We start from the raw sequence: 143,566 nt of genomic DNA, 5'->3' as shown, positions 1-143,566 counted from the left end.
TGTCAGGTTTAGTGTTTCTTAGATTTCAGGGATAGCATTAAAATAATTTTATGAAGCAGTTTAGCTGTCAAGGTTGGGTTGGTACCAAAGTGTTCACTGTGGTTTAAGACTGTAGATAGATACGTTATCTTTTGTGCATACAGCAATGTTACCCTATACACTATATACTCTTTGTTGTAATTTTTTTTTATCAAAAGAGCCATAATATCACATTCAGTGTGTGTGCTGATATTACTATTTATTATGTCAGTGAGATGAAGAGGTGGGGATTCAACATAAATGTAGCCATTTGCTTAAACAGCTTCTGCCATGCACAAAATGAGAGGCCATCAGAGCTACTTGTTGCTTTTACAGTGTATAAATTGTACATTAGAGTGCCTTTCACCAGCAGAGGGCAGTAGCCACTCTCTAAAACAAAGGGAGCTCAGCTTTCCTGTCTTAATATTCACTCTGAACTTCATCAGAGTTGCAGACATGCTATAGTATTCCTTTCAAGAGGGGAGTATGATCCATTTTAACATTTTTAACCATCCCCCCAAATACCAGGCCACAGGGATGCATGCAAATTTGATAGCGTGAGGATAGCAGGGAGGAGAGTTGTTGACATATGCTTTTATCCATACCAGCTTACATAGGTCTCAGTTCTTCTAAATGCTATCAATTTACATTTACATCTGTTTGCGGTATATTTTTTATACATTTGCTAAAGAGTACAACAGCAGTTCCTCACCTGTAAATTGAACCAGTATTGAACATTCTGGATGCAAACCCTGGTCCTTACCAATGTTGTCTGCCACCACCCCTTTTTTTGGAGGACATCCTTATTTAGTGTATAATGCCTACCAAATTACTAGAAATTAAACATTAGCACTATCACAAAAAATATGTATTGCGTTTCTGTCCTTCTCAGTCCGTTTACTTCCCCTTGCCCTAAACTCTTGCCTCCCCCTCCTCCTGTTTAATGTAATGCATTAGAGTTGCTAATTGGATTTTGACTGCTGCATATGGTACATTGCATTACATTACATTCATTTACCAGACCAGTACAGACAGGGATCGTGTCTGAGAGGAGCGGCCCCATGGGCATGGGACCATCAGTTGCCCCATGGTTGCAGAGCGCAGTGATCTTGGCGGAATATACGGTTTGAAGACCAGTCGTAGGTATGCTAATCCAGCTTGTATGGTTCATCACTTTAGCAGGACTTTAAGGGACCGTGAAATGGTAGTACTGGGATCAGTGTTTCAAGCTGGACCACTCATGCTATCTCAGGCTACCTCCTTCATCCACCGAAGTGTAAGCTTCACTGTATTCAGGTTTCCTGGCCATTGTTACATTGTGTGAAAGTGACAGACAGGGCTGGTTTTACTCTGTGTATGGGCAGGGTGTGTGGTGTCACGCTCAGAGCCACATTGTTTGAATACCAGATGGACATGTCCTCTCATATCCTTCAGGCAGATACTTCACCTCAGTTTCTCTGGTAAAATCCTCCCCGTATAAATGGGTTTTAGAATGTGTGCTATGCAAAGTGGAAAACATGGTAATCTGTCATGGGTAAAGATGTCTGCAAGCCAAGCCCATACAGTGCCAGTCAAAAGTCTGGACACACCTACTCCTAGAAGGGTGTGAAATAACACAGATTGAATTATGCAGTGACCAAAAAAGTGTTAAATCAAAACTATCTTATATTTTAGATTCTTCAAAGTAGCCAAAAAGTATTTTTTAAAACAAAATTTTTGGAAAGGAATTCATACATTTCCTTGTTGCACACCTTTTTCTCTGCCCCTCCTCTCCTGCCTCTCTGTTCTACATCCCTGCCATTCTTATCATCCACTAACCACTGTTTTCTGTTTGCTTCCTATTCCCTGCTCCGGGCTCCTGTCCGGAGCTGTAGCCCAAGCGTCTCATCTCGTTTTCCAGTCCTGCTACCTCGCTGCCCTGCCCATCAAAGCCAACTGCATTCCAAGACCCGGACATCCTAGGAGACATTCTTATAATCACTCTACTGTTAACTGCTATTGTTTGTCAATAACAAATGTACATTGCATAATTTTGTGTCTAACTATCTGCCCAGTGCCAGCCAGAAGCAGATGGGCCCCCCCATGAGCCCGGTTCTGCTCAAGGTTTCTTCCTGATAGGGAGTTTTTCCTTGCCACTGTTGCCTTAGGCTTGCTCTCAGGGGGTCTCAGGCCTGGGAACAATGTAAAGCTGCTTTGTGACAACTTGTGTTGTAAAAAGCGCTATACAAATAAAAATGAATTGAATTGAATTGAATACATCATCAACTTCACTTGTCTAAGAAACAAATTTCACACATTTAAGCATAGGTCTTTAGATCAAAATGTCTTTGAATGGATGTTTCCCATAATCTTAATCAGGTGTGTCCAAACTTTGACTGGTACTGTTCTAGTTCATCATCAACAGTGTGTGTGTGTGTGTTCTCAGTGATCTAGATGATCTGGACGTCTCACGTCACATGCTCTGCATGCTCTCAGCCCATCCAGGTTATGCAAGGATCCGTGGGTGAGCTTCAGTGAAGGTGCATCACCGAGAGCCGAGCTGCAGTTCCCCCACCTGCCGGTTCCACTGAGCGGAGAACATGCTATTACGGAACAGGAAGTGTCTTGGGGCGGCCGAGAGGCTATTTTCAGAGCGCCGTGGGACCCAGGCAATGCAGGTGGCCTGCAGAATCTGTCTGAGGATTTGTGCCAAGAACATAAGGGTGGAAAATGAGGACAAGTGAAGCATGCTCCCGGATCCGGCAACTCTCACTCTGCCAGGACTCATGGTAATACAACATATGTAACACTGGACTTTTAAGCAGCTACAGCGGTGGCTAGCAAATTCGCTGGCTATATCCCCAATTAAAACATCAAAATGTCAATCATCAATTTGCAATGGCTGATGGGATGCTAGTGTGCTGGAAGGTCATCCTCTGCAAGGATTTCTTGATTGTTGAAAGTATTGTGGCATAGTGGTAAGGAGCAAGGCTCCTAACCAAAAGGTTACAGGTTTGATTCCCTGTTTGGGCACTGCTGCTGTACCCGTGGGCAAGGTACTGAACCCAGAATTGCCTCAGTAAATATCTGGCTGTATAAATGGGTAAAGTCTAAAGTTGAGACCTATGTAAGCTGTTCTGGATAAGAACGTCTGCTAAATGACAATAATGTAACATTGTTAACTAAATATGCACTAGTATATACCTGGCATGTTAGATCATAAGTATCTGCGGTATAACAGGATTTGAAGCAGAGGCAGCAATCAAATAAGCAGATATAACAGGGAACAGGCATGCGTTTAGCTGGTGCAACCCAAGCCTGATTTCTTTTCCTATTATTTTTAGACAAACTGTCACAAAAGATGGACTCCAGCACAGATGAGAGGAGGGTGAGATCATGCCTTTTATTTCTGTGCAAAACTGGTTTTCCAAGCCCCTTGAGCACCTTGGGAGACGGCAGGGTGCTGGGGCAGGTCAGCGCAGTTTAACACCGGGGTCAGTTTGCTTGTCCTTCCCCCGAGCTGCAAACAAGACCCAGGCTCGTCAGAATGGTGTTGACTTGCAGGTGAGAAGGGCACCCTAGCCTGAAGGGTAAACACAGGGTCTGTTTCAGTGGAAGGGTTTGCACCAAGACGCGCACTCTTGGGATTGGTTACGGGGCTTTTGCCGTATCACTTGTGAAAGATTGTTTTTGTGGGTGCCGATGGTGTGCTCTCAGCCGTAACTTTGACCACACTCGGCCTGCCCTGCACCGGGAGGCCTGTCTAGTGTAAAGTGCCAGTTCACCTCCTCGTACGTCGCCGCTGTGCTTAGTGGCAGCACTTCACCAGAACTCTGGCTGGCCACTTGCCTCCTCTCTTCGTCAGATATTCTTCTGTGGTCAGTGGTGCTTTGTCTCCACGGCAACATGGGTGTGCCCTGCACCCTGGGCCAGGAGCCGTGAGCCGCCACGCCCATATGGGGCTGTGCAGAGCATTACCCAGCATTCCTGGTCAACAGAGACCTCTGAGAAGTGGTGGCCCTGGTCAACCAGCGACAAAAAGGTCACCTTGGCATGGGTCTTTCCAGCGGTCGGCTTCTCTTTGTGAAAAATTGTGAACCGCAATAACTACTTGTGGGGAGGCGTCAGTTTGCTTTGTGCGCTGTGTCTATGGGTGACTTGTGCTATGACTCACTGTCACTAACAGACAGTGAGTCAGTCGGCGGTGAGCGCGTCAAACAGTTCTGCTGATTCATCAAGCTTCCAAAAGCTGCAGACGGACCCTGCCTTCCTGTCAAACCTGCTCTCTAGTGTACAAGTTTTCCAATCCATCATAAAGATAAAATATCAGTGTGCAAATCAAGTGCGCTTTTCATAAGAAGGATAATGCAGGAGTCTCTTAGCTGTTGCCTGGGAAGGGGGATCATCTGGTCAGGCCTCAGGGCACATGACCAGGTGGGCCTGATTGGTCACATAAGATGAGCTTTATCTTCACCTTCTGCATCCAAAACCCCAGCCAGCCAGGCTCAGCTTGGTTCTCATAGGGCACGGTCAGCGTTTCCAAAACGACTCCTTCCATTCAGATCCGTTCCATCTCCACGGCCAGTCATCTGCCTCAGCATGCGCCTGTAGCAATTTGCATATCTATGACCGAAAGCTGATGTAAGCCATTTCCCATTGGCTGAAATGGAAATCAGATTTTTACAGTCACACTTCACTGAGTTAAATATCCAAAAGATTTTGTGCACATTAATATGTTCCATACATGCCAATAAGGGAGAGAGCTCAGGTTTCCCAGGGCATGCATACATAAATATGCATTTGGTGCATTTTATGGTAGCCTAGTAATTCTCTCTGGATAAGAGCACATTAAAAAATAAAGATTTTCTTCCCCCACAAAATTGCAAGTCTCAATAAAGCACAGTACAAACATACACAACAATTTCACGGATGTGTTTTTTTCTGAAAATCTGAATTTTATGCTTGGAGGTACCTCCACAGTTGGCTTTTGAAAACTTCACTTGCTCCAGCAGTCTTTGTTTTTGCGAGAGCTCCGTGTTAAAGCGTGGTAAAGCTCGCTACTTTCAAAGCCGGCCCCCCTCTTTGAATCAAAGAAAATAGGCAGAGTGCGTTTCCCCGCCGAGCCTCGATGCCGTCATAAAGACACCAGCCGCACAAAAACCCCCTCAAAAAAGTAAACTCGTTATGGGGAAGGAACGCAGTAGCAATTCAACAGCGCATACCCCTGCTTTGGCTAAACGGCTAGCGGGGACACACCTTTAAAGAGATAAAAATGCAACGCTCTTATAGATAAAAGCCAATAACAGATTCTTACTATAGCCAGAGGTGACAGATTGAATCCCATTTACCCATCCCTAAATCCAAACAATTACTCAGTTGCCTAATGAGAACTTGACACATTCAGGTAAACCATTGATAAAAAAAAAAGAATCAAACATATTTAAGTATTTTTTTTTTATTTCACTTACATGAAAGTACATTTTCCCCCCTCCAAATAACAATTATGTTTGGGGTTTTTCGTATGAAAATTCCAAAGACATGAAAGCTAGCCAGCCCAACAGCGATCTCCATGTCCGCCTCAAACTCCTCTCAGCCACATGCATTTAGGTAAGTATCAAAATAGGAAACAAGGATTAAAAGGAAAATAATAATAAAAAACAAATAACAACCCTAACAAGGAAATAGTAGTAACTAGATAAGCACATGGGATTTTTTTTACTGTTCTGCTCAATATACAATATTAAAAGTTCCAAGCAATATCAAGTGCTTGTTCTGATCATAGGTATTCTACACCTCATAATTGTGTTACATAGAAATAAAAATGACTTTGCGGGTAACCAAAGATGAGATTATTAACTTGAGCAGATGGCAGTAAATGGAACACTTCCTCCTTACCTGCCCATCTTTTACAGATTTAGTGCTCAACAGTCATTTGGTTTACTTTTGAAGGTCCTCCTGCCCATTGGCTAGTTACAGACACCCCCCCCCTTCACCCCCAATCACATTTTCACGTTGGCTTCATGATGTGAACCACAGATGTATAAAAACAACAACGATGAACACTAGATGATTCACGCATGGATAAGGAATAAATATAATCAACTAACTAAACCCATCCCCCCAACCCCTATTCTGCAAAACCCATTTTGATTTTTAGGAAAATGACAACTAACACACCCCAGCCTATGTACCCTGTTGTACCCCCCCCCATCCCATCCCATCCCATCTCATCCCATCCCATCCCATCCTCCTCCCCCTCCCCTCCCTCTATGTACACTAAAAACGAGTGCCGGAGGCTGGTGAAAGACGTGAAGAATAGAGGGACAGATGAGGTGGTCTCGGTGTTGACGGTGAGCTGGGATGATTGACAGGTAGCCGGGAGCATGGAGGCGGGGCTCAGTTCTCTCGGCCCTCCTCGGCGTCGTCGCCGTCTCCCTGGTTGTCTGAGGTCCATAGCTGAAATGGAAAAAAAAACGCCACAGAGAGGGACGTATTAGGGGGTGGCCATAAGTCTGTGCCTATAGGAAATCATCTTTTTTGCAATACCTATGCAAGACAGCCACTGATTTGGATGACACGTTATCATTTGTTGCAATTGTCCAGGATATGTGAAGTTACTATTTGGTAAAGCCCAAATCCAAAATCCAAACACATTATAGCTACACTGTGAGAGGAGAGGTACTGCCATGCAGTTGCCATTTGCTCTGGGCAGAGTGTCTACATTACTGAGTACTCACTGTCAAGTTGTCTCTTAGGAGCTGCATTATCAGCGTGCTGTCTTTGTACGAGTCTTCGTTCAGTGTGTCGAGCTCAGCGATTGCCTCATCAAAAGCCTGGAAAAACAGAATGAGGAAATGGAAGGAAATAAGAGCCGGCTCTTTTCCCTCTCCCCCACCCTGTGTGTGTGTGTGCGTGTGGGTGTGGGTGTGTGTTGTGTGTGTTGTGTGTGTTGTGTGTGTGTGTGTGTGTGTGTGTGTGTGTGTGTGTGTGTGTGTGTGGGTGTGGGTGTGGGTGTGGGTGTGGGTGTGGGTGTGGGTGTGGGTGTGGGTGTGTGTGTGTGGGTGTGTGGGTGTGTGGGTGTGGGTGTGGGTGTGTGGGTGTGTTGTGTGTGTGGGTGTGAGTGTGTTGTGTGTGTGGGTGTGGGTGTGGGTGTGGGTGTGAGTGTGTTGTGGGTGTGGGTGTGGGTGTGAGTGTGTTGTGTGTGTGGGTGTGAGTGTGTGTGTGGGTGTGTGAGTGTGTGTGTGGGTGTGTGTGTGTCCAGTCCGCACCGTCTTGGCGAGCTTGCAGGCCTGCTCGGGCGAGTTGAGGATCTCGTAGAAGAACACGGAGAAGTTGAGGGCCAGGCCCAGGCGGATGGGGTGCGTGGGCTGCATGTCGTTCTTGCTGATGTCCACGGCGGCCTGGTAGGCCTCCTGCGAGTTGGTGATGATGGCTGCAGACAGACAGGAGGGGAGGGAGGTTACAGCGCCATCTCAGGCCACACCCTGCTAGTCAAGCACATCTCACTGGGACGAAATGCCAACTTTCAGAGATGGATGGACTTTGTCGCCATTGGTGTCATGACCACGAAGAAGAGAGACCAGTTCATTTTCCAGTGATCTGCCAGAAACAGCAGAGGTCCTATATTTCTGCATGATGTACTTCAAACACTAAACGATTCAACCGAACCAGTCAGTAACTCATCCAAGTACATTTCACACCCTGGCTGAGTCACTCATGGTGAAGGCCATCAATGAGAGGGCTCCATTGTGCTGTGTAACAGAGTTTTTAAGGAGACAGCTGGACCTCAATCAGTCAGAGATCTGGGATCCTGAAAGTGCGGCCAGCGCTGACGAGAGCGAGCCGTCCAGCCAGCCATGCTGGCGTCGCCGCGGCGATAGTGCAAACGGCATGCCAACAGTAGTGGGTCGCCGAGTTTTTCTGTGGTAAGGTGGCTGGGAAATCCAGACCACTTGCATTATGGGGGATTTGATGAGCGATGTGCTGAGGAACAAGGCCCCTGGATTACAACCCTCCCGAAGAACCACTACATGCACAACATTTGGAGCACATGGAAGCCTGCAGCAGACCACACTGCTGACGTCATCAGCTCGAGCGGACACCGGATTGGAAACTACTGACAAAGAGAAAATTCTCTGATGGCGACAAACTTGATGGGATTCGCAGTGAGGTGGATTTAGGGATTCCAAGTACAGATGAGAGCTTTTCACAGAAAAGGGGAAAAACCAGTATTACGGAAGGGGGTGGGGCAGGCTATACTGATGACACAATGCCTATCAAACAATAAACTGTGAGGTCATCTGAGGCCACACGACTACAGCATTCAGCTTTTATCAAAGATATGCTTCAGACACTGCGCACATAAGCCCATTCACCACAGGAGTGTCAGTTTGTACAGTATTCTGCCAAAAGGAGGTGAGCCCCCCTCAGCCACGCCCTCCATTCTCCTCTGTTAGTTGATCTATGCCTGAGGTAAAATCTTGCTTTCTCTCTCGCTTCCTCCCACAGGAGAACACCGTGATACGGCAGCACTCCACTCCTCAACACACTGAGAATCACGGCCTGGTTCACTACACTGCCCTGTCCGTCTCAACACAACTCTAATCAGTGACTGCAACTGACACAATGCATTTCTTACAGTGCTTTTTTTACATTTGAATAATCGAAGGATGGAGCGTGCTTTCCAGAAGGGGCCAGAAAACCGCGGGCCAATTGGGGAAGAGCTGGAAAACGATCCCCTGACCCCAGGAAAAGGTGGGCAGGAGGCTACTGGGAAGGAGTGGGAAAGGAAACCGACAGTGGAACAGAGGAGCACAAAGGCTAGCAAATGAAATGCACGAAGGCATATTCATCCGCGCCTCCTGCTTTCGTGCAAAGGGAACTAGCGGGTTAATAATCAACCTTCACACAGTGTTTTTGTGAGAGCAAGATTTATTGCCAAGGAAAAATGACTCTGAAAGGAACCCTAGAGAGACATTAAACAGATACATTCATCCATTTCGCTCATGGCAGAGAGAGGAAGAAAGGGACAGGAGTGAGAAGTAGCAGTGGACCTGATGTATGGCCAAACACAAACACTCACTCCACTGCCTCTTCCCTCCCTCTCTCCCTCTCCCCCCCCCTCTCTCTCCCCCTCTCTCTCTCTCTCTCCCTCTCCCCCACACACACACACACACACACACACACACACACACACACACACAGTGTGTTCATTGCAGAAGTAGAGGAAAGGGACTTGACTTACAAGACAACTTTAACAACTGGGGGATTTTTTTTTTTTTTTACTAAGGTTTTTTACTAAGCTTAGTAAACATGTATCATTACAAACAGGTCAAGTTTCTGGGTTCACAACAAGAAAAAACAGAATGTCGCTCTGGCCCACTTAAGGACAGCAGTGAGGCGCGTTCCGGGCGGACGAGTAACGGACACACTGCTGAAATGCGGAAGGCTCAGATCCCAGCTAGGGGATGTCACTACCGCCCTTGAACAAGCCACTCGGCCCCATTTTCTTCAGTGAACACATGCGTTAAGGAAGTCGCTCTGGATAAGGCAAGCCATTTTCAAAGAATAATCACAGCATTTTCAACATCACAATAACCTCTCTGAAACCCCGACTGAGTGACTGCTCAAGGATTTTGTCTGGACAGCCCTTACAATCACTACAACAAACAGCTGAATATAGGAATGGACATTTGGCAAGCTGTGGCCTCAGTTACCACATCTTAAACATTTGTATCAAACACTTAGAAAGAACTGGGTTCCTAAACATCACATCTGGCAAAACCTGTCAAATAATAATTATATGCTTCCTCCTACTGGTCTTTACTGATAAATTCAGCTACCCAGTTATCAAACTAGGAATATAGCTGATAATGTAATATTATCTACAGAATCTTACAACACGTGTATACTCACGAACCTTGGCAAACAGCTGACATTAACTTTTCACACGTAAAATGGAGTGCATAGGCATCGATGGCAAAGTGCACAGTGTAGACTGCTGCTACTCTGTTCTTCTTGCCTATTCTCTGTCCCTTGCAGTGGACATTAAGCAACAGCATGTCTACAGCTGAATTCAAGTCATGACCAGGGGTGACCCTCTGCAAGTCAATAAGAAAACAAAGAAACCAAACCAAACCTGCAGTCACACCACCTCAGCTATGACCTGTCACCACCTGAATAACAACTGAACTGGCCTTCAAAAGGCCCGTGTCTAAGCTCATTGGTGATAAACTGCCTTGACATTGGACATCTGTGCCAATAAAGATGCATGTATTTTCCAGAGTTAATGTAAACATGCTTTTTTCTGACGCTTCTCGTAAAGCTTTCCCATCTCATTCATTCACACACTCCCTCTGGAGGGCATGCGGGTAGAGACTTGTCGCGCCGGTTCCCGCCGAACGCGTTTCACTCACTTAGCGCCTGGGAAAATGTCCTGCCGAAAAGGGCACGGGGAGCCAGCCACCCCCGCCCCCACGCGAAACTCCCCCTGGGACGGCCTTCATTCGGGCCCGCCCTCGTTTGGCGTGTTGGGGCTCGCTCGCCCTCCGCCCCGGTTGGCCCGCGTTCACGTGGGAGACAACGTCCAACCCGTTTGGCCACCCTTCCCTCTCCCCTCCCATTTCGCGACGATACTAAAGCGTCTCCCCTCCGCTCGCTTTAGGCTGTCACTCAAACCTGTTGGTGTGTGAGAAGGCCCAATGGAGCCAGGAGAGGGACTGAACAGTGTAATGGCAGGGGTCAGGACTTTACACACAGAAACACAGACACTGAAAGCTTGTGCTACACTGTAAGGCTCTGGGTAACACTGAACATAAGAACATAAGAACATATGACGAGAACAGATGATGAGAACAGGCCATTCGGCCCAACTAAGCTCGCCATTTCTTAATTAAAGTGTATCCAAAACTGCATCAAGTCTAGACTTGAACACAGCAAGGGTCTCTGCCTCAACTACATGACCTGGCAACCTATTCCATGTATTGATAACTCTTTGTGTAAAATAATATTTCCTTATATCAGTGCGGAACTTACTCTTAACTAGTTTCCATTTATGTTCTCTTGTTTTACAGACTGAACTCACCCTAAAGAATCTATTATAGTTAACCTTATTGATTCCTTTTTATAAATTAAAATACCTCAATTAAATCACCCCTAAGAACAATTACAGAGTCTCTCCATCACAATAGTTAGGCCTATCTTCCACGAAATGATTGCTAAATAGTAGTCAAATTTCACTCAATCTATACTTCTTTTGGATTACCTCCCATAGAATGATGCCTGAACATTAGTAAATTAAACTGAATTTATTCAGTACTCTCTCTGGATTATTCCCTTATTTACTTTATCTTTAAAACATAGCTTTTTTGCTCTCCAGTAAGAGAGCAGAACAGTCATGCAGTAATTTCACAGAATTACTGCATGACTGTTCTTCTGACTGGGCTGCAGACCACAAGTATGTTTAAATGTATACAGTGAAATTTAGAATTAAGGACTGGGGACACTGGAGGCAATTTTATACAGAGCCATAAACACAGTATCACAAGGCACCATCAATCTGCTCATTCGTGACACGGTCACATCACCAAACGTGCTCTTTCACGACACAGTCACCAAATCTTGTCCTTCATCACAGGTTGTGTCACCGCTAAAAGCCTCAATCACGGCCCAGCTCTGGTCGGTGCCGGTTCACACATCCTGTACTTTCACTACAGGCGCCTGTAAAGCTGGTTTTTCCTCAAGCCTCCAATTCTTCCTGCACAAATACTGCGACAAATGCTTCTGCAGTGGCCCCAGAAAACCCCTGTGCAGCCTGTGCGGTGCCTTCGCCGGCGCTGCTTAACGCCCGTCATAAGAATTTACAGCTTTCTGTCACGGTGATGAAAGGGCGTGCTAACAAGGCAGAAGTGCGTGTGAGAGTGAGGCAGCCTTCATTAGCGCGGTAGCCGTGCCGCTCGGCGCCGGAGCGAGCCGAGGCGGTAAACAGGAGGCGGCGTGCGCTGTGTGCAGTCCGCCCCATAAATTATGCACCATGCGTCTGCCGCAACGGGGCAGACGCAGCGGGGGGACACGGATTCTGGATTAATAAGCCCGGTGCATGGTGCACATCAGGGGCTTCCGCCCGCGAGAAGGGGAGGGGGGCGTCGGAACCTCCCGAACCTTCCAAGGTCGAGCGCGCGCCCTTGCCGTTTCCTGAGGGCGGAAGGCTACGGAACGAGAAGTGGGAGGAGGGCAAGAGGCTACTTTTAATGATACAATCAGGGGATGAAACTGCATACTCCTGTGCGTGTCCTTCAGCAAAACCAGTGACTTGGAACAACGGCAATCCGAGCCACAATGCAAGAGTTGGAACGTGTCAATAATTTGGAGAATCAAATGATAAATCGTTCTATAATACAAGCGATAATCCATCATCACAACCACAATCCACATACCATCAAGTCCTGTTTAAGCTTATTTATGCAAATGCCCAGATCTCAGAACTAAAACCGCAACAGTGTGTGCAAATATAGCCAGATCAGCAAATTCAGTGAATATTGACTAAAATGGGACATGAGACTTTTAACCATTAGTAAGATACAAATTGTCAAAACACTGCATGGTACAAACAGAACATATTAATACTTGTCTGAATGGCTATCCAAAGGCATGATGGTTTATCACTGATCTAAGGCAAGGCTAATTCCAGTTTTCAGAAACTCAGAACACAAAACAGCTACTGGTTCACCTTGTCCATGCCGTCTCGTAAGGATCTCTATGTATAAGCTTACTGTTGTGAATCTTTCTCAGTACTTAACTACCAACTATTTAACTAACCATAATAAAGCAGGGCTGTGTCCTTCACTGTAATTCATTTTAACAGCAGCTAGCCCATTCAGACTGTAATGGGAATTGTTATATACACTATTGGCTGAAACACTATCATTAGTTCTGTACAAAACCACTAAACAGTGATTTATATAAACATGTCACAACATGAAGCCTGGAAAATCAGGCGCGCACAAGCAGGAAAGCTCCATAGGTCTGTGTGTACTTCTCCGTCCGCTCCTCCCACCTCTCACTCATGCCAGCCCACACATCAGACCGAGACCGGTGTCGCAGGTCTTCTCCACTTACGCGTTTTGTCGTCTCCCACGGCGACCTCGGCCAAGTAGCGGTAGTAATCGCCCTTCATCTTCAAGTAGAACACTTTGCTCTCGGCGGGAGTGGCGTTGGGGATGAGGTAATTCTGCAGGAGATCCTGCGAGGAAAATGAAGACGACAAAACGTTAGAGGTGCGCACAGTGTCCCACTTATGTAAGTCACCAAGTCAAAGTGCAGACACACAGAGTGTATTCTGTGCATTGTGGGCTGACCAAAGCCTAACCCCTGGGTTTGAGGTCAGGAGATCAGTAATACAAGGCACAGATGAAAGCTCAAGCACCTGTTGTACTGGATGCATTCAGATGCTGATGTCCCCACACCACCCCCTGAAATGACCCATATGATGTACCATCCTGGTTGCCTCGTCGTCTAAGCTGCGTTTCATTCTCTGCTGTAGTTGGAAGGACAGACTACAGCAAAAGAACCCCTCACTGAGCAACAAAGATGACCTCCTGCTGACCCAGAAGTCGAACGGGCAAAGTGTATTCAATACAGTGCATTTTTATGGCAGTGTTGACATAAAAATAGTTGAGGGATTCCCCACAAAGCCTGAAGTCAACTGAGGAAAAACTGGAAAATGACTTCCCAAGCCCAAGAAAAGACTGCAAAATAACAACGAACCGAGTGGCTGGAGGAATAGACAGACTGTATTTTTTTCAAAAGATATCTTATATTATATTTACTTCAGTTCTTCAATGTTACTGACAGCCCGCAGCATGTCAACAAGTAGAAGACGTGGTATGTAATTTACAATCCTTTCAATGACCCCTCCACTTTTCCAAGGCTAAGAGGCAGTGTGACCTTTAAAAGCATTGCACTGTGAAACGGCCTTGTTTCCCGCGGGGAAAACACATCGAGGCTGCATAACAAACAGCCCTCCGAAAGGGCTCCAGGGGCTGATAGCACGCACCGGGGGGCCTGCAGCGCCTCACTGCCAGATACGACTGAACCCGAATCTACAGCCATCACGCGTCCCTGACTCTGTAAACATCATCACAGACGCAATACAGAAGTTAAAAGACTTAAGGGACCGACGGCTCCAAATGGACGGAGCATATGTTGTCAGGATTCCATCTCGGCAGAAGACTGACGGCTGTAATCCGATATGCAGAGTCACACACCAAATGCACTGTGGCTGACATTACAATACGCAGCGGCCCTGAAGTTCTAAGCTATCCCGTGGAAGAGCCTGTACTGACATAACATCCAGCAGGAAAAGCAGTCAGTGAACCCCTGCGTCTAAGTCCTTCCATTCATTTAGAACCTGTACCACCTTTAGACAGTTTTCCAGCAGGGTTCTTTGTTTTTCCCACAGCGGCTCTATGTGAAAGGCCTCCTGTAATTTTGATTTATGGATATCCATAAATTCTGAGAGCTTCAGCTTCCTCAATTCAAATTGTCGGGAGAAGCGAAGATTCAGTGTGCTGAGAGCGTATTTGCATGTGCCGTTACTGTGATGTAAACAGCCAATGCAGAGTTAGCCACTTGTTTCAGTTGTTTGTGTCAACCAGCTACAAAACATACTTGGTTAGCTAATTTTTAGCACTGTTCTTTGCATCATCTTCCTTTTGTAACTAAGCTGTACAAACAGCATAGCCAACAGTGCCTCTGTGTTTTCTAGGGAACAAGGCTATGGCATCTCATATTCCTGACTGTATTGCCCATTCATTTCTCACCAATAAGCAAAAACAAGTGTCTGGTTTCTGCTTCCCCCTGAGGTTGGAGACTTTCAATGTTAGTTCACTTACTTGAAAGCTCCTGCCAGCAAAAATCTCACCAGTAGAACATAAAACTGAATTTCACTCTTGTGCTAACGGTGGCAACACCAACGGTCACATGATCAGCCTCACTGTCATCCTGTGGATTATGGACAGCCCAATGAGCACGTCTGTACTGCAGAGCGTAACATTTCCTCTGTAGAGTCCGCTGTGTACTCTACTCTGCGTGGCAAATACAGTAATTCCTATGACCGTCAGTCGTAAAAACATCCATGGGCAGAATGGGATCAAACAGCCTGCTGTCACTGCTGAGATGCAATGCTTTTCTCCCCTAGCTGGAGCTACTGAGCTTAGCAACCGCGGGGCTCCTCAGGGAAGGGCCGGTGTGCACCGCGCCTGTACAGAACAGCAGGGCAGGAACGCTCCGGGCCCGGAGAGAGGAGAGGGCCTGCAATCCCAGCCCGTGTCCCCTGCGGGTCCTGGAGGTCGCCGGCCCAGCACGCCAGGCTCAGCCGCTGTCATTAGAGGATTACGACCCGAGGATTCACTTAAACCAGCTTACGCACACCGTCACGCAAAGGGACACATCTCCGAGTGGTCAGCTGAGAACCGGTTCTGCTGAAAGGCAAAAACTCCAGGCAGGGGTCGGCCTGGCCTCCTTCACCTGTGTTTCATGCTGTGTTTTCTTCCTCCTTGCCTCTCTCAAGGGAAGCAAGAGTGGGAGTTGACCCATCTACGGGGAGACACCCTCCATGGTTACTGTTGCTATGTTGGAAAACCAGTGTCAGACAAGGGAATGGGGAAAAGATGACATAGAGGCAGCTTTTACAGTGGTTTTTCTGCTTTTTTTTCTAAATTTCTCTGTGTAATTCTACAGTTTTCAAGAAATATATGAAGCAAAATATTTTCCTGATCCACATAAAGCACATAATGTGCATGTCTGACTCAGTTTGCTAGCTGCTGTTCTGTGCTACCTTGATGACTAAAAATGACTGGAATGCCACAAATGCAAGATATCCCTTTATATTAAGCGCTACACTGCTTCAAAGCCAGGTTGACTGACGATGTCATTACAGCTAAGTCTACTGTCAGCAAATGCATCTAGGTGAAGGATCCTTTCCATGGTCTTTGTGCCTTACCACCTAGTGGTCCACCCAAATGACATTCTCTGGAGTCCTTCCACCTGAAGCCACTTGGCTATGTGATGACCGCTGACAATCCAGTCTACGGTACATCACATGAAATCAGAAATGACCACTACCAAAGCAGCCATACAGCAGTAATGTTGCGGTCAACAAAGGAACACTGAATTATGAGCATAGCTGATCTCCCCAGGTCTGCCAGAAAGTTAACTGAGAGGCTCTTTAATGACTTGAGACCACAGGACCCTAACTGGGGGTCTTGGGGATGGGGCCCAACTGTGAGTGACCCCATAATCACTTTGGGACTCAGCGGTAGCCTCACACAACACCTGCGGTCAGGGCCGTAGCGCTATCCCTCACTTCACTGGCTAGGAGAGCAGACCCTCTCCCAACAGCCAATTACCTACATTTCAAATGGCCGTCGCTTCTCCATTTTGAGCATGTAGCTGTCAATCTTCCTCTCAAAAGGGAGGAAAATCTAACAGCAGCGTAGCAGGAGAGACAGTCATGCAATGGTGCCATCTGTCCGCACACAGATAATCAATGAAACAGCTGTGGCTTCACATCCTCTGGCTGAGTGGTGCGGATGATTGGAGCTGCGGGTGGGGGAGGCAGAGTGGTCACTGAGAATCCATCAGCCATCAAAGCTAATTAACCGCCTCCATTTTAACCCCACTGTTGCGGGAGCTGGGTGTCTGTACGAGGAGGGCAATTTTACAGTCTCGATTTCTTGAAAAGTTGGGTCTCAAAATACACAGTGATTGCTTTCTTCAATAAAAGACAGACAGACACACACACACACAGACAACACACACACACACACTCACACACAGGCAAATAATGGCTCAGTGGGCACTGGCTACCCAGCTTGCAAACATTAACACAAAGACTGACTTTGCAGCATTGCAGCTTTTCCTTGTTTGCAATTTAACCAGTCACCAGAGAAATTCTCAGATCAACCAAAACATTATTTTATAGCAAGTACAACACATGTCTGAATGAGACACACATTTTACACATTCAAAACATCTTTTGCAATGTGTACAAATTCACATGCCAGAAGAGCATGTGAACCCCTATGAGAAGCTCTCAAATGCTTTACAAAATGCATTTTCAAACTGGTGATGTGACTAAACGGCATTTTGCACCTAAGCAATACATTAAGCATTTAAATGATTTGCATTTAACCGAGGCAAGCTCCACTTTGAAGTGGGCCCAGCTTCCTACTTAAATCTGAAATGAATTATGCAATGAGCTGTCATCCGTTTATACGGAGTCCGTGGCACTTTAAGAGCTGGACGGTGGAGAAAATAAAGCTCTCTGACAGACGGCCATTGTTTGGTCTGGGATCTCCAGACACACTTGGCAGCAAATGTAGCGCGGGGCTTTTCCTCGCAGACAGGGGTTCCCAGGCGCATATCCGGGCGCAAGACCGCATAAATCGCACGATCGTAAACCAAGTGCCGTCTGCCTAAAGCAAGTAATCAATGCAACAGAAGACGGCAGTGAGTGAGGCAGCCGTTTCTCACCAGCACGTCCTTGCAGATGTCCTTCAGCTCCAGCTCGATGGTCTCCCTGTACTCCTTGGCCATCTGCTGCTTCTTGTCGTTGCCCTCGGTCTTCTGCTCGATGCTGGACACCACCCGCCAGGAGGAGCGGCGGGCGCCCACCACGTTCTTGTAGGCCACCGACAGCAGGTTGCGCTCCTCGTTGGAGAGCTCCTCGCCCAGCTCCGTCACCTTCTTCATGGAGGCCGCCATGTCGTCGTAGCGCTCCGCCTGCTCGGCCAGCTTGGCCTTCTGCACCAGCATGGCCCTGAGCTCCACGTCACCCTTCTCCATGGCGGTTCAGGACTGGGGAGCGGGGAGGAGAGACGGGAGCGGACATTAGCGTGGCAAACCTCTCAATCAGAGATGGACACACAGTACATTACATTACATGACATTATTGGCACTTAGCAGACGCTCTTATCCAGAGCGACTTACATCGGTTACAGGCTTCTACAATGTTATCCGTCTATACAGCCGGATATTTACTGAGGCAATCAGAAAAATCGATTCGCAGACAGCATACTTCAACGAGGTCACAACCCCTTGCCTATGATGTGCTTCGCCACACAATTAAGGATAGTGCGGAAGACAACTGCAAATACAGAGAAACAAAGCTTCAGTGAAAGGCACTAGTCAGAGGGAAGCCGAGGTTGCAACAAAAGCGTCACTCTAAGCCCCACACTAGTGTCAAATTTCCACTGCAACACTAGGACCAGGCCGGCTCACTCGCTTAACGTTTCCGCTGGTGCTCCATTATCTTTTCTTGCCGTGCTGACCTGTGTCAGCTCAGAACGCTAGCATCATTAGCGCTGGCCTACTTACAAGCGAGCTGCGGACATAACTACGCTCCTTCTATTAGCGTTGGCATTAACAACTGTGGAGACACACACAGAGGAGCACATTATGAAAGGTTCTTGCACTCTTTTTAATCCTTAAACTTTTAATGCGATACATTTCCATGTGGAGCTTCATCAGGTTGGCCTAATCGTCCACTAACATCAATGCACATGGAGTGAAAAGTTGTAGCCCAAGTTTATTCAAGGGGCAAAAAGTATGCGTGTGCCTTTTTATGTCATGCTGGCTCTCCACACTGTATGTAATTATTACACTGATGTGTTTTACAAAGTTCAGGAAGTTCATAGGTTCGTAAGTTGCAACAGCCATAAAGGAAATCATGGCAAACAACCAGAGGTAGACATGAGAAAGATGTCTAGTTTTTTTGTGGAAGACCCTGAGCCTGAGATTGCAGAAGACACCCAGCCACTTGCATTGATTTGGGCATTCAGCATGACATCTTAGCGCTATACCTCTAGTTGCAGGCCATGCAATGGAAAAGCATCCACCTCTGGTTCAAACTCATGCTAGCCCTGCTCTAGGGCTACAGTGGAAAAGGGTTGTAATGAGCCGGCCTGGTTCCAGCTCTACAGTGGAAAAGGGGAATAGGGGGCTACACGGCATGTCTGAAACCACTGCCACTCCAAAACCATCTCTGTGTGAATTATAGCCTCAAAGCCAAATAAGGATTTGCATCATTTGTCCTGCACCCGTATAATATTGAAACTGAAAGTGTGCACAGCGGCATGTGAATGATCACAAAGACATGCGCACAGAACCCTACAGTGTTACTGTATTGTGCAACAGCTCCTTCCTGGACGATTCAAACAAGTGAGTTCATACAACAAAGGCAAAACAATGCTGGGAAGGGAGTATCGCAGGATGATCTCATATTCAAATGACCGGCCAGTACAAACACCTCAATGCATTCAAAGCTTTATAAAGGCTCTTTATGAAGGCATGGGGGAAAGATTTCCCTAACACATCTGCTGACCGGATACCAGGCCTTCAAATCCAAGCCATTCTCACCTGTTACAACAAAGACAGTATGTGTTTATATGCCAGCATGTTCATATAAAATTCAGTATAACAGGACTACAGCCATGATAGAGTTTGCGTCACAAATGTAAAACTGTGCATGGTATACGTCTGTGCGATAGAGTAAAAACAGCAACCAGGCAAACAAAGTGAGCAGTTGCCAGGATTCGCATGAAAGATAGCCATCACCACTAGTTTGACTGTTTTATACACATGTCCGAAACCTGACACCAACAGGCTGGATTAAGGTGAGCATGAAGCACAAACGAGACCTGGATGGCTAACTTATTTCTTCCCTCCTATTTGAATAATAGAAAAAATTTCTCTGGGGGAAAATTCCACCACTAATCGTACAACAGACAGTAGACTACTGACAAATAGAACCACCATGTTCTTGTTCCTAAAAGATGCATTTATGGAGATTTAAGAATGTGAACTGACATTCCTTTAAGGACCCACACAACTCACCCCTTTAACAGCACAGCAAAACAAAAATATAAAGTATTTACCGCTGTTTAAGTTTTGAACAGATGTTAAAAGGCTTTGGCTTAGTGCAAATTCTACTTATGCTTGCAAGGGGAAGTCAACACACAAAAGGGAATGGTGTAAATGAACACACAGTGTCTGATATATTCTACAAGATGGGACAGTTGTGCTCATGAAGATCCACCTCAGGCTAAAACACTGTCTTGTGTGCACTGCCAAAAGGAACTCACTTTGGGAGCAAACTGTGTTTAGACATTAGCTTCTTTGAGAGATATCTACCTTTCAGATGAGACGATTATTAAAGAATAATGTATGACATATGATCAACAGCTTAAACTGTTGTTATCAATGAATAATAACGATGACAATTATTAACATTATTATTAGACTGATCACGACAGCTAGATACCACAAATTGGCTGCACATTCAGCCAATGACAGCTACTTGCTACACAGTGTCTGTGTACTGACACAAAGCCTTTTATCAAGACGAATAGCCAGGCCTGCCTCAAACAGGACAAACGTCACTTGGTTTTCTTCCAAAACATCTTTTACTCCCAGGTCAGGATTCATTTCAGTGTGAACCGGGAATAAAACCACAAGCACTCTCTTAGGTCCCAAAAAAGCCAATGCAAATGCTGCCATGGCCCTATAAACAGTCACATCGCCTCATACCAGCGAGCAAATTAATGTGCTGGACACACTTAGTCACCATCCGCTTGGTTGTTAATGCAAATATGGTGTGACTATGGCAACTTGGTGTTTTGTAACCAGTCGAGTGCAACATAATAATTCAAGGGCATTCTTTATGCATTTTCTCATGAGTTACAAAAACTCAAAGCTAATCCTGTTGCAGAATTCATAGTTTTTTTTTTTTTTATCAGAGTACAGGGGTGTGAAGTCCCAACAGTGAAGCAATCAAAATGAGTACAAAAGGAACTTACTGCTGGATTCATGAAACAGAACCAAGACGTCTTAAAACACACACACACACAAAAAAATCACAATAGTACTCAACAAATCAGACCAACGTGTTTTGCTTTTATTAGATTTTGCTTGATTACAATGTAGTTCCGACGCGAATTCTCACCGTATACAGTCAGAAAAGCTGCACACTAATAACCAAAGGCAGCGTTCAAAGAGCACGTATACCCCCCAACAAATCAATAACCCTTCCTCTTCTTACATTACGCAGACAGGCCCAGTGGCCCTGTCACCTTGGGTGATCCCACGGATCCACGACGCGGAACCGATCACTCTAATTTTCCATTTCCGTCAACGACACGGACCAGTTTCAAAACGAGACTTGGATGTGCACTGACACCTCGCTTCACACAATCTAAAACTGTTAGTGTCATTTCGGACAGTGCTTGTTAGTGTACGCTGTATGCCATTCATACAAGGCGTGAAACATATGGTGTCTTATGTTCATTTAAGAAATTCTTGCTACCAAAAGCAAGAAGAAATGTGTTGCAAAGGACATAAACTAGTGACTTGCAACACATACACCAATATATTCACAGGTAATGCATAACAGTAACTTTATTGTAAACATTGTGTTATATACCATTCTAACATGAGCTGACGCAATGAATGACCGTTATTTGTAATATGGCCAGCTGTTTGTAGCCAGCCACCCAGCTAACGTTACCTACATTTGGAAAATACAGGGTAGCTGGTTGCCACCATGTGGGGAAATGCGGTGTAATCCCCGGTCACCACACCCAATCCCATTAGCTAGCAAGCTACCTGTTGGAGTACAGTAACGCTAGCCACGCAAATACACAGCTAGCTGCTTGAAGATTATCATACAGGGTTACGTATTCTTGTATTCCGTGCGTTTGCTAGCTATCAGAATCGAGTCGACTGGACGGGGATGATCCGGGAATTTACTATCTAGCAGTTCATTGTCTTAAAACCAAGGGAAGCTAACTGCTAGCTACCAGCTGCCAGCATCCTCGTGACCTGCTTTCTCCAGACGCGACGGAGCGGACAACGAAAACCCGACTGTGTTATCGCCTGCTATCAAGCTAGCTAATGCTTGCTAGTTAAATACAGAAAACACCTAAAAGTCTACGACCATCTAGTATCACTAGTAAAACTGTTTTCGCAGACTCAGCTAGTTAGCTACATTCGACGTTTGCTCTCAAACAGCATGACAATCTCCACCGCCTGGTGTCTAAACTAACATGACGTTAGCTATCACGTACACTTCATGACAAACGTTAGCTACCAAGACAGGTCAGACTAGATATCCGGACTAGTTTGTTGGTTTAAAAATATAGGCTGATCGGACCCTCCCCATCCCCTTCACTGTTCACATTCTGTCGCTAGGTTACCGGCAGATAGCTAGTTTGTCTAGCTGCCTTGTATGGTAGTTGGACAGCTATGTTACAATATATTTGTAGCTAAGTTAGCTTGATTGCAAATAAGGCTATTAAACTAACAGGCTAGAATGCCCTCGGTCGCACCATTTCGTTAGTTAGCTATCCCAATACCAATATGATCGCACAACACTCAAGTGTTAGTGCAGAAAAGTACCCAATGTTTGCTAGAATGTAAGGTGATGGAGCGATTCTTGTGTCTTTAGTTTGCCTCCGCCGACCTCGGATCGCAAGAAAGTTATACTCATTAGTTAATAAAACCATTCACATTAAATTGTAAAAAAAAAAAAAAAAAGTCTCAACATAACGCTAAAACGTGAAGCTAAACGCAAAATACGTGACAATATAGATACAAAACGCACCGGACGCTCCCATATAAGGATAAGTGACCGGATAGCTAGTTGAGACAAAAAGTAATTCATGCACCTGAAAGGTAAGGTTACGTGTGGAAACACCAAGATTTTCTTCATTGATCAATGAGGAGAATCATTCAGCCCCTTGGCTGGCTGCAAACGCGTTAACACAAAGCCTGGAAGTCACACTGGCTAGCTACTGTAAGCGTTTGCTAGCTAGTCTACACTGCTATTGCATCAACCTTTTAGCTACAAAAGAAAGATACCATCTTTTGACCAAATTCAAGAAGAATGACAAAGAAACGTCAGTCGTGTCGCTATTTTAACTCACATATTTTTGCTAGTCGTAATTTCCCATTAGATTGCTACCGCTTACCTGATTACGCGAAAAAATAATGTTCTTGCTCCAACAGCACAGCTGATTCTCACTCTCTCTGCGATCAACGGGGTTTCCCTCCCATCCAGATCCCCAGTAGTAGTAGGGACAAGGCTCTGGGACAGGGTTGGGAGCAGTGACGTCAAGGGTTTCCAAGGTAACCCATGATTGACGTATACCGTGATTGCTCGAAAAAAGACCTGAGGCACCCCCCCCAACACCCGCCCTTTTTCTCGAACGCCACCCGCCTCTCATTCAATACACTGGTCTTTGAAAACGTCGGGACTCTTTTAAATTTTCTTTTTGCATATGACCTCCCTCAAGTCAATTTACAATGTAAGCAGCAATACATATAATGACAAAAAAATCAGGAATAAACCTTCGTTGTAAAAGACCCACATGCAATTTCAGACAAATTATAACGACAATATTTATTAGGTTACTGGAAAGATGGGTTGACACCTATAGGCCTATGTTACTGTAGAAGATAAAAGAGACAGTGAATTGAAGGCTTTGGATGAGGTGTGAGTACATTAGATGGAAAATCAGAAAAGAAAATTCATAAGTGTTGTGTAAACAGCTTTGTCTCTTGGGGAGGACAAAACACAAGAGACATTGCAGTAGCACGGTTACGTTTACCACTGATACGGGTCAGAAAGGCCTGAGTTTTTCCCATATACGCAGACATTGTGTCTGGTGTTGTGTCTGTGATGGACAGGGGTCCAAGCAGCCGAAAACCTCCTCGGGACCACCATCTACGATAGTTCAATGTTGACAGGCAGTACATTCTTTAAGAATTACTTCATAAGAATGTCTGAGCATTGTAAGTGGAAGGTTACAGTGCCATGCTATACCTTCCTGTGCCTAAAACAAATTCTGGAATGTGCCAATTTTGAAAACCCAAGAGCAGAGATTTTTATTTGGTCTAATATGCACCGTAATAAAAATTACTTTGAGTTATTTTGAGTTTTATTACTGTGCATCCGTGTACAATTAATGCAGGAGTAACGAGACGCAACAGCTGCTTATGCATGTAATATTCCATTTTCTTTTAATAATCACGCTTCTTTTCCCTTGGCTCCGGGGAGAATTAAGAGTGAGGTTCTTTCATTTGCCATGCAGTCTTATCTTTTCAGCAGCTCATACTCCAATTCTTGGGAAATGAGATGAGTGGTCACGCTTGCTACATCAGATAGATATTTGTTTAACTTTCTTTCCATCAAACAGCAGATGTCCAAAAATAGACATGTTACCGACCGAACGCAGCAGGAGGGAAACGTCTGAGCTGATGTTGCCTTATTGTTGTGCTGAAATTCTTTCTCAGGAATGCGCCATGGAGTGGAATCGAGGCAAGAATCATTGTTGTGTCTCGGAGACCCACATTCCTGGCGTTTTTTTTTAATTCCAATGCCGACCATTAATGTGTGTTATCAGTGCAGTTGAGGACAAGCTGGTGGGTTATGTAATTTCCCGAAAGGGGAGGGCCATGAAGGGGGAAGATGTCTGTGCCTCAAAAAACCCTGCATATGTTATAACCCCACATGAAAATAAGTGTGTGGCGGTAGCTGTAAAAGTAGGTCTGAAGACTTCAACGGGAGGGACAGACTGCGATTGTAAAACGCGTGTCACTTCGTAAAAAAAGCAAGCGGCTACAGCGGCTTCCTCCACGTTCTGTGTCACAGGTGGTGAATCACAACCGCGAAGTTGTTTTTCCTCTCCGTCTTCCTTCCACAGCGACCCCCCTTACTTCCTTCCTCCGGCCCGTTCAGTTCAAATGCTTGCTAATTGTAGTAACTGTACGCAGATGAAACAACAGATGCGCGTATATACAGACCTCTCACTTCTTTGGCAGGGAAAACAAATATCCTGCGACGAGATCTTTCTGGCGGCATCCCATCATCTCACAAATTTTAAACCCCAGACATTACAATCTAGCATGATTATCATTGCAGACCGGGTGTTTATGTTTTAAACTGAACTCTTTATTAGTTTTTTTTTTCTGAGAACGGACGGATGACTTTTTGCACATATTGCATTATCCACAGACGAAGGATAAAAGGTCTAATTATGAGTCAATTAACACGTGTCTTCTCTGTCTGTACAGTGCATGCCAAAGGACGTGTCTAGCTGTTGAGTACTTAGTCTTCGTAAGTAATTAGTTACTTGTGCTGACCTGTATTTCTTTCCCTAATCAATTAAATTAATGAAGAGACATTATAATTGTATTCAGCGCCATATTTTTATGAAATAATAAAATTGCTCCTCTTGTGTCTCTTGGAAGCATTCCAGGGAAGTTCGCATTCAAGTCATTATTCCATTTTCTGTGGGTTCATATAGCTCAATTACACACATAAGAGCGTCAGAACTGGGGGCTGGAACTCAGGTTTCATAAGACACCGAGGAACCACATTTAAAGCGATGATGAGAGTCTTGCAAGCAAACTGGGGCACATGGCACATGGAGCTTGTCTGATAAAAGCCCTATTTCTGTTCACTTTCTGCCCATTTCTCTGGGGGAAGGCGATCTATTTTTACAATGTCACACATTTTCCCTTCAGACCACAATTTTAAGCCGGTAACCTATTTCAGAAAGGCTTGCCGGTACCAGTGGCGTAATGTGAGACTGATATGTCGTTAACAGCGCTGATGCAAGTGTAATATCGACAGAGGTCAAAATCCCGGGGAATTCATTTTTCACAGCTCTAGAAAAGGGTACGGGCAGGAGGCAAACATTTCCTTTTACTGTTATTCTTAATGTAGGGCAGGTTTGTGGCTGACAGCCATGCATAAACTGGCTCCAATGACTGGAGATGCTCTGACAGCTGAAAGTGATGAGGAAAAAGCTGTACTGATCCCCCTCCGCATCCTTTTGGAAAATGCTTTTAATGCAGTTAAAAGTAATAATGATTATTTGTTGCATTTATATTGCATTTTTATGGACTTTTCAGAATGCTATACAAGGGGGTGGGGGTGACTCACCTCAACCACTGTTTATTTTTAGCACCCGTCTGGGAGATGCCCGGCAGCCACTCTTGCACCAGAACACTCACTACATACTACCTGAGGTGGCAAAAGATTTATTTAGCAAATTGACCCAGGGGGCAGTTAGATAGACAAATGGAAAGAGCTGCATTCACAACCTGATCAGGAGACTGGGAAACTCTCCTCTCTTTGTAATGAGTGCTGTGGGATCTTTGATGACCACGCTGAGTCAGGTACTCTGTACAACGCTTCATGTGAAAGACTGCGTCCCTTCAGCGCTGAATGGGGGCATTGGCTCAATTGTATCCACATTGTTTGCCACCGGAGCTGAGGATTGATCTTGTGTATACCTGCTATTTGTTTCCAAATTCACTTAAAATTTTGAATGCTTCAGCTTTGCCCTTCACTGGCAGCCCCCTGAGACCCACCACACAAAGCACTAAATGTTTTCCCTCAGTGTTCAGCCTCTGGTGGGAGGGGTGTGCTTGTGCATAGGGGTGTGTTGTTATAGATGTATCTTTTCTTCTCAGTAGAGAAACAGGGTAGGCAGGGAATAGCCTGGTCAAGCAACTAATGACCAACGGCTCAAATTCCATTCTGAACAATGACGTCATCACCTCTGTCTGCTTGTGTTCTGTCTGTAATATCCACCCCATCAATGGTTTCCAAGAAATTTGCATGGCAGCAGTCATCCTGGGTAACTTGCCTGGCTTACAATTTACATACCGGCCAGCAGCACATCTATAAAGCTGGGGTAATTATGGTAATGTTGTACCCTCACTGTGGACTGGTTTGCTACAACAGCAGTTCCGTATAAGCAACAAAATGGACTATGTTTTTTGGGTTTTCTTGTGTATTTTTGTATTTCTGGGATTCATATGTTTTTGTAGCCCCAACTGGAATGTGAACCTGCACCCTCTGATTGCAATGACATCATATCAAAAGTTCACACAAAGACTGGATGCAAGATTATGTGCCTCCACAAACACGCCTCCTGATCCACAGTATTGACCAGCTCCACATCAGCAGTCATTGGGTCTAATGTGGTCAGAACCTGTTTCTCGTTCTGTCCATAAAACATGTAAATATATTTGCCTCTGAGCCAGCTAAAGAAGTGCTATGGTCAAATGTATTGCCTCAAAACTGTAATTGCAAAACATGCAATGTTTAATGTGTTGTGAATTATGCCTTATGTTGTGAAATATCACAGTGGAGATCCTGGAATATATTAGATGACAGGTCATTTTTGTGTTTCTCAGTAATTTTGAAGAATTTTGGCATCAAAGCCAAATCCAGGAACTGTTCCCGCTTTGTGCCACACTTCCTGGAACTGTGTTACTCAGTCAGCTAAGGCTCCAGGCTAAGAAGCAAGCTCCCTCTGGATGGGACTTGGACAAGAAGGGTCCTCTGTGCACGCTCTGGCCTGCTTCACCATACCAGTCTGTCCACTTTTGAGCATGTGGGCGTGTCCAGGCCATCACCAGCATTTGGCCCTGTCCTGCCCCAGTCACCAGCCATTGGCTGAACCATTGGGCAGGCACCGCTGATTCTGTTGGGAAGATTGTAATGCTGGTTTGACTAGTTTGCAGATCCATGCATACCATAAAAACAGGAGGGAAACAGATAAATATTACAACTGGCAATAAATAACCAGAAAGGCCCTTAAAATCCTGCTGAGATAATAAGAGCACACAGGATAAGTTGTGCAAAAAAGGCAGAATTATGAATGATACCCTGTATAACAGAAAAGAGGAATGCATAGAGGACATGCACGAGAGAAGATTCTGGACTGACAGCACCAGCTTAACATGAATGCGTTTTAGGAAAATATCTATGCAAATCAGAGAGCAGCTTGGAAATTTAAATGAATCCCAAGTGCTCGGATATATGCAAAATCATTTAATGTGTTTGAGTTTCCATGCTAAATGAAATAAATCATTAACTACAGTATTAGCTATTTTGTGAATACATTACAAAGTCCGTAATTAATTTAAACTGATTGGGTAAATGAACTTGAATGCGGTGAAATATATAAATATTGAGGATAAAATGAGGATAAAAGTTGAGTTTTGTGTATAATTGCAATTTTTTATAGCTGAATTATGGAAGTAGAACTTGGAGATTCTTAATTAGTTTTCTGGAAATTCTTAATATTTTATGTTCAGGGTATATCTGGGTGCTTATTTTTATCTTTTTTGCATCTTACCATCGCAAAACTGAAGTTTTAATGATACCTCACCATTCTAATGTGCAATTATCATCCAACAAGAATCAAAACCCTCTCCCATACTCACTAGATCTGCAAAGATTTGCAACTTGAAATAAAGAAGGGAACTATAGATTTAATTCTTCTCTTACCACAATGTTTAAATAACTTCTCAAAATAAGAATCTTTTTTGCATTATTTGGACGTATTTTCATGGCAAACAGTTGCATGTTTGCATGTCAGTAGGTGTTGAGTACCATACTTTTAACATCTGTGGGACAACATTTTGATTGTAGCTGTTTGTAGCCAGGTTAACTGAGCTGCAGAGAATCTCAAATAGTTTTCCCTTTGGCCCTGTTGCTGTAATATTTCTCTCCCCTGAGTCTTCGCTGCAGATAGTGCTGATGTGAAATAACTCATTTGCCCTGTTGCAGACCAGGGGTGAGCTCACCTCATCAGTCTCATCTCCGAGCCATCGCCAGGAGACTTCTGTGACCCAATTATTCAACCAGGGTTTCAGAGATGTGAGTGGCCCGCTCCGCTCACATCAAAAGAATGACTGAATCTTATTTCTGCTGTAAGAGATAAGAAAGGACAGGATTCTCTGTTCCTCCATAAACCATGGAGAGGCACGCCTCATACTGAACATGCAGGTATCTCCACAATGCAGGCTGAACGATTGTCAAACGCAGCACCTGCTAGGCTAGTACTAAAGAGTGGAAAAAAATCAAAATAAAGATTGCAGAAATACTGTATATGAAACTAAACAACTGTTCTCTACAGGAGACAATGTTTACATTTAATGCAACAGTAGAACCACAAAAAATACTTTTTGGTGACTTTACTGCATACTTTCATAATTATCCATTGACGAGACACTCTCCTCTATATTTCATCCAGTATGAAAAATAAAGCATGGAGAGATTAGAAACCATGACACAGTCAGAAATTGCTGTCATGAATTCTGGGTGGGTTTAAGTGAAAGATAAGGTGGGCCTGGCCCACTCAGGAACCCCTGTAGAGCCTTGCTTGTCTTCCATCCTTTCTGGTCCTGCTCTGCCTTGCTTGTGTAGCTGCAGCCTTTGGGTGCTCTGGGCTGTAGTCGCTGTTTGGCAATTTGTTGCATCAATGGCTTGGGGGCAGGTGGGGAGGGGGGTGGCATTTTCTGTCATTCTTCCCAGCAGGAACCACCCAGAGGGGCCCCCTTGAGCCCCACCAGTGATAGAGAAACCACAGCTGAGCCTACCAACCCGCCCCCTGAACGCCCCCTTCCTACCCCCCACCCTCCCATCCATCTGGTGCGAACATGCACCAAGGTTCAGCCACACGGGCGTGGTCCCCAAAACCCCAGAGCAACCCCAGTTGTGTGCTGGGCTCACGCTTGCGGTGATGTAATGTAGCACCAGATCAGTGACATGCCCTCCATGCAAAATTTGTTGCGCTTGTGTTTTGAGACCTGATGAAGAATGCTTCCATTCAGGTGTAATGGGAGAGAACAGGAGTGAGGGAGGCCGCTTCACAAGCCTTACACAAAGCCAAGGTGCAAGAAATCAGGCCACATTTGGATCCCATTTTCACAGCTTTGTAGCACTTTATAATAGTTCTGTAAAGTGCAATTAAAAAACAGAAATTATTCTGAAGAATTAACTGTACAAAAATATGCGTACTATTTAAATAAACACAACTTAAAAAAAGATCCTAAATGGAGAGCAAAGTATGCATTGTAGTACATACTAGAATTTGTTCAATGTGTGCAATGAGCAAGAATGATGTTTTGAGGAAATACACTTTCAGGCAGACAGTATTATCACCCCAGTACTGGTCTGTCACTACAGTTTCCCTCTGCAGTTTGAAAAGGTAGCCTCAGTAACAGCGAGCATATACGTTTCAGATCATAATCTCTGCCAGCTCGCAGTCATTTACAGCAATTTGGGTCAGCTGCAGCAAGCAATCAATCTTTGATGCTCCGCGTTAGTGGGCCAACAGAGAATGTCAGAGGCAGAGGGGAGATGGTTAAACTGGGTCATTACTGAGAATCTGCGGAGGCGAACCTTCTTCAGGTGCGAGCTCACAGTGTAAACGCCGGCAGGAAGGAAGGCCAGGGATTGAATAAACAAAACGCTAAAGATAGTTTTAAAAAATCTTACATGATTCATTTCTGAACATCTGCTTCACTTCAAAATGGCCACTGCAATGTGTCGTGGTGTCATGTGTGAACTGTTCTCTTGTGTAATGAACTGTTGCGTTACAAGATATCATGTGTGTATGATCAAAACATGATGACTAGATTGTTTAGATAGAACATCTAAAAATGTAAATTAGCATTGCTATACCATATGTCCAACATGATTATCAGCTTCTTATGTCCAGCAGCTTCCCAAAATATGTCCAGATGGTTGGCCAGAATCTATTACTGGAGAAAGCAGTAAAAAAAAAAAAAAACATCTAATTAAATGCTGGCTCCAAAATGAGCATACTTAATTAATTTGGTCACATGGTACACTTAAAATGATCTTAAAGCATGTGGCTTGTATGAAGAAGCATGAGGGATGTGACAGATTACTGATGAAGTGAAGTTTTCAAGGGCAGATAATGACAGGTGTCTGTCTCATTTAGGACACATGCATTGGGAATAAGTGGTGTGGGCAGGTGGCTTCCATCTTTCAGGGGTATAAGCATCCAGTTGATGGCGCTGTTAGGCTAGACTCAAAGTAAGACTGAAATGAAGCCTGGAAAATCAATACGACTTCATTTACCCTTGTTTCATTCCAATGTTTGTGCCGCAGCATGAATGGAGCTGGCTCTTAACCAAAACAGAATCCAGTTCAGTTCAATGCAATATTAATGGATGATTACCAGTAAAGTCGCCATTATGCACCAGTAAAATCAGAGAAGTGCAGCACTGCCTTTTAGTCTAAATTCAGATGTCAAAGCCTCTTCCTATAAATCATATCCATGGCATTTAGTTCCACACTAGGTGGCGATATATCCACAAAATTAGTAAACTGGCACTTGCAGTTTATTTGAGGATAGAATACAAATATACAGTCCAGAATTCTTTGAATGTTTGTCAAATGATCTGCATGTTTTCAAAAATCTATTTAATTAATAATTTTTAAATTGTGTAACTAAAAAGGGCAATGATGCTTTTGAGCCAGCAAGTTAGTTCAGTGACCATTAATGAGATTTCCATCTCTCTAATTCCTTATACAGTATATGGATAAGAAGTACACAAATTAAAATATCAGTGCATTATGTAATGGTGTTATATTGATGTACCCATTAGTTTCCACAAAATAAACCAGCAGACATGTGTGTGCATGCATGCTCTTATGTCATGTTTATGCGCTTATTCCATTTATGACAATTATTAAAGAAAATGAGAAGAAGCCATTCTGATCCAAACCTGGAACTATGCTTTATAAAGTATAAACAATCATATTTCCTTTTATATTTGAAATTGTACAAATATGTAATGACTTAAACAAAGCCAGGCCCTGTTGAACACTCAAGCCTATGTTTGCTCAGTTTGATAAAACCTGCAGCACTCATTGGCCTTGCAAGTGTTTTAACCTCTGGGCCTAAATGTTCAAGGAGGGCTTGAGGACTATGACCATGTAGTCAAACCTGGGGTCAAGGGTGGGGTGTTCTGTTCTGTTTGGAGAACCACTGGTATTGCTATGAGTTGTGCAAGGATCAGTGAGGGCAATATGCAGTGGTGAGCAGTCAGGACTTGAAACAAAGGGGCTACAGGGGGCTGAACGCTAATCTGGTAACCCTTCAACAAGACATATTTCCTGAAATGTTTCAGTGAATGTTTTTGAAGGAATGACATGTAAAATGTAACCTCACCCTCGTTCAGAGTGTCATCAAAGTAAATAGGGAACACAGAAAATTTAGATTCTTATCCAGGGCTTATATATCTGAACAGCTTTACATATCTCTGCTCACTAAGCTTGGATAAAAAAGAGGCTTAGATATAAGTATTCGTCTCTGGAAGCCACAGGTCTGGCTTATACATACCTAACAATGCACAGATACCATATAGTAAGGATATACGTGGCGTCTCCATCTTTAAAGCCATGGAAAAGAATACAGCACAGACATTTAAATACCCCCTATCCCTGACTGTGCTGTGGGCAGATACACAAAGAAATCAGTTTAAAGAGATGATAGATGACCACACAGCGCTATCACCACCGACGGGGATATTAGCTGTGGCGGGCCACCTCATTACAATGATGAGAGACACAAGGATTATTTGAGCTATCAGACATTTGCAAAGCTATGCCAGCAGAGTATTCAATTTACAGAATGCATCCTGACTGTGTCGGACACGGGCGTGCCCTCTGTGTGTGTGTGTCAAAGGAAGAAACAGCCCCCCCCTCCCTCCCCCGGGGTGCAAACAGGGAGTGAACGCGCTCTTTCTTCATCAGATCGCGTGCCTCAACATGTCGACACACCTTAAGCCAATTCCCACAGAAGACACGTCATGTGTTCACCTGCCATCTTATTTCATCAGCTTCCTCAGTCATGAGACGCCAATTCAAGGGCATTGGCTTTTAATTAATGTTCTTCACTTTATTTATTTATTTGTGAATTCGGCAGACACGCGTATTCAGCAGGGCTCACAAAGTTACTGCATCCTGTAAAGATGTATTACATGCACATTACAGGAACAACAACTACTACAACATTATAGGCCCAGGGCAGCCTGTAAATTTTGCCATCTAGCAAATAAACCTTTTCGATCCCTGTGAAACAGGATAGGGGTGGTCTTTTTAAAAATTGTCTTGCCATGCCAGCCATGCATAATTCCAACATATATTCCGTTGGTTTCCCAGAAAGCCATTGAGAAACAGCCAGAGGCTCTTGCATCCCGGCTTAATGCTGTTGTTTCCAATGGAGAGCATGTGTTTGTGAGTCAGATTCCTTTCCTTCGGTCAGTCTGGGTCTCTCAGCTATCTTCTTCCGTATAGATGTAGGTGCTTGCAGTGTACAGTATATTGTATTTCAGGGACCACACAGTTGATTATGCACATTCAAATATTTCGATAAGAGCAAATATTTTCATAGCTATAAGTGAAAATGTGGGAAGACATCAAAGTAACAATAGTAAATGTTTATTTTGGGATTACCCATACACACGAACACACACACACATACACACACACAAACACCAAACATTTACTGCTGTCGTGACTATGTTGTTTGACAGTCCTCCATCACATGACTGAAATTTACTGGTGTGAACTGAAAGTTCAGCTGAGATCCGCCCACACCAACAAAAATGTCCCAATAATGTGTCAGTTAACTGAGTTTCATTTCACCAGTCCAACCTTTACATCTGCCTACTTTCCACCATGTAAAAATTGACTCAACATGAAATTTAATGGTGTGACAAAACCACCAAAACCTCTGATCAGCTGAACACTCAGTCTATTTGGTGATCAGCTTGATCATTGTGAAATACATTTCCTTGAAATTCATGCCTCAAATGTTATAGTGTTTATCTTGGCTTATTTTAATGCTGATGCAACAAAGTAACAAAACCTCAAACAGATAAATGAGATTGCGGACTGTAATGTGTGATTTCTTACAGACCGATGGAATAACAAGCCAACACTTTTTAGATAATGGTTCAATGAGCTGGCAAAAGGCTTGCACAAATGCAAAGGTCTGATATTGTTATTATTAGCTATCTGTTTACGAATATCTTCATACTGGAAGCGATGCAGGCCCGGCACTATGGGGGTGCTTAGGGCTGCATTGTACCCCCAGGCGGACCTCAGTGCACCCCCAGTTGTCTCCTTACATCCCAACGTCTACATAGTATTTATGACTTTTTGTCCACCCCACAGATTGCAGTTGCCTGCAGTTCCCTCTGTATTTTCTCTTGGCACTGAGCCAAAGTGATGCTTTGGATGGTTTATCAGAAAATCCATTTTTCATGGAGAAAACATACAAAATGAAACAAACGTGGCTCCACAGTGCAGTTAGATTATAGGAAAACAATGGTATTAAAATATACAGTAGAATTTCTCTCTACAGATTTTCCCACCTAGGGCACAGCTGGTTAACATGTAAATAGAAATGAGCACTCAATCAAGACATACCCATTTGTAAGCAAGCATATGTTTTCACACACACACACACACACACACACACACACACACACACACACACACGCACAAACACACACACCCACACACACACACACACACACACACACACACGCACACACACACACACACACACACACACACACACACACACACACACACTGAAAAACACTCCCCTATGCAGGCAGGTGTATCAATAAACACAAGGCAGCATACAGTAAACACTCAGCCAGCCTGCACAGGGTCTGCATTGTAAGGCAAGACAACAGCCATCCTCCACGTGCTGCTCATGAGTGCATTTGCATGTATTGATTAGGGGATGGTTTATTTTACATGCATCTATATTAACTTGTGTCAGTTTGACAGTTGCATCAGCTGGGGCATTTACAGTTTGGCTGGCATATGTCATTTATTGATTAAAATTATAACCATTGGCTTGGTGTGCAGTATACGGCACATCCACTTTCACAACAGCACCACACCTCTGCTGCGGAGTCACACCCATGGACACGCCTCATTTTCCCACTTCTGAGGACAGCAGGCCAGGATCTCTGCGCAGCCAGCTTGCGTGCAGCTGAAACTTGAAAGAGGTGCATTTTCAAAAGCTCATTCAATGCAGACAACATACCCACTCTGTTCTCTGTATTGGTTTTCAAGGGACACAATGTCTTTTTTCCAAGCATACCAGAGACACCTATGGAATATGATGGGAAGAAGGCAGAGCACTAAAAAATGACATCATAGAGAGGATCTGAAAGCTTTCATGGCTGCATCCACGCTCCCACACTTCACTGCCAAACATCCTAACCCTAACCCTGACCCTAAAGCCCTTACACAAATGACATCAAAATGTGTTCAAAAACTGGTATTCACACTGACTAAAAAAGTGCAACGTTTTCACAAAGATCACTGAGCAGTGAACACAAATACATTTTATTTTTGAATCCCTTTGAAAGTATGCCGATGCAAAACTGCAGAAGGAGCAACATTTTATTCATATTAGAAGATGTGAACATATCTAATCCATCCCCCAGGATCTACACAGGTGATACACTGCTAGGCAGGCTGCTCCGGCCTATGCTGCGTCCTGCTCTTTCATGTCAATGAAATGTTATCATTGTGAGAAAAGCTCCCTCGCAATGGCAGCTATTGTGCCTCTCCACTTTTCATCCCATGAAAAAGAAAGGGAATTCTTGCTGTACTTTGTGAAAGGATTTGATTCTCTCAGGAGAAAGGCAGACAATCGCCTCTGGAATAAGGCGGGAAAGACATCACCTGAGGACACCTTCACGCACATCTGTCCACACGGCTAACGAAAATGATCGGATGATTCTTAAGTTAGTTCAGAGTTAAAGAGTTACAAGAGCATGAAAATTATATTAGCGCATTCATTAAAAATTGGAATCAATCTAGACAGAAAAGCATTAACCCAGTTTCAAAGCCTATTTTTTAATCCCATTCATGGCAGTAGAAAATCTGCTTTAATGTTTTGCTCTGTACAATGTCTGTTGAATTTTTTTTTTCCAGAAGTGTGTCATCTGCTCTCAGAGAAAGGGGAGAGTTAATTAACTGGCAGATGCCAGGCCTGAGGCTCTCTGAAAGTAAATCTTACAGGTGTCAACCATTCCATAGAATGGGAGAATTCTATATGGCTGCTCTTTGTCCCTACATAGGGCAGGATTTTCCGCAGACAGCCTGGGATTCTCCCCCTCACTCTCTGCGAAACCACATGAGGGCTTTTCAACACAATGAGTAACTCGATTCCCTTTGTGGGCTCGAAATATTACATCCTGTTGCATTCAGTTTTCTGGAACTTGTGGATACACATTATCTCAAGTATGTGCCTATTATAGATTTGAAAATATGAATGTAACAGACTCATTTATTTTGATTGTGCAACTTTTTATTGCAATTCCTCATCTGGTATCTCACAACAACAAATTTCACATGTAACATCGTGAAATGACAGTGGGTGTCTTGAAATCTTTCCGTAACATCACCTACTTTTTAGCTGCAATTTGCATGTGCACAAATGTTACATGGTTGGAGCAACAAGAAAATCTATTGTGTCCAATTTCACAGCTTTTTTTCTGTGTTTAACAGTCTCGCTTCACCTCACCACAAATCCAAGAATCTTTTTTTTGTAAAAACACAATTTCACATCAATACTTTTTAAATCAATTTAGTTACAAGGTTTCAAAGTAGTTGAATGTTGTAAATTTGTTTTACAGCCAACCCTAAAGATCACAGGCTGGAGGATGCAGAAGCTGGCGGGAGAGGAAGTCGATCTCGTCCTTCCAGACTCCCATTTCCTCTGCACTGAGACCACACGAGATGTTCTGATATAGCGGGGTCAGACATGCTGCTGTTCCACATTCCCTCCGGATGCTGGACTCCTCATGCTGACAGCAGTTGGGTGTTGTTGTCAGACAAGTTTGGCGAAAACCACAGAGCAGATGCAAACATGTGATAGATTGTAATAGGGCCCAGTAAACCCTGGGTAAAATACCACCAAGACTGCAACCTATAGATGCAGGTGAACCAGGGTGAGATCAATCTGTCAATTGTGCTCAAGTGCAAAAGTAATTGACCTTCTTTTTTCTGGTGCATATGACGGCCTGTGTGCAGCTCTTGCTGTACTTGCTCGACAGCTGGCTTGGGCCTGCAGGACTGGTTTCGGGTGCTGACGGGGCTAGTTTCCCCGAGCATCACCTCTGCAGAAGCTGCTGTGTCTTTAAGAGCTGGACGGGACGCGGGGGCCGTGCATACCTCTGCCCCCTCGGCCGAGCCCAGGCCCACACCTGCCTCACAGGTAAAGTGGAAACCACATTCCAGCCCCCCTCACACTGTCTGATTGTTACACAGGGAGCACTCACCCAGGCCTGGGCAGGCAGTTCCCTGGAAATCCTACGCAAGAGGTGTGCCTTATCCTCTCCACACAACAAGCAAAATTTTTAGGGAAGTTTGAGACGGGAGGGGCGAGATAAATTACGTGTTTAAGGCACGTACCAAGCCTCTTGATTACTAAAGACTACTAATAATACTTAAAATATATTAGACACTTGAATCAAATGAGTTTATAAGTATGGGGAAAATTTAGCACTCACATCACTGAGAGGATTGTCATTAGAGGTTATGTGTAAATATTCAGCAATGTGGTTGGGTTTAGCACACGAGGGTGGCCGTGAGAGCATACAGCTACTGCACAATGACAAACGAGCCATGGGATGAGCCAGGCGGAGACTGCCGGAGTTTCCCAGGACTGGGTGCAGCACGGACAAAGGAGGGCAAACAGACTGCGCCCACAGGGCAGCAAAGGACCGGACGCTTCCCGCTCCTCTCTGCCGCCTAAATGTGCGCCCCTCCCCAGCAGCGTTCCAGCTTTGAGAGCGAGGCTCTTTCCCAACGCTGCGGTTTCCCTCGCATTAGCTGTAATCCATCCATCCATCCATCCAGGGAGCAATGAAAGCACGATGAGACCTGTGCAGGAGGACCCCACCTGTATTTATCTAACAACCGCCTTAGACAGGGCGCTGAATAGCCCTCCAGCTCATTCAGGCAAAGTGGAACAGGACAATAATAACCACTACCGACACACAAATACGGCAGGCAAACATTCCGCACAGGAAAATGTGCCCATATTTATTTTTGTTTGTAGATCTTTTGTCATACAGAATCAGCACAAAGTGTCATTCCCCTCCCCCACCAATTTATTGAACTAATACTTGCGAGTATGCAGTTATAAAAGCCATTTTAGATGTCTCAGCATTGATTGTGACTAGGTGATCTTGCACTCTTACTCGTCATAATTACTTTTCAGATATCCAAAATGTCATGATGAAAAGTGAAAGTTCTATGATGACTCATCAAAATGGAATTCTGAAATTATGCCTCAGGGTATCAATAATATATTTCTGTCTATTTCGATCTTATTGCTAAGTTGTTCTGACAAAACTTTTGCTTGTTTGTGCCCAGTGTCTCAGTATTAATTGCTCTTAAACTGGTGAGAGCCCTATTAAAATACTGCTCGGAAAACTATAATGGTGATACTCAATTAGTTAGCTTGGAGTGGTAATAACAAAGGTCCCATTTTCCACACAATGGGTTAATTAGGCTGACAATAGAGTGAATGTAAACAGATTACTCATTGGCACAGCCCAATGACAGGAATTGTATGACCTGTAACACAAACATCTGGAGGTGTTGAAAGACCACCTAAGAATCCAAACACAGGTTTAGGTTGGTCCCAGTTATTTACCACTAGTATTTAAAAGATTACGAGAAAAGACCATAATGGGAATATGACAAAACGGCAAATAAACAAATATAAACATTCCTCAGATCGAAATGTTTGGCACTGAGCTTTATATGCAAGCTTGCTAATGTATAATTTCCCAGAATCATAGTTTCTGTAACTTCCTGAAAAAACTCAGTACATCATAACGGTAGCGAATCCTGACGTCACTGCACCGCAAATACTGTAATACAAATCATATTAAGTGAACACAGCCATACAAATGCTTATCTTTGACAGGTCTTCCAAATATACTCACCTCCCCCTCTCCAAATCACACACACACACACACACACACACACACACACACACACACACACACACACACACACACACGTGTAGTCTAACAAGACGAAGCTGTCGAACGTGTTTTGGGAGCGTTACAGACCGGGGTCCGAGCCTGCCAGCGCTTGGCATGCCAAGATCCATCATGCCCTGAATTCACACGGGAAAAGGGCGGGGGCGGACCTTTCCCTACAGCCTCATCATCTCAGGAATTAAGGTGTTCCATATTTACCACTTTCTGCATTAAAAACACTGGGATCTAGCATTCCACTTAGTTCAATCATTTGTTTTGCGGTTGGAATACCCAGTCTTGCTGTTACGTCGTCTGCGCACCTGGATGGGCTTCTGGAAGGTGCGTCTGGAAAGCAACCGAGGAAGGGCTATTTTGCAATAAGCAGCCTGCAAGAGTTGCTTCACTGGCTATGCAGATCCCTTGCTTTCATGTCAACCCTCACATCTATTCTCTAGATTACCGAAGGATATCCTGAAATGCCCCGAGCCCTGATGTCTATCTACCAGAGATCAATACAGGGTCACAAACAGCGGAGGAATGGGATACTCTCTGTCCCTGCTTATCGTCCGATGACAGGTGGATCAAAAGCCAGGAGAGTGTCACACTGTCATTTTAGCAAGTTTTGCCCTGCGTGACATTCAATTTGACAGCAAGTTCACTCGCATTTGAAGTGACATCAAAGCACCGTTACAGTGGATAACTACTGTTTTTTATTGAAGGCTGTCACACAGTACCTACAGATAATCAGTCAATCAACCTCAATCAAATCAAATCAAATCCATGTATTTTTTCCCGCAAGAGAACGTCATGTGCCGTAGTATTAGGAACATCATACATCATACAAAACAACACAAGGCGGGTCTTACCTGTTCTCATACAACCTATCGCTGGCACCAGATCAGCGTGCTTCGGCCAATCAACGACGAGTTCTTCCCTCCTTGAACTCAATCACTCCGCACCGAAAGAATTTCAACAAAGTTTACCTGCAGCCGTCTGCAAGCGGGGTAAATAAAGTCCTTGTATGGAATAAGCATTCTTATTGATAGCAGAAATAATAAACAGCTTCAATAATCTCGCAGAGCGGAGCACTGTACCTGCTAAGATACACACCACGCGACTGCGAAAAAAATCGGAGCAGAAAAAAGTAGTCTTACCTGTAGCCCGAGTTCTTCCATCTCTTATCCCGTTCTTCTACACGATTACCTGTACCGACTTGAAAGTCCAGTTTCACAAGCAAGAAAAACAGAGGAAGCAAATATGTCACAGGAGACAGACAAGTAAGTGATCATACTGGTTTCAGATTTACGTCGATATCCCGAGCAGCATACGAACTGATCTGCAATTTTATTGATAGTACAGTATTAATTTGATTAGAACGATTTTCATGATACATTCATTTAAGATTTAAAAATGAACCAGAGATTATTATTTGTTTTCGGACTGATACATTAATTGTGGGCTAATCGCGGACTGAAGTAAGATAACTATTTGAGTGGCAAAGAAGTTGAGATGGCGATGGGGAAACAAACGATTCTAAAGCCTAAAACGCCATTTTCGCAGGAACTAGATATGAGCATTTGTGGTTTTAGCGTTTTGTTTACCTTTGATTTAATTCGCATTTATCCCGACTTTGTTTTCCCTTGTGATAAAATGACTCTTTACGCTTGTATCCAGGCTATGATATGGAATTAATAATGGCTTTTCTGGTTGAAATGGCAGTCAACAGAGTAAATTGTGAAGCTGCATACCATGGCATGATGTCAATAAAGGTTTATTATATAACATAAACATATGTGTTGTAAAATAGTATGGCTTACTGTGTTTAAAATCGTATGATGTTTCGTAAATGAATCAGAAAGGTACACTTTTGAGCGATAATTTACTGAACCAATAGAACTACAGACCCTGTCCTGTTCTGTATTGTCCACTTCCCATTTTCCCGTCATTTTTATCACTAAGTGAGAACTGGACAGGTTTATCTAAAGACTTCAGCGCGTAATTAATCAGATACGGAAAGGGGGTATTTAACATGAGAAGCTTACCATCCAAACAGCTTCAACAGTATCTCCAGCCTCTAGTTAAAGTTCACATTTTGACTAAAAAGCACTGCTACAGGTTTGTAAATCCAATCCACAGATAAACATATATAGGTTATCACTGCAAATTGTCGTTGTGCCTCTCTATAGTCTACAAATCAAATACAGGTAGGCTAATGTGTTTTGCAGTTGATTCCCTGTTGCTAAAGCAGATCACATATTTACAAACATTTCAATAATACACAAACTAATCTTTATCTTTAAAAAGTATGTGATTAACCACTCACCACAACCTTGCATATTAATGTCTCCACGGGTTTGTTTACTGTTAACAATATACAGGCATAGGAAAGCTTTCAAAACCAACTTTCAACACCAGCTATCTTTTGAAAATAATTAAAGCATCCCATATTTCAATGCTTGCTGGCCATACAAAATTTTTCTGTAAAATCCATGAATGCATAATTGTAATGGTGTCCGATACAGCTGTGGTGTCCCCTATAGTTTGAATGTAGTTTCACGTTATTGACTTTATATGTGAATATAATACAGCAGTGAGAGGTCTGGTTGGTTCCTATATCAGATGAAAAGCAGTCCTTTGTAATGAGTGATGGCTCAGCATGTCATAATGGTTGTAGAACAGGACTTGTAACCAAAACGTTACAGCTTTGAACCCTGGGAAGGTTACAGGCTTAATACCACCAAGTAAGGCAAAGAGCCTGAATAGAAGAATAGGGAATATCCCAGTTCTTAAATGAATGATTTGTATAATGTAAGATGCATGTATATAATTTAGAATTACAGTAAGCATACTTTGTCTTGTAGGGCAGCTGCTAAACAAATGGATAAAGACATTGACCATGAACTCAGTTCAGCTGTTGCTTGTGTGGGTCATAACTGATTTGTATTTAATGGAAAGAAAGGCTTCATAATTCGGAATTGGTATACTATATCATACGAGTGTATATCATTTGACTTGTATGTATAATTTTCTAAAACAAAATGCTGAGAAGGTGTGTTCAATGTGTTGGTAGGAGTTTGTAATATCAACTTCATGTACTAATCATTGTCTTTTATGCAACAATTGGATTTGCCCAGAAGGCAATCTGTCTCCTTTAAACTCAGAAATCTCCAAATCTCCAAAGAAAGGAAGACTAAGCAGCTTCATGTTGATCATTTTATCCCTGGGGTGTATGAGCCCATTCACCGAAGTGTCAGATAAACCAGTTTCTGTTGAAGCGTCTTCAATTCCGTCCGGGTGCAGTTCGATTAAAGAGTTTTACCGCTGGATGCTTGACATGACGTGACAATGAAGCACTGGAAAATGGCAAATCCACACGAACATGCAAATGTAAACAGAACTACCCGCTACCTGTTTGTCATGAGGGAACTTGTATTAACGTTTTGACTGCAGCTTACAACTACAGTGTGATTTTAACCTCAGTTTAGCGCTTGTAATAGTTGTGTCAGGGTTTCAGTAATATTGTTTTAGTGTGTCCATGCACACTAAAATCATCCATCAGTTCGACAGGTTAGGCCTTTTTGTGTGTCAGGTGTGAACAATAACCGTGAGCAAACAGCGAGTCGGTTTCTGTTAGGTCACTAAGGCTTGCAGGAATCATGTTCTGTTGTCGAATGTTGCGAGCCAAGCTGACAAGGAGGACCACCGACAGCCAATGAAAAATGATCATGCACAAAATGTGCTCTTTTTTTCTTGCAAGAAGAAGACGCAGAACTGTGGAAGAAGGAAGACAGTTAATTAGAAACAAAACTCAAAGGCAAAAACAGAGACTGGAGAGAACTAGAAGATGAGCGGTTTACTGGGAGATGTGTGTTAATTTGATCCATTCACAGACACCGCACCTCCATAATAAACACAGGAAGCCAAATGTAAAGAAATAGCTGGGCAGCTCAGTACAAACAGGTTATTTTCAAGCAAGCATGGTAATAGCAAACATTTGGGCGGCAGTGTAGCATAGTAGTAAGGCACAGGGCTCATAACCAAAAGGTTGCTAGTTTGATTCCTCACTGGGGCACTGCCATTGTACCCTACGGCAAGGTCCTTTATCCAAAGTTGCCTCAATAAACATCCAGCTGTATAAATGGATAGGATGTAAAATTGCAAACTATGTAAGTTGCTCTGGATAAGAGCCTCTGTTAAATGACAGTAATGTGATGTAATATTCATGCTAATAACAGTGGCCTTATCTTGGGGTCGTGACGTGCTCCCCAGTTTCAAAACTTGCATGTCACCTTTGACTCCAGTGAGTCCACATTGGTGAACTTGTATAGCGTCTTAGAAGCACTGGTAGTTTCGCATTCCTGTAATGGTCAAGGTTTGAATAGCATTTTCTGGGCAGTAAGGAGGTTGTTTTTTGAACAACAAAAACACCAACCACTTGAAATTTAAATTTAAAATTGTAACTAGTTACTTCCTTCAGATATTATATAACATAGCAGTTTTCAAACACATGGCTGTATGTTAGCAATGCTGAGCACTACTGTGTATGTTGAAATAAGGGCCATGGCCGGGTGTTTTTTTTTGGGGGGGGGGGGGGGGGGGGGGATGGAGTCTCTGTTTGATACAGCTCCCAATAAGAGGCTATCGTTGTCCTCATGTGTATCATCCATGCTACAGCAAGCGCCTGGTGGTGGTGCTGCCAAACGAGGCACCCTTTCACCCGAGGCGGACCTACACCAGCGAGGATGAGGCCTGGAAGTCCTACCTGGAGAACCCGCTGACGGCCGCCACCAAGGCCATGATGAGCATCAACGGGGACGAGGACAGTGCGGCTGCCCTGGGGCTGCTCTATGACTACTACAAGGTCAGGGGGCCGGGCTGCCACCAAGGACTGTTTACTACACAGGGCGTTGTGCCGTGTCTTTTCTATGGGGGACTTAGTACACACTAATGAAGAGCCCACTGTTATAATGAGATTCAGTGTAGGTATAATATTAAACAGAATAAATGCTCAACAAGAAGCTGTATGCAGCAGTGTGGTGTGGCGTAACCCAAAGGCTCAGTTCCCTACTGGAGTACTGCTGTTTTACCCTTTGGCAATATTGCCTCAGTAGAAAATCCAGCAGTACAAATGGATAACTTGTAAACTATGTAAGTTGCTCTGGATAAAGGTGTCTGCTATGAGGATTTGTATTTAATGCAATGACATGGCATTCTCTTGATGTTGCTGTGACAGTGTAATAATGTGTAAAATATGACAGAGGTGCTTACAGTGTTGGTAAGATGGATTATTCATTCGTGCACTGTTGTCAGACTGGTTATATTTAGCCATTTCACACAACCGGGTGAGTGACATGTAAATTACAGAAGCTGATTCAAGTTTAGCAGTAAATACACCTTCCTCCCTCTTCTACTTCCTCCCACAGGCTGTAATCTGCAGCTAATTACAGAAATAAACAATGTTCACATCTTAACCCTCTTGGATCAATACTGACAGCTCCACTAAGTGAAATTTAACAATTCCCTGTCAGTTATTTTCTGTGATCTTTTAAGAGGATTTAAGAGGAGCTTTGCCACACATTAGATATTCAATTCAAACATAGAGCACCTTTTTAAACAGCATAATCTCTGTGCTCTGTAGAGGTTTGGTGTCAGGATGTTTCAAGTGTGGGCAGAGCCAATAGTGTGCCCTTATGTGACACTTCTTCAGTGTTTTTTCATATCCAATGACATGGGTCTGTATTGGTTTGCAGGTTCCGAAAGAAAAGAGATTGTTGCCCATTGCGAAAGTGGTTGAAATTTCAGAGGAGCATGAAAAGAGGTCAGTGCTTTTAGATGTGCATTTTGTGGCAGACGTGTAATATTGGTGGGAGACATCTGAAAGATTTTCACTTGTAGCACCCACAATGCATTACGTTTTTTTGGTAACATGAGTCATCGTCCAAGATACTGAAGACAGAGTGTATCCTGAATATCTACATTTTTAAAGTGCTTGATGTAGTTGTGCACTGGAGAGTGTGGCAGTCTGTCGTAGGGCCTTTGCTAACACTACCATGTTTGGTTTGACTGGCCTGAGATTGAACCTGCAACCCTCTGGGGTCAGGGAAGATAGTCTAACTAAAAGGCCACTGTTCAACATGGTGATAATAGTTGTGCATTTCTGTGTGTGTATGTGTGTGTGTTTGTGTATGTATGCTTGTGTTATGTGTGTGTATGTTGGTGTGCATTGTACGTGTGTGTATGTGTTTATGTTTGCATAGCAGGACTGCCCTGGTAGCAAACGGCAGCCAGGGTCCCGTGGAAACGGTGGATAACCACGTCCAGGTGCTGAAGTCGGTGCCGATGAACCTGTCCCTGAACACGGAGCACCCGGACGGCAAGCGGGAGGCCTACGGGACAGCGGCCGGGGAGGGTGGGGCCACGGCGGTGCTGAAGACCGAGGCGTGTGGCCCTGTGTTCATGAGCGCGGCGTCACACTACAGGGTGGAGGGGGAGGAGCCGCCGCGGGTCGTTTATGAGCACGACCCCTACGAGATGTCGTCCGTCCACCACGCCGGGTACACCAAGGAGGACCAGCGGAGCACCCCCGACAGCATCTACGAGGAAGAACAGGATGTGAGTGCAGGGCAAAGAGGAAGTCAGGAGGGGTGCAGGGCACCAGAGGATATTGGGAAGTACAGGGGGAAATTACAATAGGCAAGACTTAGTGAGGCGGTATGAAGCACAAAAGGAAGTTTAAGGTGGATGAGGATTGGTTTCCTCTCGCAGATGTATCTTCCTCCCACAGTGTCGTTTTGAAAAACAAAACTCGTAGATCACTTTTTAATCAGTCTGCCAGCTCTTATACTCTGTAATATTGTACAAGGTCATTGTGCTTATTTGTGGAGTATTATTTTATATTTTAGATATAATTGTAGTGTAGATATATGGTGGTCTTTGAAAGACTTGACACATATTTATATTATTAATCCAGTATTTGTACATTTCACAACTGTTCCTGATTTTCTTTGCAAAAGACACCTTAATAGATTAAACTCACATTCCATTTTTCTCTTTGGGAACAGAAATTCCACACCTCATCTTTGGGAGCCAATGAGTTTGTCTACGACCAACAAGGAGTGTAAGCTGCTGCCTGCGTTCTCACTCAACTGGCAGTACAAACACAGACTGCTGTAATTTTCACAGTTTCAGCACGCTTACTGTTACTGTTCTGACCAATGAACGGACCCCGGAGCAAATACTTTAGGATATACCAGCATATTGGATGTTTAAAGTTTAAAGCAAGTTTAAAGCAAAATAAAAAAGATGTGTTCTGTTTTCTGGCAGGGACACTTTTCAGTACACACTGGAAGCCACCAGATCTGTCCGTCAGAAGCAGGGGGAGGGGCCAATGACCTACCTGAACAAGGGGCAATTCTACGCTGTGACCCTGAATGAGACGGGCACCAACAAGTGCCTGCGACATCCCATCAGCAAAGTGAGGGTGAGTGTGGCATCACCCAGCAGGGGGGTGCCGGTATATGCACACGACACCCAACAGCTCCTATCTTATGTTAAAAAAAAAAAAAAAAAGCAGAATGCATTTCAGTTTGCTACTCTGATTTGAAGTACTCTGATTAAGTCTTATCCAGTAAGCTATTCCATATATTATGTAGGTTTAACTATTGCTTGTGGTCTGGTAATGTTGATGCTGAGGTTGTTGGACTGTGAGAGGTTCTGACACCACCCATATTCTAACTGTCACCCTCTCCTCACTTCCCCAGAGCGTGATCATGGTGGTGTTCAGTGAGGATAAGAACCGAGACGAGCAGCTCAAGTACTGGAAATACTGGCACTCCCGGCAGCACACGGCCAAGCAGAGGGTGTTGGATATTGGTAAGATGCCTGCCCTCTCCCCCAGAATACCGCTGATTCTGAGCCCTGGCCAAATCGCTGGTTACCCCTTCCGCAATGGCACCAGTAAACGAAGAGCCATTAATGTCATTCAGAAGCCTGGGTCAGTGATGCTGAGTAGCGGTTAGGGGTGCTGGTTGAAGATACATGCTGTGCCGTTCAGTTTCAGTCAAGGCGTTGATCATGAGGTCGCCCTAATCTGGTTCCCCTTGGTCTTTGAGAGGCCTCTGCTGAGTGGGAGCTTCCCAGCTACAGCCCTCCAGAGATGACCAGTAGCCCACCTGACAGTCTTTGGGCTCAGCAGGGAGCTGACGGATATTTCCATTTCCATTTCCTAGCTTTCATGTTCCTATTCCACTGTTTCTTTCCTCTTCCACTGTTTTCCAAGAGTCTCTCGACCACCTTTGCCTGCAGCTATGTTGTAATTTTCCGTTGTCTGTCAGCTCTAAAGCCGTTGGGAAGGAGGAAATGTTCCATGATGGCGGTATTCCGTAACTATCAGTGAAGCTATTGAGTGATTGCACGTGTGAATCAGCCTGTAACATCCTTCAACAAACATTCATTCTTGTCCTCTCAACTGATTGGTGTGCTTGTAGCTGTTGCTATCCTGTCAATAGCTGCGGTAAGCACAAATGGCTGAAGGCTCATTAAACTGCATAAGTCTAGATAGGATAGATTTTAGCTAACTGTAGCGTTACATATTTACATTTTTTTTCTCCTGTTGGGACATATTACTATTTCTGCTTGAATTCTTGTGAAGTATTACAGCTTGGATACTTCAGTGAAAAACCAACCAAGCCTCTTCAGCCAAACGCAGTTAGCCCAGCATGGCTTTACCAGTAGGACAGGGTTAATGGCACCCTTTAGTTTAGTGATGGGCAAGTGAGACTTCATAAACCCCAAAATGGGTGTAGCTATTTTTTGTCAACAGTAAGAAGATGATTTGGACCAATCTTAGTGTTAGAGAGGAGAGAAAAGTCTTTTGATTGGTTCAAACAAATTTTTAGAGCTCTGGCTCATGGGGTCTGTAAAGCCTCATCTTCCTACTACTTCTGTTCTGTTCCTTGGGCTGAGAGGAGACTGGCTTCCCCTCAGGGCCCAGTGACTCATTAAAAAGACTTATTGTATTGCTAATAATGTATGCACACAGACTTCATTAAGACAATTTACTTGAACCTTCAAGGGTGAGGGACTTCTGAGTACAGTTACAAAGAGTGAAATAAGGTAATGAAGGTATAATTATTTTGTTTGTGTTGTATAGGAGCACTTTGGTTTTACACTTCTCAAACAAAAGTTTCATTTTGAACAAGTTCCAGAAATGAGAGAAGGTCAGTATTAATGCCATGGTGTTGGACTGTGAATCACTGTGTACATTTAAATGTCAGATGCAGCTACTGTATGGAGTCTGTACTGAATGAGGCAGCCAAAGATGTGTAGAAATACTTGTCAGACATGCTGCAGCACGCATGTTGTGGAAAAAGGTTTTGTGTGAGAGAAAATTTGAATGCTAAAAATATGTGGCTTGTATGGACAGACAGAGGAATGTCCCAAGCTTTGCTGGGGAGTTTCTGATGCATTTGAATAGCTCAGATATCTCAGAACTTCCATTGCAAGCTCGGGTGAGGTCACAGACTGCTGGCTCACGGAACTGCCCCCTCTGTTATGTGTCATTGTTTGGACAGATTTTCTGAAAAGGAATTTATTTGAATTGAATGTAGCTCTGTATTTTACACTTATTTTACTTGGTGGCTGGTTGCTTTTTAATTGGAGATGAAGACAGAAAAGCCCATAACTTGGAGCGAAACTACTTTGTTGGTCTATGGTGAAGAATATGACTGTTTTAAACCCCCCTTGAACTAAACTTTTCACTGGGCTTTGAAAATCCAGACTAATCTGTTTGGGCTCAGGCTTACAAACCTTCCCAGGCAGAACACACACCCGCTATACCTTTTTATGATATTAGTTTTTAAATTTTATACAGAATATACATAAATTAATAAACCCTGGTGCTGACACAGACAAAAATACTTAGCAAATAGTTTCCATTTACAATAATAATAATAATAGTAATATAACAATGAATCATAAAAAGATCAGCAAGAAATGGCATAGCATAATTGCAATGGCCAATTTAAGTGGTTTGGCTGGGAAAACTAAAGAGCTTTTACCACAGAAAAATTTCATGCGTGGAGATCAACTGTGATATAATTTTCCTGCAGTATATTTACTTCTGAGCTAACCATAAAAAAGTCACAATTCAATATTTCTGCCAACTGCCAAAAGGTTGAGCTACTTTGTACGTGCCCTCTGAGCACCTATAGTGAAGAAAAGAACAACTATTTAATCAAAACCCCAGTTGAAATGACAGTGTAACTAGGGGTGAATGGCAGCAGTGTAGCATAGTGGTTAAGGAGCAGGTCTCGTAACTGAAAGGTTGCCTGTTTGATCCCCGCTGGGACACTGCTACTGTACCCTTGGGCAAGGTACTTAACCCACAATTGCCTCAGTAAATATCCAGCTGTATAAATGGATAACATTGTAAAGAACTGTAACCTATGTAAGTCGCTTTGGATAAAAGCGTCTGCCAAATGAATAAATGTAAATGAATCTTATTGGCTGGGGATGTCTTTGTTCATAGGCTACACCTAGACTTCCTTGTGAAGAGTGGCGAGTTTGGGTCTCATACATCAGTCAGCATTTTGCTCTGTAACCTGAGTGGAGTCTGGGACCCCTTGGACCAGGGCTTGCACAAACTGGGGTCTTCAGAACACATGCTCTTCTTGCAGTCCCTCATGACAGCCACCCCCTTACATTGCCTCTCATAAAAGCTCAGCAACTGTAGAAATTTGAAAAATGTAAAGGGGTAGTTGCGCTGTGGGATTGGGTTTTGGTCGTCGGCTAGTCTAACAGGTGGTGAATAGGAGGTTTAGGGGAGGCTGTATGCTGAGCCCCAAAGGAAAGGGAAAAGGGAGTAAGGTGCCGTCTTGGCCGGGCAACTCTGTGAAAGCATATGGCAGCCCTGAGCAGCGCTGGCAGACAGTGGCAGCAACCTGACACCCCCGTGCTGATTTGAATAGCAGTTGAGCCAGGATTCTTCCAGAAGCCTCAGGGTAAATCTGCAGATTCTGGGATTTGAATAGGGCTGTTTAACGGTAAGTCAGGAGACGGGACTCACCTGGGGCATCGTCCCCACACTTACGCCTCCTTCTCCTTGGTCACTAGAGTGCCAGTCCGTACCATGTCTCCTTGGGGCCAGTTGAAATGGGCATTTTGCTTTTCGTTCATTTCCGCACGTACAGATGTGTTTGACTGTTGATCCCTTCCCAGAAGGATCAGCAGACTGGATGTGGTCTGAGCTGAGGTATTCCCGGAGATAATGGGAATGCAACAAAAATATGGCTACATTCAGTTCAATCCGGGCTAGTGTAAACACACCATAAGAAGCAATGGGCATTTGCGCAATATCTGCTCATCTTGTAGGTGCAAACACAGCTGTTGTCATTTTCAACCTGGATGAAGTGCCATTGTGTACAAAGGATAGAGAGATTATAAAAGGCTGCATGTCATAACTTATTTAAGGCCGTGTTTTCTTTTAGGATCAAGGTTTCCTGTCTTTTTTACACTGATTCCAGTGCACCTGCACCCTACAGATGTGGAGGGTGACAGTGTTGACTCAATCACAGAATGACTTCATATCTGCTCTCGTATAGAATGGGTTCTCTTTGATCTCCCCGCAGAGTAGGGTTTTGAAGGCGGCACGCTTGTTTGCCAGATCAGATAAACTTTATCTGGAGACGCGTGGTGCGCCAGTTGATTTTATGAGAGCCGTTATCAAATTCAATCTTAGCTTTTAGTTTTAGTACATATTGGTTTGCATTTCTAAAACCGTTTAGTACAATCGTCCAATCGTTCGTAATAGCATGGTTGATGTTTACTAATAACAGCCACTTCAGGCAATCTGACCAAATCTACATCAAACACAGGTCAGGATCACTTATACACTTTGCAAGGAGTAGACAATGCCTTTTAAGAGAGAGTCACTCTCTAGAATCGCGTTTGTACATCTGTTGAGCAAAGAACAATTCTCATTGTTAAGGTGAAGTGTAAGCTAAGCTTAAATTTTGTATTGTTGATGATAATTAGCCTTTGAAGTTGGAGCTTCAGGATGTTGATAAGCCTGATGTGGGCTCTCCAAGTGTCTGTTAGAATGGAGTGGAGATCTCGCCAGTGACGCTACCACTCCAACATCTCTGATTCTCCCTCCGCAGCTGACTACAAAGAGAGCTTCAACACCATTGGGAACATCGAGGAAATCGCCTACAACGCCATCTCCTTTACCTGGGATGTGAATGAGGAAGCTAAGGTACGCAAACTGTTGTTGATTTCACAAAGCTTCAGTTTTTCTCTCTCGTCACTCTTTCCTTGCTGAATTTTTTAATCACTTTCAGTTGGAGAGTGGACCATAATCTCAATGTGTCAGGGGTCTGTGAGAGTGGAGTGGGAAAACACCCTGCAGAGAGCATGATGGAAGTTGAAGGCCCATTCTTCACCTTGTAGGCTGTTTAATGAAATATGGTCTTCTCCTTCCATCATCCCCTGTGGAAAATGTTTAATCTACGAAGCCTGGATTAAGACTGACAGACTCGCTCTGTGTGACTGCTGTGAAAAGGTGTGACTGAACTCTAGGGCAGGTGACAGTGGAGGTACTTCTGTGGTGGTGTCTTCACCCCAAAGCTGATTCTGATTTAGAGGACTTTTTTGTCCCATGCTAAACAAATGCAGGTGCATATAAAGTAGGAGACATTGTGATATAAATGTATTGTCCCTTTCATATCACTGTGGATACAGGGAGGTGTATTTTGAAACATGAGCTGTCCTTTTCCTTATCTTTTCCTCTTTGGCTGTGTCCCTGATGAGCTGGCCCACAATGCAAAGCGAGACGTATAGACCACACTGTAACCCTCCCGCCCCCTCCTTGTTTTGTTGCTGTTTTTCACAGTGCTTTTCTCATGACAAAAGGCTCAGATTTCACCTCTGTGTCGCCAACATTCATAAAGCGTAGCCTGCAAACAGACCTGTGGACAAAGCCTTGTTAGTCACAATATTGCTGCCGATGTTCACTGTTTTTACTTCCAGCTTTCTTACAGAGATTATATTACTATCACTTAAATATGTGCTTGTGGCTATTCAATAAAAAAAGTTTCACTGTAAAGTGCAAGTTGTATTGTACTGTATGGTATGGAATGTGTTCAAAAAGGTCCATTTCAGAACTGGTACTATTGTCAGCGTGTTGGTGTTTTTCCCTCAGTTTGTTGTCATGGCGTTCACTTCAGCGGTTAGAAAACCAGAGGTGGAAAAGGGCGGGCCCCAGGCTGGCTACTTCAGAGCCCCGGTCACACGTAGCAGGCCCTTTGAACTAGCCCGGGGTCTGCTTCTTGGTTCTGCTCTGGTAGACCGCCTGTTTCGGCTCCAGTGTTTAACGAGGGCCACACAAACACACCTCTGAAAGAAATTCAATTCCAACTCTCTGGTCAAATATTTGCTCTTGGGATGGGCTCCCCCCCTCACGGGTCGATGGTCTGAAAAGAGCTGGACTCATTAGCGAGCGCCACGTGACTCAGGACCCCAGAGCAGTCGCAGCCACCTATTGTGGCAGCAGACTGACCTTTGTTTGGACTACAATGCATGCACCTGTAATAATCCTGTCTCTCTGGTGTCATCCAGGTGACTTACATTCATGTGTCAGTCACTAGCTGTGTGCGTGTTGTTTGCCTGTTTGTTGCCCAGTGGTCACTTGGATACAACGTCTAGTACGCTGAGCACCATGACTGGGTTATCAATACTTTTATCGAATGCTGATATTTCAGGTATTTACAGCTTGGGGCAATGCCAGGGTCACCCCAGATATTTTTCAAACCTATGATTTATTGTATTATTATTGTTATTTTATTCTACATTTTTTTAGTACCTTTCATGGATTCCAAAGTGCACCCACCCTGCAACACCTGTAGTCCCCAGCTATTTGATGCTGAACCAGTCGCTGCAGATTAAAACTGGGTTTGCAGAATCAGACTCCATCTTCCTCGGAGAGGATAAATCTGCAGTCTCACAGGGTTCAGGTCTCTGAGCTTCCTCGAGGGTCGGAGTCTGTCAGCATTTCAGTGGGGCTAATAAGCCCACCCTGGGCCCCTGTGAATCCAGGGGGAGATATGCATCAGCCAGGCTGCTCACGGCCCATAAGGCAGGGCTCCGCCTGGCGCAGCGGTGTCTCCAGCCTGGGCAGTCCAGACACAGGCCACCAGGAGCTGGAATGGAGGAGACAACAGTTAATTTCCTACAGTTACCATTGATCTGTGGAGCAGGAATGATGGCTGGCATTTGGGGGGGGTGGGGGAACTTTTGACTCTATTTCAGTATATGCAGTGCATTATCACATTATCACAAAGATCTATATCCAGCACATCCTTCTTGACTCAGCTGTATGCAATGCTCTTAAAGTGCTTGTAAACTCCTCCCTGTCTGGTGATGGACCGCCCCTTTAAATGGAGCAGACTATATATTTGTTTGATATGAACCACCCCTTTAAGTGGAGCAAAGTCCTCTCTGTTTGATTGTGGGCCACCCCCTTAAATGGAGCATTACCTGCATTGTCTCCTGTGCTTAACCACTGATTTTCCTCTGTGCATGTTGCCAGCAGTTGTGTTGAAAACAAAGCCTTAGAGAAACACAGACCAGTGCTGTTTTTTTTTTTTTTCCAGGAGGGAGGTTAATTGTTGTGGAGCAGTTCCTGTGCCTATTACACCCAGCTTCTCCTGTGGTTGTAAATCTTGAGAATGGTTAATTATATTCCAAAGGTTAATAACCAACCACTTAATTTCAAAGCTGGCCATTAAAGAGTACATTTGTATAGTGTGGACAAATAACAAAGTTATTTAGCATAATGTACCTCACAAAAGCCACCAACAAGAAGGCAGACTGGGGGGGTTGGGGGGTTGGGGGGGTAGGGGGGGTGGGTGGCTTGACAAAACTGAGGTCCTGACTGAGACGTTGACACCTTCAAAAACGCTGAGCTCTTAAACTTTGTACATTTTTATCTAAAAGCAAAGACAAAACTGTCAGAATCGGATTATGACATATTGTAACAAAGGAGAACTTTATCATTAATTTTGGACCCCCAAAATAATGGACTCCCACTTTTCACAGTGGGAATTACTTCTTTACAGCACGCCATCTTGCCCGTGAGCAGAATTATCTCTCATCAGTCAAAGCTCATCGCCTTAAGGGCACAACAGGGTCCCACCTGGGTTTTGAACTTAAGCCCCTCTGGTCCGGTGCCCTACCACATATTTCTCACTGGCAGAGGTGTAAGAAATGAAAACATGCCTTAGAGAAGAACAGAGGTATTAACTTACTTATTTCACAACTGCTGGGGAGTCTGGGGTCAGACACACACACACACACACACACACACACACACACACACACACACACACACACACTCACACTCACACTCACACTCACACTCACACTCACACTCACACTCACACTCTCTCTCTCTCACTCACTCTGCATTAGCTAAAGAATGTTTGTGCCCTGGGCAATACCCAGCATTACTGCATGCTGAAACATGAAAACTCTGTGTCTTTAATGCAAGCTGGTGGGAAAAATATTTCTTGGTCGTGCATCCGGTTTGATCTGGTTTGAAATTTTGAGTGTTTACCATACCATTTAATTGACGAATCTCCTTCAACTGCAGTACCCATTTGAATTTTTAAAAACTGATGATCCCGTTTGAGAAAAGAGATTTCCTGTTCAGAGGCACCCAGTTGTTCCATCAGTCTGTGGTGCTTAATTCTCTCTCATATTATTCAAATAGGCTCGTCTGAAATTAAAATCAGTTGGAGTAGGTTGCTTTGATCTGCCAAAATACAGGTCAGAATGTAACTGTGTTGTCCTCAGTGGTTTATCTACATCAGAGCTGCAAATTCTGTCGGGATTATTGTAAAAACAGGACAAATTGGCTTCATTGACAAGGGATTCTTTGTCTTGCAGCTCTCAGGTAACCTGCGATTCGTCAGGTACCTCTGATCAGATGACTACAGTGGGGGCGTGCCTGTCCTGTACTTGGTATTTACACTGTTAGACTCGTTGTATCTTTAGAAACAGTCACTGGATAGAGGATGAGTATTAGACTTGGCATATAGTGGATGGAGGATGAGGATTACACTTGGCATATACACAGTACTCCTGTGTGAGTGTGGAGGTTGGTGTGGTGAGACGATCTGAATATGCAGTCGGCCATCCCAGTAATCCAAATATCATGGATATCTCGTAGTCCAGATATCTTGGATCCAGAGAGTCAGTTCCTGTGCATTCTTTTACACAGAGGGCTAGCCCTCCTTTTTTCATTACTTTTATCATTTCGGATCAGTAAATGCTTAGCCATGTTTCACCTGTGTTTTCCAAGTGTTTTTCCAAGTCTCTGTAATGCCAGCTATGTCATGGCCAGTGTTTTTCCCAAGGGCCTTTAACTCCAAAACATGTTTTCACTCTTTAAACACTTGTGCAGTGGCACCTCAGCGTGTTGCTAATACTGCATTCTTCCTGGCCCCCTTTCTATATTTTACTATGTCACCCTAAACAATTAATTATGCCCATCCAAGACTCTCTCATTGCATCTCATTTTTGGCCGTGTGTGTTTTTGTGTTTCCATCCATCTTTTCAAACTCCCACCTCCACTTCCCAAGGTTTGTCCAGAGCATAACCTTAAAGCTGTATGCCAAGAAGATTTCCAGGTCAAACTGTCCTTACAGAAACCAGCCTCCAGTGCTACTAACTTGCTCATAGACACCAGCCTTGTATTTGATGTATATGTATTAGGGCAGAGGTTTTCAACCTTTTTGGGGCTAAGGCACATCAAAGGTCAAACCAGAAAATCAAGGCACACCAACTTAAAGTTGGTTATCAATTATAAAGAATGTCACACATACAACGCATTGGGTTCCTCAGAATTCCACGGCACACTTCACTTTGCCTCACGGCACACCAGCTGAGAACCACTGCATTAGGGTATAAGTATAATTTTACAGTTTTATGATGATTTCACTGAAGTGAACACACGGGCTTTTCTCTGGTATTCAGTGGGACGGAGGGAGGCTGCCTGGTAGCTGACGTGTCGGAGCAGGTCTCTGCGCTGACCTGAAGGCAGCCGACAGGAGAGCGGTGGGGAGCCACGCCCCGCTGCTGGCTCCGCTGTGTCAGACAGAGTGGCTGTAAAAAGACGTTGAGCAATCGCTGCCCTTACATAATTGGTGGCTCTGCCTCTGCCTTTTTATCATTATAAAAAGCTCCTCTGCTGTACCCTGCCTTTGGAATCGCTCCTCAAGCTTCAGAGATGACTGTTATACCGAGCGCGGCTTTGGATGAAGGAACGTGTTTGTTTCTGAATGACAAGAGAGATTGGGTAGTTTAAACACGTGGATGCTTTCTGTATATCCACTTTGTACTCTCATCTGTGCAAGCAGACAGGGTTCAGTCAGTAGATTTGCAGAGCAGGGCAGCCTTCAACCTCACCCCCAATCCATCCCCCTTTCCCCTGGACCCCAGTGGACAGCCAGTAGGCACTCCAGGGGGTTGAGTTTCAGTGACCCTTCGTTCCTCTGTAACATGACACCTCCCAGGTGTCTCTGGCACATCCATCTCTAGCTGACCCCTAATCTCTGACCTCTCACCTCTGTCATCCTGAAGCTACAGGTGTAGACAGTGCGTTCTTCTCTGTTATAACACACTGTGTGTTCAGATTTAGGTGGTAATGTAAAGGTGTGAATTTTTACATTGTGTTGGGCATGTGTACAATCACAGCTGCCATTCGATTTCAGTACATTCAGTTTCCTTATGTTCCAGTGCTTGTCTGAATGACATGAATATCAGGGTCAAGGTTGCCTTGAGCCAGTGGTTTATTGATATGGTCCTGCTGCTGTTTTTTTTTTTATTCACATTTTGAAGTTTTTATTTTCTTCAAATGAACGTAAGCATTAAGGATTAACATTAAGCGCAACATAACACAACACATTAACATTAAACATTAAGAGTGAAGCTACTAATGAATGCTAAATAAAGAGGGTGTTCGGGGCATCTCCGACTCTTGATGCAAGACCGTGCATTTGAAAGGAAAGCCATCTTTTGATGCGAAGTAGCTTTCTCTGTGTTTCCTGTGAACTTGGTTTAATGTTCACATATGCCACAGAATTCAGGCATGATAGTGACTACCAGGTGCATCTAAATTTAGATGTGGATAGAAGCATTTCATTGTGAAGTGGGCGGGATTGCCAGGCAAGCCCTGAAGCTCAGGGTTTATTTCTCAATTGCAAGTACGTAGCCATAACAGTGTTCTTACTCTGTCTCTGTTATCTTGAAGCTATGCCATCACATGTTACCTGGTTGAGCCTATGGGATGGGCCAGGAGCTGTCCTTGAGTGCACTTGTAATGCACCTAGACACCAGTGACCGAGCTCATTCAGACTAGTGGGGGACAAGCCTTTGCAGCCTAGTGCAGTAAGCCTTTCCTTGACAGGAGCTCAGAGGACAGCATGAATCCAAGAAAAGGGCCAATGCTCCAAAATGAAGTGTCAGCGCTGTATGCTTCATGGCTGCATCCTACCTCTGAATGCCTGACCTCAGCTGTATTTACAAACGGTCTTAGATCACAGACTGATACAGCCTCTCTGTGCCCTGAAGGGCTTATCCAGCTCCAGTACTCAGAAGCACCGTTAGATGACCGTTAAGATCACAATCGCCTGTATATACAGTGACTACCTGAGCTCATGGGTTGTGCAATACACTGGAAAGATAGTACACTCACTCAAATGCTTAGATTAACCTGTGGAGCTAAGTTAATGGAGAGAGACAGAGACAGAGATGGACCGAGACGGCTGGCTCTGCTCTCTGATTGGCTGATCTGCATGCTGCTCTCTCTGAGCCATGTTACATTATTACATTATTGGCATTTTTAGCAGACGTTCTTATCCAGAGTGACTTACACAGTTTGCAGTTTTTACATGTTGCCCATTTATTTAGCAGGATATTTACTGAGGCAATTCTGGGGTAAGTACCTTGCCCAAAGGTACAACAGCAGTGCCCCAGGGTAAAATCGAACCAGCAACCTTTAAATTAAGAGTCCTGCTCTTTACCTATATATATATATATATATATATATATATATATATATATATATATATATATATATTTACACTATACTACACTGCCGCCCATGTCCTGACTATCCCTTTGAAAGGAAAATCTGCCATTTGCTCTCTGATTGGCCAGCCTTATCAGACTCACACTGATTGGCAGATCTGCTGAATGTGCTTTCTCTGACTGGCAGAACTGATCACTGGGCTCACTTTGATTGGTAGATGTGCTGACTGTGCTCTCTCTGGTTGGCAGATCTTCATCACGGTGAACTGTCTGAGCACGGACTTCTCTTCTCAGAAGGGTGTGAAAGGCCTCCCGCTTATGATCCAGATCGATACCTACAGCTATAACAACCGCAGCAACAAGCCGCTCCACAGAGCCTACTCCCAGATCAAGGTCTTCTGTGACAAGGTAACCCCACCCTCTTCACTGCCTGCCCACTCTCTGGGGGTTCTTAATGCTCAGAGATGAATGTGACCATTTCATGCTGAGACCAACTACCATGCTGGCTTTCTGGAAGCTCTGTGGCCCTCTAGTGGTTAAATATGAAATTGCCAAATACCCAAAAAGCAACTCTTAAGAGCAGTGTTCTGAATCCTAGTGCTGGGGACCCCCTGAGTGTGCTGGTTCTCATTCCTGCTGAGCTCTCAGTTTATTAGGACTTATTGAGCTGTTAGCTCAACGCTGCTCTTAATTTGAATAAACACATGTATTTATTTATACCTCTCTTGTCTACAGTTATGTAAATTTAGTGTTATGTAAAAGATTTAAGCACTGTGTTTAAATCAAGTCAGCATCAGTGTTGATAGTACTGACAATTACTGGGATTTATTGTGTTGACCATACTGCAGAACGTAATTACAGTAATCGTATAACCTCATTATAAACACAAGATAATATCACTGAGAGCTGGCCACATTATTATATTGCATGTGACATGCCTTTTTGCCTGCATGCGCCTCAGTTATACGCCTCAGACATGCTCTGATAGTCCTGTGCACTCTCCAGAGAAGGTAACACAAATCCCCTGTCTGTCTGTCTGCCTGTCTGCCTGTCTGTCTCAGGGAGCGGAGAGGAAGATCCGGGATGAGGAGAGGAAGCAGATCCGCAAGAAGGCCAAAGGTCAGCCGTCCGCTCCCCAGCATGTGAACGGTGAGGCAGACGCCAGGGGGCGGGGCCTGTGCTGTGTGCTGTGGCCCTTCCACAGGGGCCGGGCCGAGGGCCCCCAGCCGCAAAGCCCCTCATTGCCGTGATGGAAGACTGTCAGCGTAGAAATATAAACCGATTAATTCTTCTGATGAAAGGGAATCACCTGTTGTATGCAGTAGCTGGATGGCCACATGGGACAGTGTCCAGTCAGGGAGCTTGCTGAAATTCAAATGTAATTCTTTATGTAAATCAGAGGCCTCTGTGGTACTTGAATGCCAGGTTCCTACACCCTATGTACGCATCCATTTAGGATGCTATGTTGGATTGAGTAGTTTGACACAAGACTCTACACAGATCCAGTATTATTCTGTCAATGGCTCTGACATTCCAACTGGCTAATCCGAACCATGTGGTAGTCATTTCCCGGGTTAACAGAACAGGAGCCTGAAGACTAACAGGCAGGAAGCACAGCCACACTCAGATGACGAGGCTGCATGAATAGAGCCCTCACCTTTGAGGTGGTTGCCATGGTTACCGATGGGCAGAGGGAGGGGACGGGGGGCACGGACGGAGCAGATGAAAGGCTGTCCTGCCGTCTGACAATGGTGCGTTGTTCTCTCTCTATCTCCGGCGGGGGTCAGGGAAGGACGGCGACCTGGCCACGGCGCCGGCGCTCAGGAAGTCCGACGTCACCTACTTCAAAAACATGACCGACCTGGACTCCCAGCCCGTCCTCTTCATCCCGGACGTCCACTTCGGCAACCTGCAGAGGGCGGGGCAGGTGAGCACATGGGGAGCAGTCACATGATTGTCTGAGCGGACAGGAAAAGCACCCTCATATTGTCTTACATTTGCAGGGTGATAAGCTGATTTGCAGAGTGCTGTCCTGTCAGCTTAACTCTTCGTTTGTTACTTTTACATTAACTGCATATTTGCTGGAGACAATCGAGCCCAACATGGCTGCATTGCGTAAGCGTCTGTCCTGGAGTCAGGACAAAAACATGCAGTTCTGGCTCTAAGGCCCCCCTGATTTTGACACTGAAAGTATGCTGTAATTATCTGCACCGGCTGAGCGGAGGTCCAGTGAGGGCTTATTAGGTGGTCAGTGACCTTTCTGAAAGGAATCGACAAATGTTGCGGAAGATGAAATGGCGCAGTCTCCTGGCTGAAAAGGCGACGTGTCCTGTGTCGTGGTAATGAGGGGCTCGGGGCTGGTGGTGTGACAGGCACCACATGCAGGCCCGTCACCTCCACTGCCCTTGTAATGGCTTATAGAACCCTGTATGGATGAACACCCCGTCCCCCTCACTCACACTCACGGTTTGAAAGGGCTTTTTGTACATGACTGACCACACCTGCACCTTTCCTTCTGTTCTCAGGTCTTTGCTTTCAACGCTGAAGAGCTGGAGAGGGAAGGGTGAGTGTGGGGTGATACTCATTTGCATCAGCGGTAGAGTGGATCACTCCCAGCCAATGCAAAGCTTCTGATAGTGAGGACTAATGCTGATTTGTTTTTTTTGCTCTGATTTTTGCTCTGATTTGCTCTGCTGTGCATCAACAGTTTGCACACACAAGTGTGAAATTTCTTTAAGTGTGACTGTATCTCATTGGCTGGTGTGACGATGTGGGAGAGTCACTTGGCTATCTGATTGGCTGGTAATGCTGGTGTATGACTGAGCTCTCTGATTGGGTGGCACTGTGAGTTGATCATGTAACTGAGCTGTTATGCTGTTTGTCACAGGAGTGTGCTGGTGAAGAGGATGTTCAGGACGTCTGAGGATGACTACTGCCCCCCTCCCAAACAGATCAAAGAGGAGACTCAGAAGAGAGGTATGGATCTCTGTGATTGTGTAACACAGTTATATGCAGTCATTGCAGTGCAAACACTGTTGTAGTAGTGGAGCTGTAGAGTATGTGTAAACTGTAAGAGAACTGAGCCTAACAGAGATGAACACTGTGAGATTGACAGGTTAGTCTGATTGCCTCCCAGCAATACCACTGTGGGCCATCAAGAATTAAACTCACATTCAAACCACAGTGCATCACTGTTATCTGCCTGCACTGAAGACCCAGTTCCTGTATGTAGGGGCCTAAAGGAGATGTTCCCATGACTCCAGGGAGTGACATCATCCTTCCCAATGGACTCACCTGCACACTGTCTCCTGTTTAGTTAAGGACAGCTAGCTAAGGAGCTGTCAAAATACAGGAGCTATACTGAAGATTATGTAGGATGGCTCCTGTTATTCTGCAGATAGCGCGGCAATGGTTAGCACTGAGAGGAAAATGGAGATGACAGCAGGCCTGTGGATGTGGATCACTGTTTGCACTGTGTCTTTTTAGTTCTTCTGTACGTGAGGAGGGAGTCTGACGAGGTGTTTGATGCCTTGATGCTGAAGTCCCCAACCTTGAAGGGGCTTATGGAAGCAGTAAGTGATTTTCTCCATAGGGACACTGTGTTGGTGGAGGATGGTTATTGCTTAACAGCAGAGCTTTATTTGGGTTACGTGCATGTGGTAGGTGTTTTGTGAGTATCTTTGTTAAGATAACTGGAGTTTCAAAATGTCTTAAAGTCCCAGTTGTTGGTATGCAGTTTCGGTACAATGAACTGAATCCATTTGTATGTACCTTCACAGCTATCGGAAAAATACAGTGTGCCTACAGAGAGGATGGCAAAAATCTACAAAAAAAGCAAAAAAGGGTAGGAAGCAGTGGTTTATATTCATATTATACTCTTCATATGAATACATTTTAAATGTAAATAGACTGCAGACATATATGGTGAAGTCTGTGTGATCCCCCTCTCCCAGGATTCTGGTCAACATGGATGACAACATCATCGAGCACTACTCCAATGAGGACACCTTTATCCTGGGCATCGAGAGCTTTGGGGACGCCTACAAAATCACGCTCACGGAAATCTGACGGGCGCTCGTCGAAGTCTGATGGGCTTGCCAAAGGACTGCGGTGGACTCATGGTTCAGGCCCCCTCTGGGCTAAGGGGGCGGGGCGTCACCCTAGCAACCAAGGATGGTTCGACAGATAGGGGATAACCACCTCCCGCAACAGAGCAGGCATCTCTCTGAGGACCAACTCTGTAAATACAGTCATGTCCACGACACACTGTCGTTGAGGAAATGGACCAACTCTGTTATTTTGGTTTTGTGCAGCTTTCTGCTCCTCATGTATGACATTCAGCCAGTGAAGATGGTGGAGGAGGGATAGGTTTTCTGCCAGCACCCCTTAAAAGGTGAAAAATACCCTTTTTGGGGCTCTTTTTGACTGAAAAATATCTTCCAATTGAGATGTCATGTCTTCCAGCAGAGAGGTCCCGTGACAACTCACAGGTCAACAGAAGTACAGTGGTATACAGTGACGATGCTTTGACCCGTGCAAGCAATAGTATGGTCAACATGTTGGAGATGATTAGCTGGATATCCTCCAGCAGTTAAACCAACAGCACCCCCTACAGGCAGAGAGCAGGACATCAGTCAAACCTCTATGCAGAGCAGAACAGGTAGGAGTTCTCCATGTAGGGAGAATTGGAACTGTCTTTAAGAAGGACTCTGCCTGCGAAACATGCTGAGGTTTGGATACATTTGGGGGGTGTTCGGCTCACCAGCTTCTGGCCCTTGGTTGAGGTGTGTAGCAGGTGAGGGCCACCAGAGGGACTCCCTGCCTAGTCCACTGAGCCTGTCACATTCCTAGTGCCACAGCCTTCACAACTCTGGACAAGGGGTCATGATTTCAAGAAATATCAAAGGAGGGCAATCCTCTGTTTCTATCTGTGTCTAAAACAGAAGCCATACATGTATGGCACGGAAGAAATATTTCAATAATGAAAAGCTTTGTGATACATATTTACTACTGAAGCAATTGATGTTTCCTGCATTTTTCTCTCATAGAAAAAGCATAATTTTATATAAAGATCATGTTTTCAGTAGGCAATGTACAGTTAGTTTTGTATTTTTTTGTATGTTTTGTATGCCTTGAAATGTCAGGCCGACTTGTATATTTAGTGTACATCTTCCAGTTTATAATGTATTGCATTCACAGTGTACAGAGGCCAGATCTAGCTGGCTTTAGAGCTGGCTGCTTTGGGGAACTGCAGCTCATCATGCTACATTGCGCTCTCATAGTGTTACATTCAACATTTATGCAATATTTATTCCTGTTAAATATTTAAAGCAAACCACAAAACTCAGTGTAAATGATTGGTCTACAACGACTGTCTTACATGGCTGGCAGACATTGAGAATGACATGAATTCAAAAATCGCTGTAAGCTGAGCCTGTTTCCTCTGTCGGCCATGCTCGAAGCGTCTGCCAAACCTTCAAAAATGCGTCAGCCCTGTGGGAGCAGCTAAGGACTCTTGTGCAACGTTTTCCTGTTTGTTTGTCAACTGAAATGTTCTATGGACATATTTTTCTTACTGACAACTAAATAAATATTTGTATAAGAAATGTCAGTCTGAGGTGCATTGTGGGAATGTGGCAGTCCACTTGCTACCCAGTCTGCAGCAGCCTGGGAAATGTGAGTGGAATTAACCAATCTGCCAGTATGTGAAGACTGAGGAGTTAGGAGAAGCGAGTGGCTTTTCAGTGATGGCCTTGAGCTGTGACCTCACGGTAGAGACTCGCCATACAGGCCTCAGTATAAGGTAAGTCACCACCATTTGCCCTTGTACCATGTGATAATCCAGACGCTTGCTTGTTTTTGAATGGATTGTGTGGCGATTGCCATTGCCCTAGAAGAAGAAAAAAAGTGGAGCAGGAAACCTTCAGAAAGCAGTGTTATTTCATAACGAACGCCCAAGACCTCAAGACAATCACGAAACAGAATGGTACGGCCTTGAAGACTGTTATTGCAAATTTGTTCTAATATCTGACAGGAAATGTGTATCCATGACAACTCTTGTAGTTCATATTGCACATACAGTGTTATGCATAACACTTATAAAACAGGTCAAATTTCTTGTTCAAGGGTCAAACAGCAGTGCTTCACTTTCTTTGGCTTCAGTGCAGCTGTGTGATTTCAAGTCCCACTCCCTGTGTCACACTGTGTCACGCTGCTGTTGGTGTGACAGAAATCAAACGAAGAGCACCTTGTGAAGCACGTTGTATTGACTGTACCCTCTGTGACCTCTTTGTTCTCTCCCCCTCTCACACACCTGTACTTATGTACCACACCATGCAGTGTCGAATCCACACTCACTGAGCTCCATCTTTCAAGCTACCTGTGAGGTAACAGCCTTTGTTTCTCTCTCCTTTGATTGGTTCAGCAGGGTAAATGACCTTTGACCTGCTGTTTACTCATTTGGGCCCTCTTTCGGCCCACTTGCTTAAGGTTCCTGTTGCTTTACCTGGGAGGAGAGGCACTTTTCCTGGGCAGTGCCAGATAAACATCAGCTATATAAAAGGGCACCTTAACTTGTGTGTCGTGAACATGGCAATGAATACTGTAACAGTGTAATGCTTTATACTAAAATGACACACACATAGTGTAATGAAAACTGACGAATCTGCACTGAAGTTGTCTTATCTAACTCTGGATGCTGGTTATGCCCCAGTCTTGTATTTGCATATGCCTGTAATCTGGAATTTCTCAGAGGGTCAAAAGTTATTTATTACAACTAATAAGTCACTGGGAACTGCTCAATGAAACAGTATGTTCATCAGTGTGTGTTTGGTATAGAAAGTCTAATTGGCATGGTGCTTGTATCAGTTTATTAAGCCCCTATTTTCAAATGGGTCTCAAAATTGTATGGCTGCAGCCCTTACTCAAAATGATCATAATTTGAAAGTCTACTTGTTAAAAAAGGAAGTTTTAACGGTAAGTATGAATCTTGGCTGAATCTACATGACAGTATGTTGCATCGATATTTCATGGATCGCCTCTGTTTACATAAGCAAACACGAAAGACAGACAATTTTTTTGTGATTTTATTTTTATAGGATAACCAAAACAGAATCCTGGTTTTAAAAACTACACTGTCACAAAATACAAGTTACCATACAAAAAAATCTACAAAATATTACAATGACAAACATTTTGTTTGACAGACAACAATTGTACAGTATAAATTGATACAATACTGTTTTATCGGATATTTGGCACTTGACCACATGGTGCTATTGTGTGTGATTCATAAATATTATGCCTGATGTTGCGTTTGGAAAAAAAAAAAAAAAAAAACAGTGATTACAGTAGTCAACACTTTCTGTTTGTAACCCATTCATTTCCTTTTTCTTTTGCACAAATCAGTAACTACCTGAAACAGACATTTTGTCTGACCTGTACAACAGTCAACTATAACCTGTTGGGTTCTGGGCCTTTGAGCCCTGGTTGCCTTCGAGGAAAAGAAAGGAAAGCTTAGTTTTCCTAAACAATCAGTGTCCTCTGATGAGGTAGGGGTCAGAGGTCAGGAGTTAGGGGTCAAGGAGTGAGGGTCAGGGGAATTTCAAAATCTCATTTGCATTTGTGCATTCCCTGTCACAGACTCTTGCGCCCCTGCGCAAACTCTCACACCGTGGAAGCGATCAACCAATCAATCAGACGCGTGTCTGCGTTTGCGCAGACCACGGCCAGGGTCTGTGGCGTGCCTTCATCGCCAGCACTCACTTGCGACTGCGCGCACCTCCAGAGAATGTGCGGTCACGCAGGAAAGCGGTGGGAGCACCAGCTTGCTCTTTCTGTTTGCTGCTCCAATGCTCAAATGGTACGGATTCATCAGCTCTGAGAATTCTTTGGATGGGTTTATGGCAGACGGCCTTCGGTACATTCCTGCTCGCTGATGTGAAAGCTGCGTCATTTGCACAGACTCCCAACATTTTAAGCAATGTTGTTTCTTCACACAATAAACCAGAATAATACAAGTACAGTTTTTTTTTTTCTGTAAGCTGGCCACCCGATTTACAAGCTTTGTCTTTGAAATTCCAAGCACATCCAATGCTCTGTAATGTCCCCAACAATAAATCATTGTGCTTTAAAAACAACGTAAATTCAAAATGAATCCTTGCTGCCAGCCAGGACAAAATACTTTTTGAACCCCATAAAAATCAAATTAAACCACAAATGCGGAGCAAGGTATACTTTCCATCTTACTACTGCCTGAGTCTCATCCTCTCATTTAAGGATTTATGTCTTGAAGCGCTGTATATACCCACAGAAATGCTTTTGTGTATGGATCCATAGCATGTTAGCGCAGACGCATGTGTGATATGTGACTGGCTCAGGATGGCTGCGTTTCTTCTTCAGCTGCGGTGCTGCTGCAGGTCTGTCACTGAGGGTGTACAAAAGTATATGCATAGCAAAATGCATGGCGCTCTGTTTTGTCCTATAGTCCTAACCACAAATATGAATATACTGTACACATGTGTATCAAGTTCACAATTAAATTCAGAAATTAAAGCAAGAAAAACAAGACATGATACATTCCAACAGTTTAACTTGGAAAAAAAATCTTACAATGAATCTCTTTTGATCTGAAGAATGCCACAAAGTGATGTCTGGATATTATAATATATTTATCTGGTTAACTATTTTTTTCTCTCCTTCGTACTCTCTCCAGATATGATGCACACAGGAATTGTCATTGTGGTGTGCATGTGCAAGCTTTTGAAAGCCCCTGGTAGTAAAAACCACCACAAAGAAAGCTAAAATGCTTGGATTTTGCAAAAAAACTCAAGGTCTCTTTTAATTTCAATGGTCACAGTTTATTTTTAAGGGCCTACTTATCCTGTTCAAAAATGTTGATATATGCATTGCGACCTATTTGTTAAGAATGACATATTTTTAAAAGCTGTTACAAACAGTGAGCAGCTGGTAAAAAAGGTAATAAAATCCAATTTAAGAGAGTGAAATTATTTGGGGATGATCTTTTTAAAAAGGATTTTCCAGCATGTCAAGACTTTATTTAATTTAAGTATCAAGATTTAATGTAAAGTTTCGCCAATTCCCAACCAAGTAGTATTCCAACAAATGAAAAGGAAATCTTATTACCTGTTTACTTCTTGCTCACTATTTGTATTTTAAAATTAAGTCAGACTTAATAAGTAGTAAAATCTTCATTTAACTATTTATAGTGCACATAGGTCCTTAAAACCAAAGGTAACCATTCCTTTCTTTAAAAAATTATTTCCTTTTTTCTATTAGGAAGGACATCCTGTGATCACCCCCCTCATGTCCTTTTCCTCTGTTTTTTTAGATGCCATTTCTTCGTCAGTCTCTCCAGCCACAAGGCTGAAAAAGCGGACACCTGCCACAGGTGACCCCCTCCTGGTCACAATCGTGCATTCAGTTTGATTGACATACACCTTAACAGCACCAAACTACAATGATGTTTTATCTCATAACGTTCTTGCAAAATGGTAGCAACATGTAAAATCTTGCCACAACATCAAAGAAACATTGTGAGAGCATGTTGAGCTAGCCATTAAATCCAACAATGACAATAATATAGCAGGTTGAGTAAATGAAGAAAAAAAACCCTGATTAAATATGTTTGACTACATTATCCTAAATTAGGTTAAGTAGTCCAGGATTAGGACGGATCAGTCCCAAAATTACGGTACCGTAAAAAAGAAAACGTGCCACAAATTCCAGTCCCAGAACATCCACATTCAGTTCTCAATGGAATAAAACATTCAGAAACACACTCCGAGAGGATACCTGCAGTCTGTATTCTGTCTGTGCCCACCAAACAGAGGAACTGCTCATTGGTCTTCGAAGGTTTACAGCCCGAGAGGTCAGAGGTCATCCCACTCTGCTTCCTGTGACAGATACAGCCAAAGTGCCTCCAATCTCTGCGGGACTCTCGGGAAAAAACTTCGCTGAGTTTACCAAGCTTCACCTGTTTCTAAGCATGGTGGATTTGGGGGTATTTACAGTTAAAATGGAGTTTCACCCCTGTCTCCTCTGCATGTTTGCCCTCTTAAGGGTCCATGCTATAACACTGGATAAGACCCCTACATGCCAGCACTGCTAGGGTGAGACAATGGCCAAGGGTGGCGCATACACATGTGTGGGCATTTGTGTGTGTGTGTGTGTGTTTGTGTGTGAATGTACATGTATGTGTGCTTACACGTGTTAGGTACGTGTGTCTGTGTATGTTTTGTGCTAGTCAGTGTGTGTGTATGTTTGTGTGTCTGTGTGAAACATAGTGTGTGTTAGTATGAGCATATGTGGATGGGACATTTTGTGTATGTTTTGCATGAGTGTATGCATGCATGTGTGGCAGGATGTGATGTAAGTGTACAAGCTCTGCTTTTCGCTTGAGTGTGAGGGACCTTGTGTGTCTTTATTGGAAAGTTTTGTGTCATGTGCATGCGTGTGTGTATATTAATGCACAGTTTTTTTTTGGGTACATGTGACAGGATGTAAGTTTTGAAATATGTGTGTTGTTTTGTGCTAGTGGGAGCATGTATATTTGGGTGGTCATGCTTATGTAATTTTACATGCGTGTATGAATATATGTGTGTGTGTGTGTGTGTGTGTGTGTGTGTGTGTGTGTGTGTGTGTGTATGCACTACACTTAGTAGAATGGTCCTCTGCCACCTCCAGTACCCGGGTGCTGGTGGTTAGGCCCATAGACACTGCCCTTCACTCACTACAGGGTCTGATCGAGAATCAATACTGTGAGAATAAAAAAGGAAATAAAAGACTTAAATAAATAAAATTGCAAAGTGAAATGCATTCTGGAGCGAAGCTTTAGAACTGGCCAGCACTGCTGGGGTCACACTGCAGCAAACGGACTATGGATGGGTCGTTCTTTGCTCCCTCCACAAACTCTTCCAGAGATAATTTGCCTGGAAAAGACAACAGTAATGAGACATTAATAATGAGACAAATCTATGTTTTGCACTATCAATTTACCCTGGGTCAAGGCTAATGTGCTGCCAGGCCCTAAGATTCAGAGAGTGGTTTGAAGGTATTTAGTAGGTTGTAGTTCTGTTGTCCACCAGTAGGTGGAAGTGCATTTCTTTTGCTGGATTGATTTATGCACTCTTACAACTGACTCCTCTCAAATCAGGAGCTGGAAGACTGTGATGAGCATACGGGAGAGCAAAAAAGTCTTAAGAATACTATCTATGGCCACTGGCATTGTTCAGAAATGAGTATCTTAAGAGAGAAGCCCTATTTCTGCCCATATGAAATGATAATTAACTACTCAATCTGTTTCTAGTGGCTGCATATTTATATATCAGATGGATGTAATCAGTGCCTTACTAGTCGATGCTGTGATTGATGGGAAGGTTGGTAACAGGGCTACAAGCAGGCCGTAGGTGTGAGGGAAGGATAGACAGTGTAGTCAAGAGAGCTCACCATCACGGTTGGTGTCCATCTGTCTGAAGATCTTGTCCGTCCTCTTTTCGGGTGTCGACTCATCCTCGGGCATCTTCATGACTGAGGAGACCATCTTATAGATCGCCTGAGAGATAAGGGCATAAGAGAGGCGATGTTAAAATTGCACAGGAGCGCTCTCATACACATGAAAGAAACCCTCATAGGTAATACAAAAAGTCTATCTTCAGTTACTGAGAGATGATAATCTATGGCAGAGCCAGGGCACAGACCCAAACACAGCTGACTGTCTTCCATAAGGCAGGATGATCTCGTCTTTATGCCTGACAGATTATAATGACAGGCTTTTAGATATCACAGGCATTGATACAGCTGGTATAATCCCTTTACTAATATCTTTATCGTGTCCGTTCCTACACAGGCCAGATTGTCCAGAGCATGGGACCTGTTCATACGTTCTTAAGCGATCACGATTTTTTCCCACTCCCCTCCTCCTCTCGAAAACAACATCGTCATTGTTCCTCCTCCACCTCTCTTCTGGCCCTTCCGAGTCGGCGAGTGGCTCTTTGGGGGCGGACAGCTTCCCCGCTTGTGTGATTACAGGCCATTTCCACGTCTGGGACCCCGCGCTCGTTCCTGCCCTCGTGACTCCAAATTGTTGTATCTGTCCGTCAAAGTGCCGCTGCCGAGCGCACCGCTCTGCCTGGCTGCGAAGGCGGCGGCGTCTGATTCGCTGTGAGGAGCCTCCTTGTGCCCCCCTCCCTCCCCCCCCGACCCCCCCCCCCTCCCCCTCACCCCTGCCCATCTGCATCAGAGTGAAGCAGGAGTGAGCCTCTGAGAATGTACCGAGCATCTGTGTACTATTCAAACGTGTAATGTCAGGGGATCTAGCCATCCAGAGAATGACTTCAGTGGCACTGCTGATGACCTGTGGCTGACTAAAAAGCTCACCCCTGCTGCACTGTTAGAAACTGTCCAGTCCTGTCAATACAAGAGCAACCTCGATACACGATAATCGCTGCATGCACCCCCCTGCCTAATAACCATCCTCTGGGTCTGAGAATTTCTAAGCCCTCTATGTTTGGCCTTACCTGCGTTTCCATTTCACTTGGGTCTGCAAGTTCTGTTTTCAGACTTTTACCAGAAAAAGCACATCTCTGTGCCACAGTGCATCGATGTGTACGAAGAGGGAGTCTTCATGCCATTTTGCTTAGGGTAGCCTTCCCTTGCCTTAAGGCACCTCTACACCTCAATACCGACAAGAGACAAGAGCAACGTACACTCTTCAGGGGTGGGAATACTGCATTAGCAAGCTACTGTGCTGGAAAGAAGTGAAGATCGGTCTTCCTGTGCAGTCGTATAAAACACAGGAGAAACAATCCAGGCTGGGGAGCATCATCTGGTTAAATGAAAGCAGCGGCGGAAGCACAAACGTTGACACAAGCTGCACGCTCACGGACTGGAACGCCGGCGGGAGCAGTCTGTCGCCGGAAGAGGACATAGAGGGCAGACGGGGGTTTATCTCTTCTTGATTGCATCCCTGTCTGTGAGGTCACTTCTGGACTACAATGGCCTCTTTCAGGCCCCCTGCGCCCAGAACAAAAAACACTGTTTGTCAGCCACGCGGCTCAAACAAACCATTGTTCAATGGGGCATGGGGCAGTAAAAAAGAAATTATAAGTAGTCGTTTTGCCCTAGAAATCTGACAGAGCGCTGTGGTGATGGTGTAGTCCACAGAGGTTCGCTCCCCGTGCTCAGACACCAAAACCTACCTTGGCACTCTAGCAAAAAAATCTATATGAATGCCCTACGAAATGCATGACATTTTATGCTAGTAGCTGGAAGTTACCCTGTATGAAGGCATCTAACAAACCAAACGTGCTGTTTGAGTAATATATTGGTCTTTGAGGGTCCTGCATTTCCTCCTCAGAAACATAAACGTCTGCTTCTTCCTCTTAGACATTTGAAGCAACTGGTAAATTAAATCACAAACTTCACAGAGAATCTTTCTGTTGAACTCTCTGTAGTTTTATTTTTCAGATTGAATTAATCCCTTTGTGTTTTTCCGGCCTTTGAGAGGGCAATAATGACCCCGGTGAAATACTCTGCCCAGTTAGAGAAGCCTGATGTAGTGAATGTTTTATTGTTTAATTGGGGACAGGCAGATCAGTTTTCAGACTCTGGCTCGCCATCTGATGACCATCATCATTTTAACTGGCACTGGCTTCAATGTTTCCAATGAGAAGATGCAATTCCATTAAAAAGATGCTACCTGAAATTAGCAGTAATCAGGACCAACCATTTCCTGTTCCTTTTTATCTCTTGCTCTGATGATGAGCAGCCATGAGTAAATAAGGAAGGCTAATGTCACTCTAAGGTCAGTCTACATTCAATATGATGTAATGCGCAAGAGAAGATAACTTATGCACCCCCCAGCTGCTGCACACTGGCATAGGCAGCTTTGAAGACTGCACAGGGCCTGTTAAACCCCTTGTGGCAAAGCCAATAGTAGAGTCCCTAGCCTCTGTAGCACAAGCAGAGCTAGTAAATAAACAGTGGTGAGACCAAAAGAACATAGAATCAGCACAGGCCGTGCAGTCTTTGAAGCACAGGTGGGCCGCCCGTAGCCCCACAGAGTAATGGATCCTCTCCGTATCACAAAGACCAGTCTGCCCTCATGCATATCTAGCACTACCTTGACAGCATAAGAAAACACTGCAATCTCTGAATGGCGTTTCCTGTGGGATTTTCAGGAACACCCCCTGCTGGGCCATCATGCTGGGTTGAAACGAGAACGCAGGGACTTGGAAGTGCCCTCAAAGCCTGATCTGTAACCGCTTGTTTCTAAAAATTGCAGAATGGCTGAGGCAAGAGTTCTGGCCACAAGAAGGAGGCAGGACTTGAGGAAGCCAAACGCCACTACTGGACCAAAATAGCCCGCTGGAGTGAGTGGGCAGAAGGTTTATTTACACAAGAACAACTTACGCGCACACTTTTAAAACCATGAAATCAGTCTTTTTCCACTGAAAACGGATGTGATTTTAAGATACAATGGTTTATGTTGCCTCCTTCAGCCTTTGGGGTGGAATCGCTAGAAGTTTCTGTTTGGGGCACACGTTCTGCCAGGGCACCAGTTGTTCCTGTGAGAAGTCAGGAAATCTCTGGTGGATAAATACAACTCTTTGAACAGGGTTAAGACTACCGGGCATCTGTTACCCTCTTCTCAGAGGTACGCGTGTGTGTGTGATTCTGGCTGTCCTGTGCAGATCAATTAAAGAGTGGCTCCGTGTACTGAATAAAAATAAAAAACAGGTAGGAGCTTTCAGACTGGCTCTTGTATGTGTGTGGGGATTACCACTAACTTAATTCATTTACTCAGAAACATAAAGGAAGATGTAGTGGGTTTTTTTCCCCATGTGTTGTGTTGGTGGCCTTTATTACCAAAATGACAGAGATGGTTCCAGAACAGATCAGAGCAGCCCTCTATTATTCCTCTACAGCACCCCCCTTCCTTTGTCACCCACAGTCACATAGAGCAGACCACTGCTGTATGAACCCCCAGAGCAATTTACCCACATTACCAGATGACTTGGACAGACTCAAGGTTATAATGTAAACACATTAACACTAAAGGCTGTAATTTTGCCGGGTTAAAGGTGTATGCAACAAAAATGCCTAATGGACAGAGTAATTGCAGCCGGCTCACCTGCACGATCTCCAGCATCTCGGACCGGCTGATGTAGCCGTTGCCGTCCAGGTCGTACATGCTGAAGGCCCACTTCAGCTTCTGGTCCAGCCGGCCGCGCGAGGTGACGCTCAGCGCCACGATGAACTCCCGGAAGTCTATCGTGCCGTCGCCGTTGGCGTCGAAGGTGCGGAAGACGTGCTCGGCGAACTTGGAGGCGTCGCCGTAGGGGAAGAAGTTGCCGTAGATCTTCTTGAACTCCTCCAGGGTGAGGGCGCCGCTGGGGCAGTCCCGCAGGAAGCCCTTGTACCACTCTTGGATCTCGTGCTCGGTGAAGTCCGTGCTCTCCACCAGGTCCTGCACGATCTCCGGGCGGAGCTTGCTGTTTTGCTTCCCCATGTTAATCTCGTAGTTTTAGCTGCAAGTACAAAGAGAGAGAGAGAAAGAGAAAGAGAAAGAGAGAGAGGTGAGCTGTCAGGTTCTGCCGTTCCACTTGACAAACCACGCATGAATCGCACTCCTTCGCCGCGTCAATGCGAGAGCGACCACCTGCTGCCTTCGACCAGGCGTTTGGCTCACTGCTGAGAACACGGCAGTCCCCCCCACCCACCCGCCCCGAAACACACTTCTCCGCTAACTGAACTTTCCGCTGCTTTGACTGCTTTGCTGATTTCCTTTCCGTTTTTTTTTTACGGTGTGCAGAAAAATGTGCAGACACTCCGCCGCTCCTTCCTGAGACGCGGTGTTGAGATAACCAGCGCCCGTGCAGATAAAAGCAGGGTGTGCACCACTTCTCCGTGCAGCTGACTCCATATGCGCGCCTCAGGGCTCAAGCCCCCCGCCCGCTCTCGTGCTCGGCCTGCATTCTGAGCAGGGACAGAGAAAGGCCTGAGCCAACACAGGGTCGGAGGACTCCACGGCCCACGACCCCCCTCGCTCTGGGAAGACGGACCAGCCCCAGGTGCGCTCCTCCCTTTAATCTCTGCACCCCGGCCAGACAACCCTTCTACTGCCACTCGTCTCAAACAGTGACATCTCAAAGCATCTATGACGACTGCAGAGAGAGCAGACAGCTGAGGCACTGCTCTGGTGAACTGGACATTGAGGCTTCTCCTACACTGTTCTCAGTCCTGCAGCTTAACAAGACCTGAATTTTTTCACTCTGCACATACGTATTTATATGCACCCCCTTCACCTTAATTAAACTCATATCTACAGGAAAAGATCACAGTATTGTGACTTTATGCAGGTGTGTAACAGTTCACAAAATATGACAGTTTAAAAACATGAGGTACAAAGCCTTGCTATACTATGATTAGCCAGTGCAGTCCAAGGGCACACAGAGAGACACTGTTCTATGGGAGTAAATGACTACAGGCAGGTTAATATGACTTGAGAGAGATGCCCTTGCTGCTAGTGGACAGAACCTTTCAACAGCATCCAAGGGGCATTCATAGTCTGAATGGGAATCGTTCCCTCAAACAGGCCCACAGACACAGCTTCCCAGGAGCCCTGTCTGTTTAGACTTTGTGTTCTAATCCATGAGAGGATATTATCTTCACAATTAGAGGATGTAGAAAATAAGGGTGATGAATAAATATATAAAAAATGAATGTACAATACTCCACAGTCCACCATGTTACGGATGCAGCTGAAACAAGGCTTTGAGCGTTTAGTTAAAAAAAATAAATAAAATAAAAAAAAACCAAGCATAATTCATCAGTGTACCCGACCAGTGACTGGCATCAGCAGAACCTTTCAAAGTGGTCTGATGAAGAAAGATAAGACCAGCTCTCTTTTCATTTCACTCCTATGATCCAAAGTACTCCATTGGGAACACTACAAAGAGCATGAAAAAGAAACATAAAGAGTCCAGGGTCACTTGTCTTCACCTTGCGGATAATTTCACCAGGCAACTGTCATTATGCATTACATTACTGGCAGTTAGCAGACACTCTTATCCACGGCGACTTACATAGGTCACAATTTTACACGTCATCCATTTATACAGATGGATGTTTACTGAGGCAATTCTAGGTTAAGTACCTTGCCCAAGGGTACAGCAGCAACACCCCAGTGGGGAATCGAACCCGCAACCTTTCAGGTGAAGAGTCCTGCTCCTTACCACTAAGCTACACTGCTGCGCATTTTTGCAAGGCAAAGGAGAGGGTACAAGCAAAGAGCACCTCTGCATCAATAACCGTGGAAAAAGGACAGTATCAATCTGTCAGTTCCTAGGATTTACAGGACTAGGCAGAGTCAGCTGGGAAGAGGCTGGGGGCCCGCTGATGGCCTGTGTGAGCATTAGCAGAGGCGTAATAACGATAATGATAATGATGATAGCGAGGAGGGGGGGTGGGAATTGCAACACCACCACAGAGTGTACTGTAGGGCAGAGCGCCCACTCTGACAGGGCCACCGACCCCTCGCACCCTCTGACCCCAGGCAGACTGCTGACAGAAGGACAGGGACACGGCCGCTGAGGATTTTCTCAGGAAGCCAGTCAGTTCCTGCTGCGCAATCCCAACTCAGCATCTGGTCTGCGCCACATCCCATAATGCCCCAGATTACAGTCAAATCTGCAGAATGTGCCCCCTTCTGGGAGGGATGGACGGATGGAGGGAGGGGGAGAGAGAGAGAGAGAGAGAGAGAAAACACGCTCACAACTGATACTGCAGTTTAATGAAGTAGATGGTTGGTAATTTTAGGGTCAGTGAAGAAAAAAAGAGCCCCCAAATCCCATGATCCAATTATGTACGCATGAAATCAATGGAAGACCAGCAGTGAGAAAATAACACAAGAAAAGACAAAAAAAAAAAAGCAGACAGTGGTTTTCCACATTAAAAATAAAGGAGATCGTGTACACAGCTCTATTAATAGCTGCACTTAATGAAAACGGCAAAAAACGATCACATATTTAAGCACAGGAAACAGACACGTTTTGACTTCAAAAGAACTAGCGAAACCAGGGTTTGCGATAAACTGCTACAGTAGATGGACAGTGTTGCCACTTGCAGCTGTCAAGCAGTCTGACTTTCTCAGACGCAGGAGGGTGGGAGGCAACATATCTATTTTTTTTTTTTTTTTTTTAAGACAAACATCTTAGTCATCGGAACATTTGTGACTGCAGCCGCCTGATTGGCTGGACCAGAGAGAAGCTGGCTGCCTATGGCTGGAACAGTGGGCCTGTAATTTCCCCCCATCAACAAGACCTGCTGTCAAGGTATCCAGCTGACAAAACAGACTGAACGCAAAAAGAAATGCTGATAGGTGATCAGGTCGATAAGGTCAGTAACAGGAAACGGCTTAATTTTCACCATACAAAATGGCAACATTTCTTTACAGTTATAGCTTGTCCAATATTTTGGACAGCTGAGAATCTCTAATCATATTAACTGTGTTCAGCTGTGACAGGAATGACTGTACCCTGAGCAATATAAAACAGGTTTTGGCTGCTTCAGAACCTGCTCTCTGTTGAGCTCTGCCAGAGAGGCAGACTGATTGGTATGGCAGTAATAATTTATCACCCCCACCCCCCAAAAAAAAAAAAAAAACTACCTATTCCGTCAGACAATGTGAAAGGCATGAGTGACAAGAGTATATTTATATTTGTAATTCTGTTCCGCAATGAACGGAAATCATTTGCATAATGGTTCACCGGGTTGTCATGGCAAAAGACACTCCATGACGAGCACAGCGAAAGGCTCCAAACAAATCCGTCAATGACCAAGGCCATTTGCTAGACACAACTAACAACTGCATGGCTGTATTACTGAGCATATTTAATGTCAGGGCTCTCACTGAGACTGCTATTGAAAAGGAAAAGAAAAAAAAAGATCCAAGTCTTACCTTAGTTCTAACCTTGCGGCTTGATCTGTGCTAACCTTTGCAGCAAAGAGAAAAAAGCATTCACTTCACTTTTTTTAAGAGCTTATTTGTGAACCGCTGCAGATCACAAAACAGACATTTTCCTGGAGGAAAAAAAGCTTAAAGATCATTAAGACTGTAAAGATACGGATACTACTGTGTTCACAACTGTCACTGATCAGCATTCCCCTACACGCACCCACCCAGCCTTAAGAAGTTGAATTGCTCTCTCTGACTTCTCTGCTGGGCTGAGCACAGGGGGCCTGCCCTGTGCTCTGGGGTCATGAGCAATTTGTCTGACCCCCTGCCTTACCCTCCTGCGTCTTTCCTTTGGAACAACATCCTTGGCAAGCTAAGGGGCTGGATTAAAAAAAAGCACAGAGCAGTGTGGGTGAGTTCAGTGAAATATCAGAGGATTCAGGTGGCTCAAGAGTAATATCAATGGTTTCCCATGGTAACGGTGAAAAGTGTATGTGAGGAGGAATTGCTAAAGAGGCCAGGACTTTGCCGAAACAGCAGCGGAGAGTGCAGTTAAGGACCCAGGGGACACGTGTGCGAAACAGGTGAGGACATATTACCCTCAGTTTAATCTGCTCCGCAAAATCGTGATCTTCTTCCCGCCACTGGAGCAGTTTCACTCGGAAGACTTCTCTTAAGCGTGTGTATCATGAAAACTATTCCCATAATTCAATGGGAAGAGCCCGGGTTTCAGCATTGCACTGAAACATGTGTGACTGCACGTGCACCGCCAGCTCTGCATTTCTTGCATGGCTTACGCGGGAGATCCTTCTAGAAGCGAGACACCTTTAGCCTTTACTGCGGCCCGTTCAGTTAGGCAAAGGTCAAACGTGCACTGAACCTGTTAGCTCCCCCAAAACAGCCCGTCGTGGCACATTACTCAGTACTGGGGGTCCAAAATGAAAAACAGGAGCCCATCTGGGTACGCTACTGACAGCTAGACTCTGAGAGGGAACACAGTGATGTAATTCAAGCTGAGACGAGACCGGGACTCAAACACCCCTGCAAGTGTCATGAACGTTATGAGGAAACTGCAGATGCCAGGGGACGGTGGATACCCCCCATAGGGTGCACAGTGTTCCTCCGTGAAACCCCGCCCACATTCTTTGCAGCTGTGCGGTCCCCCCATCTCACTTTTCCCCCTCTTACCCACGTGAGGGAAGGGGCCTCCGCCGCGGGCCCGTCACCCTCAGGTAAACGGATGATGCCAGATGGCCGCGCCACCTACTGCTTGATTGAGTGGCCCCTTTAAATGAGCTCCGCTCTGCTGAGGAGGATCCCCATGACTCCCATACCGGGGAGACATCCCCCACCTGCTGGGATGTTGCACAGGGTGCATTCTGTTCTGATGGCCGCACAGAGGGCTGCTGGGATACCCGATCCCTCTCCCAGAGGCACGCACGCTGGTGTTTTCCTCGTAACTCACACAGGATGAGCACACCACTGTCAACATTACAATCCAAAACTGCAGCTTGACGTTTTCCTATATCCTCTGTTTACAATGGATTCCCTCCCCACACTTGGACTTTAAACAATATTACCAGTAGTCTATGTGCAGTATGGGAAGGTTTCTCTATGAATACGTTGGCACTTAGTAACATCACCGTTGATGGTTCTGCACCATGAACACATATTCCTGGGTCCAATGCATTTTTTTAATTTTTTAATTTTTTTTAATTTCAATCGCTATAGCCATAAAAAAGCTTGTAGGTGCAAAACAATACTATTTACTCCAAGACAGTTGCAAACCCAAGCATCTCATTGCTGGAAGTGAACTGAACAAAGTGAATTTATATTGAGTATTAGCACTACGCTTCGCTACAAACACACTTCTGCTTGTCTGTAGTGCGAGAGCTCCTGCCCCAAAGGAGTTGAAGGTGAGCTCAAGCCGAGCTAAATGTGAGGCATCAAATGCTTCGACATGTGTCTCCTCCAGAGACAATCCAATCCGCCACCTCAGAGCCAATCACCTTGACCTCAGGTGATTGAATCTAAATCGGGCGCCCATGCACTCCGCGATGACATCATGGATGAGCTCTCGGGCCGCTTGATTCCCGGGAAACAAGGGGACTTACCGCAGGGGTATTTATAAGGCTCTGGGAGCCTGGCAGGGACTTTGGATCAGGAGCTGAGGGGATGGGTTATTTCTAGGGACTCCTGCTCCCACATCGTTACCAGCAATTAACCCTAAGGCTCTTATCCGCGGCAGCCGCATCACGGCCTCGGCGTTATGTAAGAGGGCGACAGGTCGGGCCTCGTGGCGGTTGGCGTGATCCGCAACACCTGCAGTGACCCGGGGCTCCGGCTGGGCCCTGTACCCGCCCCAGAGAGGGCAGCCCGCCCTCCAAATCCAGGCCCCATTATTACAGTTCCCATGCGCTTTCCATGAAGAAGGACAAACCTGCCTCCTTTGCCTTTGTATCTGTTAACTGCTAGTTGCAGGTCATGTGACTGTGGGGAGACCAATGGCAAGGGAAAAGCACGAAGGCCAGTTTAGGGAATATGGACATTCAAAGTGTGACATTCAGCGTGTGATTGCCTGGCTCTCACCAAACAAACACGCTGACACGGTACATTGCAGCATAATGCTCCTTCTGCTTAAGATTCCACTCTCATTTCAGGCTTCTGGTGACAGAAGCGACAGCGACTCCTCAGTGACCACCTGGCGCCGTTGTCTCCAGCTCACGTTCCGTTACACAACCACAGAATGCCACCTCACTGATAAGTGGTGAGTGTACCACACTATCTAGTGTTGTTTTTTTTCCCCCCACAGTTTTAACACGACAAAACTAGAGGATATCGAGCAGCATCACCCTTAATGCTCACCCAGGCAGCCAAAAGCCACCCTAGCCAAAGCCATTGTGTCGGGTGGAGCACTGTGCAATGCTGGAGAGGTTTCAGTTCAGGTTTACCCCCTACCTTGCCAAAGTACAGCAACAACAGGCCATACAGGGGAGATGACGGACAGTGTAACTGATGCTCCTGTTTATCAGCCAGCATTGTGCTGCGGACTTAAAGGTAGAGAAAGTGAGCATGCTGCGTCCACCGTGCTGCAAATAGCTCGGCTCAGCTCAGCCCGGGCTTTGCCCGAATAATCCTGTGTTTTTGCATCTGTGTGCTGATGGTTAGCCGGCTATTTCCAGGGAAATGATTCATTACGGCCGCTGGGTCAGCGTTTAATTACGCGCGACGCGGTGCCAGCTTTGCCAGTTGCTCGGGGCACTAAGATTACAGGATTACCGTGTACGCGCGGCTGTCATCACGGTATCAGATGGAAGTCACCGAAACTCAAGCCCACCTCGCCGCCCCTCCCGGCCTGGACGCTGCGGTCTTCTGCTCCACTCCTGCGGTGCCCGAAGCTCCGGCGAAAACGCACATCTGCACCGTGTCAGAAAAGTTCAGGCGAGCCTTACACAACAAGTTACACAGCGTATCTGTGAGGTAGTTAATATGCAGAGAACAAACCCCCACAATGCATTTCCAAACAATAAGTAGTAGAACATGGTCCTCCTATACAAAGGATTAGGTCTGTCTGTTCACCAGTGACATATGTACTATTTAATGGATCTAATTTCATGGTTGATTGGTTTATTTCAAAGCACGGTGTAGCCCATTTCATGTGAATCTCACACAGTTACAGAACACTTTTGTTCAGGCTACACTTCCTGACACGGCCTCTCTTTTTGACCACTCCTTGCATCCACGACTATAGTAGCATGACCTCTGATGTTGACTGTTGTGGTGCATAAAAGCTGAACGCAATTTGAACAGTTCTCGGTTGAGTCGGGGTGTCTCTTACTCGAATAAGACATCTGAACTGTAAGAGCCAATGCTCAAAACGACAGCTGAGTCCAGGCCTGAACCTGGAATGAGCAGTTGCTCTTGGACTAACCAGGAGGACGACACTTATGCAACATTGAGGATGCTTATTTATAGCCTGCCAACGCTGCTTAGCCTTTTAGCCCTTAGCGCTAATCCACACGGGCAGTTAGGCAGGCTGGGGGGCAAGGCCTATCCCACTCCCTGCTAATACATCCTGCAAAGGCTCTCTGTCTTCACACATGCTTAGTGGGAACAAATATGGGTATCACTGTAGAGTGGTGGTAGGGAGCAGGTCTTGTAACTCGCAGGTTATCACTTTGGTCCCCCAGAGGGCACGTTGCTTTTGTGCCTTTGGAAGAGACAGTTCATACAAATAGCTTCAGTAAATATCTCACTGTGAGAGTGGATGATATGTAAACTACGGAAGTCACTCTTGGATAGGGGCACCTGCTACAAAAATAAATACTGGTAATCAGCCTCAGGCGCAAAAGAGTCGTATTTGCGACAGGCTCACATTCCTCATTGAGGACACTAGCTTACAGTCCCTCAATTTTTCGCTCGCTCGCTCCGTTTTTCTTTTTCCAATCGAATGGTATGCCAATGTCATCTGTTGTGTTAGATGAGGAGATGCCTGCTCTGGTAAGAAAAAGCGTGAGAAAGACAAGAAAGTCAAAGGTCCTTTAGACTATTTAAAGCCTAACATTTCCCAAAACCAAATACAAACAGATGTATGGCAGAACTCTTTGGCAAGTGTTTGAGAGGCTAGAAATATAAGAGCACCTGCATTTCCTAGTCTATCCTGTGAGTGCAAAAACAATGGAGACCAGGATGGAAAGAAAAGACAGCACAGCTTCAGTTTGACTGGTCCTGCGAGTGTAATTCTATCCACCAGAAAGAGCCGGCCCTCACGAGTACTAAGGGACAGAAGGTGGGGGGGCGCGGTACTTAATTACAGTGGCTGGCCCTGACAGGAAACCTCTAGGGACAATGTTTACAAGGCTGTAAATAGAGGTCAGAAGAGAGGGCTCGCTAAGCACTCAATACAGTAGCCACCAATGAGGAGGGGGTACGCCAGCACAACTCACACGCACACACATGGGCATCAGCGGAGAGGGGGAGGGGACGGGTTCTGTGCAGGAATTTGTGTGTGTTCTCTTCAGCGTTGACCACAGACATGTGATCCGTTACATGAAAAGAGCACATGAACATGAAAATAACCCCCCCCCGCAGCTCACGGTCATCGGTTAAAACCCTACCTCTTCCCTTTTACGGCCGGTTCTCGAAATAATCCGCAGGCAACATGTTCGCTCACATCCTCAGGCGTGCCACGGGTGGCGGCGTCCGTAAGAAATAGCGCTTAATCTACAAGCAGATGTTCCCTCCATGTGACTTCACCAGAGATCAAGGCGCATCGTCGTGCTGGGATATCGCTACGGAGGAGTTAAGCAACCGTTCCTGTGAGCCAGGACCCCACAGCTGTGGACCCCGCACAATAGAATCAGGCACAAAAGAATAGGCCACTATGACCACTTAACCCCCAAACAGAGGGACCTTTTTCGACAAAGACGATGACCACACCCACACAGCTGTCACCCATAACCATCAGGGACAGGCTTCCAAGCTATGGGGCCCAGACTCATATCTCCAATGAGCAGCCTGTGGGAGCTCATCTTCGAAAAGTCTGAAAAACATTATCCTGGGGGGGCTGTTTAAGTCTTGTTATCTTAAGACTTTAAAGGCAGCAAGTGCTGCTTTAAGTGTGCCAGTAAATACCCTTTAATGCAAGTGGATATTTTTCCAAAGCACTAGATGAAAGAAATGGAATGCTATACTATTTACATACGTCATCTTAAGCATCCATTGGGAGGTGGATTCATTTCCCTGATGAGACTTTGACCAAACCACTAACATAAGCCACTCAACTGGTATAATCATCTGTGTCTGCAAGTACTATTTGCACCAGTTTTTTTCCATTTTCAAATTTGGCCAGGAACGTCAGTGTGATTCAGTCTGTCCCCAGGAGCATCTTCACCTGACTGCACTCTAGCTGTTACAGGGAAGGGTCTAGGGATGAAGAGCTTTGTTCAGGTCACCTCTGAAGTCCAGCAGAGAGCCAGCCCACGCAACAAAACAATGAAACTCTAAAATTAACTTGACCTGACCAGAAGCAGTCCTTACAAATGCACAGGTGGTGGGCAATATATATATATACTTGCCGATTATCCAGTGGCTCTAAGAGTCTGGCTGTGCTTGCAATATACAGACTTTGAGATCTAATTGGGATCACAGCTCTTACTATAAGTACTGTTCTCAGCCGGAGCTCCATCTATGACTGCTCTGATTGAACATAATTACACCTTGCACACTTCAGTAAATGTAAAATTTCATTCCTCTAAACGCCCACAGAATAATAAAAGTACAATCTGCTCATACAAGCAACCGAATGCCCACATGCTGTTTAAGCCATGCAAACTTGCACTTCAATCACAACACTGTTTGGAGCCAACCGGTCTTCATCATGTCTTTATTCAACTTTCCATCAATGTAGTTTCATTTCCACAAAATTTTGACCATCTCCACGGAGAAACGTCATAAAATCGTAACCTTGTAACGTCGCGCAATGCGTCAGTTTGCACTTCTGTTTTTCTGACTTAGAGTAGTGAAACTTTACATTCACTGAAGTGTGCAAGCTGTAATTACAATCAGTCAGTGCCAATACAGAAGAAACTCTGGCTGGGAATGCTACTTAGGTGAAAGAGCACCAATCATCACGCACACTCAGTCTGAAAGGCTGCAAGCTGGAAAGCCCACCCACTCTCAGAGGCGCAACAGCTCGATAATCAGCCAGTCAGAATATCTGTAGAGTTCCAGCCTCCGTGGCACTCATCACTTCAAATGTAATTACAGCAGTAAAATTTGACAGCAGTAATGCTTGAGAATGCGTTCCCCTTCATAAAATCATAAAATCAGCTGCTACAGTCACACCGGAGTGAGGTGCACGCGGTGTTGACGCAATTGCTCGCAGAAATTCCGCACTGCAAGTGACTGATTACAGAGCAAAGGGCTAACAAACTGAAATCACCCCTTCCCTAGCCTAATCTGTAATAAAACATCTTAACAGACGAGCCGGCTCCATATTAAACTGCAGTCATTTATCAGACTCAAATGAAGACTGTGCATAAGGCCTGCAGTGAAATATTCTATCGAAACACATTCACCAATTCACAGAGCTCTCCTTTTTTTCACCGTTTCTGAGGTCCTCAAGCATGCACATGTGTGCGCGTGTGTGTGCGCGTGTGCGTGTGTGTGCACACGCACGCGTGTGTGTACAGGCGCATGCTTGAGGACCTCAGAAACAGTGCGAGCACACACAGCAGAGTGCTTGAAGATCTGTGCGTGACTCCCTACAGCTGCTGCAGACAAACACAGGAACAACAGCTTGCCGTTGGTCTCAACAGAAACAAACCCTACGCAGACGGCTGCCACTAACATCTCCCTCCTTTGCCACATCAGGCTTCTCTCACACACACACGTACATCGACCTGGCAGGCCAAGTCTGAGCACTCAAAGTCACTGAATACCGCTGCTTCAAATTTATGAGGATCGGTGGCAATTCAAAATGTTCAGAATTCAAAATATAAATTTTCAGAAAAGGAATACGAGGGGGTTTGGGATCACCTTCCCTGCCGTCCTGGTCATCTGAGCGCTCAGCATTCCCAACGCTCTTGAGGATTTCAACTCTCCTGCAAGCTCATATAGCATCTCCGCTAAGGACTACGCTAAGTCCTGAGTAAACTTTAATAGCCGCCCCTGCGACAGAAATTCATCTTGTGGACTGCTGCTGTGCCAACTGCAGGCTCCTTCGGTTCCTACTCATTACACTTGTGCAGTTACTGGTAATTTTCCACTTCCCACTTCCACTCTTTAATGGCAGCTTTATACTTAATACCCGTTTGGTGTGGTTCACAGGCTCCTGTGATCCCGAGGCAGCTGGGAAAAAGGCTCACAACAGTAAAACCCCATCCAGGTCAAATAGCACGAATCAACACAATCTACAAAATGACTAATTCTATAAAATGTCCGTAATACGACAGACACACAGAAGGAAAGGAGAAGGCTACCTCTGCTGCTGCTCCAGGTTGGCTGGCGGTGGGAGAGAGACCCAAGTGTCTCCCCTCCACAGACAGCAGACAGTCCTCATTATCTCTCGGGCTGGGATAATTTGGTCTCAGGCACGCATGGAGTGGATCAGACAGCTACAAGCCCCCCGCAACACCCCCTCTCCAAAAACCTCCACCCCCCCCCCCCCCCCCCCCCCCAACCCCCCACGTACAGCAGCTGCTTCCCTCCCTCTATACCCTGGCTCTCTCTGTGTCTAAGGGTCCCACAGGCGCGCACACACACACACGCACACTCTCACATACACTGCACTGCTGAAAGGAGAGCTGCACCGTGGAGTCCGGTGCACAGCTTCTGATCACCCTTCCTCCTCAGTCTGACGGAGAGGGTCTGCCAAGAGGGCAGCGGCAGCCGTCTCCACACGCCCTCAGAGATCAGGCAGTGGACCCCCCCCCCCCCCCCCCCCCCCCCCGGGGGGAAAGGAAGGCATCTTCCCCTCATAAAATCAAATAAACCCCGGCTCCCCCACTCTGCAACACCTATCACTCCACCCTCCTAGTCTCTCCTAGTCTACTCCACCAGACAGTTCTCCCTGAAGCACAAGCAAATCAATTTACACTTTCCTGTTCATTCATCTCCTGCAAAGTTCAACTGTAAGCACCATTGACTGTCCTCTGTATAGCTAACTCTCTCTGTTTTCCCCCACTCATGCACTCCACTGACTAATAACAGTCAGGTGGAATTGACCCTCATTCAGACCAAGAGAGAACTCTAAAACTTCTGAAAGGACCAACAAAGACCACCAAGCAAGAAAGACACTCAGCTTACCTCACTTAGCAGTACTGTACCGAGAGCTTTTAATATTCCATAACCTGGTACTTCCCAAAGTGTTTACGGCGTTTCCGCAGCGGTGCCAACAGGTAGCAGGTGCGGGAGCGGCAGACAGCTCTGAGGGACCAGCAGCTTTCAACTCTAAACTCCAGGAGCTCTGCGCAAGCCTTCAGCCCCGCAGCTCAGCTCAGAGCAGCAAACTCTGCCTCCTGGCTGACGTCAAAGCCCCAAGTCACATGGTCGAGTGAAAGGCACAAGTGAGTCTGCGTTGTCTCGGCAACGAGACCACTGCGACTGAAATGATTTCACTTGGCTTTGTCTGTCATACGCGACGCAGAGGGAAGTAAAACACAAATACAACCGCACTTTCTGTCAAACTCTGAACAGAAGAGTTAAACGTGCAACTTTTGTAACACTTCAGCTTTGTTAGTAAAAATCTGGATAGTCTACACAAGACTTACATCAACACCAATCTTTTTTATTTATTTATTTTTTTAAAAAGCATGCTTGTATTTTTTTCTAGTTTGTTTCTGCCACATTTATTGATATTTGAGGAATATATTTCAGGAAGGGAAACTGAACACCCTAGATGCGGACTTAGAGCATGAGGTCGTAACTGTGACCAGATGTCTGCAATCACATTGGAAGTCATTCTTCGCCTAAAGGGATTAGGCCAATTAAAGTCCGTCTCATTAGACTTGAATTAGACAGACTTCTTTCTCAACGGCTTTCAAAAAAAAAAAATAAAATAAAAAAACACACGCAAACAAAACAATTTTTCCTCTTGCTGAGTCAGACTCTCTCATGGGAGCCCCTGGGCAGACTGCAGAAAGTTCTGTACTGAAAAAATTCTAACTGAATACGTTGAAAAGGTGAAGGACCATGTGAATGAACACTTCATCAGACAAAGGGTACGCTGACGTTACCTGCGTATGACAGTGAAAATACTCTTTTCTAAGGTTATCAACGGAGAAGAGAAGGCTTGAAAAATGGAGAGCCTTGTGCCAGATTCAGCAGGTTCAAAACCACAGCGGGATGCAGCAGAACCACAACCGTCATAGGGAGCAAAATGTTGTCACAACAATAGAGGCCCTCATGAAGCTATTTGTAAGATAAAAGCTGAACGTACTTCTTTTTGAAATTTCACATCAAAGTACATAATAACTTCAGTCCCTCAGGCTATAGATCTGTCTGCTAACAGGGTAACTGCTCAAAAAAACCAAAGGAGAGCCTCAAAACACGCATCTTTGTCACACTGATATGAAACAATATTATAGGTATTATTCCTCTGCTTATTCGGCTGATGCCCTCAACCTTGTGTGACCTAGAAGGCCACCATGGTAGGGCACACACAGTACATGTCAAACGAGTTACAAGGACAAGGACAAGGACGCAGAATAGGAAGCAACAACAGATGACATTTTTAAAACAGTATCATGTCATTGATTTCAGTGCTCACAATTTTAAAATAAAAACTTGCTGCTGAATAAATATACTGGCTCACTTGGACAAACATCTGTGATCAGACGCAAGCCTTTTCGGTCTTTGGAGGACTTTTGAGAAGACCCACAGGCAGCCTATAGGATATAAGACTCAGTGTTACTGCCTCTGAAATCTCACACACGAGAATAAAAACATTGCTTTGAATAGAGGTGTCAGTTGGTGCATTACTGCCTTTTTGAATCTGCTTCAGTGCAATACACAGTGTCTCAATGAAAAGTCACACTGCAGTATGACAAACATCCGCAAGCTAAAACACTGTGATTAAACACACATTTGTAAACGTCTCTGCGCTTGACGACATTGAGCAGAATTTGATGACGGAAAAACCTTGTTTGGATGCACCATGCCTTTCTAAATGAGCCTTGTTAATGTCCCTAACTTAGTTTGTGCTCGGTATGCATGGTTCATTTTCAAACACTTAATGGTCTGTCCCAGTAGTAAAGTAGATGTGCTTGTGAAATGAAAACTAGAAGGTAAACTACTGATTATAATTGGGAGAGCAGCCATGGGTGACCATTAAATAGAGCTACAAAGACAACTTCCCCACTTCCACTCAGGAGAAGCAAAGACCCCCTGTATGTTGGTTCAGGACAGAGTTTGGGTCTTTTGTCCCCACTCACCCCCTCTGCCCTGCGTGTGTGTGGAAAAGTGTGGTGGAGCGCGGGACTCTGTGAAACCTCATTTGAATACCATCTGGTGGCCTGGTGAATAGGGAGAGAGGAGCCCGTGGCGACAGCAGACAGGAGAAAGGAGAAAAGGGCGAGGTCATTCAAGCGTTCAGTGGCCAGAGCGCACGCCCACCACCCCTCCCCCCTCCCAGACTTGGGAGAGTTCTGGCTGGGGGGGTTGTTACTCTCCAAGTCATTACAGATGAGGGTCTGCAGACACCACCGAGAGAATGAATTCTAAGACACTGAACAATGGTAAAAAGGTGCATATAAGAGGTCAACGTTATGACGCAAATTCAGTGTGAAATATTTCCCATGGGGCCAGTCTGAGGGGAGAGGCAGGGCTGGTCACCAAGGACAGGGTGAATTTCACAGTTTCTCATTTCATCATTCAAAACCACTGCCCACTCTCTCTCCATATAAATGAAGAACTATTTTTCATTGTTTGAAAAAGTTGAGCAGCAGCACCGTTTGTTTTTTCTTCCACTAAGCATTAAAAATGGTTGTCAAAGCACCTGAGCGGTGTTTACAATTTGGAAGACCTTAAAAGCTCTGGAAGCTTCGGACAGCCCTCTGGACCGTTCCGTGCGGCTGCATGTGAGCGGGACTGCGGTCGCCTTCTTCTCTCAAAGTCACACCTCCCTGAACTGGCCACCGCAGATGAAGCCAAGAGTCTCTGAGCCCTACCATGCAGGAGCGGCTCCATGCCCAACCACGGGCTCCCGCACTTACGTAACAGAAGCTTTCAAGTGGCTAATTAGCGGCACGGCGAAGACACAGGACAGCTAATAGGTCTTTCTGATTATCCGTTACCTAACCACGCACCCTGCACTGAAGCGTGCCGATGCTATTTCAGACAGGGGCGATGGAGAGACACTAACTCTCCTCCGTACACCGATGTTTGAACTTCGGCTGGGGGATTCTCTCTTGGGGCGCCTGTTTTCAAAATAAAGCGGCAGCCTAATCCTATTTGCAGACCGGGGAATGTCCTGTTCTTCACCCCATAAAACTGCACGCGACTGTGCAAAAACAAGGGTTAAGGTACAGGTACGAGTAAGACCAATCCACCATGCACCATGCTACTGTGCAAACCTTCTACTGAATCTACTGAAGAAGTGGTCAAAGGTTAAACATCCCAGAAATGATTTAAAAAAAAAACAGAAAAATACTGGGAAAAGCTGCAACTGATCAAAAAGCTAGTCATGACAAAATTCAGAAAATGCAGCTAGAAACCAGATATTTTTTATGCACATGTGTTTAATTGCCTTCAACGGGAGGGAACAGTATCCAACTGAACTTTGACAATATGGTTTATGTTACTCACAATTCCTGCCATACAGACAGGGGGAGAAAAAGATGGAGAGATTTGTTTTTTGTTTTCTCACACGGTGCAGATCAGCGGGCCTCTGGGCTGACCTGCGGAGTGCGTCAGAGGCAGGAGTCAGTGACACCAGCGCAGGGAGGCTTACTGGATTATGGCCCGAGATCAGTGTGTGTCCGAACAGGTGGAGCTATCTGCGAGTGTGTCAGAACAGGTGAAGCTATTCAGGAGCAAGAGCTCGTCAGGGGAGGGGGGGGGGGGTCGGCACAATCCGACCGGCTCTAAGCTGTAAAGCCTCAGAGCCGTAGAGCTGCTCCGTCCTCCAGCGGGCCCGTGGTGTGCAGGCCTTTCCCATCATCCTATTTGCCCATTAGCAGGGGGATCTAGAGATCGTATCACGGTGCACGGCACAACAAAAACCAATGAAGCGAAGCCGCCGCGGAACATTCAGGTTACGGGATACAGGTTTCTCACAATCTGCCCTATGCCAGACTATACAAGATGTGTTAATGTCAACATGTTATACTGTACATTTTCTTATAGTGGGGGGAAAAAAAACATTCTCAGTCTCATTATTTTCTCTGAGGTTTTTTCCCCACTTGTTTAATATCGACTGAAGTTGAATACTGAGCTTTTTAAGATAAACGCATGTTGGGATGCTTGTGTGACGTGTGAGCACGTTTCTGAGGAGAATTTAAATGACTGCCTTCAGCGTAGGCGGCCGTGCGTGTGCGCATTAAACCCGCTCATCGTCTCACCAGAGTTGAATCAGACAGTGCTTGAGTGATGGTGTGGTGTGGGGTGGGGGTGGGGGGTGCGGGAGTGTAAGACTTTATTTTCCATTTTGCCTGTCTGAATAATTACCAGTTCAATGGAGATGGTTAAAAAAAGCCTCTCGCTCCCATCTCTTGTCAATGCCACGGAGAGAAGGGAGGAGATAACATGCCCCTGTCTGTCGCTCAAAGGGCATGCTGGTTACAGTCAATGTTATCTGTGGTCTGAAATGACCCCAACATTAGAATAGATAATTTCATTACACTACATTACTGTATTACATGTAGGTGTTTTGCATATAATCAGAACAGAGGGCTGGATGAACACGTGTCCTTCCATCAACCTTTCGTAAATCTCATCTCTGCCCTTTCATCTATGTAGGAGAGGAGGCGTGGGGGGCCTATTTCTGACAGTACTCCTCCCACCCTTGGCACATCACCGTCCAGATTCAGAGTAATTCGACCTTCAGCCCCCCAGCCGCAGGCTCTTAAAGCAGCCAGACAAAGCAACTGAGGCAATCCATTAAAACGGTTACCGCTCGTAATTTATCGCCGATGGTTCGCGGGGCCCGTGACAGCTGTCATATTGAAACGGCGCTGGGAAGTGATGCATATGGGAGTCGTTGTACGCTGCATTGTTGGGGTAGTGTTCTCAGATATTATCGCTATGCTCTGGATCCAAGGGTCCAAGTTGCTTCAAAAATAAATAAATGGAAGTGGGTGGACGATGACACAATATGTCCGTTATGGGTTAAGAGGGCTCAGTCTGTTTCACTCTCTCCCTAGATGACACAACACTCCATGCATCCAGGACTAACGGCTGCAAATAAACTGCACTTTTTGTCAGTCTGCTGAAACGAAACAAGAGGCCTCACAGGTGTCATGATCATTCATTTAGGCTGTCCCATAGAGGGTTACGTACGCTGTCATTCGTGAAATAGTAAGGATGACATGAGTGCTAAAGCTTTTTTTTTGGTTTGACTGAAACTCTTCCAGGCACAGAACATGAGAAACCCCAGTGGCAGTGTGATATGACAGTGTGACATGGGAAGGTGTTATATACAGAGGCTCTGCCAGGACGAATGGGATAAACTTTCCAAATCCAGGTGTGCAAAGCTTGTAAAGACTTACCCAAGCAGGCTCGAATCTGTGATTGCCAAAGGTGCTTCCACAAAGTACTGAACAAAGGGTCCGAATACTTACATAAAAGAGATATTTCAGTTTTTGATGTTTGCAAAGATTTCTAACAAAAGGTTTTTGCTTTGTCATTATGGGTTATGGTGTGGACTGACAGCCAAAAGAATAAAATTAATACATTTTAGATTAAGTCTATAACACAACAAAGTGCGCAAACTTTCCAAAGCCACTGTAACTGCCAGGAAAACCTCCTCCCCTCCTCTCCTCCTCCAAAAATGAGCACCTCAGGATAGCAGGGTCACAGAGTCAACCTACCGAGAAATTCTGAGCCTCAGCGTACCCGTCTGATGATCAATTAGCAATCCTGATGTTCCTTCAGCACAATTTAATGGATAAAGTGCTGCGAAACTGGGGAGGGGAGGTGACAGCTCATCAAAGAGGGTGCGAAATCAAAAGCTCTAAAAAAACCCGACGGTTTGTTTTGGCTGCCAGAAATGCCTGGCACGTTCCTCTGGCGTTTTGCAGGGAGAGAGGGCCTCATGCAGCGGCGGACAGACAGATAACCGTTCACGGGAAATTACAGGAAGTTAATTAAAATCAGACCGCATTCAAGTGCCTGTGGCTGCATTTTCAGCTAAATCGTCTGGCAGGCTCGTCAAACCGAACCAAGCATGCTCACAGCCGACACTTTCGCCACGGTACGAATCCCACACGCATTTTACGTTCACATGCATGCAGTCTGCAAATAATACAATTAATCAATAACGCATCCTGAGATTACTCCTGTGCAGGCTTTCGATAAAAACTGAAATTCAACTTTAAAAACACTGAAAAGTCAGGACACACTGAGCTTGGCGTTATTTAAGGGATGAGAGCGGCGATTTAGGGGATTTTGTCAGCATTGTGAATAATTGGATGCTGATCTCCAGCCAGGCTTTAAGTGTTAAGACATCTAATTGGACGGGTGAGCCTGGAACAGGCTGTCATGCACTTCGTCTCCTTGAGCCTAATTCTACCTCACCTGCGCACAAAATCATTGGTGCACAACCTTTCTGCCAAGGCAGGTGCGGTGGCAAGGAGGCTGCAAACGGCAGACATCAAAGCAGAGAGGAGACTGAGAGGGAAAGGAGAGCTGAGCTGAGCATAAATATATTTGCTCCTGTAAAAAAGGGTATAAGGCCAGTCCAACAAAAAGGATTCAGATCCCTCCAGTCAGTCCTCTTCTCCTGGGGCTCAAATCAATTTCCCCTCGCTATAGAGTGCTGATTCCATCGCTAGGAAATGAAAAGGCCTTTCTGAGGTGAAATAACCTCTGGAGGTCACATGGTGCTGTGCCTTGAGTTTCTCAGGATAATACCTCCTCTGTAATCTCACTGATACCTGTTGACCTGAGAGAGAGAGAGAGAGGGAGAGAAATAACCCCACCTGATCTCAGCACAACATGCAGAGAAAAAAAAATACATCCCAGAGAACTGTAGAGATCCCAAAAGTGGTCGTGACAGGACCAGTTAACCAAACGTTTTGCCAGAATGTACAAAGTGTCCAATAATGCAGTCATTTATACAAAAAAATCCCTCACATTTAAAAGCGAAAAGTGATTCTGCATTCTGAACACGGAATATGCATTAAAACATACGGATTTGTTTGCATTGGAAGTTGAGGGACCTTGTGCATTCCCGCTATGCTTGCAACTCAGAGCTTTTACTTCTTTTTAACAGCACGCCGAGACGAGCGCTCCTTGCTGGTGCGCCTCAGTGAACACGCGGCGAGCGCTGAATCAGTAAGCCTGACACAGCTGGGTCAAAATTTGCATTTTATCTGCAACACCTCAAGTCTCAGGATCTTTCAAACCCTCCATAACTGTGGCCCACTTCCAGAGCCTGAGTGCACAAGCATGCGCTCCGACAGACCACTGTCTCCAGCATGTGAGTCAGCACTTCGCTAACGCGCGATGTCACGGTCCCTCGCCTGCTGCCAGGGGCGGGGCTCGCTAACGAGCCCTGATTGGCTTCATCTCCTCTTTTTGGCCGAACGCGGTAATGTTCTTGACACTTCTGTCAGGGCTGGGGGATGGGGGGAGGGGGGGGGTCCTTAGCTTGTTGTCTTGAGAGTGGTGCAACTGGGCTGTGATGATGTAACAATGGATTCGGGACTCACGCAATGTTAATCTGATAATGCACCTCCAGCCTGTCCTACACGCTGCTCGTGGGCCTTAGGAGCCAGCTGGTCATCCAAGCAAAGCCAGCAGATTGCTTCACAGTTGCCTTCTCAGAGGGGCAAATAGCTTATGTGATACTGTGAGAGATCACTCTGCTCCTGACCTCAGGACTGCAGTTCTCAATCCCGTGTAAGTAAAACACATTACATTACACTACATTACATTCGCTTAGCAGAAGCTCTTATCCAGAGTGACTTCCACAGCTTATGGTCTTTACATTATCCATATACACTAAGCATGAGACTAAATGTCATACCGAATTTCGCAAAATCTGAAAGAAATAAAATATTCCGTGGCCCTAAGAACATGTCGAAAAGCTACATTACCGCATTCTTTAATTGAAACTAGCTAAAATGCAAAAACTTTTCCCCCAAAAATGATGTCAGTGGAATTATAATGGCTTTACTTGTTCTGTCATTACTCCCCTTGAAGGCTGTTTGCATTTTAGCCATTTAAAGTGCTTCTTACTATAACCATACTATTACCTCTCAGCATTATTTCTTTCCGTTTTGTGATAACTTTCTGTTGTGAATTCCATTTTGTGAAACAAACCATATCATGAGCTGAGTATACCATCTCATGCCCAATTTATAAAGGTGAATACTTACTGAGGCTATTTAGGTTACATATTGTTCCCAAAAGCACAACAACAGAGCCTTGGAATTGAACCAACAGCCTTCGGGTTACAAGGCCTGCTGATTACCACCATACCACACTGCTGAGTATGGTTCAGTGCTCTACCTCGTCAGATCCAGCTACCAAAAGGGGTCACAGAAAGTGAAAGATGTATAAGTGTATGTAATTTAGGTTACCCTGCATTAGCACATCTACATCATGCACTAATAACTACGGTTTTGTGCTGACCAGTTGCTAAGATGATCCTGTGTGCTGTAATCCACTAATCAAGACAGCCCTATTTTTCTTTTAAAACAAAAATATAATAAGACTAATATAAATGATTTGGAGTAGACTGGGCTCTGTACTTCCTTGTCAAGGTGAAATCACTTGAGAGTTGGGACCATTACAATTTGCACCTACTCTGTCTATTCCAAGGTTACACACATGCATGCACACGCACACACATACATGTGCAAATGCACTGGCACACATAGACATGCACACGTGTGAAAACTCACACACACACATACATACACACATACACACATAGATACACACATGCATACACACATACACACACGCATACACACATGCATACACACATGCATACACACACGCATACACACACACATACACACACACAGTCAGATAGTAGCTCAACACTGCCCTCATGGGAGACACTGAAGAAACTGACCTGGCTGAATGCTCACCATCTCTCCTACCTTAGCCAAACAGGAGTATTTAACTTGCCAAGTAGCTCAAATATGATTAAATTAATACATACGTTTCAGGAGGTAAGTACAACTCCACAATGTAATTGAATTAATAAAGATTTTTCTGGAAATAAACACAACACCACATCCTGTGCACACAAAATTCATCCGCTAAGATCTAACACGCATCGTAACACCACTTGTGTTCTTTCCACTGCCATCCACTGGCGCATCCACTAAACAGTCATTTGAGTCCCACAAAGTCAAAATGAAAGAAAAGAAAAGAGAATAAAACAAAAACACATGCTATGAGCAGCTTTGATTGCAGGGTGAGAGGATTTTATTGTGCCTCTCGTTAGTGTGAAGTAACAGTATAGCACTAATGAAGCATGGAGAACTATGCATTATAAGAGTCAGGTATTTAAACCATTCTTCTCTGTTCGACTTACTTTATAAGAGCTGCAGGGTAATTACATCTTTTCCATTAATGGGAATTAACAATGCAACCCTCTCATCTTGCAAAGAAAGGCCATTCTATATATATTTTTTTAACCTACTTCAATTAGAAACTTTGTATCTATTTAATTGTATCCAGCTTCTGAGACACTAGTCCTGTACTAAAAAAAGTAAGTCTAGGCATGGTGTAACATTGCTGTGCCAAAGCTTCTGATCCAGAGCTACAGTCCTGCCCACAGCATTCCTCCTCTTTGTGGACAAAATATGACACATAATTTCATCAAATCCTCATACGTTTCACATGGCGTCTGGTACAACTGACGATCTTTGTGAGTCTCTCCTAAACAGGACCTTCCTATGAATACTAATTGCAACAAGTCAACAAGTCAGTTTTTAGTCAACAAGTGCATCAAAACTAAACAGATTAGAGGTGAATCTGAGGACATTAAGTTACCACGCTGAAATTCTCCCGGACAAACATTCTCAGTTCAGTATCTCTCACAATTATACTTTGTAAGCTCCATAAATATTACAGGGGAACAGAAAAACAAGATCGTTGATCCTTGCTGTCTAAAGAATGTAATTCATGTAAAAACAATGATGTTTCCCATCTCATCATTTTACAATCCCACCATTTAGGTTGAACAGTAACGAGCAGTGTTGCCATCCAGGAATGTTAATTAGTGGGCACGGAACGAACAGTCATGTGGGAAGGAGATCTTTTTGATTCTATTTTTAAGCCGAATCGTAACAGCTTGTGCCCTGCTCTCAAGACCTCAGCGCAGTTGTGCATCTGGGAGGAGCCTATGCATGCTGTGCTAGAGCATCATGGGTGTTCTGCCAGGGCAACAAAGCCACATTGCACCAGAGTCTGATTTTACGGGCTGGGTTTAGTGTGGCAGTGTTGGACATGTATGAATGTGAACCCTCCGGTCTCCCTGTTTGACTCCCTGCGCATGTGACCTGTGTAACAAGACGCCTGAACAATGTCAGCACACGTCTTACATTTCTAAGAAAACGCAGAGCGTCAATATACAAAACAGAACACCCCTTATCTGTCTCCCCTGCTTCAGCGCTGTGTTTTTGAAAAGTACCCCAACAGCGGCTCACTGAAACCACTCTGTGGTGGGACGCAAAGCACTCTGAGCTTTTGCCATCAAAGGCTCAACCCAGGGAAGAGATGCGCTATACCAATGCCCCGGCCACACCACTTTTCATTGGTGGAAAGGTCAGGGGGCGGAGTCTCATGGCCCAGATGGTTGGGCTCATTCCTCAAGTCACACAGGACTTAGCTAACCTCTCACCTGGCCTTGCTTGCCAATAAAGTGACCCAGTCACTTCAAAGGCACACAGAGGAGATGGAAAGAGTCTGTTCACAGCACATGAGAAAGGGTGAGGGGGTTCTCACCCCCCACTCAGAATACTTCTGTATTCTTAAGTTACACATATTAGGTTTCGATTACAATAAGACTCCTGGTGCCAGGCTTGTCAAGATCTGATTGGTCAATTTGAATGGGAGTTAGAAGTAATCTGAAGATGTTGGGATTCATTTAACAAAGTTTGTATATGTAGAATCCTGAACAGTCCTGGCATCTCTGAGACAATCAGAAGTCTGGGGGACACATACAGCACCAATGACATGTTTCTTAGGGGTGAAGGGTACTATTCCTGCAGTAGTAGTTTTGAGAAAGAAAAAAAAAACATTTAGAAGAATAATATAAATAGCGGACCTGACAGAGGAAAATGATGTTACATCAACTGTACTGTGGTGTTAATTTTGTTCTTTCCTCAGTGAGAGGACCAGTTGAGACTGGTAATATGCATTATGTCTGTCCTAAATCCTGAATGATACTATTTGCTCATTTGTCCCAATGGACTTCAATACGTTGGTTTGATGTAGGACAGTCCTAATGTTTTCTGAGGAGTATATCCTCTGGCCTACTGTGCCACTGTGACTGAGAGCTTCATCTCATCCCTGGTGTTTAAGACTGCAGCAGGAGGAACAGTTTTAAATGTCACGGAGAAGCTATTGTTGGCTGCGTTGAGGTTTTCTTGTCGAGTGCTTGCGGTAAGATCAGCCTACTTACTGCAGCTCATTTTTTTGAAACATGCTTGTCACGTATGCAAAATTACAACACGCGTACAGTCAGAGCAGACAAATTTAGCTATAAAGGTCAGACTCTGGAACACTGCGGTTGTTAGCTACATAACACTGAATATCACAGACAGCAGTTAGTCTGACAAGCGAATTCAGAACTAAGCTGTGGTCAGCACCCTTGGCTGGCAATCATTTTGAAAGGTGTTTAATGCAATCTTTTATCCAAACAATTTCCCTGTAGCTGACCTTACAATTTTGATGTGACACCTACATGGAACTGGGAGTTAGGCTTTCAGAAATAGAAAAAGTATCGCAAAATACGTCCAGAGAAAGTGTTTAGTAGGATGGACCAACCACAGAGTAAACGGCCCTTACAAGGGCAATATTTACATATTCCTTTATACGTCCAATCTAACATGTTGTAGTGGATGCTATTTACTCATAACGTAAGCCAGCGTTTTTAAGTTTATCGAGAGGCGGATATGGCAGGAAGTGAGAGACAGTGTGTGTGGGTGGCAAGCTGAGACACATTAACCTCACCGCAAACACGAGATCCAGCACAAAGCTGTGCTCTGTGAACACAGTGGTGTCGTGGGGCTGAAAGCCCACTCAACGTTAGCCCAAAATATCCCGTGGAATGCCATTTTTAAGTCCTTAGTGTGATTTAGCCTGGGCGCAAACCCGCAACCCTCTGTGTCTGGGCGGGAATTCTGACCCGATTGCCACTGGATGGGTGTCTTGCCCTCCACTGCTGAGAACAGCTCAGTGGAAGATGAACCACACCGGCTGCCGATGATCAGATCAGTGCCCTTCTATCATTCTTACTGAGACGCCTCAGTCTGTTCCTGGACCTTGCAGCTCAGGAATCCTGTCCAGGTCGACTGTGCATTTGGCAGAGAGCATGTGGGGGTCCCTTGCCAGACGTGACTCCCTAAGAAGATAACAGGGGGAGCTGAGCCCCCTCACTCACCGGCTGCAGGGAACTGGCCCGGGCCTCGGACACCAGTGCTATGAGTCGCTGAGATGGGCTTCCTTCCCTCTTTGATGGACTGGTACCTCTTCTCAGATCAGGGCGGGGTGGAGCTGACCCTCAGGGAAGCTTCAGATGCGGGACTCGCAGGTGGGGGTCAAATCCTTTCTGGCTTCTGTAATTACAGAGAGATAATGGGGTGGGGGGCATGGTTAGAATTGTGTCACATCTGGCCTCATAATTCATGTGCTTCACAAACGTCCCTGTTTAAATGCAGAACTTTACTTCATACACACCCTGTCACTTACTTCAACAGCACAATTTATACTGCAAATAAACAGAGCTGTGAGCTAAGAGCGTAAGTCCTGGATGTGCAGCTCTCAGGTCCAGTAATCTTGGTTATTTCATCTAGACTTTTCTCATTTCCATTAAGACAGCCTTTCAATAGAAGAAGCTTGCTCTGTTTTACTGGAAAGCCAATGGGATTGCAGCAGATGACTCTTGCAGCAGATGACTCTTCCTAAAAGTCCTAAACTGCCAACGGTTTACTTTGCGCCTGATAAAAACCACATGCCATTTTGGAGTGGAAAATGATTGTTATGATAGCAGCGAGTGAAGGTAAATTGAAATAGCAGGGGAAAGTACATTTTCATTCGATGAAGCAACAGATTCCTAATAGAGAAAAAAAGATAAGTGAATAGATTATTTTTTTGTCTGAATGTAGACACATCACCAGAATATCAATTCTAAGAACTGCAGCAGCACAACAAACAGTGAAGGGGAAAATAGCTGTCTAGCGTTCATGCCGCATTGCTGTAAGTGGAGAGGATTTCTGATTGGCTGTCATGGCAGCCATTGAAATTCATGGGCCACACTGTGTGAGAAGTTTAAATTTACCTCAGGTTTCCGGTAAACAAGGCTTCAGAGTTTTATGTGGCTTAGTGCGCAAACACAGCCGAGTTACACTGGTGCAGAGGAAATAGAGGCAGGTAGTGGCCATCTCCGAAGCCACCGGCCCCCAAAGCCTTGCTTAGAAACGCCCTTCATACTGCAAACGTGACTGAATATTATTTTCTGCCAAATGCACATTAACAGTAGGGATGTGCATTTTGATTAAATTTCACATTTTCTCTCAATATTCTGCAGGACATTCTGTAACTAAAGAGACTGAATATTAAAATAACTGAACGAGTCTTTCAGTCCCTTGGATGATCTCCCTTTCTTCTGTTCAAAGAATGAATAGGAAAATGAATAATATCAATGAAAGATCATTAGCATCATTTGCTTTTTTCATACTCTTAATTACCAGGCTTCTGAATGCTGATCAGCTAGTAATGTTGTGGTCAAGTCCTGAAAAAATCACATAAGTCTCATCTCTAAATAAGGGTAGATATACAATCACAAATCTCATGCAAGTTAAACATCACCTGAGATAGTTTCTTAAAATGGTAAGAACTAGATATCTGACAGAATCGTCTTTACATAGCTAAGATTAATATGACCAATGAAAAATCAGATGCCATGCGGTCAGTCCTCAGGCCTTTTTCAGTGGTCTCAAAGCATTCCCAAAAGAAGATCGAACCAACCAGAGGAACCGTCTCTCTTCCTTTGATAGCAGTACCTTAGAAAACGATGAGACCTCGAAGAAGAGATTCTCTTCAAATTCACAGGTTCTTCAGGTAAATTCCTAGTTCTCTACCAGGCTTTCATATGCTGAACGGGGACTGAGATTATCACTGAGAAAAAACCATGACGCCCTCTTCCTTCTACTGAGTGGCAGCATTTTAAACTGGTCTTTTTTTGACTGAGAGATAGGTCACTCTCTTACAGACCTTAAAGAGGAACATAATACTGTTAACAAACAAGAGTGTGAACTCCTCCCTTCTAATTGTTATTTGTAGTCCAACTATGACAAAACACATCTAATCTATATTGGACAAATTCTTGGCCCTCTTACTCATTTGACTCCTAACTCACGCCATACAATGTATAGTTCTAAAAAGGGGATGGCAGCAGGGTTAGAAGGTGACATTTAACCCTTTGGTCATACTTGACATTAAGTGGTCCTACGATGTGTGTTTATACTGTACCTATGTAGATAGCACTGTGTATCTGTATCATAACTAATAACAACAATGCGTACGTATACAGGTACATATGCACTGTTGTTATTACACAAGGGTAATTAAAGAAGACATAAACAAGTTCAACAGTGGTAATTACTATATAAATATGATTATGTTTACTGTAATTACACCATTCTTAAGCAGGTGTTATGGCCGCTTAATGTAAAATGGAAGCAACCCTTTAGTGCCATTTAAGGTGAAGTTTCCAGCCGGCAACTGACACTTGTACACCTCACTGTGACTGATCCTACCTCATAACCTACTACTCACTACTCACGCTGTAAATAACTGCAGGACGTTTTCGGCTTCACATCTTCAGAAGACAAAGGCGAGTGAGATGACTGGAGTGAAATTACTGGCCTGCTTTGTCATCACAAATATATTTGGCACATAATCACCTACAAATAAGAAATCTAAACAGCACCGGAACCCCATTAAGGGCAACACTGCAAAAACATAGCTGAGAACATCAGAGTCGTGAACATAACGGCCTTGCAGGCACAAAAGAACTGACGCACTCAGTAACTGTGAGCTTGGCAGCCACATAAATAATACAAGAATAAATACATTTCTCAGCCATGACAAATGTAAATACAGGTAGAGCTCTTGTCTTTCTTTCTGCTGAAATTTCCTGCCCACTTCCTTTCAATGTGAATAAAGCGTGCTTTATGAAATGCAGATTCAAGCCTTGCCCTTGAAAGATCTGACCTCACTGTGGAAACTCAATACCACGCTCTGCGAGTGGTTTTACCCTCGCTTCTTTCTCTCAGTAGGCTGACAGGAAACTGAAAACCATTTAAACATCACACACCCCCAGTAGGACACCAGAACATGCTGTGGGCCTAGCCCACACTCTAAATACTTCAAACAGGAAAAAACATAGCTGGTTCTTTAGCTATGCCTTTACCCTCTCACGTGATTATGTAATCTACGCAGGTTTCGTTTTGACATAACTGCAGAAGTAAACATTTCTTGACTATAAAGATTTTTTGGTCTTGGCTTAAAACCTTCTCACTCATTGATTATTTTCCTATGTACAGAGGGCACAGCAGGTTTCAGGGTAATTTATTCTTGAGTCCAATAATTTCCCTATATGACATCTGAAATAGCCACATGCAAATGCAATGTTCCAGTACAGCCATTCCAGATGCTTGGCCATGTATCTACTAATGCCAGCTATTAAACTTGTATGAACCAGCATATTACTGGTATTAATTAGTTTTACACCCTAGTGCTGAAATTCATGCCGCCATCCCTTGGTTCTAGGTACTGCAGTGCTATTCTCAGTGCCACACAAAAAACAGCATGCACATGTGTGCGTTCGTAACAGCTGCACGCCAGGGCAGTCCTGTCTGCCTGCACCATGAAAGCTGCACGGCCTCGCCTTGCAGACATTTTTTTTCTGCTTGCTTGGTAGTACTTGTGGTGTAGTGTGCAGCCTTTGTGTGATTCTGTTGTGGGGCAAAACAAATCGTTTGATTTGGCCAGTCAAACATGTCTCATCACAGACACTGTTACTGACACTGGGAGTTTCCTTGTAGCCCGTGCACCTGTTGTCTCGTGGTAGTAAACTGCATTACATGATAACCTGTTGTGTTAAATGGAACAAGTGACATATCAGACTTTTCCTGCAACAGCAGATAGGAAACCTTCCTACATCTCTGGCTCTGAGACATGCTGAGCAGAATCAGAAATGCCCCACCCTCATTTTAAAAAGACTCAAAGCACCCAGCGAACTGTTGCGCTGACGTCTTCAAGAATATTTCTGCATTTCATACATCCAAAATTAATGTCAATAAAACCTCTGGGGCAGGTTAAATTTACTATTAAATCGACGGGTTTGCAGCGTGTAATTACAAAGCCGCTGATCATATGACAAACTGTCAACTAAAAATGGTACATTGTAGCTACAACCTTTAACCGAGGGATTGAGGGAATGAATGAAATTTGTGAGGACGCTGTTAGAATAGAATGGCTGTACACAAGGGATACCAGTATTACCCCAATACCCCGGTGTTGAGAGGTAATTTGTTCAATCCTATAGCAACAGAACAAGCTATGTCTCGTGTCTAAGACTGCCACCCTGGTAGCAGAATATACGGTCGGCTGCTTGCACATTTCCTCTGACCTCCGAAGGGCTGGTTTTCAGTCCTGTGTTTGCAGCAGTGTAGCGCACTACAAGATTCAATCCGTCGCTACCTCTTATCACACGCTCATATTCACGCAGCACAAACGCATAGAGACAGGCGAGTGCGATATTTGCTTTCGTTTTTGTGACGGTGGAAACTGACTGCGTTTATTTGCTTCTGATTTGCGGAAGGCTGTTCCAAGAGAAAACATTCGCCGTCCGATGGAAAAAAAAAGTTTTATCAACTAAAATTGTGACTACACAGATGACTAGAATATAGCGCAGCCTTCTAACTTTGGATACGTCTTTCTGTCGCTCAACTTTTGAACTGCAGTTTTATGTAGGCTATGAGATCGCCGCGTTCACTGGTCATCCCTTTAGATAGTTCAACAAACCTTGCTTAATAGATCCCACTTAAATGTACATAGTTCTCACAGAACGTTGCAAATGAAAAAGTACAAAAGCGTAATAGCAACAAATAATACAACTACACAAAAAACAATGCAATACGATATGCAATGGTATCGAACGCGTTCACTTAAGCAAGTTTAACGAACTGTCGATTTACGAGACAGTAAACCATAGAGATCGATGAGTTTATTAATAGAAGGTTTGTTATTATAAAACTAGAGCAAGCTAAAACGAAAGAAAAATTCAAAAGTTAGACCGGTTTTGTCAAAATACAGCAACTAAAACCTCCATGCAAGCCAGTACGACCATACGTTATTGCTTCATTGGCTTTTGGATAAAGTATCGATATCTACCATTAATATAGACGCAGAATGTTTGCCGGATCATAAAAACCAAATCAAATGTGCGACGGTTCGAAACCTGCTCTATGGACCATCGCATCAGTCGAAGCAAATACACTTTTTGAAACCGGACGCACGGCAAGACAAATGAATTAACATGCATAGTTTAAGTCTAAGTAATCTTTCAGAAAACTTACTGTATTATTGCGACGGTCTTCCATCAAAGTGGTGTCGAGGAGGGGTTGAAAACTGCAGTGACGTTCCGCATGGCCTGGCTTTGTTTCAAGAAAATATTGCACTTATCTCCGTGTATTCGTGTCTCCTGTTGCTTTGCATATTTGTACAAAACTACATAGACACGCCTGATGACGTCACGACGTCGCTGAAGGAAGGGCGTAAAAACAACCAATTTGACGGGTAATGGCGATTAGCGTATATGAATATACGTATGTATAAATATATCGTGAAATAATATAGGCTACGTAATTAAAGATATCTTCATATCTATAATATATAGGCCCAATACATTATTTTTCTTTATATATATATAATTTTTGTTTAACGCGTAACATTTACTGCTTTTAAGAAAACACCCATTACAATACATGCATACTCAATACAATACAATGCATGCTCTCGTATAATTTATTTATAAGATAGGATCTCTAACCAGCAGGGATATTCGTCTGGAAACTCAGAAGTGGATGGTAAAAGTACCCTTCATAACGACAGAATGCCACATTAATGTCGTTTTTTGTAAAAATTATAGTTGATTGTAACACGTTATTAAAGGAACAAACAGATAATAGTCACCATAAGACCTTGTAAACTGTGCCCATAAATGATTTTACGAGAATAGAAGATGCATCAGAATGTTAAAAAAATGGAATGAATAACCACCAGATGGTAGTAAGGGACCACATGTCTAAATATACTCACTATTTTAAAATGCGTTTGGCTCGTGGATGTCAGGTTGTAGGTTCCAGTAGGCCTACTTCAATTTTTAATGTCTAAAAATAAAAAGGTTATATTGTTTGAACGCTATGAATATTCTCCTTCCAGAAGCGTGATTATTTGTTCCAAAGTGCAAATCAAGGGAACCTGATTTATGGGACCAATTCATTTTATCACTGATTAGCAATGCTAGTTATTCATCATTTTCTGTTTTATGCTTAAAGACCTGGTTAATGTCAACCAAATGCAAAAATGGGATCTTGAAAATTAAACATCAGCCTCTAATACACTGTACTGACGCTGCCCCTGAAACATAAGTTTTCTAATTCATGTAAATAAAATGATGTGGCTTCACGCATATCAAATAAAAATACTTGAAATGAGCAAAAAATGATGAGTGTGATATATGTAAACCCTTTCCTATTTTTTTCTCTTTCTACATTTTTGCATTAATTCAGTACATATTCCAGTTCCACACACAAAATTAAAAGGACACCACTTAGATTAGAGAATTAGCAAAGACACCTGCCTTATTTTCTGTCTAACACCCTCATGACAGATGTGCCAGATCTAAATATTCTGCTCTTGGGCTTTCTCTCATCAAACACTTTGCCACTGTTACAACGTTCGCCTTCCCGCCTGCAATGTTCTCTGCAAAAATCCTCTCTAACCGCAAACACAGTGTTTCACCTTGAACAATTAAAGTAAGTTTATTAACCCTAGGGAAGAGGAGGAGGTGGAAGTAAAAAAAAAAAAAGAAAGAGACGGCAGTAGTTTTATGCTGTGTGAGTCGGTGAAAAGGAGTTATCAATTACAGAGCACTTGAAATGACCCTCCGTTCAGACGGCCTTCGAAGACAAACGCATCGTGTTTAGCTCACACCCGGTTATTTTCCACTGCGTCCCTTCGTTTCGCCGCGACATTGTTCCATAATCCATTGCTTTCTTTTATTTTCTGCCAAGGCTGTGCGATGAAGGACATTTTCAGTTTGTGGGTTGGGGAGTGGGGAGAGAAGGCTTTATGTCCGAGGAACAAAGAGGAGAAGAGGACAAGGAAGGCAAACAAGGAATCAAGGCAAACAACAAGGTCGGCCAACCCCCCTTTTGTGCCCGAATTCAATTACTGTACCTGAGTGTGATTGGGCATGGGGAGATCTGCCAGGGCTGAAAATGGCACAGCGTCGATCTCGGCTCCCGCGAACCTGTTTGGTGGGCCTGAGCCGGCGAGCCGAGAGCTAAGACTCACTGCCTGCTTCTCACATCAGAACATCTCCACCGATGCTGAAGCAGCCTGTTGCTGCAGGGAGAAAGTGCAGCACCACATTCTCTGCATTGTATAAATGTATAACGCTTGTCTCTGCTTAAAAGGATTAATCCTTACAAAATCGATCCTTTTATTTTGGGAAATCACAGCATTTTATTTAAGAACGTTTATGTATTTATTTATTTTCCTAACAGAAGATAAACAATACAGTACCTTACACTACAGTACCTGGTCCATTTACATGGAAATTCACTTTGTGGGGTCAGAAGAATAACAGCAAAACAGAAATAGTCAACATTTACACAATACACATACACAATGAACATTTATATCAGACTAAACACAGCATTTCACACTACATTTGCACCTTACAGGGTACTGTCTCTCCCCTTGTGTTGACCCCAGCATCATCTTGAGGATCCATGAATCCATGACCCACAAGGTGATGCTGGGATCAACCTTGAGTTTGTCATAGAGGAGGTGTGGCTTCCTACAGTTAAAGGTATCAGAGAAGTCCAAGAGGAGGGTGTGCACATATGAATGTGGCCTCTTCAGATGTGTGTATGTACCATGCAACACAGTCTACACTGCATCCTCCACTGAGTGATACTGTTGGTATGCAAACTGCGTTTGATCAAGGACTCCATACCACCTGAAATTTAAAAAATCAAAATGGCTTCTCCTTCTCAGTAAATTTTAAAAATATTTTTTGTAGATTTTTAACATGTTGTTTTTCAAGACATACCACAGAAAGCTCTACAAAATAATTTGTTGACCAGCCAGACTCTTGACAGCACATCCGGTGACAACCAGGCTGTAACTGGTAAACTGGCTGTGTCATAACTGGAACGTGGGCTTGTTGTCGGTACAGTAAGCCTGTTACGACAAGGTATTTATACTCATCATTGGAAACAAATGCACAATGTGCTGCTAATAGAGTTAGGAGGTGTTGCCCCTGAAGACGTAACAGTAACTACATGATGAATTAAAGCTATCAGGCTGCATGCCAAGCTACCTGACTAGTAGCTCTGCTCTGCTGAGAAATGTTGAAACATTCTCCACTGGAATAACACACACTGTCGTGAAGGCTTCCTGCAGAAATACAGATATGTAGTTTGCAAACCAAAGTACAAGAAAATGTATTGTAACAATTCTTTTGACTGTAAGACAGAGGACTGGTTCTTTCTAATGACCAAACAAAGGTTTAACTGGTAAACATTTGTGCAGGCACATTGGAGGAGCCTGCCTGTAGCCTGAGGGGCTCCCACTCCCAGCACCATATGGAAGCTGTCGCATGTTCCCGGTTTACAAGAACCCAGTGTATACTGGCATGAAAGTATTACTTACCTTCAGATTACTTATTTACAAGCAAACCCTTGTGAGCCATGACTGTTGCGTCACTGTATGAGGCAAACCCTGTTAATTTGTTATTTTTCCAGCTGATTCTGACTCGGCTCCATTTCACACAGTGGTTCCTAAACCAAAGATGAACGTCCACATTGCAATTTCCTCATGTGAACTGCGCAAACTTTGATGCTGACAAGACTGCAAACAAGTGTTAAACCCTGTCTTTGAAGTGTCACCGCCTTGAAGCTTATAGCCAAAATGGGCAGACAATATCTTTTGTTTGAGCTTGATATTATGTTGTTCTACTGGTTGGATCAACATGGTTTTCACCCCAGTTCATGCAATATTTATGGTTCCTGTACTGCGGCATGAACAGGTGGAAATATCAGTGTGAGGCTTACACTCCAAACAAGATGGTTTGTGCTTTTATGACAGGTTTTTTTCCTAAACTCTTTTGTTCTACGTACGGGGACTTACATGAAAAAGGGAGATGGGGGAGATCTGAGAAGCTGATTGGGTGAGATTCAGGGGTGGTGCGGTTGCTCTGACAACCCACTGAAGCGATGGCATCCGTGGAAATTTGCCAAAGGGGCTCTTTTGATTGGTCCTTGAACCCTTTTGTTGTGCACTCTGCTGGGCTTTTGCTGGAGGCCTGACATCTAAATATTCACCATGGGAAGGGGGGGGGGCTCACACCATACAGGAATGCAGAGCACGCCTTTAGCTGGCTCTTTCATCAAAGCTTTGGTAAGGAGTTTCTACACAAAATCATAGCAAGCTTGTGAATTAATAAGAATAATAATATAATAATAATGAAATTAGAAGTATGAAATAGTGCCGTGCAGACCAGTTGTAGTTGTATAATGTATACTCCAAGGCAGTTTGTTAGTAAAACTGAGTTCTCGAGAGCCAGAAGGGAATTGTTGGCACTATCTACAGCCAAAAAGAAGCCAACCTGAACTGGCCCAAACACAAGAAAATACAAAAGAGTATGCGGGAACATACACAAAAACGTACACCCAAACATATTTATTCATTATAATCATGTGACAGGTCTTAATTAAAGGAAGTGATAATATGTTTGTAGCATGTATCTTTGCTCTGATGTCGTAACTTTAACAGGATAGGTGTATGCAAACCTACCCCTTTTCTGAATATGGCCTTATTGGTCAGATTAGCCCTTGCTGGGAAGAAAACACTGTTCAGTGATGTTATCATATCAGACACCTGCTGTATATGATTCACTTTGAAATATATTTTTCATTTATATGTGCACATGTGCTGCAGTCATGGGTGTTGCCTAAAGGTACAGCAGCAGTGCCCCTCTGGTCCAGATCCCTAGCCACTGCACTGAACACCCATTTCATTCAACTGTGATGTGTTGAAGGTGTTTCTTCCACATCTTGTCTTTTTCTGGCAACATTTACAAACATTTACAAACATTTACAAACGTATGTAGGACTGATGGATGGATAAATAAAACAAATATCCATATGCATGTGATAGCTTAATAAATGAATTGCCTTCAGCTGCAAACATATGGGTCTTGTGTGAAAACAATGTATTTGTGAGTTATTGATAAGCACAAGCATATATTAGTTTGACTGTTGGCAAAGAAACAGGTGTGGAATCCTGATGATTTGTCTTTGAACATTGTGGTTTCCACCAAGAAATTAATTGAATTGAGGTCTATGAATACAGCCCCATTAACAACCTCATGCATCTGGTGAGAAACACTGCAAGACACATACCAAACCATGCACTAACACTGAATCAGGGCAGAGCAGCAGGCCGTTAGTGATGTACAGTAGGTGGGAAACCACCAGTGTGACTGGCCCTTTAAGAGTGCTTGGCATGACACAGGGGCTGCCGGGGTGGGGGGGTAGGTCCCACCAGGATCTCCCCGCCTTCCTCTGCGACCCCTGCTCGGCGGGCAGGCCGCGGGCGGCCATGCGTGACGGGTCCCAGACTCGCGGCGCCCAAGCTGAGGCCATCGGTTAGCCGCTGCACCCGGATCCCTAGGAGGTAAGACCTCTCCCCCGGACGGGAACCCCCCCTAAATCCGAGTGCCGTGTTAATTGCCGTAGTCTTTGCATGTGTAATTAGCAGCGCCGGTTGCGCCCTCGGGTGCACATATCCTTACAGCAAATGCTTTTACTTGGAGCTGTTCAGCTCTCCGATTCTCTGCGAGCTCAGCGCTCTCCACGCACACTGCAGCCATCCAGACTGGGCAAATCTCTCACGCTTCTCAACTTTTGCTCAGGAACTCAACTGCCTGAGGCCAAACTGTGCCAAGCGCCAGAGGTCTACGCACTTGGCATGCTGAAGCTTGGAAGTCTTGGACAACGGCTTCGTCCAGTTTCACACAAACCGAGACATATCTTATCAAGACTAGGAAGCACACAGGTACACCCGTGGTACAAATCAAAATTTAAAAGCAGCGTAAAAACATACTGAAAACATAAGAAATAGAAATTTTAGTCTCGTAATGTCTAGTGTCCTGGGATCTTTACAGGGAAAGGTTAATTTGTAATCTGCAAGTTGTGTTTTACATGAACTATGTAGGAGTTCTTGCATACTGCTTTCTGTAGGAGCAAAGCTACTACTGCTGACGGAGCTGCAGTTACAACCCCAAAATCAGAAAAAGTTGGGACGGTATGTTGAATTAAAATTAAAACTGAAAACAGTGGTTTGTAAATTATCTTTGACCTGTATTACATTGAAAACAATACAAAAGCATTTTATTTGATGTTTTACCTTATGAATTTTATTGTTTTTTCAAAACAAACACATTTCAATTTTGATTCTTGCAACTTCTTTCAGAAGAAGTTGGGACAGTAAAGCATTTACCACTTTGTAATGTTGCCATTCCTTTTCACAACACTTAAAATACGTTTAGGGACTGAAGACACCAAGTGATGAAGCGTTTCAGGTGTAATTTTGTCCCATTATTCCTGCAAACAAGTCTTAAAATGTGCAACAGTAAGGGGTCATCGTTTCAAAATGTGCCACACATTCTCTATTGGGGACAGGTCGGGAATGCAGACAGGCCAGTCCAGCACCCGCACCCTCTTCTTCTGCAGCCATGCCTTTGTAATGTGTGCAAAATGTGGTTTTGCATTGTCTTGTTGAAATATGCATGGGTGTCCCTGGAAAAGACGTCGTCTTGAAGGCAGCATATGTTGCTCCAAAATCTCTGTGTACTTTTCGGCATTAATGGCGCCATCACAGAAGTGTAAGTTACCTTTGCCAAGGGCACTGACACAACCCCATACCATGACAGATTTTACAAATGAAATGAAGTTGACCAGACAAAACATGAAATATCTTGTGTTCATACTGTCTGCAATGAAATACAAGTCAAAGTTAGAATTTAGAAATCACTGCTTTCTTTTTTTATTTGCATTTTTCATAGCGTCTCAATTTTTTCTGAGCTGGGTTTGTACATACATCTCTGAGCGCTACACACAGCACAAACAGAATGTGTATTTGGTAAAGCTTGGTGACACTATGTAAAATAAAACCTTTGCATCATATAAATCCTTGATAGATGGATAGATTTTCATCCTGTGACTGCAACAGAACATGATATATGTTTTAGTGAGATCACCTCATTAGGCCCCTGACAGGACCCAATCAACCTGATCCTTTAGTGGTCCAGCTTTGGCGAACACAGAAATTGCGCACTAGATTTTCACAGTCATTCTTGAGCGAATGGGCTTTGCTCCCTATCTCCAGGCCATGGAGAAGCCATGGGCGCTGATTTCCGAGGTGGGGGGAGACAACGGCTACCTGGAGGAGCTGGCGGCCATCGTGAAAGAGCGCTTCCGGACCGTGTGCCACCGGGAGCTGCTGCAGAACCGCGAGCTGTACGCTGATAAAATCCAGGCCCTGTTCATCTGGAAGTACTGCCCTGCCCCTGAGCCCACCCTCCTCAGGTCCCTGCCCGCCCTCAAGGTCATCGCCAGTGGAGGTGTCGGGACGGACCACCTGGACCTGCCCCTGATCGCCAGCCTCGGGGTGAAGGTGGCCAACACCCCCTGTGTGGTCAGCGATGCCACCGCCGACATCGCCATGGCGCTGCTCCTGGCCTCCGCGCGCAAGATAGTGGAAGGTGGGGCCGTAGCCGGCTGTGCCTTGACCAATGAGACCGCATGTTGGCATCACGTCATTACGTTGTTCTGTTGCTAGGGAACGCCTTCATCCAGGGCAGCTTACATTGCTTACATTTCTACACATTATCAATTTACACAGCTGAATATGTTCTGACACAATTCAGGTTAAGCAGCTTGCTTCGGGATACAACAGCAGTGCCACACCTGGGAGTCAAGCTGGCAACTTTTAGATTATAAATTACAAGTGCAGCTCCTCAACCTCTATATCACACCTCCGGTCTTGTAGCTTCTATTTACTCTCTCTCATTCAGCTGTTTGCCCCCTCTGACCTCTCCTTTGTTTAGTGTTGTTTTATCATCATTTTCAGAACTTTCTTTGCGCAAGAGCTGCTATATCACTGTGGGAAGAACAGGGTTTGGATTAAGAGAGGCCTCCGGCAAGAAGCTTTGCTTAGACAGCGTGGCATGCCAACAGCCTGCGAGATATGCCTCCCCCAACACACACACAGACACACACAGACACACACACATCACATTAGCATTCCTTCTGTGAAACAGGAGGATACAGAAAAATAAATATATAAAAAGCTAAAATTCCTACCATTGACCTTTAAAGCACTCACGGTCCAGACTGACTTAACCAAAACACAGTCGCCGTCTTTCTTTTAAAATGTCACACAGTACAATCCTTCTCCAAGCGTCGACACGTACCTCCCCTTTCCCCGTCACAGGTCACAAGATCGCCGTCGCGCCAGAGACCACTCGCATACCGCAGAGCCTGATGGGGTCAGAGGTCACGGGCGCCACTCTTGGCATCATCGGAATGGGTGAAATCGGATACAAGGTTGCCCAGAGGAGCCGGGGGTTCGACATGCAGGTGCTGTATCACAACAGAACCAGGAGGTACGACACTGGCCTTAACCTTGTGCCACACCTGCCCAGCAATGTGAGGTTATTACCACTTAATGATTACCATCAAATGCAGGAATCAAATCAACAGCTAGCAGCTGCTGTTTGCAGAAGGCTGTGGTAGGAAGCCAACCCACCGCCTTTGGGTCAGGGTGCGAACTGTGATGTCACACCTCTACGGTGTGTGTGGCGCTTGCTGTGAAGTGAAGCCGCTCCACCTGTTTTAGCATCTGAGCTGCACCGTGTTGGCTCAGGTCCACCGAGGATGAGCAGGCCGTGGGAGCCCATTACTGCGAGCGGCTGGAGGAACTTCTCCGGCGGTCGGACTTCGTCCTGCTGTCGGTCACCCTGACCGCTCGCACCCGCGGACTCATCGGCCGCAGGGAGCTGGGGCTCATGAAGCCCACCGCCACGCTGATCAACATCAGCAGAGGTGCGCCATGTTTGGGGGACAGTCACTAGTGCCATGAGATAATTAACAAAGGAAGGGCTTCTTCAGGGTAATGTTGAAAAAATTGCCATGTCTCCAAAAGTAAGGGACACATTCGACTGTACAGTAATAATGTTTATGATTCATAAGGATTTTGGCAAGTGGAATTATACATGAGAGCATGGGTATATTTTTAGGCAGAAACAGTGCAAAATTGTAAGTTTTAATGTTTTTGAGTAGATTGGAAATGTATTGCTATAATGCAGACAGATAACAGTTTCACACAGCCAGTAATGTGTGGGAGAATTAGTTTGTTTTATTTTAGCATTTTTCGAATTTTTCAAGGGACAGCGTCTCGACGAAAAGCAAGCATTCATCCAAAAACACTGCCCCGACAGTTTCACTGATGTCACTGCTGGTTGTGTAGGTCTGGTTGTGGATCAGGATGCCCTGGTCGAGGCCCTCCAAAACAAGACAATCCATGCAGCAGCCCTGGATGTGACCTACCCCGAACCCCTGCCGAGGTCCGTGCCCCCCTCCCTGCACCGGGCTCCTCTCTGTGGGAGTCTCACAGAGATGCCAACCAACCAGTTCTTTAAATGACAGCTGCCAGTTTCTCTGACTGACTCACCATCGGCCTCCTCTTCTCTCTCTCCACTGCGCCCCCCCAGGGACCACCCTCTCCTTAGCCTCCCCAACGTGCTCATCACTCCCCACATCGGGATCAACACGCACCAGACTGCGCGGAACATGGTGCAAAGGATGGTGGGAAACGCGGTGGCCGCCCTCAATGGTCTGCCCATACCAGATGAAGTAAAGCCCAAATGAAGAACAGGTGCTATGAGTAGGTCACCACACTGTATTTGTACTGTAAGGTACTGTTACTGTAAGTGTTTTCAGTTGAAATAAAAGAAACTATGCTGAGATACTTTGTCACTGAGCTGATGTGTAAATACATGCTATGGACCAAATTCAATGCAATTGTGAAGAACTTTGACCTTACCTTGAAGTAACAAACATTTTACATTTTTGGGAAGTTTTCAGGAATAAGCAATGTCACAAACAAACCCAAAAATAACACCACACAAATTTATAAATTTATTTAAAAGTATTTGGAATACAGAAATGCAAATAGACCATTCAGTCCATGCACATTTGTTTGTAATTTAAAGTGAATTAATCACTGTGTCAGGTTTGGTCCTTAAGAATCACCATGTTAATAACAAAGTGTGTCAAATTATTCAATGCATTTATAACTGTGTCTGTGTGAGGTACTATCTCGTGTTTGTGTGAAATCTAATTTCCCTGCTCTGCTCACATCACTTAACACAAAATAACACCTGCAGTTTAACATTACTGTTCCTTTTAAATAGCATAAATACTTCTGTCATATCACTCTTCAGCAACCTGTTACATTGATTATGTTCCTGAGGTCCATGTTCATAACTAAGTTCTTTCAAACATGGAAATAATCTTTAAAAATAGTTGCTCCTGACATTTTCTACAGCTTTTCCATTTTTGTGGTATGATGTGTCCTTTCTATGGTGACAAAAGCAGGGAGGCTTCATTGTAAATAGTTAAATGATATATCAGTGCAGACAGAAATGAGTTTGTACTTTTCCGTTCTTTTCCAGACTGCTTCTTTGGCAGTCAGATTTCCCACTCTCTCATAGAGCTACAGGTAACACCATAAGCTCTCATTTAAGCATTTAAGAAGTATGTAACTGTCACATTTCTCAGTTTATGTGACAAGGCAGTAGAAGATCTTGAAATCTACCTGTACGGATTTGCCTTTGATATTGTGGTTACTTTGAATAGCTTTCATTTGCTATATGCCATTGTCTGACAGTTTTGTCAGCTGTTGTTGGTTGAGCTCAAACTTGATTCTCTTCGTGAGAATTTGACTCATGGAGGATGTCAGCTTAGATAAACACTCGGTTTCCCCCCCGTGTCCATGCTGGATAGCGCTTGAGCCTTGTTACCACATTACTTTCCAGAACAAAACCTCTTCATTGTTCGCCAGCACTATTAGGTCCTGCTGTGACATGTTTGAATTGAATCGTAGACCTAAAATTACAATAGCACCACTGACAGTCACCGATTCAGGGAAACGTCCCATCAGAGAAGCTGAGGAGCAAAAGCACTGTCAGCAGCTTCCTGTATTCCCGAGAATGGGATGATCTGAAATACCAAACAAAGGCACGCAAAATACAATTTCCAGTGCATGATTAGGCAAGGCCGCTGCCTGGAAGGAAAAAGAGGAACACGCATGAAGTCAAGTATATTGTGCAGATACGTTCACAATGTTGAAGAATGTGTCAGTGTGGGAAATAACATGACAAATCAACAAACTAAACAAAACCTAAAATGGGAATCTTTCAGCCCGTGCCATTGCAATTGACTTGATATACTAGTTCTGTTAAACCCAAGCATTGTGAGACGGCCAAAAGCAGCTGAATGTCAGGTTGGAATCTCACCAGCGCCTCTGGTCATCCACTAGATGCCAAAATTTAGAACACAACTTGCGTCCTTATATGGGTAGCCTTTTGTACCGGCCAGGTGGAAAGGTGGAAGCTGAGCACTTTGGCATGCAGCATTTAGTTTGATACTACAGGTGGAGCTGAGGACCACAACCTGAACTTCTGCCACATATGTAGTATTAAACTTATCATGCCTCTATACCTGTATGTAGATGCATGGTCTACAAAGGTATATAGGTAATAAAAAGACAGTAAAAACGATTAGTTATCAGCTTGGTTTTTTGTTTTATGAATCTGCTGCAGAGACTACAGAGACATCTTTGACTGACCCAGTGTGAAGGCATTGTAAATGACACCAGAGATGAATTCCAGGTTTCATGCGGGTCTGAACAGAAAGTCCCATTGTGCTTCGGTAGGACACTTTTTGGCCACCTTTACAGCTCTCCGGTCAGCAGTCCTGTTCACGTAGTTTTGTCACCGAGCTGCCAAAACCACCTTTTCTTGTACAGAGTTCTTTAAAAGGTCAGAGGAGGAACACCACAGTGAAGATGTATTGGATTAAAAGTCTGGCAAAGTGGCCATTGACAAATCAGTCCTTGAACAGCATGTCCAATTTTGTTATTTGCTGTGAGCCTACAATGGGTTGTATTCAGTGCTGTCATACTCTGATCACAATTATGCAAAAGTACACGGCGGAAGCTAAATGTTTTTGAATGAAGCCACAGAGGGCCGTAGTGACGCGCATGGATTAAGGAGTGGACAGGACACCTGAAAGCTGCAGGCTGGGATCCTTGGTAGCGCACTGGTGTTGTATACTTGAAAGGTACTTTACCTCAATAGCTACAGGAAACACACAGCTATATAGTGGGGTAACATCTAGGGGTGTAACCATTGACATAAAAGCAACAATACAGCTGTATCGGTGAGAGAATTAAGCCATACTGTTGATTTTTTATTTATTTTTATTCATATTAAGGTAGAAATTTGGATGAATCTAGAGTGCAAGTGCTTGTAGCAATCATACCTTCCACAATTATTAATGCACTTGGCTCTCTTTGAACAGTGTTATTTTAATGCCATATAAGGAACTAATGTGGTGGTACTCAACAAGCATTGAATAATTTAAAGATTATATGTTGGATCATATTGTATTGAACTGTATTGTATCAAATTGCTCAGAATTCAGTTTGATATGATGCTTATAGATATTCCAATATGTTTTATCATTGCTTAGGTATCGATACTATCTTGAATCACTGTTAAGCCAGGAGTTTACACCCCTCATAATATCTAAAAAGGGAAGCAATGTTAGTCTCCACATGTAAGACCATCACTAAGCCAATTAATAAAATGTTACCAACTTTTATTATTTGATTATACTCTTGGGTAAGAAGGTTTAAGACTTCAGTTCAGTTACACGACAATCTGCATACATCCATGACAAGATACTTTTTTTTTTTAAACCAAATACAAACAGCTCTTTTGTCCATTTTTGTACAATCAAAAATACTTTTTGGACACATTTTAAAAATGTCTGTACACTATCGAACCACCATCGACATCTAACAAGCATCTTATGTTTAATATTTCCGAGTGGGGTTGTGATTCATTAACACAAGGTAGGAAATTTCAAGTAATTTCTTATAAAAAATAGAGAACATTTCTTTCTGCCATCGAAAAAGATTCAAAAAATATACGTATGAACAGCCTTACAAATTGGCAATGATAGACCTACAGCAGTTCCTTCTGCCTTTTCAATGGATGCAAGCAAAAGAGGAGGAAAAAAAAAAACGACCAACCAACCAAACCAAACTGACACTGCAATATCCATAACTACTCCATGAGCAGAAGTCCCATGCTGGTGTTTTTATTAAAAAAAGTTCTTCATCCATAGAATGTCGAAGTTTACGTTGTAAACAGTTAAGGGGTGCGGAGGGGAGAGGCGGAGGGGGTACCGAGTTGGGGGGGGGTCGGGGGGTGAGATTTGGGGTCGGGCTGGAGATCCCTGCCGATGTCCATTCACTGCCCTGACATGACTCAGCGATTTGGAGCGTCTGTAGCATTAGGAGTCGGTCGTTCTCACCCTGCCAGGGACACACACAGGAGCACAAACACAAAGACAGAGACATCAGGAACAGTGTTTTCGGCTGAGGCCTCCCCCCCTCCCCAACAGGCACCACACCAGAGCAAGGCCATTCCAACGGTCCGAGGCAAACCGAGGAAGCGCCGTGTCAGTACAGCTTGGGGTGTTTTACTGTTGTGCGGTTTCCAAAAGCGGTCAGAAGGTCAGGGTTAGCACCTCCCTAGCCGGTCAGGGTTAGTGCCCGGAGAAGTGGGGGTACTCCTGTATCAATGTCACTTTTCTGTCTGCCTCCTAATTTCACACATTTAATACTAAATTTGAGTTCACTACTACCAGAGGTGGACACCCTGGCTTCAGAAAGTTAAAGTCCTGCCACGCATTTGTGGCACCCATGCACTACACCAGCTGAATTTAATTACCACAACTCTTCAGCCAGGTAGAGAAGCTAATTAGTGAAATCACCTTGTTTAGTGCATGGGTGGAACAAATACGTGGCAGGACTTTTACTTTCTGAAGCCGGGGGGTCCACCTCTGACTACTACTGACTTCACCTCGCTAGGACAGGTGTTTTGGAAAGCAGTGTCTGGGTCCTTCTCTGGAGTATGTCTAAAATATTCCAGGCTCATTAAGACGACACCTGAGGTTTCAGCTTCGGCTGAAAGTCGCACGATCCCTGGCAAGCATGACGGGGCTGGAAACTATTCCGAAGAAAAAGGACCGAGAAGCAGTTCAGCAGTTCAACCCCGCCGAACATTTCAATTTCCTGGAGCCCTGAATGTAGCAACTGTTTTTTTTCCCCCATCATATGAGGGTTCAACAATGACAAGTATGCTGGATTTCAGAAAATCGTTTCCCCCAGGCATTTGTGATCTTGACCTGATGGTGCAGCAAGGAAAGCGTTCCGAGTTTAGTTGCTGGGCTTAATTTGATCTTTAATTTGACCAAAGCGTAATTCCACCACAAAAAGGCAGCCACAGCAATGTCTGTTTCAGAGGCACGAGAGGTAAGAGACAGCCACGGCAATCATTTCTAACAATTCACAGTACCTCAGAAAAACAAATAAATCACAAGCTTGACAAACAGTAAATTGTGAGGTAGGGGCAAATATTATGTCCACGCAAGTCCAATTAAGCGCTTAAACAAGACCATGCCATTGTTGTGTAAAACCCAAACGCAAAAACACACAGTCACACAGCAGCCAGTGTGGCTCCACCAATTAAGCCAACACGGGGGAAAAAAAGACACACATTAGGGTACTACTGAGTGACAATCACTCACTGTCAATCACTTCAGTGTCTACTCTGGACAGACAAGTGACCAACTGTTATATTGTGGAACAAAACATCAAGCACAGCTAGGACTACAATGGCTGAGGAGGCCTTGGCTACTTCATTACCATTTGGCACTGGAAAACTGGGATAAGTGCATCATGGGATACCATGGTAATGAGATCATAGCTGGGATGATTCTATAGGATGAGCACTGTGCTCTTACAGATATTGAGTCCGAGATACCTCAAAGAGCAATGGAAACTTACGTATCTTCATTGCCGGCTGTTTGTCGAGTGTTTTGGAATAATACAAACAGATGACTCATACAAGCTTTGAGAGCAGCGGTGAGTAAGCTGTGACGATGGTAAGAGGATTCTGTGAAAGACGTTCCTCCCCGTAAATAATACTGAAATCTGACCTGAGTGCGCACGCGTACACAAACACATACACACACACACCATGCTTGAGCGCTCTGTATTCCACCAAGAAGCAAACATCACACCGGCTTTTCACACACATACGAACTGTCTGGGCGACGTACGAGTAGGGGGGGCTCGGTAACGCCGTTAGCGCGTTCCTCGTTTAAATCTTCATGGTGCCGCTGCCGCAGTGGGGACTCTGTCTGCTACAGCGCCCCCCACTGGACAGCTCTCTGTGTGTCACGTACAGCAAATGCAGCGCACGCTGTTTGGGAGAACAAGAGAGGGGCGTCAGGAACCTCATCCTTCTGGAGCGGGAAGATTTGGAGTGAGGGAAGGCGGGGAGCTTGGAGAAAGCTCCCCCTTCCTATCGCCTGAACGGCGAGACACAGTGATTGGTCCGGATCAGAACCGGGCCTAGCTCTGGCGCTGCACACGGCAAGCTTTGGACACATGGTCGCCCGCTCAGAGCCATGTAGCGGAAACATGTCCAAGCAGCTTCACGTTCGCCTACACTCCTCCCGTACAGAGCTACACGCTGTCTGATAACGCACCGGTGACAGGAAGACAATGGAGTTCTGCTTAAGCAGAAACACGCAAGCCAGATTCCCCAGAGTGTCCTGCGGAGCGTCACTGCGGTGCGTTTCAACGCGTTTCCATCAGAGGAAATGGCTGTGGTTACTGAAAGGACAACAGGTGTCCGCAACAGCAGCTACCTTTTCCTCTTCTTTTCTGTCTCGTTCATCCTCGGCTTCACCTGTGGCCCCTTCTGCGCAGGTGTGCTGGCCACCTTCTCCTCTCGGTGCCGCTTGCGAACGCTGTGAGAAACAATGGGGTCACATCAGTTCAGTTCTGCCACTGATACTTTAACAGACACGAGGCCAGGAAAGTCCCGGGAAAGTCAGAACAGGACACTGTTAATCACACAAGTGACAGTTATCTTTGCCACTCAGATTCCTTGCATTCCTGTGTATTCCTCCTAGTCTAGATCTCCTGTGCTTATTCCCCCTAGTTCATGTGTGCTGTGCTTATTTCCCCCAGTCTGTGTGCTGTGCTTATTTCCCTTAGATTGAGGTGTGCTGTGCTTAAAGGTCTGCTATACTTACTTCCCCGTGTTCCCATCCAGGTCCTGCTCTCTACAGGACACGTCTTTCCCAGCGATCCTGCCCACCTCGGGCTCGCCCACCTCGTCCGGGCGTGACAGCCTGCTCCCGTTGAACTTGTCGGTGGGCCGTTTGAGCGGCTGAGGGGGCGGGGGGGAGTCTGACACAGGCTCCTGGTCCTCTTTGGATAGCTCCCGCCACTGCTTCTGCAGAGAGACGCCACGCACCCGCGCAGTTAGCGGAGCAGCCTTCTCACTAACACAGCCACACGCATGCCTACTGCGGGCACACAGGTGGAGCGCTTAACGCCCCCTACCTCACCATCCCCTATCTCACAGTTTTTCATAACCTACACTGGTGTGCCCTGCACAAAAATCCCACTCAGCATCTTATTTCTGGACAAAGATGAGCCACTCAAGATTTTAACCATCACATCACATTCGTTTAGCAGATGCTCTTATCCAGAGTGATTTCCAGCACAAAAGAACAGAACTGTACCCATTCAAGTTGAATGAGCAACAGTGTCAGACCAGCGAGTGTGAGCATAACACCAACCACGCAACACTAACCATGCAAACTGTTCTTACAGGTAACACTGCCAGCAGCTGAAGATTTGCGCAGGTGGTTTAAAATCTACTCCCCTCAGCTTTCCTGCTTGCTAGGCACTGGCAGTGTAACTGCTATATGCCCCCTATCCCCCAGACAAAAGCACACTCAACACCGGCTCAATGACAAGAACAGCTCATTATGTTAGTCTTCTGCTAAAATATCGTAAGATCAGCTCTCAGTTGAGCATCTACTTATGCAAGACAACAACAAATACATTTTAACACATCAGGCACTGAAGCTAGTAAGCTAATCATTTCAAACGCGTTCTGATATTTAGCTTGACTCACAGGATCTATAGAAAATGATTAAAAGGGCTTCCTCTCCCGATGCCCTGGGACGTACCTGCACTGACGGGTCGCCCATGATGTACTTGCTGCCCTCGATGATGGCCATGTAGGAGAAACGCAGCTGGTCGGGGGTCTGGATCAGCCCCATGCGGAACCTCCTCATGTCCAGCAGGATCTTCTTGATGTCCACAGACGAGGGGTCTTTCCTCTTGTCCAGCTACAGAAGGGAGAGGGTTTTTTTTTTTTTGTTTTTAATTTTCATTTATTTATTTTTTCTGAAATGGAGAAGGTGGAAAGTTAACAAGAATATCTACAGTGTGTTTATGTAAAGGAAGGAAGCAAAGTTTACACAGATCCTGAGGAGCTGATTCAAATTCACAAGTGTGTTTTTAATACAGCAATTTTATTTAGCCAGGTTTCTCCAATGCAAGACTATTTACTTTCAAATAAACATTTAGAAATATTCCAGCTTTGAGTACTCTAACAAAACAACTGGCAATGAGTACCAAACTACAACGCTCATTTATTTTGCTATTCAAAAGCTGCTAAGATTCAGTTGCTCTATAGTATCAGGTTCAAAGAGATACTTTTGCTCACAACCATCTGAAATCTTTCCAAAATTCCCCATTACAAAAGTTCCACTGATTTTTTCCTAAATTTTTAAACAAACGAGGGGCACGTGGTGCAACTCTTACCAGAACCAGACAGGTGTCCACCAATGAGAAAGTCCCTGATCGGCCAATCCCGGCGCTACAGTGCACTACTGCCGGCCCCTGGTCCGCCCCCAGACAGCCCGACTCTCGCACCTTGTATAGGAAGTTGAGGAAGGAGGCAGGGGATTCTGGGACCCCAAAGTCGGGCCACGTGGTGTAATGAAAGTGATAGATCTCTCTCGTCTCGCCCGTCTGGATACAAGGGTACAACACGGACACGAGAGAGAGAGAGTAAGACAACTTTCAGACATAGTGTTTGGAGCGAAAGCAAACAATCTAATAATCATCTGCATTTCGGCAGTTATATTCCTTTTCTATCCTTCCAAATTAGTAAGAACTGCACAACACACACCAACAACACCCTGACCCAAATGTACGTAATACTACTAAATATTCACACAAATGCCTGAATGATGAAAAATTGAAATCTACAATGCACGCCACTTAGAGAGAAAACCACTCACATTGGCATTTTGCAGCTTGAACACTCGTATCGTGTAGTAAGATTTAATGTCCTCTGAAACTAGTGTCACGACGAATCGTGTGTCCCTGAATGACATTTCGCACTCCTCCTGGGTGGGCCAGTACTGCGCGCACTTCTCCTGTGGGGAGAGATATGAGTGACCCCAGATGAACCGGGAATCCATGGCAACCACAAGCCGAAGTGGCTTTCTGCGCCGCCTCCAGCATCGACTCTATTTCAGCGCAAAGACGAAGGGTGAAAAACTTGGGGAAGCATTTGTTTGGATGTGACAGGCACCCGTTAGCCCTCCTGCTATGGGTTCTGATCCCTATCATTCATTAGACTTGAACAGCAATACATTTCATTCCCAGTTCAAGAACTGAATTGGAATTGAGTGATAAACAGGAAATGTGTTATTGACCAATCCCCACTACTAAAAGCCTGGGTGTCTGTCTCAAACAATTACAGAACCCCCCCACCCCACAAAGGAACACAGTTCTCAGACTATGAAATACATTAGGGATCAGCAACTCAAGGGCCCATCCTGCATTTTAAAAGTTCCACTAAGAGCTGAATTTGGTGCTGCTGGCCATGAAGTGGAAGAATCACAAGACTATTCATTACTGGATCATCTCCCGGGAGGAGGAGAATCTCATGACCGTTACATGAATCGCTGCACCATTTGATCCAGGGGTCAGTGATGCATGTACACAGTGAGAGATTATCTCAGAAAATTCCCAGGTGCACCGATTTCAGGTTCAGCACACAAAGCTCCAGTCTTCTCCTGTGTCTGTGACTGAATTCAAAACATAACCAATGACGGCTACTGCGTATGGCAAGGCACAAGTGCTTTAAACATACTTAAGTGAATCACTTGTGAATACCACTTCTCAGAGCCACTTAAACATTCTCTTCCCCTCACTATCTCACTGAACAGTTTAAAGTTCAGCTTTGTGAGACAACTACCTAACAAATAGTTTTCGTAAACAAAGAATTTTGCTCATCCCAATGAAGCTCAGGGTTTAAACCTGACCCGTAGCTGCTTTTATTTCTGTAAAGTGGCAGAATAGAATTTCATCTATCATATAAGACATCACAGTGATTACCATACAGTCTTGCTGGGTTGGTAAGTCTCCACTGTGATCAGTACCGAGTCAGCACCAGAACCACGTCAGGGTGAATGAACGGACGGCCACCTTGTACTCACCGATCCTTTCTCAATTATCCTGTTCAGCATTATGATGGCTCTGGTCTTCTGCTCCCATATCATCAGCCAGAAGTGTCCACAGGTATTTCTCAATGGGCCCTGAGGACATACGCAATTCACACAAATCAGCAACTTCACACGACGCTGAGCGCCATCTCTAGAAGAGGCTTTGGTCAGTCAATTTTTTTTTCCCTCGCAGAACACAGTAAGTCCATATTTAACTTGGAATACACAACACAATATTCTCCTGTAAACAGACAAATGATTAAATACAAAGTGCTTGATTGCCATCCCATCAAGGAAAACTGCTCTCTACAACACAGTGTAACCATGGTTCGGCCTTCTTACAACAGTGCGCAGTGTAAAACATGCCTCAAACCATGACCTCAGGCAGCAGACATCTGCAAAGCAATGTGGTTTGGTACGGCACTCCACCTCCACCCAGAAAACACATGATCTCCACAAAAGAATACTGTAAGCTTCCTGTCAGAAGTCCTCATTTTGCATACGCTGAGAACTGCATTTGTCTCAGAAACTGCATGCAAAACACATCTTTCCCCCCCCCCCTTCTTGACAAAAACACACAAAGGGAGCCAGTGACAGAGCCCTCTATCTGAAGAAGTTGTCCTGAAAGACTGTAATCATCATTTGAAAATGCCTTTATTGGCCCTTGTCTCCAATGGATGTATTAACTGCTGTGGCATGAATTGTATGGGTGGGGGGGAAATGACAAGGAGACATAAAAATCTGATCCATGAGACTAAGTGACGGTCCCACATGGCCAATCTCCGGCTTTCAGTAAAGCTGAAGTTTACTGGAATCAGTGCAAGAGATAGAATTCTAATCACAATTGCTTCCAGCTGCTTTCCTTTACGGTCATGAACTGGGAACAGTGAGCAGATATGCCTACTTAGAGAGAAACAAATCCACCAAAAAAAAAAAAAAAAACACAAACAACTGTGTGAATTAACAATCTCATTACATCATTATGTCTAACTGGGGGTACCCAGTACTTGGGTGACAAGCAACGCACACTTTGCATATTTTTGTTCCTACTGGGACCATCGTTAAAAAATACAAGCACTGCTGTCTTTGTTGGAGCCATTTAAATGATGTCACGGTGACCCAGTAAAAGTAAAAGTGAAAATTAATGTGCCATTTTCACACAGAGTTCATCTCCGAGGCTAACCACGCAGCAAATGTCATTTCATTGGTTGTTTTTAATGCCAAATTATGTTTCCACAACTTACTATAACAAGCCATATATCTGTTCATTTACATAGGATGTATTCAGACAAGCTTGCTGTTAATCTGCTAGCTGTTAAAGATGTGAGCAAGATAGATAATGTTAGCTGGAAAGCCAATTCATTGTAAAAGCTGTAAAAAAAAAAAAAAAACTAGTGTCAATAAATTGTGCCTAATATCATGGCTATCCAGATCAGCATACAGCACCCAGACCCTCTCTCTCTCAGAGAGCCAAGGTGTAGATGGATATATTTTATATTGGGACATGCCAGTCAGACCCAGAAAGTCTGACTCCATATGCTTGACAGTGTGAATGCCCCAATGAGAAGAAATAGCCTTTTGCCAAACTATAACACAATGGTGATCAGCTGAAAAAACATCAACTTTTTCCATTTTTTGAAAACAGTTACATTACATGACCTGAAAAAATATTGTGAATAAAACTGAATAAGACAGGTTAAAGACAGAGGGACTTTAAAATACAGGACAACTGCAGTGTATCTTGCTTTTCAAACGCTATGCCTGCTTTTCCAGTAAACCAAGGCAAAAGGGATGACTAACTGCACGTCTTATTAAGATTCAACCCATCTTCCAGCACTCTGCCCAGGGCATTTTTCAACCTTACACAACAACGTAGGTTGTGATCTCAAGACAGAGCTATAAGTTAATTGCTATTTATACTGACAATACATGTGTAGCAGACAAGTTGTCTGTGGAACCGGCACAACTGTGTAGCTGTTCTTACCTGAGTTAAAATGTAACTTCTCTGGGCTTCTTCCATTACGACCAAGCTTGCATTGATATAGTCATTTTCCGTGTTTACAAGTTTAACTCGACTGTGATCAACTACAACAGAGGAAACACACAAAATGAGGAGAAATGCACAAACCTTCTCATACAACTTTAAAACGCTTTGCAGTGCATATGATAAAATATGAATAGATAATAAAATAAAATATATTAATCATTGTATGCTGTGTAAACTTACAATTCCACTATGCATGGTAATAATGAACACGACGACGGGAGATCAGTAACTTACATGGGCTAACGTCTCTATATCTGTTCCGATTCCGATTCTCTGGATACTTCGCAACTTTATATGGGCAGTCGTGGGACTGATTACGAATTTCCTGGTGAAAAACAAAAATGTTTTTTTTTTTTTTACAAAAGTATTAATAAGGTTTATTGGTAGCTAATTTAAAAAACACACCAAGTCTGGCAAACATCAAAGTACAAACGTAGTAGGTACTGTAAACAGACTCTCAGATATTACGAGGCAGGTCTGATTAATTTGAGGCGGCCTACACAATTCTGCTTAGTTAGGCATACCGTCTGGCCACCTCTTGCAACGGTCAAGCAGCTGAACGTTTCTTCTGAAATGTTTTTTGATGTGGTGCTTAAAGCGCCTAACATTGGAGTTTGCAGTTGAACATGATGACCTGAGTGTATCCTTGATGATGCCTCTAAAGTTAGTCAGTTAATTCACTGCAGCACTGCAAGTTAAGTTCGCTACCTAGCCGGTTATCTGACGTTATAGATCATCATAGCTCAAGTCCTTAGCAAAAACGTTGCTCGGGTGTAAGTTAGCTACGTTACGTGGAAAAACAACTTAAAGAGCGAAAAATAAAGACATTTATGTTTAACACATGCAGGGAAATGCAGTATTAACCGCATGACGGCAGTGTCCACTGGTGTTGTCTTTGCATGCTTGATGTAACATTAGAAAAATCCTGTAAATAAATAGGATGGGCAAGTCTCGACAGGATTAGAAACTGCAAAAAAATATACACCTGGCTCAAACTGGTTGTGTGAGTTAACATAATAGGTAGCTTGATAGACAAAATACTTTTACTAGCACAAACAGTAGCCTGCAACTACGAATACGCCCGCCGTTTTCTCGGGAAGTTCAACTTCTCAGTAGCTGGCTATTTTACCAACATACTGCATGTTTCCGGGAAAGTCTTAGCTTAGCTAACGTTAGCTGTATGCTACAGTAAATACGGTGCTGTCACTCCACCACAGTTAAACCTTACTGTATTATCTTTCCAGCTTCCACAGAAAATAGAATAACGTTAGCTGGCCGATGAAAGTCAACAAAACTAAATGCTTGCTAGACTGCTGACAACTTATGGCTAATATCTGGGGTAACATTCAAACGTGCATTTATGTTGAAAACAGAAAAGTTGCCTCGGTTGCTAGCAACTTAGCTAACAACATACGCAGTCAACTTAGAAGTAGCTACCGTCAACGTTAACTAACGTTATCTATGAGACTAGTCCCATCTCTGAAATACATGACGTCTAAAATGATGGATATGGTAGTTAGCAAACTACATCATATTATTCACCTCTGGATATTTCTGCATTTTAAGTATGTTTAGCAAGCTAACGTTACATAGCTAGCTGGTGAAAATTAGTCATTTAACGGTTTACCAGCTATCATCTAGCTGGTAAACAATTTAGCTAAATCGGTCTGACGTACATAATAGTTCGCTAGCTTGTTAATGAGATACCTAACCTTAAACCTCTCCTATTCCTGGTAATTGACCGCCTGTGAATAGCGTGTCCTTTTTTAAAACCACGCAGGCGCTTTCGCCTTCAGCTCCGCTGCGCGTAACCGGTGCAGGCTGCGGCCCTGGAGCCTCGGCACAGAAAAGTAGAAGACATTCAAACATTTCCAACAAAAAAAAAAAATAAGATCATACACTGATAACAGTCACAACTTACTAGATACAGGTTCTGCCACCGGCCCTCTGAATCTATGTCCTCAAACTCCTGGTCCATTTTGTCCTGTGGATTGCTCCAGTCTTTACAAATATGTAGCTGCGCGTATTATTTACGGTTTCTCTCATCACACATCTTCCAGGACAGCCATTCGCCCGGAACACATCGAAATAAAATGCGCGTCCGCGAAGGCTGACATGAACACTGCGAGCAGTTTACGCGCATGTGCACTGGCGAGGGTCCTTCACAGCGCAGCCGCTACTATGTCCTTGCGAAATATGTCACTACGCCTTTAGCTTTTAGTCTGGTTGGATTTGCGGTAATGTTAATGGCTATTAAAAAAGTTGAAGAAAGTGGTAATTTCGTGAAAATATGCGGATTAATATGATTTACTATTAAATACACAGTATTAAGATGTTGCTCTTAAAATCGTAACACTACACAAACAATTTCCATGTAACTTAATGACTTAATGGAAATAACCTTTTACGACATAGATTGCATGTGTTTTGATGTGGCTTTACTGCAGAACAGCGGACAATTTACAATAATTCCATTGAACAAGCTACAAATGGTGTTAATCATAATCACAAACGTGTCATCTTTTTTTCAGTGTGCACTTCATCCAAATTCAAACCGAATGTCTGTTCTCAGAGCTAGCAGGTAGAAATAAACTACAAGGTTTGCATTTTGAATTGCAGCCCTCAAAAGGGCGCGTAGCAACCATCTTCAGATGGCCCCTGATAAATGTTAGAACACAGTCAAGAAAACAATTTACTAAAATACTGCAGCCACATAATCTCTTTGAAAATGTGGATAGGGTCATCAATATGAGTTAAAATTAATGTTACTGTTTAATCGCTAGCTACCATTTTAAGACAGAATGAGAAACAATGCATATCAACTGAATTGTTAATTTACACAAGACAATATGGAAGAATGAGACCATAGCAATTAATCTGAAGAGTTGCACACATGTTTACTTAGAGCCTTTTTCTACATATAGTATTTACTCCTTAAATTGTACTGGTAGTTATAAAGACACTTAAATAGGTGAAATTATAGCAACATTTCATGTTTATAGACAGAACTGGCAGCCAGTCGTAATCGTATTTTGTGCGATCAACACAAGGTTCGTTTATATATATATATTAAAAATTGAAATGTATTGCTAGCTAGTTATATGTACACTGTTCCTGTACCAAAACCTCAGACCTTCATTTGCATCCTGGTCTCTGCCTGTCATTCCAGAACCATCAGTCTGTCTCACAACACTGTACAGTAGCTTATAGGCTACTGTATTTCATGTGTAAGCATGCTTACATGTACTGATATGCATACAGTATTAATATGTTCAGGATGTTTTCATACATCCCCTATGTATGTTGTTGTTTTTGTTAGGAAATGTGATTTCTAGTGAATGTTCATGTAGCCTACTAAACCCACTATTGTGTCGATGGGAAAACAGGATTCAGGAAGATGGGATTTACTGGAACTCATCCTGATTCCTGACAGCTCAGCGGTGAGCGCCTGCACAGTCCGCCTGTCAGCAAGCCATCTGTGCCTTTTGTATCATAATTGAAAGGGGTCTACTCCATACTCCAATACAGTAGGTGGCGGCATGCACCTTCAATTCATGAACACAACTCTCCAATAAAACGTTAAAGAAGAAGAAGCAGAAGATTTAAATAACATGTTGAGTCTTTACAAATGCATGCTGCGCTGGTCAAGAACAGATAAAACTCTCATGTCACAGGAGAGCTGGCGGGTTATATAAAAAAAGAAGCAACAGCATCTCTCTGATAGCTCGTAACTAATATAAATAGCTTACAGGCTATTTCATCCGAAAATGTTTGTAGCTCAGAGCATTGCAGCGGATCATAAAGATCTCATCCATGATGTTTCCTACGATTTTCACGGCCGTCGGATGGCGACTTGTTCGAGTGACCAAAGTGTCAAGGTAGAAAAGTGGCTAACTCTCTAGTTAACAGCCTTAAACCAGACCTCCGTTTAAATGATTGATCCAGCTAACTGTCCCAAACGAAGCAACATGTCTTTCAGAATCAGGCCGGCAGATAAACTGCGAGTCATGTCTTATTTGTCGCTGCGTTATTTTGTCATCGTAGAAGATGTATGTACGCTAAACAAAAAGCGGGGCTATAGGCTAGCTACAGGAAACATGAATTCGATATACTGGCACAGACCTAGTGAGCTGAAAGATGTAGCCTATAACAGCACATACTTGGTCAGTATACGACAACCTCAAACTGGAGTGCATCGAGTTTTTTTTTTTTTTTGTAAAATTATCAATTAACTTATCTACCAGTTTATGGCACTACTGTCCTAATTTACCCTGAATCGGGGGTTGTTGTAGCTTATTAGTCAAGCTTTTGTAGTTCATGTTAGCTAAAATGGGTTCTATCTCTAACTAGTAAGTTAAATAGTTAGATGGCTGACTTTACATACGTAGCCCCTGTTTTATTAGTTTAGTTTATTTCGGTGTATCAGATTATTTAGCAGCGACCATACACAACGTATTAGTTGCAACACATTGAGCAATGTGGCTATTTTGCAACTGCGGTCCCTGAACAGGAAGAACATTTAAACGTTAAAATACAACACACGCAGGAAGCATAGCATAGCAACTTGATGCACAACATTCACAAACAAAACGAGTAAGGAAGGAAAAAGACAACATATCCATCATGCACTAATGTAACCAGAAGAAAGGCAAATGTTAGTGAGTACATAAGTGGGTGGTCTTGAGCCAAACCTTTGGTATTGATTTAAAAATTGTGAAACTTGTGGATTCTCGAATATTAGTGGGTATTGAATTCCACTTCCCTGCTGCTCTGATCGTGAATGCTGTTTATCCAAAAGCTGTCTTTCAGACTTGTACCATACAATCACCTCTAACTGAAGCCATTGTCTCCCTAACATAATCCATAGAAAGAGACATTTTTAATGTAGGAGGTTCCAGTTCATGAATAACTTTGTACATCAGGCAAGCATCTGTAAAAAAAAAAAAAAAAAAAAAAAAAAAAAAAAAAAATATATATATATATATATATATATCTAGACTAACGTTAGGTAAGTTACATGCCAGGGGTTTTCCAGAATCGCTTGCTAGCTGTACATGTTTTTGTACTTGGCCTTGACAGAAGTTGTCAGTTGAAAGAATTTATGTTGATATGATCTTGACATTTTTATTTTAGGTTTGGGACAAGAGTGAAACCGGGGAGTGGCATTGCACAGCCAGCTGGAAGGTAAGCATTGTAATTCTGCATCGCAGATTCGAGCTGTTTATTTGTTTATTTATTTTTATTTAGTTCAATTTTTAAATTTATTTTTATTTATTAGTAATATACTGTTTGAGTGAGAAGTGACTGTACACACATGCGGTGTGTTGACCTGTGTTCAGACTCACAGCGGATCAGTCTGGCGAGTGACGTGGGCGCACCCGGAGTTCGGTCAGGTACTAGCTTCGTGCTCCTTCGATCGGACGGCGGCCGTGTGGGAGGAGATCGTGGGCGAATCCAACGACAAACAGCGAGGACAGAGCCACTGGGTGAGGTACAGGGAACAGAAACTACACCAGTCATAATGAAGACATTTAGCTTGTCAAAATACTGACGAACATCATTAGCTACAATGCAGGTTCTCGTGCAGAGTAAAAATTATTCATTCGACGCTATCCATAAAGGCAGTAGGTAGTACAAACTATTTCCCATCAAAATTAAAACTGTATTTTGCACTTGAAAAAGGTTTGAATGTTAATTAAAATCTTGGATGCATCTGATAAATACAAACTATAACGAACAGGCATTTACACCAAATCTTTTCACATTTTAATCATTTATCATTAATGTACCACTGCTTTGCAGCCATGGAATTTGAAATGTTGATGATACGTGGCTTGAACTGAATGATTACCCCGTATGGAGATTTCCTCCCACTAACTATCCCATTGGTCTGCAGATAAAGAGGACCACACTAGTAGACAGCCGGACGTCGGTGACGGATGTGAAGTTCGCCCCGAAGCACATGGGCCTGGTGCTGAGCACGTGTTCCGCCGACGGCGTGGTGCGGATCTACGAGGCGCCGGACGTGATGAACCTGAGCCAGTGGTCGCTGCAGCACGAGATCTCCTGCAAGCTCAGCTGCAGCTGCATCTCCTGGAACCCCTCCAGGTGGGGGAACCTCGTCCTCCCACCCCCATGCTCGCTGCAGTCACTTTTGCTTGTGTCGTGAGTCTCCCAGGAAAGCACTGGGAACTGGAGTCAGGCCTGGTTTTCTCAGTCTAACCTCCCCCACTTTGTTCTGCAACCAGCTCCCGTGCCCATCCCCCAATGATTGCGGTGGGCAGCGATGATGGCAGTGTGACCTACGCTGGGAAAGTTCAGATCTACGAGTACAACGAGAGCACAAGGTTTGTGCCGACCCCCCCCCTCCCCCGGCCTCTCTCCCTCCTTGAGCTTTTGCGGCCGATTAGTCAGAGGCCGGATTTTAATAACGGGGTCACCTGGATTGCTGCTGAGAGGAGCACTTTGGTTTGTCATGACAGGAAGTACGCCAAGGTGGAGACGCTCATGACCGTAACGGACCCGGTGCATGACATCGCCTTCGCCCCGAATCTAGGGCGGTCCTTCCACGTGCTCGCCGTAGCAACCAAAGACGTTCGCATCTTCAAGTTGATTCCTCTGCGGTGAGTCGGCTGATGTTCCTCAAAGCACATTACATAAATGTATTGGGTACATAAGCATCCCCTTTGCTAGAAAAGGATTATGTTGGCAGTCCATTGCATAGGGCTGCCTTTATAGAAATAGAAATAGAAATAGAATAGAAAGCCTTTATTGTCATTATACAAAGTACAATGAGATTTAAAGCTTCTCTATACAGTGCACACATAACTTAAACATAGGGAAATATACAATAAGACTAAGTAAAATATAAAACTCTAGTAGAATATAAAACTATAAAAGTATAAAATATAAAACTACAAACAACTGTACATAAACTCTGCAAAGGTTGTGCTAAAGTGACTGAGTGGCTAGATATGCAGTTTGGAAGGAGACAACTAAAACAGATTGTGCAAAAGGGCAGTTAACAGGTAGTTATGGTATAATAGTGCAAATCTGCTATGATAAGTCAGTGCAAGTTCTTAGCAGCTTTGTGGTGGTGATGACATTGCCAGTGGTGAGCGGGCATGTCAGTTTCTTAGTGCAAACTTGAGTTGAGTATGGAGACAGCTCTTGGGAAGAAACTGTCTCTGAGTCTGTTTGACGCTTAGTTGTGGCAGTGGTCTGTTTTGTCTGTGGTATGTGGATCTGCACAGCATGAAACGATGCCCGATCATCGCTGTTGTTGGGTCACTCAGATGGGATGGTGTTGAGGGTGCATAGGACATGAATAGTACGTGTACGTGAATAAATCAGCCTGTCATTTATCTCCTCGCCCCCGACGGCTGTGCGTTCAACAGGGCGGACGTGGCCTCCACTACCGGGCCCACCAGGCTGGAGGTGCAGATCGTGGCCCAGTTCGACAGCCACAACTCCCAGGTGTGGCGCGTGAGCTGGAACATCACCAGCGCCCTGCTAGCCTCCTCTGGGGACGACGGCTGCGTGCGCATCTGGAAAGGTCAGGAGCAAACAGAAGCGAATGCACAGGCTGCTTTCAGCCCGCTGACTAACCTTGCTGTTTACCAGCACTCCTTGGACTGTGTCTGTAGAGCTTCCAGCTGTTTTTGATCCCTTGGTCCTTTTGATTCCCGTGAAAATTTCCATGAAATGTTTGTCTTTGAGGAAAAATTTCTCAATTCAGATTCTGAGAGTATGTTTTTTTGCCAGCTGAGATCAAAGGCTACACAATGACCTCATTTTTAAAATCCAGATTTTCTAACCAAATGCATACTATACATATACTGTATGAGCATCTTTTCCATCTTAGATCTGGAATTATTCCAAAATGCTAAATGAATAAAAAACATGGCAGTCTTCAGGCAGGACCCATACTTGTTCATTTTTACAGTGTTTCTGAGACTGACGGTCATTCAAGTGCAAAAATTGTGCTGTGAACATTACTTCAGACAAAAATTTGTGGAAGCATTCATTGAAATTACAATGGGCGAGATCAAACTTGGCACATTTTAATTGACTTCAAATGGAGTGACCTGTGTATATTTTTTCATTTCTGCTGAACTCACTCAGTACTAAAGGCTATATCCAGGTGTGTGAAATTATCGCTGTTGTGCCACTATGATGGGAAATTCTAGATGGAAGCCATTGTGTTTAACCATTTTGATTTAATTAAGAATCATAAATAGTTGTGCAAAATTTAGAATATTCACTCCACCATCTCACTACTGCTGTCTCAACCACCACCACCGTCTTGACTCCATCTCTGCTCTCCCCAGCAAACTACATGGGCAACTGGAAGTGCACAGGGATCTTGAAGGGGGATGGCAGTCCGGTGAACGGGACGTCCAGCCAGACAGGCGCTCTGAACCCTGGGACAGGGCTCCCAGGTGTGGCATCCCAGAATTCCTTAGATGGAACTTCAGCTGGAAGGTAGGTGTGAGACCCAGTGACTGTACGGTGTGACGCAACACCAACCCCCACCTCCCCTGTCCCAGAGCTTAAGAGACTGCAAACACTGCCTTACTACAGGACCATGATACCTTTTTTTTTATTTGGACCATGTCACATACTTGACAGTAGGAACTCTCTTGCTTATTCTTAATGGTCCACATTACAGAGACCGTAGCTTTCTTCTTCATAGTGTCAAAGAGTGGCCAACCCTGTCCTTTCTGGGGTTTCTGGATCCCCGACTGTTAGATATGCATTGGGTGTAGCGAGATTCAAGAACCCCTTGCTGACCTCTGTATGGTTAACTATAAACCCAAATCAAACAACGGGTTCAGTCTAAGCCTCAGTAAACAGCCCTCTGAATAAAAACATTGCTATAGGCTCTGGGTCAGTAAGTTGTGATTTGTTTTGAATATCCAAGCCTGGGTGAATCTGGTGATAGCTAGGCATTATACAACACACTCTTTATTGCCACCGTCTTGTTGCATGAATGCCTCTTGATGAGAGAACCCCTTTCAATGTCTAGGTCCCTACTGTCATCACACCTAAAGAGACTGCAGTTCAATTACTGTTTCAAGTGGGATTTTATCTAGGATTTCCTTGGGCCTCATAATAATTTCTTTTTTAATAATTTAATAATTTCGTTTTTTTTTCCCTCCAAAATGAATTGATAATGTAGCTCTGTTATTGCAGTCAGGTGATAATTGACGAGGAATAGAAACTGAAAACTACAGGAATAGAATAGTATGGATGTACAGAACTGTGTGGTGGGAAGAATATGACTGACATCCATCTGCTGCAGTCAGGATGCATTCATAAGACACAGTTCCATATTTTTATTTTTTTATGGACCACACAGTAATCAGAATGCTTACTTTTGCTTTGGCTTTGTTTTTGTAGTGCAGTGAGCTCAAGGATGGTTTCTGATTCCACAAGTTCTGAAGTCACATTGTGCAATACAATTAAAAATACCCTAACACTACTCACCGGACTTGGCTAATCTATGCATTTTTTCCACATTTAAGGTGTCAAATGGTTTGTTTGCATTTACAGCAATGTGCTATGTGTATGGTCTGAAGTTCAAAGCAGCATAACCCAGCTTGTCTGTCAGTTGTGCTTCTAAAACACTGAATCGCATCATAGTTAATGTTCACCGAAAGGCTGTTTAACTGACAGTCGGAATGGGGCTGTTGCCATTTTGTGTTGATGAGCTGTGATGTCTTCTGTCTTGCGCCTCGGCCTGTTTTGTGATTGTTGCTTTTTGTTAGTTTTTGCTTGTGTGTGTGTGTGTGTGTGTGTGTGTCTGTGTGTCTGTGTGTGTGTGTGTCTGTGTGTGTGTGGTTGAAAAGCTTGAAACCTTCATTGCTGTACTGTAACACACAGCGCCTTTTCCACATGTATTATGTCCTTTTTTTAACAGAAGGAAAGCTGAGCTGATGCCTGGCTAAGGGAGTAATGTTTTGCCGCTTGTTGCATGCACACACAGGAATGGACAGAGAGCTCCCTTTTCCCCACCCCTGCGCAGGGCAGCTTCACCAAAGCCACAGCAGCAGCTCCCTCGATACTACTGATCTCAGATCAGCCCCAGAAGCTACGTTTGCTTTTGGGGTCCTCATGCACTCAGGAATCTGGAATGGAGATGTTCTGTCAAATGACAGGTGGCACAATATGCATCTGTACAAAAGCACATTTGACTGGTGGACTGCTAATCTAATGCAGAACATGAAATGAGCTGTCTTTTATTTTCACCTGAAATAGTTTCCATACGAAGGAGAATTAATACATTTTTATGCCAAAGACATTCTTTCTTTGAGATGTCATCCATGTGTGGTGTGTCATTTATTACAGTAAAGTGCTGTGTCTTTCTGTGACCAGAGATTTCTTTCATTATTGCAAGTGGGTCGAAATGTGAAGAAACACAGACCAATTGTAAGCAACTTCAATGAAACGGGAAGGTCTTTCATGTCCAAGACAAAAAAGGTTTTGCTATGCTTTTGTGAAGTTGACAGCACACTATCGGGGTGTACTTCTCAGATGGTCAACATGTGAGACTGGGAAGAGAACAAGGACAGGAACTCTGACCAAACTTGGTGTGAGAACCACACATGAGCACATCATGAGGGAAAGCTTTACACTCTGACGGAGTAGGGGTCAAAATCTCAAAAAACGTTCTGTATGTGGACATTCAGGACATGCGTGGGGAATTAAATTAAATTTTGAAATCTGGAAAAACCTGAACAAAAACTGTCAAATCTGGTTTGTTAATGGGCTGCTATGCGTTTTTGCTTTGTGCTGTATTCAGTTTGAACGTCTCAGTTCTTGATTCATTGTTACTTGTTTAGCATAGCAAAACATTTTATCAGGTCTTTAAAGGCATTCCAGCTTCAGTACTCACAGATGATCTCAATTACAGTTGGAGTGAACAGAGTTTGAGTTCCACACAGCATCAGTCAGATGGTGCGGGTGTGCTTTATTTTTTCATTCCCATGGTCATTTCAAGGTTTGATAGAATTGTAGTCGTTTAAAAAGGTGGGTAGGTGAGTAAAACCCAATGATATTGTTTGGCTGGACACTAATCCTTTCTATATTTGGGGGGCCAATGACTGGTGCGTTTTTGCATAGTGTTATGGTGGATAACGAACATAGCCTTCATTCATTGCTGCTTTTCACATTATAGGTGCTTAGATACACATTTTGGTGGTTTGTTGTGCTGCCAAGTGACATAGTTAAACAGAAGTTGGCAAACTTAAACCTGTTTGTAGACAGGTTAAGAGGTTTGCAGGTGTTCTGTAATCAACAAGTTTTCCCAATTTGTTGCCATTCTACATCAGCTAAATTTCTCATTCCCTTTTCATTTTCACGTTTTGAACACACAGGCTGTTCCTTCCTCTTGTTTCTCTTTGTAATCGCTACTTTTCTCTTCTTGTTTTTATTTTTCTGTTTTTTTGTCCTTTTGTTTTTTTCCCCTGTGTGTTCTTTCCTTTTATCTTTCTGTTGTTTCAGGTATTTCTTTTCCTCTCTGGACCCCCAATGGGCTGGTTCAAGACACGCCCACCTCCCGCCTCCCCCCGCTCTCATAGAGCAAGCTAGCGATAGCGACTCTGCTAACCCTCAGCAGTCTCACCTATGCTGGCAGTACCCTGCTCAACCCCTAAACACCTTACCAGAAGGTGAAGGATTATGAAAGGCTTTATAATCAGAGTGATACTGGAGGCCTTGCATATACCTGTAGTTCTGTGGCTTCTCTTTTTTGGTCATTTTCTTCCTTTTCCCTGGCTCTTGAATTTTTGTTGTGTGGCTGTTTCTTGGAATACTATCTGAATGCACACTACCTTGTTGATCAAAGAAATCTTTTTGTTTTTCCTTTTAAACTTAGTAGGAAAAAACACTCTGAAATGTGTTCAAATTTGAGTCCTAGGTACCTGGACTGCCAGTTTTCCTTTGATTTAGAATGTTGTGTCTGGCACAATTGAATCTTGTCTTGAGTGTTGTGTTGATATGCAGTGTGTGATGATGTAATGAGGTGTTATATCCACCCCTGTTCTTGGTCATTTCAAAAGCCAGCTTATTTAGTCAGTTTGTCATTTATCTACATCATTGGAAATAAATAAGTCACAGTTGAAAGTTGCATTTGTGCCTTATGGTCAAAGATTTTATCCTAGTTTTGGGAGATTTTTCACACTTTTGATATGGCACCAATGTGGTGTAGTGGTAAGGACCAGGGCTTATAGCCCTAAGGGCTGCCAGTTCAATGCCCAGTGGGGCCACTTCTGTTGTACCTTGGCAAAGTGCTTAGTCTGAATCACCTTAGTAAATATCCACCTGTGTAAGTGGATAACAAGTAGAAATTGTAAGCTGTATAAGGTGCTCTTGATAAGAGCGTGTACTAACATATGTGTGATATAAGGTGTATGTAGTGAGACTACAGCTTTTGTCATGTACAGTTTTTCTCTATTCTGTGAAAGATGTCCGTTCACTTTAACCACCATTTCTCAAAAGCTGTCACAGTTAAAATGGGTAATTGAGTCACTGCTTACTAAGTTTCACAGCTGAATACTTTTGAATTGAAATAATAAAATGTTCCCTTGCTTATATGCTTTTTGTCTGGGACATTTTTTCTTGCCAGCAGAAAGATACAAGATTAATTCTCAATAAACAGGCTTTTCTTCTTAATATTTTAGTGTATAAATTGATCTAGATTATCACGAGTAACTGTACATTTAGTTCACTGTTGTATGTTACTGTAGTCTTATGCAGTATTAGGCACTCTTAAGAGACCATCATCTAAATGAGGATAAAAGTAATGATTAAAATAGTATGAATAATTTCATCTTAAGATACACCACTACAGCCATTACCTCATGATATGTTGTATATCAGCAACATGTGTATTTAAAATGACATATCCTGAGCACCATCCTATTGAACAGATAATTAGCGGTAAATTATCTTTTAGCCTATCACACACACACACACACACACACACACACACACACTTCCGCACTGGAGATGTGTTGCTGTCCTTTTAGTTCTGAATAACCGTCACCACAAATGGGTAAGTGATCAACTTGTTGCTTAACAAGATGGATTTTGGTAGAGAATAAAGAAAAGTTGTCAGTTTTCAGTTGATCACGCATTGCCATTTGCCATTATATTCCTCAGATGAGATTCTCTCATGGAGGCATCTTGCATCAGGTGCCCATCAGGTTCAGGTCACCAAAACATCTAAGTCATCCAGGGCAAGAGATCCACATGCACTATGGGGTATACCTAAAGTTCAACATTCACAACTGCATGGTTAACATGCTTGTGCATGTTTGGCCTTGTGTTTCTACTATCAAAACACTTGAGTGTTTCGGAGTGCATTCCTGCAGTTTCGTAACATACTGGTTTTTAATTTGATCATTTCTAATAAATCCCTAAGGTTATTTCCATGCCCTCAAGTTTCTGTCCTCTTCACAAAATTAATCTAATTATAATCTCAATCCTGATAAATGTTATTCTCAAATCAGTATTGTGATCATTTCTATCTCTAAAACTGGACATTTAAGCGATGTTGGAGTTCGCATATACACATATATATATACATATATATATATATATATATATGACATTATATGACGTTAGAACTGATAACAGATTCCATACAATGTTATCCAGACTTGTTTTTGTCATTCAAAATCTTACCACTAGAGGGTGTGCTTGCTTACTATATGGCTATAGTAAACTGTCAGGTCTGCGTGTATTGGTGAACTAACAGTCCTACACGGTTGTCTCAAGAGCAACACATCTGAATTGTACAGGGTTTATAATGTGGTGATGATCCATTTAAGTGGTTACCAATTGAATACTATTACAGCTCCTACTGTTCATTGGAAATGTTTCAATTTTAGAAGCAAAAAGTGCCAGATAAGACATTGCAAGTCTGTCTGCACCGAGTAAGCTAAAACAAAATATTTTCCATGTGCATATAAAATGAACATGGATGCTGCATCATGATTATCAGATGGTCCTTACCTATTGTCACAACTTATCCCTGAACTCCAAGCAGGTCATTCCAGTTGTCAAAGTCCCCAAATTTTAATACTTAGCAGCAAAACAGATTGTAGCCAATTTTAGAATAATATTCTCAATATTATTTTTAAGTAATATATGATTCAACATGAAATTGACATCAGATTTGATTTGATTCCAGATCATTCCTGAGCTCCTGTTGACCTCTGTTCAGATAACAGTGTCTTATCACAAAGCTAGAGCTACAGAAATTATGAATGGCAGTGCAGTAGTACGGTCCTGCCCAGGTGGTTTGGGCTGGAGCACAGCCCACTGCATAGGAGATTCCATACCTTCAGAACCTTAGTGTGGGTTAAACTGCTCTCATTGAAGTTAGAGGAGGGTGGGGTGGGTAGCAATCTCACTCTGAGAGGCTTAGAGAGCAGTGATCAGGCTCAAGGCTCAATAAGGCTCAAGTATTCAACATACTTCCTGCGTCTTGGGGTAATTATTTTAATTACAGGTAATTAAAGGTAAAAGACAGCTTTGCCGGTACATAAGAAATGGTAGCCAAGGGCACAGTCACACAATCTCAAGTGAGTTCGACTTCAAGTTTTCACATCTACCTGCTTCTTAAAAGGGCCACATAAGCAACTGACATCACGTCCTGGTGATGTCACGCAACCAATCAGAGCACACTGGTGCGTCTGCTGTCTCAGACAAACAAACCCAAAATAGCAATTGGAGTACATTTAGTCTGCAGTGGGTTTTTGACATCTCCGTGAAATCAAGTATTAAAGTGGTAAACAGGTGGAGCTGGGTGGCCTGTAATTTGGACAGAAGGTATCTTGAGGGAATTATGTACCCTGCAATACAACTGAATAATTGGAGGACACAGCAAGGCTGCGTTTTTGGTTTCAAAGCAAGGTTGCTCACTTTGGTAACTGATTAATGTAAGTACACTACTTTAATTCAGCAGAACTGAAACATCTTATCTTCAGTAAAATACAGGCCTGCTCACCATGTATTTTCTGAAAGCTGAAGAGCTTTCACATGTAAAAATTTATATCATTTATCTCAAGTTCACCCGGAAATGTCTCAAACAGCTTAAATCATCAAATTAATTCTCAACCAGTTAAGAAAGAAGATGCGCTAGCGATACACAAGTTAGCAGTCAGGGCGAGCGTAAGGAGAGACAAAAGGGTTCTCTCAGGGCCATTACCCCATTGTAGTTTTACACCTCAGCATCATTTCTGGAAACTCTTAAATCAACACACTCGTTTCCACGTTCTCTGGCAATAACACTCAGATACAATAACAGGGAGCGTCTCTGTATTCCACGTGTTGTGGAACGCTTGGCTTCGCCCTGCTAATCTTTCCATTGACTCACAGGGCAAACACCCTGGGCACCCCCCTGGTTTCCCGCAAACGGCTTAGCGGAATGATCCACCGGGCAGACATCAGAGACTTCCTTTTCCACGGTGTCGAACAAAGCGAGAGGCGTCACGCGCCCTCCGGGCGGGGGGGGTGTGTGGAGGAGGTGAGAGAGACGGAACGCGTTTTGCCTCGGCAGGTTGAACAGCGGTCGGCCGTCTGTTTTCCTCAGACCTGCGATGGGATCGTTACACCCTCCTTCCTCTCCTTTGGCTTTCTTGGTAATTCTGTCTGAATCCATTACTGCGGTTAGAGGTGAGTAACACCACGGGACAATGCTCAGGAAGGCCTCGCAATAAAAGGAAAGGAAGGCCCTAGCAAAGAAAGGTGGGAAAAGGTCTACACCTCAGAGGAAATGTGCAATATGTTTTTTATATCTGTGTTCAGAGATTCGCTTAAAGGTGCCTTTGATGTAGTGCATTCATATATTTGTCTCACTGGGAATATTCCAGCAAGACATCCTGCTGTACGCAAACATGGGGTGTATATCCCACTATCTGGACTGATGGCTAAGAATCTGAAATGATTCCTCAGAGTGTCCATTTAAAGATGGCCACCCAAAGAGGGGCCGACCTCTTTATTGGGCAAATCCGAGGCTGAATCAGAGTAGCCCCCTCTGGGCCTGGCCCATAAAGCTATCAGGACATCAGAATGCTAAGTAACAGCGCTGCAGGATGTAGAATCACCTGTAACGTCCAGTCCAAATCTGCCTCTCAGCTGGAAACACCCCCACTGTGGCTCCGTTCTGCTCTTGTGTTGCAGTCCGATTAGCTAATTGCTCCAAGATCAATTACAGTTCCTAAGAAAGAGCGGCGTTTTTATGAGAAAGTCTGGACCGATGATGATGTCACTGTCCTCACAGGGAGCCTATGAAACAAACCAGGCCTCCATTAGCCAAAAGGACAGTTGGCGAGATTAGGACAGGGCCAAGAAGCTGAATGGCTGAATTGTGATGTCATAACACCCACAGAGAGAACATTGAACGGAAATAGATGGATGCAGACAGGAAATACCATATAAACTGAATTGAATTGTTTTGGGTTTTTTGTAATAGATGCTACTGAAAGAAAGAATAAATAAAGAAACTTGTATTAAACATTGTATGGGGGTTTGCCTTCTATGCTATCTGATCTGTCAGGCATGGTCCGGGCACCGATCAGGTCAGATCAGTCGGCTCTTTTCTCTAGATTTATGAATTTCCTTTGAAGGCCTCTTGCTGACTTCATGTGTTATACCATATAAATATTGATGAAAATCCTGGCTGAACTTTTCCTTTTGCCTCCGAGCGTCTGAGCACACAGATGGGTTAGGTTCCCTCAGCCCTGCGAAAGCACAAAAAATTAGGCATTCTGTGGGGAAGGCCTGTGGTGGCAGGGACGAGTCTGTATTTTAACAGCACAGGTGTTCTGTGGGCACAGGGCGGTGGAAAGGTTGAAAAGCTCTCTCTGGAAAATAAAATTGCTTAAGTTCTTAAAAGTCAGATGGATTTTACCCACAGCTGTTGTATTAATAATGAGAGTACCCTTTCTGGCTGCTCCGGGAGACCTTACCGATGTAGAGTTTTTTTTTTTTTTTTTGTGGAAATTAATTTCGTGATCGTGTTTGGTTTTACGAATTAGAAATGAAGTTCATTTGGTATCACAGCTGGTTTTCGCAGACAAAATGTTTTTCCAGACAAGATCAGCCGCAAAGGAGAGCGCCTAAGTCTCTTTTCGGATCAAGCGTTGGTGAGATTCGGGCCCTGCGGGTGACGGTCGGTGGCGGCGAGCGTCAGCCGCGGTCCCTCTGCTCGGGTGAGGGGTCGCGGCCCGGCCGATGTCAGACGTTCCTCGGTGTAGAGTTGCATGGCGGGCCTGCTCCAGGCCCGCAGGCCGCATCCTGTGGGCTTTCGAGGAAGTGGCTCTGGCACGGAGTCGCTGCGCCGGTCGGAAGCAGCCTGGCTGGATTAGAGCATCTGCACATCTGCTCTGTCTTTTTTTCCATCTTCGTTTCCCTTTTCCATGCTCTCAACACAAAGATCAGGACACTGACCTCCCTACTACAAAGCCAGAGCAAATAGGAGGCAATTATGTAACAAGAATGAATAGCACATTTGTTCAGCGGGACTGACGCCTAAAATATCTCTCAGAAGGTTCCCATTCAGCCAATCGGACGGCACGGCAGGACCACAGAACCACAGAACCCTGGTCCTGGAGGGCTGCAGTGTCTTTCAGCCAGGTGTGTAGAGTTTTCATTTAGGGCCCTCACTTTTCTTCAACAACAGAATGAGCGTTGGAATTGCCGAACGAACCTCGGCAAACTGAGTTCCTGTTTCCTAATGGAATTGGGCCTTTTGAAATGGAATCGAGTGGTTTCCATGGTCACATAACTTATCAGCAAGCAGAAATCCAGTTAAATAGACAGCACTGTTCAATTGCTGTAACCAATAGAGTGTGTGCCGGCTACGCTAGCCACGCTATGCAGGAAGCACAAATATATGAACTGTAAATACAACTGCATTGCTTCTGTCATAAAAATACGCAGAGATTAACAAGGGGGCCATGTCTGTGTTACCATTTGCTTTATTCTTTTTGCTTTCAAGCCAAAGAAAACATCAAGCTCGGGAGCAAAAGCCATTGTTTTCTTCCCACCCCAGCATTCTTCTTCTCCTCTGGAGGAACTCTGGGCCTGCATTTCCGCCCACCACCGTGCACGACTCTCCAAATGCGTGTGACACCAGGCGCCGCAGAACAGCGGAGAAGCAAACGCGATTCCGGCTACAGCCAGTCTGGTTCCAGCTCTACAGTGGAAAAGGGGGATTCGTTTAGCATAACTTTAACGCTTTAGTGTTAGTTTTATTTGCTGGATTAGAGTGTTCCAGGAACAGAACGGAGTAACCCTGGTTTAGAACAATAAACCTGAAGCGTAGTGTACACACACAGAAAATCTGACACTGTCAGGCAACAGTCTGTTGGTGTAGACAATGTGGGTTCGGTCCAGCAAAGCAGCAGTAGCTCATTCCCCTTGTGGCATCTTAGATAGCGGGCAGCTGAAGACAGCGTGCTTCACAGCCATAGGAGCTTCCCACCCAGAAAGGTGGAAAGCTTCCTGCCACACAGAGAGAAGTCTAAGCTCCTAAAAATCAGACGACCCCCTTCCCCCTGTTCTCAGCTGTCC

The 143,566-nt window shown here is 44.2% G+C and overlaps 6 protein-coding genes across 11 annotated transcripts; 3 read left to right on the top strand and 3 right to left on the bottom strand.

Moving 5' to 3' along the window:
* Positions 1–5,484: 5,484 nt before the first annotated feature.
* Positions 5,485–23,112, bottom strand: LOC118796480 (14-3-3 protein beta/alpha-1-like). The gene is made up of 6 exons (XM_036555366.1): positions 23,022–23,112; positions 17,530–17,853; positions 13,114–13,237; positions 7,266–7,429; positions 6,735–6,830; positions 5,485–6,453 (listed from the first exon to the last, which is right to left on the bottom strand). The coding sequence occupies exons 2-6, from the start codon at positions 17,839–17,841 to the stop codon at positions 6,394–6,396; spliced, it is 756 nt and encodes a 251-aa protein (XP_036411259.1). The 5' UTR covers positions 17,842–17,853; positions 23,022–23,112; the 3' UTR covers positions 5,485–6,393.
* Positions 23,113–39,914: 16,802 nt separating this feature from the next.
* Positions 39,915–63,498, top strand: LOC118796533 (grainyhead-like protein 2 homolog). Of its 2 annotated transcripts, none has more exons than XM_036555472.1 (16): positions 39,915–40,199; positions 43,597–43,783; positions 44,673–44,740; positions 45,183–45,534; positions 45,984–46,039; positions 46,246–46,402; positions 46,683–46,794; positions 51,081–51,175; positions 58,258–58,416; positions 59,070–59,157; positions 59,796–59,935; positions 60,534–60,571; positions 60,896–60,984; positions 61,495–61,580; positions 61,788–61,852; positions 61,962–63,498. In XM_036555472.1, exons 1-16 carry the CDS (start codon positions 40,180–40,182, stop codon positions 62,074–62,076), a joined length of 1,827 nt encoding a protein of 608 aa, XP_036411365.1. In that variant the 5' UTR covers positions 39,915–40,179; the 3' UTR covers positions 62,077–63,498. The 2 variants fall into 2 exon arrangements, with proteins under 2 accessions (XP_036411365.1, XP_036411366.1); XM_036555473.1 differs by having other exon boundaries at positions 45,180–45,534.
* A 4,754-nt stretch (positions 63,499–68,252) lies between these two features.
* On the bottom strand, positions 68,253–103,622 carry ncaldb (neurocalcin delta b). 2 transcript variants are annotated; one of them, XM_036555426.1, is made up of 5 exons: positions 103,474–103,622; positions 98,271–98,445; positions 73,160–73,556; positions 69,475–69,580; positions 68,253–68,957 (listed from the first exon to the last, which is right to left on the bottom strand). In XM_036555426.1, the coding sequence occupies exons 3-5, from the start codon at positions 73,535–73,537 to the stop codon at positions 68,860–68,862; spliced, it is 582 nt and encodes a 193-aa protein (XP_036411319.1). In that variant the 5' UTR covers positions 73,538–73,556; positions 98,271–98,445; positions 103,474–103,622; the 3' UTR covers positions 68,253–68,859. The 2 variants fall into 2 exon arrangements, with proteins under 2 accessions (XP_036411319.1, XP_036411320.1); XM_036555427.1 differs by lacking the exons at positions 98,271–98,445; positions 103,474–103,622 and adding an exon at positions 85,793–85,929.
* Positions 103,623–110,581: 6,959 nt separating this feature from the next.
* Positions 110,582–113,121, top strand: LOC118796237 (glyoxylate/hydroxypyruvate reductase B-like). The gene is made up of 5 exons (XM_036555035.1): positions 110,582–110,954; positions 111,686–111,857; positions 112,118–112,296; positions 112,721–112,817; positions 112,965–113,121. The coding sequence occupies exons 1-5, from the start codon at positions 110,582–110,584 to the stop codon at positions 113,119–113,121; spliced, it is 978 nt and encodes a 325-aa protein (XP_036410928.1).
* Positions 113,122–116,713: 3,592 nt separating this feature from the next.
* Positions 116,714–127,110, bottom strand: ptpn2b (protein tyrosine phosphatase non-receptor type 2b). 2 transcript variants are annotated; one of them, XM_036555467.1, is made up of 10 exons: positions 126,903–127,110; positions 125,216–125,306; positions 124,919–125,019; positions 122,929–123,027; positions 121,723–121,860; positions 121,241–121,450; positions 120,601–120,762; positions 119,653–119,855; positions 119,263–119,364; positions 116,714–116,857 (listed from the first exon to the last, which is right to left on the bottom strand). In XM_036555467.1, exons 1-10 carry the CDS (start codon positions 126,957–126,959, stop codon positions 116,836–116,838), a joined length of 1,185 nt encoding a protein of 394 aa, XP_036411360.1. In that variant the 5' UTR covers positions 126,960–127,110; the 3' UTR covers positions 116,714–116,835. The 2 variants fall into 2 exon arrangements, with proteins under 2 accessions (XP_036411360.1, XP_036411359.1); XM_036555466.1 differs by lacking the exon at positions 116,714–116,857 and adding an exon at positions 118,271–118,811.
* A 1,497-nt stretch (positions 127,111–128,607) lies between these two features.
* On the top strand, positions 128,608–136,754 carry seh1l (SEH1-like (S. cerevisiae)). 3 transcript variants are annotated; one of them, XM_036555528.1, is made up of 9 exons: positions 128,608–128,859; positions 130,115–130,165; positions 130,321–130,467; positions 130,878–131,089; positions 131,230–131,328; positions 131,464–131,604; positions 132,379–132,536; positions 133,312–133,465; positions 136,487–136,754. In XM_036555528.1, exons 1-9 carry the CDS (start codon positions 128,749–128,751, stop codon positions 136,665–136,667), a joined length of 1,254 nt encoding a protein of 417 aa, XP_036411421.1. In that variant the 5' UTR covers positions 128,608–128,748; the 3' UTR covers positions 136,668–136,754. The 3 variants fall into 3 exon arrangements, with proteins under 3 accessions (XP_036411421.1, XP_036411422.1, XP_036411423.1); XM_036555529.1 differs by lacking the exon at positions 136,487–136,754 and adding an exon at positions 134,970–135,142; XM_036555530.1 differs by lacking the exon at positions 136,487–136,754 and adding an exon at positions 134,904–135,043.
* The last annotated feature ends 6,812 nt before the right edge of the window (positions 136,755–143,566 follow it).

The sequence above is a fragment of the Megalops cyprinoides genome, chromosome 21 (genome assembly GCF_013368585.1).
Source record: "Megalops cyprinoides isolate fMegCyp1 chromosome 21, fMegCyp1.pri, whole genome shotgun sequence".
Classification (NCBI taxonomy): domain Eukaryota; kingdom Metazoa; phylum Chordata; class Actinopteri; order Elopiformes; family Megalopidae; genus Megalops; species Megalops cyprinoides.
This window is presented reverse-complemented; position numbering and strand designations above follow the sequence as displayed.

What these genes read in the sequence shown, in the direction of transcription:
- ncaldb (XM_036555426.1), bottom strand. Translation starts at nt 73,537, where the DNA reads ATGGGGAAGCAAAACAGCAAGCTCCGCCCGGAGATCGTGCAGGACCTG. An exon ending in AGATGCTGGAGATCGTGCAG is followed by an intron (nt 69,581 to 73,159) that starts GTGAGCCGGCTG and finishes CTTATCTCTCAG; the next exon opens with GCGATCTATAAGATGGTCTC. An exon ending in GATGGACACCAACCGTGATG is followed by an intron (nt 68,958 to 69,474) that starts GTGAGCTCTCTT and finishes TGTCTTTTCCAG; the next exon opens with GCAAATTATCTCTGGAAGAG.
- seh1l (XM_036555528.1), top strand. Translation starts at nt 128,749, where the DNA reads ATGTTTGTAGCTCAGAGCATTGCAGCGGATCATAAAGATCTCATCCAT. An exon ending in AGCGAGGACAGAGCCACTGG is followed by an intron (nt 130,468 to 130,877) that starts GTGAGGTACAGG and finishes ATTGGTCTGCAG; the next exon opens with ATAAAGAGGACCACACTAGT. An exon ending in TTCAAGTTGATTCCTCTGCG is followed by an intron (nt 131,605 to 132,378) that starts GTGAGTCGGCTG and finishes TGCGTTCAACAG; the next exon opens with GGCGGACGTGGCCTCCACTA.
- LOC118796237 (XM_036555035.1), top strand. Translation starts at nt 110,582, where the DNA reads ATGGAGAAGCCATGGGCGCTGATTTCCGAGGTGGGGGGAGACAACGGC. An exon ending in TATCACAACAGAACCAGGAG is followed by an intron (nt 111,858 to 112,117) that starts GTACGACACTGG and finishes GTGTTGGCTCAG; the next exon opens with GTCCACCGAGGATGAGCAGG. An exon ending in GCTGATCAACATCAGCAGAG is followed by an intron (nt 112,297 to 112,720) that starts GTGCGCCATGTT and finishes CTGGTTGTGTAG; the next exon opens with GTCTGGTTGTGGATCAGGAT.
- LOC118796533 (XM_036555473.1), top strand. Translation starts at nt 40,180, where the DNA reads ATGTCACAGGAGACAGACAA. An exon ending in GCAGAGGGTGTTGGATATTG is followed by an intron (nt 46,795 to 51,080) that starts GTAAGATGCCTG and finishes CTCCCTCCGCAG; the next exon opens with CTGACTACAAAGAGAGCTTC. An exon ending in AGAGGAGACTCAGAAGAGAG is followed by an intron (nt 60,985 to 61,494) that starts GTATGGATCTCT and finishes GTGTCTTTTTAG; the next exon opens with TTCTTCTGTACGTGAGGAGG.
- LOC118796480 (XM_036555366.1), bottom strand. Translation starts at nt 17,841, where the DNA reads ATGGAGAAGGGTGACGTGGAGCTCAGGGCCATGCTGGTGCAGAAGGCC. An exon ending in ACATCTGCAAGGACGTGCTG is followed by an intron (nt 13,238 to 17,529) that starts GTGAGAAACGGC and finishes TTTTCCTCGCAG; the next exon opens with GATCTCCTGCAGAATTACCT. An exon ending in CCTGCAAGCTCGCCAAGACG is followed by an intron (nt 6,831 to 7,265) that starts GTGCGGACTGGA and finishes CTGTTTTTCCAG; the next exon opens with GCTTTTGATGAGGCAATCGC.
- ptpn2b (XM_036555466.1), bottom strand. Translation starts at nt 126,959, where the DNA reads ATGGACCAGGAGTTTGAGGACATAGATTCAGAGGGCCGGTGGCAGAAC. An exon ending in GGTGGCAGAACCTGTATCTA is followed by an intron (nt 125,307 to 126,902) that starts GTAAGTTGTGAC and finishes GTTTTTCACCAG; the next exon opens with GAAATTCGTAATCAGTCCCA. An exon ending in CTGGATGGGAACACGGGGAA is followed by an intron (nt 119,365 to 119,652) that starts GTAAGTATAGCA and finishes TGTTTCTCACAG; the next exon opens with CGTTCGCAAGCGGCACCGAG.